General features: G+C 34.3%; 9 protein-coding genes across 10 annotated transcripts; 4 read left to right on the top strand and 5 right to left on the bottom strand.

Annotated features, from left to right (window-relative positions):
* Positions 1–3,093: 3,093 nt before the first annotated feature.
* LOC125808302 (putative E3 ubiquitin-protein ligase RF298) lies at positions 3,094–5,758 on the bottom strand. Its single transcript, XM_049488026.1, has 2 exons — positions 3,806–5,758; positions 3,094–3,573 (listed from the first exon to the last, which is right to left on the bottom strand). Exons 1-2 carry the CDS (start codon positions 5,756–5,758, stop codon positions 3,094–3,096), a joined length of 2,433 nt encoding a protein of 810 aa, XP_049343983.1.
* Positions 5,759–11,343: 5,585 nt separating this feature from the next.
* Positions 11,344–12,072, top strand: LOC125808281 (uncharacterized). Its single transcript, XM_049488001.1, has one exon. The coding sequence runs from the start codon at positions 11,344–11,346 to the stop codon at positions 12,070–12,072; it is 729 nt and encodes a 242-aa protein (XP_049343958.1).
* Positions 12,073–26,681: 14,609 nt separating this feature from the next.
* LOC125808277 (putative E3 ubiquitin-protein ligase RF298) lies at positions 26,682–29,330 on the bottom strand. The gene is made up of 2 exons (XM_049487996.1): positions 27,405–29,330; positions 26,682–27,161 (listed from the first exon to the last, which is right to left on the bottom strand). The coding sequence occupies exons 1-2, from the start codon at positions 29,328–29,330 to the stop codon at positions 26,682–26,684; spliced, it is 2,406 nt and encodes an 801-aa protein (XP_049343953.1).
* Positions 29,331–44,834: 15,504 nt separating this feature from the next.
* LOC125808320 (piezo-type mechanosensitive ion channel homolog) lies at positions 44,835–87,509 on the bottom strand. Its single transcript, XM_049488044.1, has 21 exons — positions 87,326–87,509; positions 81,426–81,506; positions 79,899–80,055; positions 79,607–79,764; positions 68,711–68,867; positions 68,419–68,605; positions 65,680–65,795; positions 64,940–65,024; positions 59,770–59,985; positions 59,503–59,680; positions 57,572–57,700; positions 57,285–57,458; positions 56,911–57,144; positions 52,536–54,077; positions 49,200–51,679; positions 48,447–48,839; positions 47,982–48,140; positions 45,915–46,418; positions 45,557–45,698; positions 45,332–45,476; positions 44,835–45,236 (listed from the first exon to the last, which is right to left on the bottom strand). Exons 1-21 carry the CDS (start codon positions 87,372–87,374, stop codon positions 45,101–45,103), a joined length of 7,422 nt encoding a protein of 2,473 aa, XP_049344001.1. The 5' UTR covers positions 87,375–87,509; the 3' UTR covers positions 44,835–45,100.
* Positions 87,510–93,915: 6,406 nt separating this feature from the next.
* On the top strand, positions 93,916–102,843 carry LOC125808270 (uncharacterized). Of its 2 annotated transcripts, XM_049487986.1 has the most exons (11): positions 93,916–94,009; positions 96,469–96,919; positions 97,374–97,448; positions 98,430–98,483; positions 98,692–98,770; positions 98,845–98,972; positions 100,252–100,335; positions 100,521–100,604; positions 101,445–101,596; positions 101,913–102,063; positions 102,370–102,843. In XM_049487986.1, the coding sequence occupies exons 2-11, from the start codon at positions 96,560–96,562 to the stop codon at positions 102,667–102,669; spliced, it is 1,467 nt and encodes a 488-aa protein (XP_049343943.1). In that variant the 5' UTR covers positions 93,916–94,009; positions 96,469–96,559; the 3' UTR covers positions 102,670–102,843. The 2 variants fall into 2 exon arrangements, with proteins under 2 accessions (XP_049343943.1, XP_049343945.1); XM_049487988.1 differs by lacking the exon at positions 93,916–94,009 and having other exon boundaries at positions 96,484–96,919; positions 102,319–102,424.
* Positions 102,844–103,803: 960 nt separating this feature from the next.
* On the bottom strand, positions 103,804–108,585 carry LOC125808300 (exosome complex component RRP4 homolog). The gene is made up of 7 exons (XM_049488025.1): positions 108,337–108,585; positions 108,099–108,200; positions 107,960–108,005; positions 106,919–107,008; positions 105,815–105,880; positions 105,568–105,636; positions 103,804–104,460 (listed from the first exon to the last, which is right to left on the bottom strand). The coding sequence occupies exons 1-7, from the start codon at positions 108,486–108,488 to the stop codon at positions 104,008–104,010; spliced, it is 978 nt and encodes a 325-aa protein (XP_049343982.1). The 5' UTR covers positions 108,489–108,585; the 3' UTR covers positions 103,804–104,007.
* A 2,111-nt stretch (positions 108,586–110,696) lies between these two features.
* LOC125808311 (probable galacturonosyltransferase-like 4) lies at positions 110,697–111,892 on the top strand. Its single transcript, XM_049488035.1, has one exon. It carries the CDS (start codon positions 110,788–110,790, stop codon positions 111,856–111,858), a length of 1,071 nt encoding a protein of 356 aa, XP_049343992.1. The 5' UTR covers positions 110,697–110,787; the 3' UTR covers positions 111,859–111,892.
* A 4,305-nt stretch (positions 111,893–116,197) lies between these two features.
* On the top strand, positions 116,198–118,074 carry LOC125808256 (uncharacterized). The gene has a single exon (XM_049487973.1). The coding sequence runs from the start codon at positions 116,331–116,333 to the stop codon at positions 117,858–117,860; it is 1,530 nt and encodes a 509-aa protein (XP_049343930.1). The 5' UTR covers positions 116,198–116,330; the 3' UTR covers positions 117,861–118,074.
* A 1,135-nt stretch (positions 118,075–119,209) lies between these two features.
* Positions 119,210–125,816, bottom strand: LOC125808195 (RNA demethylase ALKBH10B-like). Its single transcript, XM_049487920.1, has 7 exons — positions 125,140–125,816; positions 121,433–121,563; positions 121,223–121,340; positions 120,711–120,821; positions 120,444–120,559; positions 120,199–120,353; positions 119,210–119,965 (listed from the first exon to the last, which is right to left on the bottom strand). Exons 1-7 carry the CDS (start codon positions 125,666–125,668, stop codon positions 119,476–119,478), a joined length of 1,650 nt encoding a protein of 549 aa, XP_049343877.1. The 5' UTR covers positions 125,669–125,816; the 3' UTR covers positions 119,210–119,475.
* Between the last annotated feature and the right edge of the window lie 18,363 nt (positions 125,817–144,179).

Below are 144,179 nucleotides of genomic sequence, written 5' to 3'. Positions count from 1 at the left end.
AAGGAAAGTTTGTTCAGGCACACGTCTTCATTCCACGAGACTGACTTACAGACCGTCAATGGATCTACGGTCCGTAAGTCCCTTCCGTCAGCCAGGACTTAGAAAATATTTCAGCTTCCAAAAATCAGCTTCTCTGAAGCAAACGACGGACTTACAGTACGGACCGTAGATCGATCTACGGTCCGTCAATCCCCTCCGTAGCTCCACATTAGAATCTTCAAAAATCAAGTACTTGAACCCTCGCAGTATCAATCTATGGATCAACAGTACGGTCCGTAGATCAATCTACGGACCATCAATGACCACCGTGGTTCCACACTTGGTCAGATTTCCCTGATTTGTTTTCCATACCTTGCCCGCTGATCTACGGTCACAACCTATGGACCGTCAATGGACCTACGGTCCGTAGATCACCTCCGTTAATCCCCTTTTCTGCATTTCTTTCAGCTGTCTCTATACTTCCGCGCCTGAACATCTTTCCTGCAAAATATGATAAAAACACATAAAAACCAATACAAAAAGGCCCTAGACACACACAACTTGTAAGTGAAATGTATTAGAAATACTGTAAACTCACAGTATATCAGTATGCAGATACCCTTTGCCATACTTTATGGACGTTGGTACCCTTGTCGTCCAAAAACTAGAGCATATATACCCTTTATACTAATGGAAATATACGTGTCATAATCTTATCCATCGATAAGATTGCACACGTATCCCTATTTAGTCTTTCGTTAGAGTGAAGGACATATACGCTCTAGTTTTTGGACGGCAAGGGCACCAATGTCCCAAAAGTATGACAGAGGGTATCTGCATACCATTTACAATAATTCGGAGGTATATTTATCCTTTTCCCAATATTTAAATGAGGATATCAAATAGAAAGTGTCGTATCAGAAGGACTACATAAGTGAATGCTTGTACCACTATTATCAGAGGGAATAAGTAAAAAATCTGAAATTATAATCGATATTGAGTGGATTGAAGACTCTAAAACATTAACTATATTGATAAAAAAACATTTACCTTGATCAACTAGGCAAAGAAGTTTCATTACTAGAATAAAAATACGGTCTAAACGCCTGTTGGCTTTCTCTTATTGCTTGTTGCTGTTGGAAATAAGTTGTTTTCTGGTTGATAGTAGATAACTCCTCCTACAATGAGCGTTTCTCCATGTCCCCTACTTGACGCTTCTTCACTGCCTCCTGCTCCTTTGCTAAAGCTTTATCCGTGTTTGTAGCATACACACTGTCAGAGAGCTTTAAGGCCTCCATCCCCTTCTTCTGTACAATATTTTCCCCATCCATGCTGGTAAGACTAGAAATAGTTGTCTCAATTATGTAATAAGTATTTACCAGCTCTTTCTCTGTCTCTGAAATCTTGGTGTTTTCCTCCGGTATTCTTGTTTCCTTGTGAACTTTTTCAGCATCTTCTTTTTTCTTGCCTCAACATTTTAAACTCAACCTAGTCCTTACCAAGCCTCTAAGTAACATGTATTACCTTCTCATTCTCCCAATTAGACCACCCTTGGATCTCTTTCTACAATGTCTTGAAATGTGAAGTTAGCAACAATATAGCTTCATCACTCTCATTTTGAGAGACATATTTCCTTAGAGACTCATCATAATAATCTGGCACCGCAGAGGAAATAGTTGTGTTGCCTGGGGCCTTTATGCTAGACTTAGGCTCCAAGGAGAAGAGAGAGAGAGAGTGTGTGTGTATTATTATCATAACAGAATGAATGTTCAAGACAATCTACATCTTGGCTTTATACACTTGTAAGGAATGTACTAGACTATAGAATGGAATTATCGGCTTCTAACAGACTCTAGGTTAACTAACTTCAGGACTTGCATTGTTGCAACTAACTAACTTGACACAACAACTTCTAGATTCCACCTTAGCTAACAATTTCTTCTTCTTTAAACTTGCATCAACTCTGAAACTGCTGATTTTGGAAGAGGTGTGGAACTTGCTTGACAAACATGTGAACTTTTAGACCAAGGTTCTTTTCCATAAAATATATTTGAGTACAAATAGAGGATTTTAAGAGTAAAGTTGTACATGTTTTCAACAATGTATCGTATGTATGATCATTCGAGATAACATGAAAAAAGGAAAGAAATATCATAAAATATATTCAGAATATTTTATTTTCTAAAAACATAAAAGATTTATTCATAAAAATCCCGGCTCCGGCACTTTTATTTACACATATATAGAGTCTGAATCAAAATTACCTAATTCAGATGAACCTATAATGAAAATAATCAAACCACATCCAGATAATGCAATAACATTATGCAACTATTTCAAATCCAATGTGAATAGGTGAATACTAGTACTGAGTAGATATATCTAGACAAAGGAAGAATTTCCACTAAAAATTTAACTTATGTAGAAACAGAATCACTTACTTCCAAATCAACAAAAATGAAACGGCTCTAAGTAATATAATATCATCTTTGTCTATATATAACATTAAAAGATGTTCCACTTCTTGCTAGTAGACAATCAAGATCCAACTACACTTTTGCATATGAAGTTAATTTTGAAAACAAGGTTAGGAAACCGATGTAAGATAATAGAATGCAGCAAAGAAATAGACTTTTTTTGTTTGGCAAGTGCTATAAGGGAAAATAGGAATGAGATATCTCGAGTTTGAATCATGTGAATGAACATTTACCCCTTGGTGGAACAAAATTTGTCAAGATGTTACGTTTCAAACAACGAATGGTTAAATTAAAAAAAGAAAAAAATGTTGTAAGTGCAAAACACTTGAGATCATACTTTGGGAGCTTGAGGAAGTATACAAAATGCTTGAGGAAGATTAAGTTTTAGCACATAGAACAACATTATGTATTAAACCATCAAACTTTAGGATTTACAACGACCATTAAGCACGTCTCCCTTTTTGTAACTCTTTTCAAATGTACTTTCTACATATCTATATACCTTTTTGCATTTTCCTATCAACTATTATAGTTACGGTAAGAAAGGAAGGCCTGACGATAAGTACATAGATTTAATCTGAAAAAAAAACATACAATGACAAGTTTCATTTTCCTACTCCTATTTTGAAGTTGCTAACTATTCTGAATCAGGAAAGTGGACACTAATCCGCTCCTTAATTGGTGTCCTACAGAAAGGGCATTTTTCCATTCCTTTCTTTTGGTGAAGCACATTGCAATCTTCACAAAGGACTTGATGAGCACAAGGGAGAAAAACCACTGATATCTGCTCATTCATACACATAATACACTCCCTCTCCACATTTAGAACATTAGAGCCATAACTTTCTGCATAGGCTGCTAAACCCTTTGTCATTTGTGGAATGCCTCGTTTAAGTGCCTCTATTTTTGATCTTTCAGATTGGAATCTCAACAGAGAGATTTCACTCTCACACTTTTGGATATCTTCTTTATACTTTTGCATGTTTCTCTCTACCTTTTCTCTAAAATTATCTCGCTGCACTTTTCCGTGAAAACGGAGTTGTTCTCTTTCAGCTTTCAGAGAATCAACTTGTTGTAGAAACCTTTGTTTCACCCGTTCCTCCTGCTTCAATAGGACCTGAAATTCATAAATATTTACAAATTTATGTATATAATAGAAGGAATATCAAATAGAAAGTGCATTATCAGTACGACTACATAAGTGAATGCTTGAACCACTATTACCGGAGGCGATAAGTAAAAAAACAACTAGTCATTACCAGCCTGAAGACTCTAAAACACTTACTATATTTGTAAAAGAACATTTTAATCAACCAGACAAAAAAATTTAATTACTAGAATAAAAATACCTTAAACTGGTCCACAACCCTATTGGCTTTCTCTTGCTGCTGTTGTAAAGAAGTTTTTTCCTGCTTGATAGTAGATAAACCCTCTTCAAATGAGTGCTTCTCCATATCCGCTGCTTGACACTTCTTTATTGCCTCCTGCTCCTTTGCCAAAGCATTATTCACGTTCATAGCATGCTTACCGGTGGAGAGCATTAAGGCCTCCATATCCTTTTTTAGTCCAACATTATCCATCTCCAAAGTGTTAAGAAGAGAATTAGTTATCTCACTCATGGAATTAGTATTTACCAGCGCTTTCTCCATCTCCATAATCCTTTCCATAGTGTCTTTCTCCGGCATTTCCTTTTCCTGGTGAACTTTTTCAGCATCTTTTTTTTCTTGCCTCAACATTTTAAGCTCAGCCTGGTCCTTGCCAAGCCTCCAGGTAGCCTGCATTACCTTCTCATTTGCCCAATCAGACCACCCTTGGAGCTCTTTCTGCAGTGATTTCAAACGGGAAGTTCGCAACATTATAGTTTCATCTCTCTCATTTTGAGGGACATATTTCCCCAGAGACTCATCATATGGGATACCAACAAAATAATCTGGCACCGCAGAAGAAATAATTGTGTTGTCTAGGGCCTTTTTGCTGGACTTGAGCTCCATGGCGAACGAATCCAGATCCTTATCATTTACATTATCTTGCATATGTGGTACTTTGGAGGTGTCACTTGCAGGTGCAATGGATGTGGAAGGGCATGGACTATCAGAACTTGCTTTTGCTAAAGGTTGATTGCATTTAATGCAAGTTGTTCCTTTGGAGTGTGAACTCTTCTTGGTTACACCAGTAAAAGATAAGTTCACATTCTTGTCCAAAACCAAACTTTCCCAGGCAGTCATGTTTGCCTTAATATTCTTATTTGTACGGCTTCTGCAGTTCTTCTTCTCAAACTGATATGTCTTTCGCCTACGCAAATCCTTCTTGGAATTTAGGGAATTTTTACCTGCCCCCGATTTTTCTTCTAAAACTGCTCCTTTCGATTTAGCCTCTGCTTTTGGAAAAGGTGTGGAACTTCCTTTTCCTTTTGCCGCTTGACAAACATTTGAATTTTTAGACTCAGGTTCTTGAGGGGATGCACTAGCAATATGAACTTTGGATTGCAAGGTTTGAGCAATTGGGGTAAAAGGTTTTGACAACTGTTGTTTATTCAGGTTTGACTGAGTATTATCGGAAGCCTCAATCTTTGATTGGGGAAGATTCAAACCAGATGAGCTATCACCTAGACTTTCTTGACTGCATAACTCAACCAGATGATAACCTTCCATTGTACATGCATGTATTGGATTCAAGTCCAATATTAATAGCCACCACAATGCTTCTACAACTGGCAAAGCTGGCTTAACCTCTCTCAACACACATATCATCTCTAGCAATGTGTAATTAACCAAGCTCGGTAAATCTTCAAATACAACAGGTCTATCAATATCGAAAACCTTTTCCCTACTCAATAAAGCCAAGGCACCATCAACTACATTTGAGATAGCGTCTTTGCTTCCATGATAAAGACCACTCCTCATGATAACCCATTCAGCAATTTCCTCACTGTATCCACACTTGACAATCTTCTTGACTGCACTCTGGAAAACTGTGGACAAATTTTGGGTTAAAAGCTCAAGAAGTTGAGTAGTTATAGTATCCTCCCAATCTGCATCTGGTGGCATTTCCACCTCTTGTTCCGCATCAGACTGAGGACACCCGCCCTTCAATGGGTCGATCTCAAAAATAGTGTTTTCTTTCGGTGCTTCCTCAAATAATTCATATTTTGGAAATTCCGTTAGACATGACACTGGTGAATCAGTAAGAGTTCCTAGAGGAAGCTCAGATACTAACTTCCTCTTGTTCATGCTTCCTATTTTCTTGTCTGAAATCACCAACGACTTTTTATTGGCATCATCACTGATGTTATCATCAACCATGTTGATTATGTTTTCTATGAATGTTATTATTGTTGTACTTTGATCAATCAAGTGTCTAGCCACAATTTCCGGTCCTGCAACAAAAATTCATTCAAGTGATAATATGGACGTGTGGGGATTATAAGTTAAGATAACACATAACAACAACAGAGAATTAGAGTTGCCAAACAAAAGGAGAAAACCACATTGCAATGTTTATTTGATAGGCTAAATAACAAAAAACAAAAATGACAAGCTGATAGCAACAAGAACAACTAACTTCAGTGATCACAATTAAGCAGAAATCGTATATGTGGAACTCCCAAAGACAGGCTGACATCAATAAAAACAACTCCAATTAGCTCAATAAATCAACAACATTATCATTCAGGTGAAGCTGCCAAAGAAGTACTTAATATTCTATGAGGATTACAAATTCTACCATATTTCAGTTACTCAAATCTCTATCCTTCAATGTAACATCATTCAACGGTAATTCGGGGATTAAAATTGAATAAAACATAGCAGTAGGGAATTAAAAATTGCCAAAACAAAAGGGAAATCGTGTATCCATTATTTAAACAAAAATGCGAACGAGCTCCCAAACATTACCAAATGAAATGGATATAAAAGAAAAAGAAAAAAATTACCTCTGAGTGACAATAAACGATCTCCCAAAAACTCACTCGATTGAATAAAAAACTTCTTTTTCTGCAAAAAAATAACTCAAATAAATTAATTCTGGAAAAAAAATCACTCAAATGAATCGGGGAGGGGGGGGGGGGGACCATCAAAATTGCCAAAAAAGAAGATGAACACAGAAAACCTCAAATTCTATCAAGAAACCAATAAAGAAAATAATCTTTTGAAACCTAAATAAACTCATCCCATAAATAAAATCAAGAAACCTGAAAAAGGGGTTATACCAAAAGTGAAAAAATGGATTCTTTATATATATATATCAAGAATGAAACTAGATTTAACAAAACTTCAATCCAAAATCAAAATGGTCACTCACCAAAGGCTTTGAAAAGGCACAATCAAGAAAGGGTAAACTCCATTGGGAGCATAAGCTATGAGTAGTCTTTTGTTTGTGGTGCCAAACACTGAAATTTGGATTCCTTATATAGAGTCACTGGTTTGATGATAATTATGGTTAGGTACATTGTATTTAATCTCTAACTCATCTGTAATTAAATGGAATTTAAAACTCTTTTCCATTTTCAAGGGGTTTATTAAATAGTTATTGTGAAAATCCTCAAATATTTGGCATGTAAGTTGGATTTAAGTCAAAGAAATAAAATGTATATTCAATTCATAGAATCTAATGACTCTTTCTTGGATATTTCAAATCAAAGTAATTATAGTAAGATGGCATTGACAAAATAAACATATTTTTTCAATGTTGTTGTAGCACATTAGTTTTTTAAATTGATGGTACAAATATCTCATTACTCATATTGATTTATTTCAATTTTCACATAATTTTACGGAAAATATGTTAAATAATTAAACTAAATGATATAATTAGTGTTGACACCAACATTTTCCCCTCCTTTCTTTTAATTTATTTCGTTGAGCTTCTAAATTGCTAATAAGTTGAATACTTTATATTTCACTACTATTTTATTTTACTACTAATGTTTTCGTAATTATCTTTTAGATACTATTATTACCATTACTTTAACTTGTTATTATTTTATGATTATCATATTTTTATTATCATTTTCACTATTTTAAAAGTATATTTTTACTATCAACACTATTATTACTTCATTGTCGTCTTTTTTAAGCTGATTGTCATTACCTTATTTCAAGTTTTCTTACTTACTAAGTTTTTACCTAATAAATAATATACTAGTTATTAAATTAGAAGCTCAAATGAATTAACTTAAAAGAAGAAAAAAGGCCCAAAATGCTCCAGCAACTCAGCCGATTTGGTTGTATATCCATTTTCCAGCCCATTTGAAATCCTAAAGTATTTAACAATTGGAAAAATTACATAAGTGAATGTCTTTTATTTAATAATTATCAATTTCAAGTATACTTTTAATTTATTATCATTTTTGTCAACTTTTAGCGATACTAACTTAAACAATCTTGTTCCATTAAACTTAGCAAAAAGTGCTGTAATTCGCAACTTTTAGCAATACTACCATTCAGCCAAATTGTTATATATGGTTAAAAGAATAATGTTGACAAATATCGTAAATATTTTTTAAAAAGTGTACACGTAAGTGATTTTTCCTTAACAATTTGGCTATCCAAGATGTAGCCCAATTTACTCATAGTAGGAAATGACATATACAGACAATTACTTATAACTATTTGCAACATATAGCCCAATATTAATAAGCATTAAATAGACAATCCCAATAAAATATTATCACAAATTGTCCCAAAATTAATTCGACTTCTTAATAGGCGTCCCCCCCCCCACCCCCCCGCACCCCCCACCCCAATTATGAAACTAACAGTTAATGAATATCATAAATTAAGGAGACATGAGTATTATTTTTTCATGGTATTATAAGTCTTGAATTGATAAAGATGGTCATTCAGTTTCCATGAAATTTAACAATTCAAAATTAGTGTATTCAAGAAGAAAAAAAATCAACGCACTTCAACAACAAACAAAGAAAAATAAATAACATCATTGATAGTTTTGATTTATCATAGCGAAGAATGCGATAGTAAAAATTATTTTGTTTATTCAATGGAAGGGGTTGTTATTACAATAAGTATTGATTTCGATTGATTCAAATGGATTTCAACTCATTTAAATGTCGATACTTTCATCAATTCCTTTGAATTTTATTTGGATTAATAACAATTCAACACCGATATTGATACGCAATTCTATGGGATTACACGTATACATCGAATTGGAAAAAATATTTATTTCAATGGATTCATTTAATTGATATCAAATTATTTAAATGTCGATACTTCTATTAATTTCTTTAAATTTCATTATAAGATTGATGAAGCTTCAATACTCAATGTTAATGTAAAATAATATGGGATTACGAGTGTACATAAAATTGGAGAGGGTGTTACTACAATTATACTAATAGAAGGTCAATTTTATAAGGTAAATGAGATTGTGTCAAGGTATTAGTTATTGTGAAAAATAGTTACGTATACATTATGTATCTTGTAAAATAAGTAGTGCGTATAATTATGTGATAAGTTTAGTTAACTAATGAATTCAATTAGCTCTATTTGTATACATAATCTTTCATTCAAAGAATATTTATGAATTGTCCTGTATTCATTGTTGTATTCATCAGTTCCGTATTTACCTAACAAATTTGTATATATTTATTTAAATTGAGATTGGTATACATTAATCGAAGTGTATTTACATGGATAGAATTTGAAGTTGTTGGTGGAGATTAAAAAAATCGAGATCATGATACCGATTTTTTTAGAAAAAATTTATGTGAAGCTTTCTAACCCATAGAATTTATACCAAAAAATCAAAATCTAGAATCAAAACTATTGCCCAGAAGAGTTGAAAAACTTCAATTCCACAAATCACAAAATTTTCTAATGATTTGGGCAAGAAAGCACTCAAGAGTATATATGAAAGAGAAATTTATGAGAGAACAATGGATACATATACAATTATATATTGCATAATTAGATAGAGCAAATTAAGGAGAAGAAAAGAAAAGAAGAAATTATCGAGATATTTAAAAAGAGAAAAAAGAGACCAGAAAAGAAAGAACACTACTTTAAAACGGTTAACAAAAAAATAAGGAGAAAAAAAAAATAGAAACAATAAAGCAATAAAATAGGAAATGGGTGAGAGAAAATCAGATTTTTTAAAAAGCTTTTCAAAAAACGTGACTTTTGGATATCAAATATATATTAAAAAATCCTTTTTTGCCAATAAATTAAAAGTGGGCTATTTATTGCCAATTTAGTCTATAAATTGTCATGTTGTGCCATTTTTTCAATAAATTGAGGCCTAAACAAATTGATGCCCAAATGATTGCTTTAGTGACCTTATAATCGAGCTGATGGACTAGTTTGGAGGAGCCTATGTAGAAGAAGTTGTAGAAGAGCACCACCACGGTTCAGGTCCCGACACATGGGGGATTAATTCAGCTGCAAGGATCGTGAATCAAGGGAAGAATGAGACCATAATTTGGAAGTCGCCCCCGACCGAGACCTAGATGGCAACCTAACCGAGTACGTCATAATTGAGAAAGGGAAGACCCACCCCCCAGAGCCAGAACACAGGCGCCGACCTCTCCGCCACCAGCACAAGTGAATAAGAAAGGATCACGTCGCCAAAGGTGGCTTACCCTCTCCACTTGAAACCTAGGTCAGATAGTAGGAAACCACGAGCAAATTACCACCTATTTTTTTAACTTGCTACCCACTTTTTGGTGGGGTGAGTCTTCATTATTTCTTTATCAATTTGTGTTATGATTGATCTAGATTCATATTAATTGTGTTCTTTGTAATCATATAGTCATATATTAATTTGTACTTGTTAGCTGAAAACTGGGCGACTCAATAGAATGGGTGGCCTAAAGCCAAAATTTTGAAAAAGATATATATATATTCTCATAAATTCTAAAAAATATTGTAATTAATTATAATTGAATAATTAATTTTTCTTTTTCAATTAACAGCATAATATTTCTTGTAATATTTTGTAAGAAAATAATAAGTATATATAAATTATTGTATGTTACATAACAACACACATATTTAAATCTCTTTTATTGATCATAGTTTTGAAATCTTTTTCAATAGCATCAATTATTATATAAACTATCAAGATTATTCTAAAAGTGTTTAAAAATAAATTAAGACCTCACTTCATTGAATATGTCAATTAGAGTATCATTTATTTTTTTACTTATATAATATTCCATACTTTTAAATAAAAAATAATATTATAATGATTGTTACCTTTAGAAGACATTCAAAGTTAAAACAATATTTTTTTTTAAATTTAATTATTTGATAATCTAATTAGTTTGAGCTTGAAATGTTTAATAAACCATCTCAAAGAATTGAAGACAATCTTACAAAGCCAATATTAAACACATGATTGATTTAAATTTAAGTGAATTAGAGAAATTAAGAAATAAAAAGTAACTGAAAATTTAATTGTTTATGATTTTTAATTATACTTACATCAATAATAAAATTTCAGAAATATGTGCATAATAATAAGAGATTAGCAACAAACTTTTTATTTTTTAAAATTAATATTATCAAGTATTTATAGTATACATAACAACTAAAAAGGAACGGAGGAAGAAGTAACATAATTTTTTTATACTTAGGGTTTCATCAGATCTGGTCGTCTCTCTTTTATGTATGTATCTCCTTCATCTACTTTTTGTTCTTCGTTTAATCCTGCCTCTTATTGCAATTTGTTTCTTTTCTGTGTTTCTTTGGTTTGTTTTCGTAACTGAATTTGGGGTTTTTTTGGTTGTTTTGGAGGCCCTAGTTTCTGGTGCAATGACTATTGGAAATAATTGATCTAGTTACTACATGAGCATGCATTGGAATTATGTGATAAGAGATTAAGAATCAATTGAAAACTCATCTTAATTTGCTCTTTTATACCCACAGTGATGATCCGATCAAGTGAAGCAGCCGCCATGAAGCGGAGAAGACTAAACGTGGATTCGCCTACTCAGGGACTTGTAGATGCTGACTATATAGTTCTCAATGTGGTGAAAAGTAAAAAGAATCAGGGTATCTTGAAGGCAGGGGTGAAAAAAGAGGCAAACATAGCACCAATTGTTGTGGATAAATCCTTGAAGTTACTGGTGAAAAAGAAGTTGATAAAAAAAGTCGCAAATATACAAAGTAAGGGATCAAGGGATCCTTATTACATGGCTGTTGAGTTTGAACCTTGGGATGAACTGACTGGTGGTGCGTGGTACTCGGAGGGAAATCTTGACAAGGAATTCATCACAGTTCTTAGAGACACTTGCCTCAAGGTCATACAAATGCTGAAAGTTGCTACTGCAGAGGGAATCCACGATTTCTTGAAGAAAAGGAAAGTTGTTGAGTGCACAAGTCAGCAAATCGCGGAAATATTGAAATCTATGGTTCTGGACAATGCTGTTATAGAGGTAAAGAGTATTGGATTGGGAGAATATCATTCTATTCCTGTTGGATCAGTATGTTATCGAACTGCAAGCGGAGTTGCTCTAGAGGCTGATCCAAAAACAATCGCGCCAATGGCTTCAATTCCATGTGGTGCTTGCTCTAGGATTAATCAATGTACACCAAATGGAGTTATATCCCCACAAACCTGTGTCTACTACACTAAATGGTTGAACTTTGAATTTTGATGGTAAGTAAATCCTACACTCTAGTTTTCTTTGATGAAACCAATACAAAAGGTCCATCTTTTTGAATGTGAAGTATTCTTTGCTAAATTGCCCTGCATTATCAAGTTTGCAACTTCATTCACATTTCACATTTATGGTGTGTCACCTTGTTTGGATGGTTGTTACTGGTTTTATTGTGTTGCAACGATTTATATTAGTTTAAATATATAGTTTATTTTGATAGCTACTTAAACTTGTATCGTATTGTTATAGTTATCATTATATAATATGAAGTGTCTCATTTTATATGATGACTAATGTGCTGTTACCTTATTCTTATTTTTCACATTTTGTTTTATTTATTATCTAATAACCATATTTTTCTCATTTATTATTATTCAAATTATTTATATCTGACATCATATGACGACATAAAATGATGCAATCTATTCGAACATTATATTCATCATAACAAAACAATACAAGGCAACACAATATATCTTGAAACAACCAACCATCCAAACAAAAAAAACCCAGACACCCAAAACCGACTTATAGAAGAAAAAAATCTAACTTGACTACTATTGGATTATCTCAACCATTAAATGAAAAGGAAGAAAACAACCCATTAAAGAGAAACTGAGGGAAAACAGAAAAAGGGGTGCATTAAAAAAGTACAAGGACAAATATAATATGACTCTTTTCCATAAAATATATTAAGCACAAATCTAGGATTTTATGAGTAAAATTATAAATGGATTCCATAAAAAGCAATGACTACTAAATTTTGCTAGTAAAATTGTACATGTTTTCAACAATGTACCATATGTAATGATTATTTAGACATGAGGAAAAAGGAAAAAGGAAAAAGGAAAAAGGTAAAAGGTAAAAGGTAAAAAGTACCATAAAATATATTAAGAACATTTTACTTTTCTAAAATTAGTTAAATTATAAACTTCGAATCAAGAAAAACATAATGTGGATAAATCAACAAGTTAAACAACATTATAAAAATTAATTTTGCTATTATATATTGTATACTGATTAATTCGAACCCCAATTGCCGAAAAATCATACTCCTTTTAGATATACAAGGTTAAAAAAATTCTTTTATATATATATATATATATATATATATATATATATATATATATATTAAGAATGTTGAACTCAATTGATAATTTTTTTTGAACTCCACCTCTTTTGTTAACACATATACAAGGTCACACACCACCAGTAGGCAGTACATGTTTTGAATAAAGTCTAAATATTTATTTGGTTGCTGATGTAAAAGACAAATAAAATGCATCTGTATGTGTATTCGATTACTGAATTCCATGTGGTTTTGAATGAAGTCTAAAATTTCATTTGGATTTGGACAAGACACTGAACTCATCACATTCTTCTCGTGCAACAAAGAAGAGCTCTCACTCTAAAGTAATTACTTTGGTTAAAAGCAATACACCTTTAGTGAAACAATTTCTAATAGTCTGCCCTTCCTCATCCATTGCACCTACAACTAACACCTCTAGCGTGCCACCATGCAAGATAATGTAAATGAAAAGGATTCAAATTCGTTAGCCTTGGAACCTAAGCCTAGCAAAAAGCCCCCAGACAACATATTTATTTCTTCTACGGTGACAGAGAGCTTTAAAGCCTCCATCCCCTTCTTTAGTACAACATTTTCCCCCTCCAAACTGCTAAGACCAGAAATAGTTGACTCAATTATGTAATAAGTATTTACTAACGCTTGCTTCGTCTCTAAAATCCTCTTCATGGTGTTTTCGTCCAGCATTTGCGTTTCCTTGTGAACTTTTTCAGCATCTTCGTTTTCTTGCCTCAACATTTTAAGCTATGGTCCTTGCCAAGCGTCCAAGTAGCCTGCATTACCTTCTCATTTGCCCAATTAGACCACCCTTAGAGCTCTTTCTGCAATGTCTTCAAATGGGAAGTTAGCAACCATATAGCTTCATCTCTCATTTTGAGGGACATATTTCCTTAGAGACTCATCATACGAGATACCTACATAATAATCTGGCACCACAGAAGAAATAGTTGTGTTGTTTGGGGAATTTTCGCTAGGCTTAGGTTCCAAGGCTAATGAATCTGAATCCTTTTCATTTCTATTAGGCATAATACATAAACATGACCCTTAACTTGGCTCCAGTGGGCAACTATGCCCTCCAACTTTGAGTGTGCACAAGTAGGCACTTAAACTTGTATAAAATTGAATAAGTAGACACACTTGTCCTACATGGCATAATACACATAGGACGCCACGTAGGACACAAAATTGTCATGTAGGGTGCCATGTAGGACGATTGTGTCTATTTATTCAATTTTATACAAATTTAAGTGTCTACTTGTGCACATCCAAAGTTAAAGGTCATAGTTGTCCGCTAACGCCAAGTTAAAGGTCATGTTTATGTATTATGCCTTTATATTATCTTGCATGGTGGCACAATGGAGGTGTCAATTGCAGGTGCAATGGATGAGGAAGGGTAGACTATCAGAACTTGCTTTGGTAAAGGTGTATTGCTTTAACTAAAGTATTTACTTTAGAGCTAGAACTCTTCTTTGTTGCACAAGAAGAATGTGATGAGTTCAGTGTCTTGTCCAAATCCAAATGAAAATTTAGACTTTATTCAAAACACATGGAATTTAGTAACCGAACACACATACATTTGCATTTTATCTGTCATTTTCCTCAACAACCAAATAATTATTTACACTTTATTCAAAATTGTACTGCTACTAGTGTTTCACATTTATGGTGTGACCTTGTTTGGATGGTTGTTACATTTTGTATTGTGTTGCGACTATATATGTTATTTTAAATACATTGTTTGTTTTGATATTTATCCTTTAAATTGTTTATAATTGACATTATGTAATAATGAAGAACGATGCAAATCTATCAAAACTATACAATACAACACAATGTGATATGATACAATACATCGTGAAACAATACACAACCACTATCCAAACAAGTCAATCAAGAAACCCAAAACCGACTTAGAGAAGAGGAAAGAAAAAACCCATTAATGATCAAGTTGAGGAAAAACAACAAAAGGGGTGCTTTAAAAAATCTTAAGGAAAAGTATAATATGACATTTTTTCCTTCAAATATATTGAGTACAAATAAAGGATTTTAAGAGTAAAGTTGTTAATGGATTCCATAAAAGCTATGGCTACTAGATTCTGCTGGTAAAATTGTACATGTTTTCAACAATGTACCATATGAACTATCTTTCGAGATAAAAGAAAAAAGTAAAAAAAAATATCATAAAATATATTCAGAATATTTTTTTCCTCTAAAATTAGTCGAATTACAAGTTTTGAAACAAGAAAAACATAATGTGGTTGAAGCAACAAGTTAAACAACATTAATAAAAATTATATATGCTATTAGTATATTGTATACTAATTATTTTGAACTCCATTTGTCGAAAAATTATACTCCTATTATATATAAAACGTTTAAAAAAGTTCCTTTTTGTATATATTAGAGATGTTGAACTGATTTGATAAAGATATTACCTCCGCTATACTTTCATTAACACATATATAGAGTCCGAATCAAAGTTACTAGCTAAGTTCAGATAAACTTGTAAGTCCTTAGTTTCATCTGCCCAAGTTAAATTAAAATAACCATACCACATCCACAGAATCCAATATCATGCATGAGTTGTTTGAAAGCCAATTGTGAACAGATGAATACTAGTGCTGAGTAGATATGACAAGACAAAAGAATAGCTTCTACTAAATTTTAACTTATTTATAAGCGGAATCATTTACTTCCAAATCAACAAAAAAGAAATGGTTCTAAGTGGGATCATATTATCTTTGTCCATATATATATTACATCAAAAGATGTTCCACTTCTTGCTAGTAGACAATCAAGATCCAACTACTCTTTTGCATATGGAGCTAATTTTTATTCTTACGATTTTCCATAAAATATATTGAGTACAAATAAAGAATTTTAAGAGTAAAGTTGTAAATGGATTCCATAAAAGCTATGGCTACTAGATTCTGATGGTAAAGTTGTACATGTTTTCAACAAATGTACCATATGAATGATCTTTCGAGATAATAGGAAAAAGTAAAAAAAAAATATCATAAAATATATTCAGAATATTTTTTCCTCTAAAATTAGTCGAATTACAAGTTTTGAAACAAGAAAAACATAATGTGGATGAATCAACAAGTTAAACGACATTAATAAAATTTATTTATGCTATTAGTATATTGTATACTACTTATTTTGAACTCCATTTGTCGAAAAATCATACTCCTATTATATATAAAACGTTTAAAAAAGTTTCTTTTTGTATATATTAGAGATGTTGAACTGATTTGATAAAGATATTACCTCCGCTATACTTTCATTAACACATATCAGAGTCCGAATCAAAGTTCAGATGAACCTGTAAGTCCTTAGTTTTATCCACCCAAGTTAAATTAAAATAACCATACCACATCCACAGAATCCAATACCATGCATGAGTTGTTTGAAAGCCAATTGTGAACGGATGAATACTAGTACTGAGCAGATATAAAAAGACAAAGGAAGAGCTTCTACTAAGTTTTAACTTATTTCGAGACAGAATCACTTACTTCCAAATCAACAAAAAAGAAATGGTTCTAAGTGGGATCATATTATATTTGTCCATATATATAGGGCAAAAACCTAAAGTATACAACTTAAGTACCTTAATTACTACTATATAGCAATAGTTTTTTTTCAAAACTAGAATTTATAGTTAAAAAAAAAAAACCTAGAAATAGTCAACGACGCTTATCTCATATTTCTTGATTTTCTCCAATTATTTTACCTTTCACGATTTACTCAGTTTTGTTATATATTCTCTCTCATGAAGAAAGGTTTTTAACAAAAATAAAATTCTCTTTCTACTCATTCTGATCAATTGTTGAAACATGGATACCAACAATTTTTGAATTCTAATTCAACACAACGAACGATGAGACACATTAGGTATTTGAACAAATAATGATTGAATTGGTGTTTTTTATGTGATTATTTTAATATATTTGTGATTTTTTTCGTATGATCATTTTTCTTACAATCTATATTAGGTCGTTTTGGTATTTATTCGTTGGTTTAAATTGTATGTTTTTGTGGTTAGGTATAAAATTCATAAGCTTTGGTAAATGATCTGGTGCAACGATTGACTGGTTTCAATTCTTGAATAAACAATAAATATTATTAATCGTTTTTGGTATATTATTAGGTTCAATTCTGTAGTATGTTTTTATAAACACCATTATTCATCATTTATTTTTGTTGTGAGTGATTTAAACGCCAAATTTCTTGAATATTATTTTGGTAAAAAACTAGGTGTAATTGATAGTGCATTTGGTGTAGGTGATTTGATGTAATTGATAGTGTATATTGATTGTTAATAAACGAACACAAAAATTTGGGATAGTTTTTTGGGTTTATGTTCTGATGTAATTGTATATTTTTTAACGTATTTAAACACCAACTAACGTGATATTTTTTTGGTTCATCTATTGGGGTAGTAGATAGTGTATTTTATGATATAATTCATATATTTAGGTCGTATATAAACACCAACTTTCATGGTAGTTTTTTGGTTCATTTATTGGTGTATTTGTGATGTATATTCTGGTATAATTGATATATTTAGGTAGTATATAGGCACCAATTTTCATGGTAGTTTTTTGGTTCATCTGTTGGTGTATTTATGGTGTATATCCTAGTAGAATTGTTAATTTTAGGTCGTAAATAAACACCAACCAACATGATAGTTTTTTTGTTCATCTATTTGTGTATGTAGTGTATTTTCTGGTGTAATTGATATATTTAAGGTCATATATAATCACCAACTAACATGGTAGTTTTTTGGTTCATCTATTGGTGTATTTGAGGCTTCTACATTGATTCAGGGAAAAAGGGCTCGAGTTGCAGCACTTCTATTCTTAATGGACAACAGGCTACCACAGATGATAGCCTTTTTGCTAGGAATTTAGATAATGTATTTTTTGGTGTAATTGATATATTTAGGTCGTATATAAACATCAATTTTCATGGTTTTTTTTTGGTTCATCTATTGGTGTATTTTATAGTGTATTTTGGGTTGTCCAAAATTATTTTGGAGATTGATTAACAATAAATTGTAATCTAACATAGGTAAGTACATGGATTACAATATGAGATTTCTTGTAGTCATACAGTTGCTGCTATCAGATACAGAAACAAACACTACGAAGATTATTGTTCAGCTTATTATAGTTCTAAGACTTTTCAAGATACTTAAGCAATCTCAATTGATCCAATGCCTTGCGAAAGCACTTGGTATATTCAATCACATATTATGGAAGAATAGTGTTACCATCAATTGCAAGAAAACAACAAGGCAAACCACCAAATAATGATCGTAAGAAGGAATTCAACGAAGGAAAATTCAAAAGGTGTAAAGTCACTTGTAGTAAATGTGGTACATCGGGCATAACAAAAAAAACTTGTCCCAAATTTGCGCCTCAGAATTTTCATTGGTGTTTTTTTTTTGGTTTTGTTTTGAAAAAGTATACATTTGAATCTTTTAGGTTTTTGTTGAAATTCAGATTTTTTTAATGAATGTTAATCACAATTTAATCCATATTTGGTTAATTAGCTAATTCATAATAAGGATCAATTTATAATAGTGGCGTAATTGCTATTGTAACGTTGGTGATCGATTGCATGTTGATTTACTACTTTATGATTTTTTTGGTGAAAATATGATATAACTGTTCAAATTTATTGGTGGTATATAATGGCTGAATTGTTTGTATTATATAATATTGAGGGATGACTGACCTTAAGAGAAAAGATAAAAATGGTGAAAGCATTAAACTGGTGAGAAAGAAAAGAATGGTGAAAGTGATGAATATGAACGGAAGATAGAAAGACAACAATGGTTACAATTTCTCTCCAAATAAAACTACCTAGGGAATAATGAATATTTAGAAAGAATAAGTTGTTGAAAAAGTAAAAAGGTTTTACTTTACATTCATTGAATTAAAAAGGAAGAAAATAAAATAATATCATTCAAAAGGCAGTAACGTGTGCAAACAAAACTGTAATTGGGAGATAAATAAGGCATATAATCCCAAAAATAGGAGAGAAGAAAATCGAATTTATATGATTAAATTAACATAAAAAATTAATTATTCTGCTATGCATGTAATTTATAAACTATGGTTATAATTAAATAAAAGTATGTGCATATATTGTTAATTAAAGTCTTAAGTAGTATATTATTGTAATTTTTCCTATATATATATATATATATATTACATCAAAAGATGTTCCACTTCTTGCTAGTAGACAATCAAGATCCAACTACTCTTTTTTGTATATGGAGCTAAATTTTATTTCTTACGAATAAGTAATTGCTCTAGTATTAACATGCAAAACGATAGGATCATTTTTGACAAGACAATGAATTTAATGATTACTTACTCTAGTATTAACATTTCTTGCTTGATGTAAATTAATAGAATGGAACAATGAAATAGTTTTGTTTGGCAAGTGCTACAAAGGATTATAGAAATTAGAGATCTTAGGTTTGAATCCTGTGAATGAAGAACATTTACCCCTTGGGTGAACAAAATTAGTCAGGACATGAAGTTTCAAATAACAAATGGTTAATTAATTTTTATTTAAAAATAAAGTTTGGTAAGTGCAGAACACTTGAAATCTTATTTTTGGGTACTTGACGAAGTATACAAAACACGTGAGGAAGTACACTAATATCCATATGTAAGTATACAAAATGCTTGAGAAAGATTAAGTTTCAGCACATAGAACAACATTTTGTATTAAACCTTCAAACTTAAGGATTTACACGGTCGACCATCAAGCACTCCTCCCTCTTTCTACATATCGAAGTACTATGCATTGTTTTGATGATTTGACAAATCTTTTGAGGAACCGCTATGCTATGTTCAGTCATTCAGCGGAAACTGTATGAGAATCTGATTCGCAGGAGAAACTTTCTTCATGAGATTTTCATCATAAAAAAGGGGAAAATTGATGAAGCATAGATGTTGAAGTACTATGCATTATTTTGATGATTCAACAAACTTGCCAAGGAAACAAATTAGGGACTAGGTACGCACCCGACCAATCTATTATATGAGTGATATGCTCAGTCAAGAGAGAATACTTATTCAGGGGGGAACTGTCTCTAAGAAGAACCTTATTGCAAAGGGGAACTAATGAGGGACCAGGTCGCTGTTGCAGGAATGCATCACTTCAGGTAGCACTGCAGTCTTGTATTGTCGGCTAAATTTGCCCTTGAAGTCTATATCAACTATAGTTAGTTGGTACTGTAGTCAGCAATAGGGTTATTGCTTAGTTGTATTGTAATTGAGTTATTACAAGGAGAGAGGGATTAAAAGTTTAATTCCTAGGTTACAAGAGGTTGTAATCTGAGACTTGGCTCGTGTTGTTAGTGAAGTTGTTGGTGAAATCCTACGAGGTAGGTTGTGCTTTTTTCTTCCTTGAGCAAGAAAGTTTTCATGTAAACACCATGTGTGCTTTACTTTTCGCTGTGTAGATTGTTGTTCTTCTCTGTTCTTAATTAGCTGTTTTCAGTCAAGGACATGGTCCCTTGACCCGTGGTGGATTCACACAAGCCATCAATTTTCCTATCAACCTTTGCAGTTACAGTATGAAAGAATGGCCTGAAAAAAGGACATATAAACTTTTTCTGAAAAGAAAAAACAATGACCAACTCTTTTTTCCTGTTGATGTTCAGAAGTTGCTAACTATTAAGAATCAGCAAAGCGGACACTAGTCTGCTTCTTTATTGGTGTCCTACAAGAAGAGCATTCGTCCATTCCTTTCTTTTGGTGAAGCACGTCGCAATCTTCACAAAGGACTTGATGTGCACAAGGGAGAAAACCCACTTGATATCTGCTCATCCATACACATAACACACTCCCTCTCCATCTTTACAAAATTAGAGCCAGAACTTTCTGCATAGAATTATAAGTAGTATTATAAGTTTTTTTCTAAAAAAATAAATTATATTGTGTCTTTCAATTTATCCATCTTACTTTTTTTAGATCATTTTGAAACACTAAAGAATGGTTTTTTTCTTTTTTGTCAATTTTTAAATTTAACTTTCCACATGACATGCTTAAGATCACAAGATTAAAAGACATCTTGAAATATATATATCTAATTTAGTTTAAGACCATAAGATTCGAAAATCTCCTTTACTTTTTTAAATTTTGTGTCAAGTCAAAATCAGAAAAAAGAAGATTAAAACGGATGGAGTACTATTTATGGAAAATGTGAAATTTTTCCAATAAAAAGAAAGAAATAACTTTGCATCTCAAATATAATTTTAAATATACAAACAATTTTATATCTTAAAAAACTAGAAGAATAGACTTTAAATATAAAATATTAAAAATTTAAGGCGTCCGATTTATTTTGGCTTTAGGCCACTGATTGGATTGAGCCTCGCATGACACTAACTATATTGATAAAAGAAAAACATTTTACCTTGATCAACTAGGCAAAGAAGTTCCATTACTAGAATAAAAATACCTCAAACTGGTCCAGGAGCTTGTTGGATTTCTTTTGCTGCTACTGCAAAGCAGCTTTTTCCTGATGGATAGTAGATACACTTCTCCACGTCTCCTGCTTGACACTTCTTTGTTGTCTCTTGCTCCTTTGCTAAAGCATTATTCACGTTCATAGCATACACACCGGTGGAGAGCATTAAGACCTCCTCCCCCTTCTTTAGTCCAACATTATACCTTTCCAAAGTGTTAATACCACAATTAGTTGTCTCAATCATGGAATTATATTTACCAACGCTTGCTCCATCTCCATGGTATTTTCATCCAGCATTTGCATATCTTGGTGAACTTTTTCCGCATCTTCTCTTTCTTTCCTCAACTTTTTATGCTCAGCCTAGTCCTTGCCAAGCCTTTGAGTAGCTTGCATTACCTTCTCATTTGCCCAATCAGCCCACCCTTCAAGCTTTTTCTGCAGTGTCTTCAAATGGCCCAATTTCGGCCCACCCTTGGAGCTTTTTCTGCGGTGTCTTCAAACGGGAAGTTAGCGACAATATAGCTTCATCTCTCTCATTTTGAGGAATGCCTTGTTTAATTGCCTCTATTTTTTATCTTTTAGACTGCAGTCTAAACTGAGAGATTTCACTCTCACGCTTTTGGATATCTTCTTTATTCTTTTGCATGTTTCTCTCTACCTTTTCTGTAAAATTATCTTGCTCCACTTTTCCTTAACATAGAGTTGTTCTCTTTAGTTTTCAGGGAATCAACTTGTTGTAGAAAATTTTGTTTTACCCTTTCCTCCTTCTTCGATAGGACCTGAAATTCATAAAAATTTACAAAATTATTTTTTATAATAGGAGGAATATCAAATAGCAAGTGCATTATCAGAAGGACTGCCTAAGTGAATGCTTGAACCACTATTACCAGAGGCAATAAGTAAAAAAGAACTGAAATTATAATCGATACTGTAACAACAAGTCATTAATGACCTGAAGACTCTAAAACACTAACTATATATATTGGTAAAAACATATTTTACCTTGATCAACTAGGCAAAGAAGTTTAATTACTAGAATAAAATTACCTTAAACTGGTCCACTACCTTGTTAGCTTTCTCTTGCTACTGCTGTAAAACAACTTTTTCCTGCTCGATAGTAGATAAATCTCCCTCAAATGAGCATTTCTCCACGTCCTCTGCTTGACACTTCTTTACTGCCTCTAGCACCTTTGCTAAAGCATTATTCACATTCATAGCATACACATCGGTAGAGAACATTAAGGCCTCCATCTCCTTCTTTAGTCCAACATTATATCTCTCCAAAGTGTTAAGACCAGAATTAGTTGTCTCAATCATGAAATTAGTATTTACCAGCGCTTACTCCATCTCCATAATCAGAATTAGTTGTCTCAATCATGAAATCAGAATTTACCAGCGCCTACTCCATCTCCATAATCCTCTCTATGGTGTTTTCCTCCAACATTTGCATTTCCTGGTGAACTGTTGCAACTAACTAACTTGATACGTCAGCTTCCAGATTCCACCTTAGCTAACAATTTCTTTTTCTTTAAACTTGCATCGATTCTGAAACAATTGCTTTTGATTTTGCCTCTGCTTTTGGAAGAGGTGTGGAACATGCTTGACAAACATACGAATTTTTAGACTCAGGTTCTTGAGCGGCTGCACTAGCAACATGAACTTTGGACTGCAAGGTTTGAGCAATTGGGTTAAAAGGTTTTGACAACTGTTGGTTATATCGGTTTGACTGAGTATTCTCAGAAGCCTCAGCCCCCCTTTAAAGAGCTGAAGTGATTGGAGTTCTCTCTTCCATTGAACTCTAGGTTTCGGCATCCTTTTAATGAGCTGAATTTATATATCGCCTTGTGAATCAATTCTTCCCTAAAGATCCTAACAAAAACCCTTTGGGAAGTTTTATGATTCTGTTAAAATGTTTGAACTCTGAAGTGTGGTGGCAAATCTCACTACTTATTTTCACTTTTGAGTTTTGACATGTATAAAATTGTTATAGGTAGCTAAAAAAAATTGTTGTCTAAATTTATTTTAGGAGAGACTAAAGACTTTACTTTCAGAGTCCTTCCAATGTTTACACAGACAATCCCAAACAAATTCAAATAAGTCATTAATGTACTATTAAAAACAAAAGCACCACTATTTTCACTATTACAGATTAGAACCCTGCATTATCAAGTTTGTAACTTAGTTAATCATCGAGCACACACGTACTGTCACACTGAAGTTGCAGATAAATTGAATTTTTCAGCTTTACCCACAGGAGCTGTATCACGAATGTGGAACCGTAGCCTTATTTGATTATCCATGCCTTGGCTCTGTTGAGTTTTTCCTCTTTGTACTCTTCAGGTGACTATTCACTCTTTTCCTTTTCAACCACAGTTATCTATCTCTGATAAACGATGCTGAGGTCGCAGCCAAGTTCATCTCTTGCAACATATTGGGGTACACAAATATTTCTAAAACACATGTAATTCTCGCGTGAAAAAGAGTAAAGCTGATATAGAGAGTAACATTTAGTTATCTATGACAGAATGTATGTGTGCTAGTTGTTATTCTTCCATTCTTTCTCCTCACTTGTTTTATTTCTACCAGTTAGTCAGTTCTTCCTTCGTGCTTGTTTCATATTCATCAACTAATTCTTCCTCTCTGCTTGTTTCATTTTCTTCGGCCAATTCAACCTTAACATTTGCGATGACAGTTACTTCATCATTATGATCAACTTCTTCTAATATGTGTTCATGATGTTCTAGACTATTTTCTAACCATCAATATGTTCACTATTTGAACTGCTACATCATTTTGGTACGCCACATCTAACATATTATCAACCTCAATTCTATCTATAGACTTGGTCTTATAACTACCCACTAGTCAGACATATCTCTATGTAAAGGATATGAAACATAATACACTTACTTAGCATTGTTAAATAGTAAAAGGGTCATAGCTAGCGAGCACGTTATCTCATGTGCTTAACTTCAATTAAATTATGTTATTGATTCACCTTTGTACCTCTATGTGATGGATCAAACCACTTGCATCGAAATGGTACTATCTTTTTTTTGGCCATCCAAGATACCTAAGTTCTAGGATATTTTGTAGCACACCATAATAATCAACAATTTCACCATGACCGTCGACATCACCTTTAGGGGTCATTTGGTAGCCGGATAAGAAACAAGTTATCCATGAATTAATTTTCATATATATAACTTATACGATGTTTGATAGGTAGATAGAAAATAAATTACTCATGTATAAAATTAATATGAGGTTTGGTTGACAATTTAGAAACACACATAATTAATACACGTATAAGTTAAAAGGAAATATTTGTATTATTTTATGCAGGATAGAGGGTGGAATATCTTATACATGTATAACTAATCCCTGCATAAAACTTCCTATTCACTTGAGTTTTAAATTAGACCAACCAGCAACAATAGCGACTAAAGAAAAAGAAATAGCATAAACTTAGTGGTCAAGTTTTGAATTTATTTACAAAAGAACAAAAGTTTATAGAGTTTTTGAAAAAAAAAATAATAATAATTAAACCAGCTGTCTGTTAATTAAAAGATGATGTTGAATGAAAAACGTTTTATTAGTAACTCTTTTTCCTCAACAACCAAATAAATATTTAGATTTCATAAATAACTTCATTCAAAACCACTACTGCCTACTGCCATTTCACATTTATGGTGTGTCACCTTGTTTGGATTGTTGTTACCTCTTGTATTCTGTTGCGACGATCAATGTTAGTTTAAATATGTAACGACAAAATACAATAAAATTTAACCAAATATTATATTCATCAAAATAATACAATACAATACAATACATTGTGAAACAATACACAAGTCATCTAGCAAGAAATGAAGAAAAAATTGAACTTGAATACAATTGGATTACCTCAAACTTATCATCAACCATTAAATGAAGAGGAAGAGACAGGTTGTAAATGGATTATAAGGACAATTATATTATAATATGACTCTTTTCCATAAAATATATAGAGTACAAATATAGGATTTTTAAGAGTAAAGTTGTAAATGGATTCCGTAAAAGCTATGATTACTAGATTCTGCTGTAAAATTGTACATGTTTTCAACAATATTCATATGTATGATCATTCGAGATAATAGGAAAAGGAAAAAAATATCATAAAATATATTCAGAATTAAAATTACTGAATTCAGATGAACCTGTAATGGAAATAATCAGACCACATCCACATAATGCAATACCATGTTTGCAGCTATTTCAAAGCCAATGTGAACAGGTGAATACTAGTACTGAGTAGATATAACAAGACAAAGGAAGAACTTCCACTAAAATTTTAACTTATGTAGAAACAGAATCACTTATTTCCAAATCAACAAAAATGAAATGGTTCTAAGTGATATCATATCATCTTTGTCCATATCTAACATCAAAAGATGTTCCACTTCTTGCTAGTAGACAATCAAGATCCAACTACTCTATTGCATATGGAGTTAATTTTGAAAAACAAGGTTAGGAAACTGGTGTAAGTTCATAGAATGCAGCAAAGAAATAATTTTGTTTGGTTTGTCAAGTGCTATAAGGGAAAATAGGAATAAGATATCTCGAGTTTGAATCGTGTGAATGAACATTTACCCCTTGGGTGAATAAAATTAGTTAGGATGTTACGTTTCAAATAACAAATGGTTAAATTAAAAAGAGTAAGTCTGTGTAAGTGCACAACACTTGAATCATACTTTGGGAGCTTGAGGAAGTATAAAAAATGATTGAGGAAGATTAAGTTTAAGCAAATAGAACAGCATTATGTATTAAACCATCAAACTTGAGGATTTACAACAACCATTAAGCACGTCTCCCTCGTTCTAACTCTTTTCACATGTACTTTCTACATATCTCTATACCTTTTTGCATTTTCCTATCAACTATTACAGTTACGGTAGGAAAGAAAGGCCTGAAGAAAAGGACAGACTTTTTCTGGAAAAAATAAACAATGACAAGCTTCATTTTCCTGCAGCTATTCTGAAGTTGCTGACTATTCGGAATCAGGAAAGTGGACACTAATCCGCTCCTTAATTGGTGTCCTACAAGAAGGGCATTCATCCATTCCTTTCTTTTGGTGAAGCACGTTGCAATCTTCACAAAGGACTTGATGTGCACAAGGGAGAAAAACCACTGATATCTGTTCATTCATACACATAACACACTCCCTCTCCATCTTTACAACATTAGAGTCAGAACTTTCTGCATAGGCTGCTAAATCCTTTGTCAATTGAGGAATGCCTCGTTTAAGTGCCTCTATTTTTGATCTTTCATATTGGAATCTCAACTGAGAGATTTCACTCCCACACTTTTGGATTTCTTCTTTATACTTTTGCATGTTTTTGTCTACCTTCTCTCTAAAATTATGCCGCTGTACTTTTCCCTGAACACGGAGTTGTTCTCTTTCAGCTTTCAGAGAATCAGCCTGTTGTAGAAACCTTTGTTTCACCCATTCCTCCTGCTTCAATAGGACCTGGAATTCATAAATATTTACAAATTTATTTTCATAATAGAAGAAATATCAAATAGTAAATGCATTATCAGTAGGGCTGCATAAGTGAAAGCTTGAACAGTTATTACCGGAGGCAATAAGTAAAAAACAACAACAAGACATTAACAGCCTAAATACTCTAAAACACTAACTATATTTGTAAAAAAAAAAACATTTTACCTCGATCAACTAGGCAAAGAAGTTTAATTACTAGAATAAAAATACCTTAAACTGGTCCACGACCTTGTTGGCTTTCTCTTGCTGCTGCTGTAAAGAAGTTTTTTCCTGCTTGATAATAGATAAATCCTCCTCAAATGAGCGCTTCTCCATGTCCGCTGCTTGACACTTCTTTATTGCATCCTTCTCATTTGCTAAAGCATTATTGACGTTCATAGCATGCTCACTGGTAGAGAGCATTACAACCTTCATATCCTTCTTTAGTCCAACATTATCCATCTCCAAGGTGTTAAGTAGAGAATTAATTGTCTCACCCATGGAATTAGTATTTACCAACGTTTGCTCCATCTCCACAATCCTATCCATGGTGGTTTCCTCCAACATTTGCTTTTCCTGGTGAACTTTTTCAGCATCTTCTTTTTCTTGCCTCATCATTTTAAGCTCAGCCTGGTCCTTGCCAAGCCTCCGGGTGGCCTGCATTACCTTCTCATTTGCCCAATCAGACCACCCTTGGAGCTCTTTCTGCAGTGTCTTCAAACGGGAAGTTCGCAACAATATAGTTTCATCTCTCTCATTTTGAGGGACATATTTTCCCAAAGACTCATCATATGGGATACCAGCATAATAATCTGGCACCGCAGAAGAAACAATTATGTTGTCTGGGACTTTTTTGCTGGACTTAGGCTCCATGGCTAACGAATCCAGATCCTTTTCATTTGTATAATCTTGCATACTTGTAGGTGCTATGGATGAGGAAGGGCATGGACTATCAGAACTTGCTTTTGCTAGAGGTTGATTGCATTTAACCGGAATTTTTACTTTAGAGTGCGAACTCTTCTTTGTTGCACCAGAAGAAGACGAGTTCAGTTTCTTGTCCAAAACCAAACTACCCCAGGCAGTCATGTTTGCCTTAATGTCCTTACCCGTACTTCTACAATTCTTCTCAAACTGATATGTCTTTCGCCTATGTAAATCCTTCTTGGAATTTAGGGCTTTTTGACCGGCTCCCGATTTGTCTTCTAAAATTGTTGCTTTCAATTTAGCCTTTGCTTTTGGAAAAGGTGTGGAACTTCCTTTTCCTTTTGCCGCTTGACAAACATGTGAACTTATAGACTCAAGTTCTTCAATGGCTGCACTAGTAACAAGAACTTTGGACTGCAAGGTTTGAGCAATTGAGGTAAAAGGTTTTGACAATTGTTGTTTATCCGGGTTTGACTGAGTATTCTCAGAAGCCTCAGTCTTGGATTGGGAAAGATTCAAACCAAACGAATTATCGCCTGGACTTTCTTGACTGCATAACTCAACCAGATGATAGCCTTCCATTGTACATGCATGTACCAGGTTCAAGTCCAATATTAACAACCACCACATTGCTTCTACAACTGGCAAAGCTGGCTTAACCTCCCTCAACACACATACCATCTCCAACAATGTGTAATCAACCAAGCTCGGTAAATCTGCAAATATAACAGGTCTACCAATATCGAGAACCTTTCCCCTACTCAATAAAGCCAAGGCACCATCGACAACATTTGAGACAACATCTTTGCTGCCATGATAAAGGCCACTCTTCAAGATAACCCTTTCAGCAATTTCCTCACTGTATCCACACTTGGCAATCCTCTTGACTGCGCTCTGAAATATTGTGGACAAATTTTGGGTTAAAAGCTCAAGAAGTTGAGTAGTTGTAGTATCCTCCCAATCTATATTTGGTGGAGTTTCCACTTCTTGTTCCGCATCAGACTGAGGACACCCGCTCGTCAATGGGTCAATCTCAAAAAGAGTGTCTCCTTTCATTGCTTTCTCTAATAATTCATATCTTGGAAACTCCGTAAGAGATGGCACAAGTGAATCGGAAGGAGTTCCTAGAGGAAGCTTAGATGCAAACTTCCTCTTGTTCCTGCTTCCTTTTTCCTGGTCTGAAACCACCAACGACTTTTCATCGACATCATCACTGATGTTATCATCAACCATGTTGATTATGTTTTCTATGAGTGTTTATTACTGCTGTTATTTGATCAGTCAAGTGTCTAGCCACATTTTTGGTCCTGCAACAAAAAATCATTCAAGTGATAATTTGGACGTGTGAGGATTATAAGTTAAGATAAACACATAACAACAGAGAATTAGAGTTGCTAAACAAAAGGAAAAAAACACATAATATTTCTTTGATAGGTTAAATAACAAAAAAATAAATGACAGGCTAATAGCAACAAGAACAACTCCAGTGAGAACGATTAAGCAGAAACATTTATCGTATATGTGGAACTCTCAAAGACAGGCTGACAACAATAAGAACAACTCCAATTAGCTCAATAAATCAGCAATATTATCATACAGGTGAAGCTGCCAAAGAATTAATATTCTATGAGAATTACAAATTCTACTATATTTCAGTTACTCAAATCTCTATCCTTCAATGTAACATCATTCAGTGGTAATCCGGCGATTAAAATTGAAAAGAAACAAAACAACAGAGAATTAAAAATTGACAAAACAAAAGGGAAAATTTGTATCCATTATTCAAACAGAAACGCGAACGACAAAAAACAGCTCTAGTAAGCATAATAAAAGCAGCAACATTACCAAAGGAAATGGATATAGAAGAAAAAGAAAAGATTCCTCTGAGTCACAGTAAACAAACTTTTTTCCCAAAATCACTTGAATGAATAAAAAAACTTCATTTTCTGCAAAAAAAAAAAAAAAAAAAAAAAAAAACAAATGAATCAAAAAAATTTAATTTTCTGATGAAAAAAAATCCACTCATCAGAATTGCCAAAAAAGAAACAACTCAATCTCTATCCAACTAAACAAGCAAAATCACAGATGAACAGTGAAAACTTCGAAGCTCAAATTCTAGCAAGAAACCAATGAAAAAAAATCTTTTGAAACTCAAATAAACTCATCCCATAAATAAAATCAAGAAACCTGAAAAAGGGGTCTACCAAAAGTGAAAAAATGGATTCTTTACATATAAATCAAAAATGAAACTAGATATAACAAAAGTTCAATCCAAAATCAAAAGGGTCACTCACTCACTAAAGGGTTTGAAAAGGCAAAATAAAAAAAAGGATAAACTCCATTGAGCAGAAGCTATGAGTAGTCTTTTGTTTGTGGTGCCAAACACTGAAATTTGGATTCCTTATATAGAGTCACTGACTTGATGGTAATTATAGTTAGTACATTGTATTTAATCTCTAACTCATCTATACATTAAATGAAATTTAAAACTCTTTTCCATTTTAAAGGGGTTAGTTAAAGTATTTATTGTATAATATATAATAATCTTTTAAAGAAAAATAATAACACAAAGGATACATGTAGTCAATGTGAAAATCCTCAAATATTTGGCATGTAAGTTGGATGTAAGTCAAAGAAGTCAAATATATATCCAATTCATAGAATCTAATGAGTCTTTCTTGGATATTTCAAATCAAAGTAATTATAGTAAGATGACTTTGACAAAATAAACATAATTTTTTTTCAATATTGTTGTAGCACATTTGTTTTTTAAATTGATGGTACAAATATCTCATATTGACTTATTTCGATTTTCACATAATTTTACGGAAAATATATTAAATAATTAAACTAAATGATATGATTAGTATTACCTCCACTTCAAAATAAGCAAAGGTTGTCATTAGAACGGGTGAACGGGGTTGATATTTATAAGCAAAGGTCATCATTACCTTGATAACTGATGATGAAATCATTCTTAACACGATCTCGTCATGTGTCCCAAACATGAAATTGAAAAGACATTCCTTATTTTAGAGTAACTTTTGAAAACTGTACGGAAAATTTTCCTGCCTAAAAATTTCCACTTTCGAACAACTTTTGAAAATTGTACGGAAAATGAGAAAACTATTTGTGTCGATAATAAATGTATCAAAAAGAAAAACGACTGAAGGTAGTTAGTATTTATAAATAAAGGGTTGTCGTTACCTCAGGAAACAATCATGACATCATCCTCAACACTAGACATGATTTGTCGTTTTAGATTACTCTGAACACGAACTCCACATGCCCTAGACATAAGTTGAAAAGCAATTGTCGTTTTTGATCTAGCCAAGACTCTATGTCCTTAAGAGTAATGGTAAGTTTACCACCAAGAATGCCTATAAGCTTATCCACTCAAAAACCACCCACTCCACATCAAATCAAGGGATTAAGAAGTTTGACTGGATCTTGAATTCTCAAAAAAACTTCTGTCGCTCCATCCCCGCAGGGGTAGAGAACCCGTCGATGTCTCGGCTGTGCTACCGGAAGCTCTGGGGAAGTCGGAATAGGAGAGCACGTTAGAAGTAAGAAAGAGCCCTTGCAGAAAAAAATAAAGAGGACTGGAATCTATACACACTGACTAGAAATTATCTGTGAGAAGGTCTTCTGGCGATCTGGAACATGACTTGTCCCAACAAAATCAAAACCTTCATCTGGCTCATGTATCACCAGAAAATCCCTTGCTCCCACTACCTTAACAGAATTGGCTAGGATATCCACTCTAGTTGTCAAATATGTGGCCACCACAGTGAAGACATAGACCACATCTTCTTCAGATGTATCAAAGCTATTAAATTTTGGGATACCATCATGGTGAACAATACCTCGATGTATAAGCTTGATAAAAGCATGCTCTTCCCGGAGAATTGGAATTGCATTGCCACCAAAGAGTACAACAACCTCATTCTTTGGGAGTTGTCCTCCCTTAATGCTTCTGGGCCATTTGGCTCCAAAGAAACAACAACCTTTTCAATAATAATAATAAAAAAAAGACAGCATCTTCTTCACCAACATGATCAACCTAGCCACTGAGTTCTAAATCATTTAGGAGAACCACAAGGTAATAAAGACAAGTGCATTATCCAAGTTAAATGGGAACCTCACTTAATATGTAGGTTCAAAGTTCAAACTCAACACTGATGGAGCTGTAAAAACTAATCCTCGACAAGGAGGCTTAGGAGGGGTTATCAGAAACCACAGAGGTGACTGGACAATTGGATCCCTCAGTAAAGAAGCACATGTCAGTCCTATCTAGGTCGAGTTAAGAGCTCTAAGATGAGGTCTTCTTATTGCGGTTGAATATAAACTTCATCCCTTGGATATCAACACTGACTCCTCGAAAATGATCAATTTACTAGAACATGATAATCACTTTTACACTAATTTAATCTTTGAATACAGGTCATTGATTGAGAAGCTGGAAGCAGCGATGCCAACACACATCTTCATGGAGCAGAACAAGGTGGCGGACATGCTTAGCAAAGAAGGCCTCAAATGCAAAACTTTTGAAAAGCCAACCTTTTTGATAGCTCCTCCATTGTCTGTAAATGGAGTAGTATGGGCAGGCATTTCGGGAACTATGTACTCAAGGAAACATAATCTTTGTGTCACGCCCCGAGCCTACACCCTGGGAGTGACTGACACTCGAAAACCATTGTTGGTCTCAAGTGAACCCTTGGCCTGGCTTACTGACTCAACGGAAGACTCTAAACATGCTTACTATGATCAAAGTGAACTTACTCAAATAAGTTTAGTGAAATAACTCAGAATGTTTAATAGTCCACATTCAACTTGGCCAAAATGGCAACTCAAGTCTCAACATATGAAATAATAATGTAAAGACATCTGACTACTAATTTTCTATGAAGCCTTTAAAACAAAGAGGGATATCGGGACAGGTCCCCCGGTCATCCTAACATCTCAAAGACTAGAAAGAAAATAAAGGAGCCCTCCGGAATGAAAGGAGGCTCACTAACAGACTCTGAGTGCTCAAGATGGATCAACGAGACGCTGGATGCAAATCCTAGATACATGCGTCTGCATCATCACAGGATGCAGGCCAACTAGCATCATTAAATTGAATGTACGAGTATGGGAGTTGGAATGCTAACAAACATATGCTTCAAAGGGAATCTGAAGGAAACATTTACCTTGGCTCTTCTCAACTCATGAATACTTAACTGAACTCAATTCAATATAAAGCAGTTTAAAACAAGTGCAATATAAAGAAAAGTTGTTTAAAAACATGATGTCAACTCTGTGTATATATAAGGATACAACATAACTCTGAAATTTATGTGAAAATACAATAAACTGATGTATATAAAAATACAATAACTTCTGTGGGATTTTCTCTAACCGACAACTATCACTGTGAGCCTAAGTGATGATACAACGTTTTACCTCAAGTTGCCAAGGACCGTCTTATACCTTGCCATCGGTATAAAACCTGAACTACTAAGTGGATCCACTAGTCTATGCTAAAAAGCACTAAGGAATCATCTAAAAAGTATGATCCTTTTTCTGCCCATGATGGCTACATGGTTTATGGGGGCTTGAGTTAATATGAACTCGCGTCCCAATATCGGTGCTCAATACTACTCCCAAAATATACTTAGCTCATATGTCTTTAAAACAACTTCTTCTCTGGTTTGAGATAATTGCTCAAACTTAGCTTAAAAATCTCTCTTGGAATCAATGTTCCCTTTTTCTGTTCAAAACTCTTTTGGAAATCTCAGTTTCCTCTAATCTTTAAATGTGAAAATATTTACTCTTGGGAATACTTAGTCCCCATATATCGCTTTTAGGAAAAAGAACTGTTGCTCTTACTCTTTACTCAACTTCAAAACTTAAGTCTTAAAATAAAGTGAAAAACATTTGCAAAAGACTTCTTGAAAAGACTCTGAGACCTTCCTAGACTTAGCCCTTGACTTTCCTTGAATTTGAATTTATGGATTCAAGGTTATGATTTATGTTTATGGATGATTTCTAGTTGTTCAGAAGTCATTTAATGTAGTTAGGATCAATGGAAAACGTTAATACACTTTAAAAGGACTTAAATGGACTGAATGACGAAAACTGGGTGATAAACGCCAATCTAGGCGCGTCTCTGGCGCGCCGCGCCAAGCCCCATTTTACTGGGGCTCACTGTAGGCGCGCCGCCCCATCCTCCTGGTGCTATGGGGACACGACGCGCCTGGCCCTCCCCAGGTGCGTCTGACGAGTTTTTCAACTCGTTTTCTGATCCTAAATCATTTTAAATCGATTCATTTTCTCAATACTTTCTTAGATTCAGATACCCAACGCATGAACACTAGGATCCAACTCGAAACAACTCTTAACAATTGCTAAAACGTCTCAAGAAAACCCATCAATCACATGGAAGTTCAAGAATGAAAACAATTCAAGAACACAACTCAAGAACATCAAATTCTAACTCTTTTAGAACGAAAATCGCTGAATTAAATATGCTTGGCGCGTGGGTGAACTAACCCAACGTTATGTGATCTCGCATACCGTGTAGGGATCACCCCCGATAAATTCCACAAGCCAAACTTCGACGATCTTGAACGTTCTAGTTTCTTATTCTCCTTTCTCTTTAGCCCTAGCGTAAAATCCAAAATTCTAAAATCTGATTTGACCCATATTAAAATCCTAAAAACTGATTAAAATAATAGGACAATGAAAAGACTAAAATATCCCTTAAAATTCCGGATTGGACATTTCCTTAATCCAACATCCCATCTTCCAAAGGGCATAACTCATTCATTCAAACTCGGAATTGCGCAAACTTGACGGCGTTGGAAAGATCATTTCTGGAGATTTTTAACCATATATGTAACTACACCTAACTCATCCTAATATAGGAGTTATTGTCGTTTGAATTTGACCAAAAACTCACTTTAACTTAAAATTTTCCAAATTTCCTTATACTTTCCAAAAATGACTATTTCCAGATTTTAAACTTCTTTCTAGTTCTTTCTAGTTGCGAGATGTTACAATATCTCCCCCTTGGGAACATTCATCCTCGAATGAGATTACTCTTACTAGGCTTAGTGTGTAACATCAAATTCAAACACCCAACAAGTAAATGCAATCAGACAGCACGCTCACTCATCATTTAAAGAGCACTAAGAAGAAAATTAGTACCTTGATCTGCACTTTCTTCGGATTCAAAGAGATGTGGATATCTCTTCTTCATGTCCTCTTCAGCTTCCCAAGTAGCTTCTTCAACAAATTGGTTCCTCCAAAGGACTTTAACTGATGCTACCTCCTTTGTTCTCAACTTGCGAACTTGGCAATCTAGAATCTGAACCGGAATCTCCTCATAAGGTAATCTATCCTTGATCTCAATATTTTCAATTGATATGATCAATGAAGAATCACCCATGCACTTCTTCAACATGGAGATGTGAAACACCGGATGAATCGCTGCAAATTTCTGTGGTAGCTCCAACTCATAAGCTATATTGCCAATCCTCTTTGCTATGCGATAAGGTCCAATATACCGGAGACTAATCTTTCCCTTCTTACCAAACCTCATAATACCCTTCATGGGTGAAACCTTCAAATATACCCAAAACCCAATCATCTACTTCGAACTCTAACGCTCTTCTCATAACATCAGTGTAGGATTTTTGACGACTCTGTGCCATTTTCAACCTCTCTTGAATCATTTTCACATTCTCCATATCTTGGTGAACTAAATCTAGTCCTATCAACCCTGCTTCACCAACTTCAAACCATTCAATAGGAGATCTGCACCTTCTCCCATAAAGAGTTTCATAAGAAGCCATTTGGATGCTAGAGTGATAATTGTTGTTGTAATCAAACTCAATGAGAGGTAGGTGATCATCCCAATTCCCTTTGAAATCAATCACACAAGCCCTCAACATATATTCTAATGTCTGAATAGTGCACTCTGCTTTCCCATCAGTCTGAGGATGAAAGACAGTACTTAAGTTCACCTTTGAACCCAAGCCTTTCTGAAAAGATTTCCAAAACTGTGCAGTAAATTGTGCACCTTTATCTGAAATAATGGAGACTAGGACTCCATGAAGTCTTACCACCTCCTGAATATATATCCTGGCATAATCTTCTGTTGAATGGGTAGTCTTTACCAACAAAAAGTGGACTGATTTTGTTATTCTGTCGACAATCACCCAAATAAAATCATGCTGTTTGTGAGACCTTGGAAAACTTGTGATGAAATCCATATTAATTATCTATCACTTCCATTCTGGAAGTTCTATATTCTGCGCCAAACCACCAGGCATTTGGTGCTCAACTTTCACTTGTTGGCAATTTGGACACTTAGCGACAAATTCAGCAATGCCCTTCTTCATGACATTCCACCAATAAACCTCTCTCAAGTCACGATACATCTTTGTGGAACCCAGATGAATGGAATATCTGGAGCTATGAGCTTCCTCTATGATCCTATCTTAGAGTCCATCCACCATAGGTACACACATCCTACCTTGATACCTCAATACACCATCTCCCCCTTGTTCAAAAGCTAATATTTTTTGCTTAAGAACATTTGCCTTCAATTCAAGCTAAATGGGATCTTGGTCTTGCTTTTCTTTAACTTCTACCACTAGTGATGATTCAGCCCCATTCCTCACCACTATTCCTCTTTTTGTGGAATCCATAACTCAGACTCCTAGGCGTGCAAACTTATGCACATATTTTGCTAACTCTCTCTTTTCTTCATCAACATGGGCGGTACTACCCATAGACAACTTGTTCAAGGCATCAGCAACAACTTTAGCCTTACCTGGGTGATAAAGAATACTCATGTCATAATCCTTGAGTAACTCTAACCACCTCCTTTGTCTGAGATTAAGCTCTTTCTGAGTGAACACATATTGAAGGCTCTTCTGATCAGTGAATATATCAACATGAACACCATACAAATAATGACGCCATATCTTCAAAGCGAATACTACAGCAGCCAACTCTAAGTCATGGGTTGGGTAGATCTTCTCATGAACTTTCAACTGTCTGGAGGCATAAGCTATAACTTTGCCATTCTACATTAATACACAACCCAAACCAATTCTAGATGCATCACAATACACCACAAAACCTTGAGTACCTTCCGGTAAAGTTAAAACTGAAGCAGTAGTCAACCTCTTCTTCAATTCCTGAAAACTTTTCTCACAAGCTTCACACCATTGAAATTTAACCCTCTTCTGAGTCAACTTGGTCAAAGGGGATGAGATAGACGAGAACCCCTCTACAAACCTTCCATAATAGTTAGCCTAACGCAAGAAACTCCTAATATTAGTTGGAGATGTGGGTCTAGGCCAATTCTGCACTGTCTCAATTTTCTGAGTATCAACTTTAATTCCTTCTCCAGACACAATATGGCCTAAGAATGCCATAGACTCAAGCCAAAATTCACATTTAGAGAATTTAGCATATAACTCATTATCTTTCAAAGTCTGAAGAACTATTCTGAGATGACTAGCATGATCTTCTTCATTCCTTGAATAGATTAGTATGTCATCAATGAAGACGATAACAAACATATCTAAATAAGGTTTGAAGACTCCATTCATAAGATCCATGAACGCTGTTGGTGCATTATTCAAACCAAAGGACATGACCAAAAATTCATAATGACCATATCGGATTCTGAAAGCTGTCTTTGGAATATCACATTCCCTTACTCTTAACTGATGATAGCCTGATCTGAGGTCAATTTTTGAGAAGCAAGAAGCACCCTGAAGTTGATCGAAAAGATCATCAATTCTAGAAAGAGGGTACTTATTCTTGATGGTAACCTTGTTCAACTGACGGTAATCTATACACATCCTAAGGGAACCATCATTCTTTCTCACAAATAAGACGGGAGCGCCCCAAGGTGAGACACTTGGTCAAATGAAACCCTTATCTAGGAGATCTTTCAACTGCATTTTCAACTCTGTTGGTGCCATTATGTATGGTGGAATAGAGATAGGACGAGTATCTGGAATGATGTCTATACCGAAGTTTATTTCTCTCTCACGAGGGACTCCGGGTAGGTCATCAGGAAAGACTTCTGGAAACTTTATTACTATAGGAACTGACTAAATGGGAGGTACCTCAACACTTGAGTCATTAACTTGGACTAAGTGATAGATACACCCCTTAGAAACTAACTTCCTTGCCTTAAGGTACGAAATGAAACGACCATTAGGCACTGCTGAACTATTTTTTCCACTCTAAGACTGGATCATTTGGAAACTGAAACTTGACTACTCGAGTTCTACAATCAACTGAGGCCTCCTAATTATAGATGTGGCGCGCTTCACACCGATAAATAGGACTCTACAGACATTGCTTCATAGACTCCCTAGGACTCTTGAACTCTAGGCTCTGATACCAAGTTTGTCACGCCCCGAGCCTACACCCTGGGAGGGCCTGGCACTCGAAGACCATTGCTGGTCTCAAGCAAACCCTTGCCCTGGCTTACTGACTCAGCGGAAGACTCTAAGCATGCTTACTGTGATCAAAGTGAACTTACTTAAATAAGTTTAGTGAAATAACTCAAAATGTTTAATAGTCCACATTCAACTTGGCCAAAATGGCAACTCAAGTCTCAACATATGAAATAATAATGTAAAGACATCTGACTACTAACTGTCTATGAAGCCTCTAAAACAAAGAGGGATGTCGAGACAAGACCCCCGATTATCCTAACATCTGAAAGACTAGAAAGCAAATAAAAGAGTCCTCCGGAATGCAAAAACGCTCACCAACAGACTCTAAGTGCTCAAGATGGATCAACCAAGCGTTGGATGATGATCCTGGTTACCTGCGTCTGCATCATCATAAGATGCAGGCCAACTGGCATCAGTACATTAAATGTACGAGTATGCGAGTTGGAATGCTAACAAACATATGCTTCAAAGGGAATTTGAAGGAAACACTTACCTTGGCTCTTCTCAACTCATCAATACTTAACTGGACTCAATTCAATATAAAGCAGTTTAAAACAAGTGCAATATAAAGAAAAGCTATTTAAAAATATGATGTCAACTCTTTGTATATACAAGGATACAATATAACTCTGAAATGTATGTGAAAATACAATAAACTGATGTATATAAATATACAATAACTTCTGTGAGAGTTTCTCTAACCGACAACCATCACTGTGAGCCTAAGTGATGGTACAACGTTTTACCTCACGTTGCCAAGGACTCCTATACCTTGCCATCGGTATAAAACCTGAACTACTAAGTGGATCCACTAGTCTATGCTAAAAAACACTAAGGAATCATCTAAAAAGTATGATCTTTTTTCTGCCCATGATGGCTACATGGTTTATGGGGGCTTGAGTTAATATGAACTCGCATCCCAATATCGGTGCTCAATACTACTCCCAAAATATACTTAGCTCATATGTCTTTAAAACAACTTTTTCTCTGGTTTGAAATAATTGCTCAAACTTAGCTTAAAAGGCTCTCTTGGAATCAATGTTCCCTTTTTCTGTTCAAAACTCTTTTGGAAATCTCAGTTTCCTCTAATCTTAAATGTGAAAACATTTACTCTTGGGAATACTTAGTCCCCATATATCGTTTTTAGGAAAAAGAACTGTTGCTCTTACTCTTTACTCAACTTCGAAACTTAAGTCTTAAAACAAAGTGAAAAGCATTTGCAAAAGACTTCTTGAAAAGACTCTGAGAACTTCCTAGACTTGGCTCTTGACTTTCCTTGAATTTGAATTTATGGATTCAAGGTTATTATTTATGTTTATGGATGATTTCTAGTTGTTTAGAAGTCATTTAGAGTAGTTAGGATTAATGGAAAGCGTTAAGTACACTTTAAAAGGACTTAAATGGACTGAATGACGAAAACTGGGTGAAAAACGCCGATCCAGGCGCGTCTCTGGCGCGCCGCGCCAAGCCTCATTTTACTGGGGCTCACTTTGGGTGCACTGCAGGCGCGCCGCCCCAGCCTCTTGGCGCTATGGGGGCGCGACGCGCCTGGCCCTCCCCAGGTGCGTCTGACAAGTTTTTCAACCCGTTTTTTTATCCTAAATTGTTTTAAATTGATTCCTTTTCTCAATACTTTCTTAGATTTAGATACCCAACACATAAACATTAGAATCCAACTCGAAACAACTCTTAACAATTGCTAAGACGTCTCAAGAAAACCCATCAATCACATGGAAGTTCAAGAATGAAAACAATTCAAGAAAACAACTCAAGAACATCAAATTCTAACTCTTTTAGAACGAAAATCGCTGAATTAAATATGCTTGGCGCGTGGGTGAACTAACCCAACTCTATGCGATCTTGCATACCGTGTAAGGATCACCCCCGACGAATTCCACAAGCCAAACTTCGACGATCTTGAACGTTCTAGTTTCTTCTTCTCCTTTCTCCTTAGCCCTAGCGTGAAATCCCAAATTCTAAAATCTGATTTGACCCATATTAAACTCCTAAAAACGGATTAAAATAATAGGGCAATGAAAAGACTAAAATACCCCTTAAAATTCCGGATTGGACATTTCCCTAATCCAACATCCCATTTTCCAAAGGGAATAACTCACTCATATGAACTCGGAATCACTCAAACTTGACGGTGTTGGAAAGATCATTCCAAGATCTTTCCAACCATATCTGGAACTACACCTAACTCATCCTGATCTAGGAGTTATTGTCGTTTGAAGTTGACCAAAAACTCACTTTAACTTGCTTAAAATTTTCCAAATTTCCTTGTACTTTCCAAAAATGACTATTTCCAGATTTTAAACTTCTTTCTAGTTCTTTCTAGTTGCGATATGTTACACTTTGTAACAATTATGTAAATGGCCTACCAATGTCCCAAAACTCCAACTCTCCTTCTTTAAGTAGTATATCTTAGCACTAGCTAATTATAATATTACTTGTCAACTTCTAGAGCTTTTAACCAAAAATTTGTCCACAATTTTCCAGAGGGCAGTCAAGAGGATTGCCAAGTATGGATATAGTGAGGAAATTGTTGAAAGGGTTATCATCGTCTTGATAATCGATGATGACATCATATTCAATACAATCTCACCATGTGTACCACCTATGACGTTGAAAAGGTATTCGCCTTTTCATTCAAGAGTAACGATGATACTTATACCTCTTTCCCTGCTAAAAAGTTTCACTTAAAACTGACAAAGTTATTTGTATTCTAATAAGAGCGAACAAGGAAGTTAATATTTATAAGAAAAGATCCATCATAGCTCGTTAATTGATGATAAATGTTTCGAATGCAGACTCTTTGACCTTACACAAATCAATGTCAAAATTTCTTTTGTATAGATTAAGTTAAGCCGTATATATGATTATATTTTTAAAAAAATTGTGTAAAAAGTTAGGGGAACTTTCGCATATAGCCACTCAAAAATAGATTAATTACGATTCATAGCTATAGTTTGTTAATTACGATTCATAGCTACATGTTATAAAGAGGAGAGTGACAAGCGAGATTGGGAGAGAGAGGAGAGAGGCGAGCGAGAGAGGGCAGAGAGTGGAGAGAGGCGAATTGTATATGTATATTTGTCGAATTATACATGTATATCTATCAAATAATTATATATATATATATATATATATATATATATATATATATATACATATGTATTTGTATATTTGGCGAGCGAGATTGGAAGAGGGAGGAAAGAGGCGAGCGAGATTGGAAGAGGGAGGAAAGAGGTGAGCGAGAGAGGGCAGAGAGTGGAGAGAGGCGAATTGTATATGTATATCTATCAGATAATTGTATATATATAACCGATATACATATGAATTTGTATATCTGGTGAGAGAGATTGGGAGGGAGGGGAGAGGCGAGCAAGATTGGGAGAGAGAGGAGAGAGACGAGCGAGAAAGGTCAGAGGGTGGAGAGAGGCTAATTGTATTTGTATATATGTCATATATATATGTGTGTGTGTGTGTGTCTGTGTGTGTATAATTTGTATTTGTATATGTATAAAAGAGGACAGGTGACATAATTAGCTAAAATTAAGTTGTGAGCCATAATTAATTCAAACTATAGCTATGTTAGCTAATTAACTGGTGTATGTTTGCTTTTCCGCATAATTTTCCCTAAAAATTATGATAAAGAATCAACATCTAAAAGTCAAAACATATATAAGAAAAGTAAAGTCATTTTGTTTTAAAGCAAATGTAAAGTAAAAAAATAAAAAGATAGTACCGAAATAATAAAAAACTTACCAGCAATAATCAATATCGAGTCCATGTTACATAAAATGGTGTGGAATTGAAAAAATATATTTATTTTGTTCATGTTTGGTTTAGATCCTTGCCAATTATACCAATTTTTTCATAAGAAGATTATTGTGATTATATAATTGTTGATGTGTTAATTTCTAGACATGATAATTAAAGAACTTCATTAGCATTAAAAATTAATATGGAGATCAAATCTAGGTTGTATGGAATTGTGATGATTGAAAAAAGATATTTATCTACGTCTTTTTTGGTAGTGAATATTTTACCCTTTTTTTATCTATAAAAAAAATAATTGGAGAAAGAAAGTATTTGTTCGGAAGGAACAAGTCCATGTCAAATTTCATTAAAAATTATTCCATAAATTTTAAATTATCAATCAATCATTGTTGAAGTCAGAGCTGAGCGAACGATAACAATGTGAAAGCTAGAAGAAATGTTTCTATATGAATAAGCACAGTAATTCTCCCCTTTGTTATCAATAATAGAGAAAGTTTATAAACTTATTATCGGCATGTACAAGATATAACTAGTATTGTCTATGTTTGTTGTAATAAATGCATTTTTTTTGGTCTCATATTACCTTCAACTATTACTTAATTGTATTCCTATATCAATTTTTAATTAACTAGGATTAATAAATCTTTGTAAAATTAATTGGATATAAACACTTGAGCTAATATAAATTTTTATTCAAATTAACTTAATTATTTTTTTTCACATAAATGGTCATTTGGCATCTCTCAATTGCAAGTGAAGTACAATTCGCGCTTTCTTCCTTTATTCCTTCCTTCCTTCTAATTCTTCCTTATTTCTTCGTTGTTTCCCTCATTCTCCTCTTTCTTCTTCTTCTTATATGTTGAAAGTTCGACTTTCACTTTTAAAATTGACATATCGTAATATAAATCGTTTCGAGTATCAAAAAACTCAAAACATCAAGAGGAGTTTATATCTATAATTTAGGATTGTTTAGACGAGATCTGAGTTGGTTGAGATTGGAAAAAATTGGTATGTAGTGTATACTTTATTGTATGCAATGTATATTTTATTGTATCAACAATGCATATACATTTATGATATATAGTTATACATTATCTATATACAAATATATATTATTTTTATACAATATTGATATATTGTATATACATATCAATACGTTACATACACATGACTATTTTGTTAAAAATATTTTTAAAACTATTTCAAATCAATACTGAGCTATATTTGTTGCGTATCATAATTCTTTCTTTTTCCTTCCATTGTACTGCTTATGTCCAACAACAACTGCTCACTATTTACGTGACACACATCTTAAAAATAATAAATAATAGGGGTAATATTACTATATTTCTCTTCAAATATACTTATTAATGATTTGAAAAATGTATTAGATATTGAATACAATAATATTTAATATCATGGATAAAATAGATACAAAAATATAAATTATCTCTTAATTTTTTAAACTAACAAATAATATTGAACAACCATTTTTAATATAATAGATAAGTAAAGATCGACAGAGGAGTACTGACCTGTTACAAGGTTTCACCTACCTCGAAAATGGTGATGGACAGTCTCATTGAGTCCAAAAGGTACAAATCTAAAACATTGAGAAAGAATGTCTTTTTTATTATTTACTTTCTCCGTTCAACAATAGTTGTTCACTATACTAGAAATAATTGTTCAATAATACTTGTTCCATTTAGAAAATTAAGAGACAATTTATATTTTGTGTCTATTTTACCTTTGTTATTAAATACAATTTATCATCAAACACATTTCTCAATGCATTAAGTTTAATAAAGTCAAAAGATAATATAATAATATTACCCATATTATTTATTGTTTTCTTAAGGGGTGTGCTAAGTCAATAGTGGACAACTTTTGTTGGACAGAGGGAGTAGTAATTTTTTTATTTTAACTTTTTCGATATGTTCAACCGTTTAAGACTATAAAATTGATATATTTGACATATCTTTAAATTAAGACTATATTATTTTAAAATCTTTTTTACTTTTTTAAACTTTATAATAATTAAAAATAAGACAAATAAATTGAAACGGAGCAAGTAAAAGAAATCGAAATACTTGATTGAAGGTGCATATCAAATTGAAATATTGGTATCCACTCACAAATATTCAAGTTTCATGTACTTTGTTTTCTAATAATGTTCATATCCCAAGTACAACTTCAAACTCAGATATTTTGAGATATCGAGCACTTCTCTAAAAAGAAAAAAATCTAGATTTCAACTTGTTACTTTCAGTCTTCAGTTGAGAAAATGAAATTTATATAAGAAAAACAGCTAAAATGACACTTGTATTATAATTGAATTTGAAGTTACACACTCTTATTTTTCGTGAATTATATGACCTTAGACCAAAAAAAAAAAAAAAAGTACAAGTATGTTATTACCAGAAGATGTAAGATAAGTAAACATCACTCATAAAGGAAATGAACACAAATTAGATGGATGAGAATTGAGAACCTTTTCATTGCCAGAAAACTATAAGTACTCTGTGTTTTACACAAAACTGTTGCTATATTTTGCACTCTGCCCTATATTTACAAATATTTCTGTCATCTGCTCAACTTCAAGCTAAAATAAAGATCATTGGGAAGTTTTGGCATGTTTCACTGCAAGGATTACAGATGAATTCTATGGGGTATTGGTTAGTATCTCTTCTACATATGCGTTAGGACAAATATCAGTTGCAGTTGAGAGTAAACTTTCTTATTAGACTAATCAGACTTAGTATACTCGAGCAACATGTGCGGAGACCTGTATATCTTCACTAGCGTCCAGTATAGGATTTCCTCCACTACGAGCTCACCCTCTGCTCTTGCAGCATATATATCCTCACAGATGGCAATCAATCTGCGTGGAACCGAAATCACACATTTTTGCTTTAAGTATAAGTGTACGATTTTATTTACAGCGATATTAATAATCAGATCATGACTTAGTATTACCTGTCACATGAAGGAAGATTTTCATATGGGATTCTCATTCGTAGGTCGGAGCACTGCAGTCTGATGAAGCGACCAACTGCTAAAACAAATGTGATGTAGAGACCCCATATACTGAATTTGCTGAGAGTTTCACCCAGCAAGCCCTCTAAAATGCATAAAAATTGTCAGTGATCAACATAATACACTTAATTTCTCATTCTATGTGAAAAATAATCCATTACTTACGTGGTGTTTCCTCTGATACAATTATGGCCATAGGCCCTCTCAACCCTCCACAGCCTTTTACATCTAGTGAGTTGATATCATGGAAGGACCACCACTCAGAGACTCCCCGATTTAAAATGATATCCGCGCTAACACCATTTGCCTATAAAAATCAGTTATTGGGACAAATATCTTTAGCTGGCTACAAACAAGAAAATGAAATACAAAAATTAATCTGATAGTAGCTTTAGCCAACAGCTTGGTTACTACTATATCAATCGAAGTTGCATGTTAAAAAAATTGTTAAATTTTTTCTACCTTCTCGTGACGTGAAAATCCAAATAACATAAAAACATTCAGTTTAGTAAGACCATCTTACCTCCTCTTCAATAGTCCTAACTTCCCCAGAACCAGTCACGCGAATATATCTAGGATATATATTACATGCACGGAAGCTATTGGTGGAACCATTCAAAACTTTCTTAACTTCCCAAGGCTTTGGACAATCCACAGGATCAAGAGTTCTTTCGTATTTCACAACCTCTTTGTCCTTAGGCCTGTCCCTTGTAAGAACCCAAGAAAATTTAACTTCCATATCTTTCAGAGACAGAATGAATCTTCTCTGAACCACATCCGGAACCAGCCACAGAGTATTTGCATCAGGTTGACAGCAGATAAGTTGGATATCATTTTTATTGTATGCATCAAGATAGCCGTTGGGGTCAAGATTCAAATCATCATGGAGCTGATTAAATGGAATCATTTCACAAAGAGTAGTCTGATAGAGGGTTAACCTTCCTCCACTTTTTTCTTTGATATCAAGCTGAACCCTCACATCATTTACAGGATTTGCAATGTTAGTTGGATTACCACTGCTGTACATCTGCACCGAAGAACAGCTTCAATATTCTGAATTTACAAGATCACAACACGTACTTTCAAGAAACGATTAGAAGTTATAGAAAGGAAAATTTGAATAAGCTGGGATGCCTGACAATAATTTTCAGATCTCATAGACATATGGTCACACTGCTAATAAATATCATCTTTTGAATATCGTTCTTACCCATTTGTCTTCCTTTCTTTATATCTATGTTAATGCAGATATATATAGTAACACAAAACAATACTTCATCATTTACATTTAGATTTCAGTCTCTTACGAATACTAAGTCATGTAACTGACAAATTGGCACAGCAGAAAGGAACTGTAAGACTAAAACCAACACACAAGATTGAGTTTCCCCAAATGGATGAGCATGGGCATGTCATACATCTCAAGTTAGACTTCTAGAAAAAAGAAGTTAAAAACAGCTTGATTCCATTATCATATATAGGGGGGGACCTTTTAAAACAAAAGGTGATCCACCATCAGTTGAAGTCAAACTTATATATCTAGCCAACACTAGAAAGAGAAAAGTTTGCCTCCAGGGCATAATCGGCGTAGCTTGAGTGGCACTGAAGGTGAAACAGAAAACCTGGAAAAGGAAGAAAGAGGAGTAAACAGAAAAATCCCATGGTGACAGAAAAAATTGCTGGAGAAGTCTTCAGAGGAACAGCCAGAAGAGGCGGTCCTGAGATGGACATTTGAAAGAGATGTAATGCCGCCAGAATAGTAGAGAGTAAAGATATAATGCTGCCGAGGTGCAGATGGTAAAAGAGCAGCTCGGTGCACAAAGCAGTCCGCTTTCAGGCAGGGTCCATGGAAGGACCGCACCCCAAGGGTGTGGTATAGGCAACCTACCCTGATACAAGCACCAGTGACTGCCACAATAAGCGGAAGCTACACAAGTCTTAACCAAGATTTAGAGGCTCTGCTACCATGTGAAAAAAGAGGGTGAGAAAAGAAGAGAGAACTCCTATTGAAATGTTAATATACAAAAAGAGAAGTTTCCTGAAAATTAAGATTCCTAATTATTATGATAAAATCAGTTAGACTTATACCATACAATATTAGTAAAATCTACTGATTTTCAAGACTTAAAAGAGAATCAAAAGTAAAGTAGTAAGGAACTTTCCAATGCAATGACAATCTCTTTGTTGCATCAGATGGACGTGAAACATATGCAGGAACTTCTCCAATGTCAGCTTGAAGGAGAAAAGAACTAAAAAAATGTGATGAAAATTCCATCCCTTTGAGTAAGACAAATTGTCAAATTCTACTAGTTGTTCGGTGATATTGATGGGATTAGTAGATATAGATGATACTCTCAGACTGGCCAGGCATGTAAGCACTGATGCGGAATCGATTATTTCCATATTTTCTTATCGATTTCAGTGGTTCAACAACATGATTAGATAAAGACATCATAATGTGCTTTAAAATATGTTACCGTTTATCTCAACGAAAATTACTACTGTATACTTGATCTTTTTGTCTGAATGAAAATTTTAGGTTGCAAATTGAATAGCACATAGAGCTGAGGATCGGTTACAAACCACTTACCAGCATGGGAGCCCAGATTACACAGATCAATATAAAGAACAAGCATATTCCATTACAGAATTTGGTCATCTTAGTCTGCTTCTCCCCTTGTTTGTGTGTAGCTCTGTTCAGAACAGCATCACATTTGACAAGGTACAAGCTTGCATTTATGTCTTCCAACTAGAAAAAGTATCAAAACATCAGTCTCACGAAGAAAATTCTTACCTTCTCATTTTCTAAAAAGAAGACAGATATGCTCACCCTTCTAACTTAAGAACCAAACCAGGGAAAAGGGACTTCTTTTAAAAATAATTCCTCCTTGGTGCTATTGGACATTTTCACACCAAGTTAAGATAGATAGTTATGCAATTAGGCCTTGTTGTAAACCAGACTTGCAAATTCTCTCCAGCCTTTTTTAATATCCTTTTTTTTTGTGTGCGCACGCGTTTTTGGGGGAATGGGGGATTTGGTGATTTAGAATCTCACCTTCAGCCAGTCATACATTATCAATGAAGTTTTAGTGCAAGACCAGTCCAGTACACACCGTAATTCATACAGGAAAGGAAGAGCTCGATATAGCCGGTAACCTAGATAATTGATTTGAGAAACTTTGCTGGTGAGGAATTGGCGATACAATGTGCTCTTGTGAGGAACACCATAGCGGATTTGTATGGCTTGCAGTGCCAGAGATATTGCTTTTGTCAGATATATTGCACGGAGGGATAATCCAGCAGCACTTTGCTGTGCATCTATATTCCAAGCATACTCTGTGACGACATATGTAAAAAGAACAAGATTTGAAATGTAATAGATCACTTTTCCTGTGGCAAATGAACAGAGGTATATGATGCGGTCAAGCACAATCAAGAAGAATATTGCCTGCAGAAGATCATAGAAGAAAATCAGAGGCGACATATTATCAGACTGCAGGTATTATTATTTCAGCCGGTTATAGGAGCTTTCTACACAGTATCTTACTAATTGAAATGGAGAGAAGAATCACTTGGCATATTCCTTCAAAATTGCAATTCTGCGGACGTATGAATAAAATGTAAACATGCCAATATGCAAGAAAGATAGAGGACAGGTGATCTACATTCTTAGTTGGTCAGTACTGGAGATTTGACCAGTAGAGTCAAAACAAGATTGTTCATGTCTGGTTTCCCCCACAATAGTGATCAATATCTTTGATAAAACATTCTGCAAAGCATGAAATAGACAAATGTAAAGCATGCTTACCATCAATATAAATACATAGTCCTTGGGAAACTGATCCTCAAGTTGGGAAACATCCAAGAACTCGCTTTTGTTTTTTTTAACAGATTGGTAGAAAATAGCAACCAAGAAGAACACACTCAGATCAGCACCAAAGATATAAGCATAAAGATCAACTTCCCTTCTACCCCCGCCTATGATGGAGAGTATAGGGTATGGAAATCCAACTTCTTCAACAGCACCTTTGGTTTGTGCTCCACGGATCTCGTTCGCTATGTCAGCAGCTGGAGTGAGTGATTTGAACTGTTCAGGTGGACATTCTGTCAATGGGCAGGCATAAACCACCTCAAAAACAGCCAATGCGATTTTTGGATTTTCACTACTCTTTTCGATGCTTTGAATTTGGACCCTACTAGAACAAGAACAACTGCTGGGGTTTTGATTTTTGCATCTATCATCATGCATAAGCCTTAGAATTTCATTTATTCCAGATTCAATCCTCTCTGGTTGGATTCCATCCTCTGGCCACATGTGAACATCCATGGACAACTGGACAAAGTATGGTGGAGATTCTGCCTCCTGCGTTAGTGATTTCCAATACCTACAACAGCCTCTGATCACCATCTTCACCATATTTTTGAATGGAAGGAAGAGCTTCTTCGCCTTCTCAATCCACCCAGATGCCACTAGGTCCTCCTTTGGGTCCAAAAGTCTACTTTTCCAAGTACTGTATCCTAGAGAAAACCATTCACCATCTTTTGCTGTTATAGTGCTCTGTATGAGGGTAAACAAGTACACCAGAAATAGTGGCAGTGAACTTATGACAAAAGATGATGTTATCCTTTTGGTAGGAAAACCCAGCTCTTGAAGAGTAGTGGACTGAATGCTAAAACCACAGTGCTGAATAATTATTTGATAAATATACTGGATCAAAATGTATATTTCTGTGTAGATTAGCATGATGACCCAGAAAATGTAACTTGGCCCAGTGTTCACACAAAGCGCATACAGAAAGAGACCTGCCAGGTACACCATAGAAAGCAAACTAAAGTTCCAAAGAAAGACGAGAAGAAAGCCACAATAGCACACAACATCATTATTTGAACGCATCTGGGACCAGATGTGATAGAAGATTCTCCCAATTTGCAAACTTGCTGCTTCAGACGTTCTACTCCTATCAGATTGCAAAGAAGAAGAACGGTCCAGATGAGTGTACGGAGTATTCTCACCCTCTCTTTCATAAGATATTCCACCTCCAGCAGTTGAGGTCTCATTAGAATCAGAGTCATCTGGTGGAATGTTTAGAAAGCTCACAATATTGCTTACAGCCTGATTCCCAATGGATTGTACTTGAGAAACACCATCACCAAACAACTGTACCGCAGAAACTAACGGATTATCCTTAGATTGTCCTTTTCTTTTGTTGTTTTTGTCCAGGTTTAAAGCATTATCACCTGCATCTTCTTCAACTTCACTTATTTCACACAAAGAAGTTTCAATTGGGTGCTTCATAAGTTCTGCTGCCAATGGGCTTTCTTCCCTGGTACTGTTTGGAGATTCAGGGAAATCATGAGTAAAAAGAGAGTCTGAATTAACATTCATCTCCAGTTTATCTGGTTTTCTTTCCTCTAAATTCGGAGCTGAAAAATTCTTCCTCCTCCTTAAACCTTCACTAGGAGGAGAAGTGTCACCACGAGTGGCAGCAGAAATTGTATCTGTACTGTGAAGCTGTATTTGTAAGTTGAGCATCTCCGACTTCATCTTCTCCACTTGCAAATTTCGCTGGCGTTTCTTCTCCTCAGACTCACGAATGTACTGTAACTGTGCAGTTTTCCAGGCAGCTTTTTTCTCTTGTTCACGTACAACAGCACCAATTTGTTCCGCCTCAAGATAACGGAACACATATTCGAATTCTGGGGAAGAGAACATGTACGATTGCAGTGAGACAAGCACAAAAATTATGATCTCGACCAAAGCTGATCTTGAGGTAATGCGAAAGCCATAATCATATTTATAAAATCCAATCACTTCGTAAATGTAATCTACAGTTTCACATTTTCCCGCATTAAAATCACCAATAAATGGAGACTGATAGGCCAGAGAGAGAACTATGACAGTAAAATTGTATATGCGAAGATACTTGAATATCTCATTTTTCTTTTTCAAAATCGTAAGCCTCATCCGGAAGAAGATCAGAGCAAAGCCAAGATATCCAAGATGTAGAACATCATACTCAAGGGTACCCGTTATCAGTATCAAAGCAAGCACAAGGTCTAGAAGATGACAATAGCAGTAAAGCCTCAAGTAGTCAAGAAAGGTCCACATGCTTTTGGTTTCAAATGAAAGATCTCGCCACACGAAAGAATTCTTGCGCTGTGAGACCATCTGACGATATGTAAAGGACCCTGATAAACTGGAGGTGCGATCAGCACGGAGCTTGAAACATGCAAGCATGAAGACCACATAATAACTGATCAGAATTCGAGGGTCATCAACAGTAAACCCTGTCAGAAGGAAAAACCAAAAACAGCTCAGACAGTATATAACAAAAAAATTCCATCAAAATATTCACATTAGAAGTTACAGGTGTTAAATCTCGAGTCAGATAATCAAAACAATTCGCAAAAGAAGCTGCTCCAAAATTTAAGAGCAAAAAGAAAAGGCATCAATCCATTGTTCATTTAGCAATTTTTTGTTCTACAATAACAACATACCTAGTGTAATCCACAAGTGGAGCATAGAATGTAGTAGGTGGTAGGGTGTACGTAGACCTTAACCCTACCTCGTAGAGAAGAAGAGATTGTTTCCGATAGACCCTCTTAAATTTGTTCATCTCAATATTTTATGTCGGTGAAAATGTCTACTTCAAAAATAACATATTTGTGCTAACTTGTACCGAGAGGAGGGGAGAGGACTTGGATTTTCTGATTTTCTCCTAGTTAGTGAAATTCAAATCCAAAAAGGTATGGGTTCTGGAAACGAATAAGTTAATACTTTTGCATATATAAATGGATACCATAACAGGATAAAAAAGGGACAGATAGAATTGCACTACTTTGAAGGCAGATGGAAAAGAAAAAGGAATGTTAATTTTCCTAGTTTTTTTGTTTTTGTTGCACGCATGAGCTCCTATTTATATAGAAGATTATTGGATGTCTTTTGTAGAGGATCATACTATTTTAGTAGGCTCGCCACTTTTTGGTATACCGCTTGTATACAGGCTTTGTTCCCAACACTGATAAAATTTACCTTATTTTAAAAAAGAAACAGGAACATCGAAAATAGGGAAAATCCATGGAGGTGAAAAAAATCAGATGTGGGGTAACAAACCATAATGCTAATATTACTGAAGAGACTTACCAAGCCAACACTTTTTACAATAATCAAAGTACGCATCCGAGCTGCTCCAGCAATCATGACAATGTACAGTCTGATTTGGTCGGTGCTGATTTAAAGGCATCAAGCTCTTCCACATGGCAAAATATTCAAGCAAAAGAATCAAAGTGAACAATAGTACAAAAATCGGCCAAACTTTACGAATGATTCGCCGTTCCAGAAGAACACAAGAAGCTAGTAAAGCAATGTAGAGCAAGGAGGCGGCATTAAGTAAAGCAAAGCTGGTGAGAAGCAATGCGAGCATATTGATCTCAAGCCCAAAGAGGTTGAACATATTCTCCACCCAGAATTTCAAATAAATTTTCAAGGTAGTCTTCTGCATTTCAAGTCTTTCTTTTCTCAGTGATACAACAAGCTTCTTATTCCACTTATGACTCTCCTTTCTGCTTCCCCAGATAGAACCAAAAGAATATTTACTTCTACTTCTATACTCGGAGACTCCTCTGCTAGAGGACACACCATCAGATGATTGATAGAGACTCTGATCGAAATACGGGCATGACTTGCTTGATGTTCGCATCCCTTGTGTAGAAAATTCATTGGAGTCTGCTACTGGCTTGTTTTCCCCATCAGGAACTAAAGGCATTACATCTTCTTCTGAGACGAACAGTGGACAAGGTTCCTCAGATCTATTGTCATTCAAAAGAGAAGTTGGCATCTTTTCCAACCAATGGAAAACATTATACTGAAGTGTACATGCGGCAACAACAAGCACTTTAGCCCTCAAACCTGCTTCAAGACCCCAAAAGCTTGGTCTATACACCTCGAGGCCCAAGATAACAGATAAAGCATAATGCTTTTGTCCAGGAAACATCCCAGCCTGTTTACCCCACATCTGAAACAGATATTCTATCGCCACTATAAATCCAGTGTAAATCAAGAACAACTTGGATGGTATTCGGGAAGCTTTTGGCAGGGTTGAACAGAGGACAAGACCCAGAAGATAGAAAAGCCCAAATGCACTTATTGGAGATAATGATGCATAAAACAGAGCTATGAACAAAATTTTTTGACTGTGCCAAATGAGAAACCGTCTGATGAAACCGAATATCCCAAACTGTGATGGACCAGGATCTTCTGAATGGATGAATTTGCTTTGTCGCCTCTCATAGCTATACATTTGCATCACAATTACGATTGCAAGAGACTGCCATACATTTTCAAATAGTGATGCTCCATGGTGATAGCCAAGGTATACCTGAATATCAAGGCTTTTGGACATCCAGGCCTCGAAAGTGGGGAAAATGCTCAAACTATAGATGAGAACAAACACTGAAATTGCATAGAGCTTTAGTGGATACCATAGGCGCCTCTTCGTCTTCTCAACTAGTTGTCTTCCAATGATCCAGAACAGAAGAAGGAAGATGTACCCGAAAGACACGTAGTTGGGTGTCACCAGATACACCGTGATAAGGATGGTCACAAAAGCTATATAGGTTCCAAATGATCTATATACAGACAAAAATCTCTGCCCTATGGCACTGAGATATGAAGCTATCCTCTTTTCTGCAAGGAAATCAACACCATTAGGATAAGACGGTAAAATGGGACTAATTAAAACAATAGTTTTAATACATTAGAAGACGTATGAGGACAATATCCCAACATTAACAAAGAAAACTTGAGAAGTAACCATTAAGTTACAAATATAGTCAGTCAATTCGTCTTCTAAAGACATCCACATACTGAATGTCAGTCTTGTAAGAAGGTTACACCTGAGAAAGTACATCTGGATCGAATATTAGTAACTACTACTACTACTAAGCCCCAGTCTCAAACAAGTCGGGGTCGTTTATATGTAACCTCACAGACCATGTTACTCCTTTTAAACTCATTTTTTTTAGAATGGTAACAGTGAACCTTTTAAACTCATCTTGGTCCAATATTATTGAAAATAAGAATAATAAAAATAGAGGATGAAAAATAAAAGTACAAACATGACAAACACAATCTGAACTAATAATTATCGTCTGTATAGATCTTTTTCTTATTTTGTGCCCTATCTTTTGCTAAGTCACAGGATCCAAGAGATTGTAGGTCCTCGAGACAACTTTCTTCCAAAGTATTTTAGGTCAACCTAGTGCATCTTCACTTACCATGGTTTACATCTACGGACCAGTGCATTTAGCAGACATGACCAAACCATCTCAAGCAACCTTCTTTCATTTTATCCTCGACATATTCTACTTGAACTTCGCATGATTATGGTCATTTCTAATCTTGTCTAGTATTATAAGATCGCACATCCATCTTAGTGCACATATCTGCGACACTTATCTTGTGGATATGTTAGGATTTATCAGCAGCCCAACATTCACTCTCATATGACACTGTTTGGTCATATACATGTTTTATAAAACTTACCTTTCACTTTGATAGACATCCTTCAATCCATCCGATTATGATTTTATGTGTAACATTTTCATCTGTCATTTCATTCTCTTAGAACAACAAGTCTAGATATGTGAATTGTTTGCATTTAGGCACGGCAATGCCATCTTATCTCACTTCTGACTAAACTTGCAATGCATATATCCAGTCTTACTTATTATCCTAGAACTCATACTTCCTAGAGTGTTTCTCCATAGTTCAAGCGTGTGGTCAACAATTAGCACAATAGCGTCAACAAATAGCATACATCATGACACCTCATCTTGCATTATGTTGGTTTGCTCGTCCATAACAATGTAAAGATTACGAGCTCAATGTCAATCTTTGGTGTAAACCAACATTTATGGAGAACTCCTTTGAATCTCCTATTATTATTCTAACGCTATTGCTGATTCTTTCATACATTTCCTTAATGACGTTCATATATTTAATATGAATATTTCTATTCCAACACCACCGAAGGATTTTTCATCAGTCTATCATATGTTTTCTCTAGGTCAATAAACACCATGTGTAGATCTTTTTTCCTTTCGTATAAACTTCCATGAAACTCCTTTGCAAAAAATATAGCCTATATTGAAGATCTACCAGCATAAATCTAAACGGCTTATCTGTCGCACTTGTAGTATCCCTAAGTCTACACTTTAACACTCTTTCTTAGAGCTTCATCGTAAAACTCATAAGTTCTCCATAATAGATAGCACAACTTTGGATGTCTCCTTTGTTTTTATAAATTGGAATCACGGTACTCTTTCTCCACTTGTCAGGTATCCTACCACTTCTCAATATAACGTTAAAAAAATTTGGTAAGTAGTCCTACTCCAATCTCTCCAAGACACTTCCAAACCTCTACTGTATACCATCTAGACTGCATGTTTTCTAACCCTCATACTCTTCATGGCATCATATACCTCTGCCAGCCTAACCTATGAGTGTAGCTTAACTCTCTATCATACACATATGTTTGGAGATCTAGAATGCCATTATGACTAGAATAATTGATCAAACTTACCTCTAATTCTCTCCTTGATCTCATTATTGCATGTCAATACTTATTGCGATTGTCTTTAAGACACTTTACCTGGTTTAAGTCCTTACTTCTCTAGAGTTTAACAGCCTTAAGATTTTCAGTGTTCATTTCTTGCAAGATCTAGCTCCATAGTCCAATGAGCTAGTTTGTACATATTTGTCAATTTGATAACTAAAAGTTTTAGTTTAAAAGAGAAGTCCTCACTTCTCTCTCTGTTGTGCTATTTAAATATTCTTTTTCCCCTTCTTTTGTCCCTAGTTTTTGCTACAAACCATCTATGACTTCTCCTCAAGCTTTATTGATAACCTTCTTAGCTTCCCACTTAGCACTATTGTACTCTTCAAAGACTTCTTCATCCTCTACTTTTGGTAACTACCTATGACACTTCCTTTTAGCTCTAATTACTCTATGCATCTCCTCATTCCACCCATCAGGATTATTGTGGTCAAGGTCCTACACCTTTAGACATACCTCATATTTCGCTTGCTACTCTTTTAATCCAACCTAACATTCCTTCCACAAAATAATTGCATCCCCCTCTAGGTCTCATACTCCTTCCCCCCGAAGTTTTTCTTGAAATGCTAGTTGGTTAGCATCCTTTAATGCCCAAAAGTTTCCTCATTTTTTGCTCTACCCTTACGCTTTACATCAACAACTTATGTCGTACAGTAAAGGCTTCTCCTGGTAATTTCTGTCCTTACATAAGGTTGTACACCATCCTCTAATAAGGATGGAGTTTGTTTCACTATGGTTACCCCTCTTAAATGTTATTAGGTGACAATCACTCTTTCTAAAATATGTTTTAGCTACTACTATATTACAAGATAAAGTGAATATACAGTTACTGATGACTTTAATTTCTTCCTTTCCCATTAGAAACATACAACAATCATGAATTAGCCGAGAGAAAATCCATACCATGTGAATGATCAGGATTGTGGTCTCTATTGGTGGAAGAGGCATAAACTGACAACAGGACTGATTTGTTTAACCCAGCTTTCAAAATGCTAAATCCCACAGGAGGACAAGGTGTATGCTGCACAATGGCTGAAAACGAGAATAACGTATCAAAGCCATGGTTATGAACTGCACAGAAGCATGCAAGCACTGCTATCTCGAGGAAATCGTAATAGCTATCACTTTGGAGTAGACCTGCAGGAGTTTGGAAGGATGCATCAAACAATGAAGAAAAAACAAATGCGGTAGAGAGAAAATGTGGGAGAGCAGAGAGAAATGAGCTAATTATTCATCCTGTAGATGAAATCAAGATGACAAATCAACAGAAAACATACCTAACTGAGACAGGACCGCCATACTCCATGAGCTTTTATGCTCCAATGTTTGAGAGATTAGATTAAGGTGAAGAATATACAGGACAGCAAAATGAGCCTCGCATAGAAGGATTAGAGACTGGCGCATCTTTTCATTGATGTCATGGCTCAGAAGATAAACAAAAAAGAATATCACTGAAACAATAAAACAATCAGTTAACATCATGCACCAGATCATGCTCTACCTTAGCATCTTCTTCAAACTACATCTTTTTGAATCCATTACACCAACAATCAATACTACTTACTATATACAGCATGGATGAATCCAGGTTTTGTTGCAATAATGAATATCAGAACTAGCATAATAGCCCGAGAACATTTTCGTAATCCCCAGGCAACTGTTGCCACAATCAATACTTCGGTCTCTTCTTTCACTGCAATTGCAGAAGATAAAACACAGTGATGCAATTGAAGTGCTAGGGAAAAACTGAAAAACCTAAGTGGAAGCCACAAAAATTAAGAGACATAGAACAGAAATTATCTTATAAATCATCTTGAACCCACTTTATGAATCAAAAGAATTCCCAATCACAAATAAATTAAGGGAAGGCAAGCAAATTATGAAGACTTTACATGCTGCAATGATAGGCTCCAAACAATTCTGCATCTTTTAAATGAAGAGATCAGTATTCCGGGAATTGGAACATTGACAGAAAGGGTAAAGAGTAGGAATAAAAATAATTTAGGTGCTTCTCTACTATAGTAGTTGGCCTAACCCAACTGAATGACATTACAGAAGGTTTCAAACGTCAAATTAAGTGTGTAGCTAACCAATAAATATCCGAAATAGCCAGATACATGGCCCACTCAAAAACTCAATTCATACGACTCTTCCAGCTGATTAATGTACAGAAAACAATGAAGCTCATTTGCGTTCAATGTTCACTGAAGTAACAGAAGCAAACAAGTGACCATGATTCACCTATTCAGACAGTGGATCGACAAAATTCTTACTCCAGCAATGATAGTAGTACACTTCGTTGTAGCAACAGAAAAGTTTGCTTGTAGCCAACAAAAGACACTATAGCCCTGCATGGTCGGTGTGTTACATCCAATTTTGGACACACAGAACTAGTGAGATAACAATGAAGTTTGATTTATGACCCATTAATCCTATAGCACCCAAAACCAGTTAAAACTCTACTTTAGCAATTCTGCCAACATTTGCAAGTATGACGATTGAAGACTACATATACACCCGCACTTATCCATATGCATATCAATATTTTTAGAACTGCCATACTCCTAGCCCGTGTTTTAAAATGTGAGGGCGTGAGTCGAGACGTTTTATGCAGTACAAGACGAGACGTAAGGCCCGAGACATGGGGTGTAATTCTTATGGATCTACAGGACGTAGTCTCATGTATATTCAATTTTATAATTTTTTTGCTAAGCAAATAAGCAAAAGTCAAACGTTCAATTATTTTACAAAAAAATTTTAATAAATAACCTATAATATTATAGAAAAAAATATTATGATTTTTATTTGAGAAAGGTATTAATAAGCAATAATGAAGAAAAAAAGTATTACAATTACTATTTGAGAAATATCATTACACCAATAATAAAAAAATATAATTGAAAGCAAAAAAGGTTCAAAAACCAAAAAAATGTATAATAATAACGCCCAGGGCTTACGTTATTATGCTTGGAGCTTACGCCCCAAATTCTAGGACTTACGTCTTATGAATCTACGTCTTCAATTTGCACCCTAGAGCGTCTTTGGTATGCCCCACCCCGAGACTCGTCCCAAAAAGCGTTTTTGAAAACACTGCTCCTAGCAGTACAAAAGTTCATGCCACTTTTTTCTAAGGTGTATAAGCAAGTTATTTCAACATCACAAAACTAGGGCCATAAACAACGGGTGAGTCAACCCAGCAAGAGGCTGAACCGTTATCCACAATTTGGAACTGTCACGTTCTCTCTTTTCAATCAATACAGCATATATATGAATATCAAGGATATATTTTATCTGAACAGTCAATAGTTCAATTTTTTGTATTAAGGAAACCCAGCTATTCTGCAACTCATATACACAACAATGACAAGTTACTGTAAAAATACTAAGGTAGCTTTAGCTAACTCAACCAGTTTAGAGCAGAGTATTGATGCATGACTGAGTAACTATGAAGGCATTTTTGTAATATCTGATTGAGATTAAAGTAGCCATTGGTACCTTCCTCACTGAAGCTGTCATTCGATGATTGGTTCTCTTCATCTGACATGCACAGAAAAACAGAGTTATTTACGAGATTGCCAACTGCAACAAGGATTCCGAGGAAAAACTGTGCAAGCAAGAAGAAGCCAGGAATAGGATAACGCCACAATCCAACCATCTCCCAGATCTCCATGTCCTAAAAATTCACAATCCAATGACTTTGTTAACTTGCAAGAATTAACTGATACGACATGACCAGAATCTAACAGAAAAGTAGAAGGATACCTTCCCAAGCTTCCAGTTGAGGAAAACAAAGGCCACATTGAATATATATGTGCTGACTGCCCACAAAAGAATGAAGACTAGAAGCAACCCATTCAGTCGATGAAGACGAAACAAGGACGGAAAAGCATACAAAATGTAGCCAACATATGCTAGCAGTCCAAACGCACATACACTTGCAAAATGGAAGCTCCAAAAAGAAAGGGCAAACAAAGAGACCTGTCACATCATATCAAAAGTTTTATCATACAAACAAGTATGGTAAATAATACTTGTCATGGGGATTCAATACAATGGCTATATTTGATACATAATGAGAAGATTACATGATGCATATCAAAATTTGAAAAAGTGAAAAGTATGTCATACCAAAGAAAGGGTTAGAAAATGATCATTTCCTTCCTATACAACTAAGGTTTTCAATACGGACAATACATCTTGTATCACTAATACTTCTCGTACCACTGATGGGCAGTGGCGGAGGTAGGATTTTCACCAAGGGGGTTCAAAATATACAAAGATAAAAACGCGAAAATTGAAGGATGATAAACAGAGAAGCAACCTAACGCTCTACTTTATTTAAACTTCTTTTGGTTTTTCTCAATTCCAAATTAGTACCCCTTCAATCATATATTATCTTTGAAGATCATCCCAGTTCTTAAAAAAGGTGCAAGGATTGAATTATCAATATTATTATACATATTCTGTACTCAACAACGTCAGTATGTTAATTGACAAAAGTATAATTGAAAGGTGTGGAAAATCATCAAAGTTGTGGGAACGCCAAAGCTTAAAAAAAAAAAGGGGGGGGGGGGGGGGGGGACACTGCAATAAGCAAGAACTGAACCAACAACCTTTGGTAAAATTTAAACCCTTTTGACCACTGAGCCAAGTTTCTCGGTTGTGGTAAAAGGAGGTTCATTATGGAAGACATACATAAAAATCAAATTTGACTTTGCATATACAGTGTAATTTTTTAATGAAGGGGGTTCAAACCCTCTTCCGCCCCCTAGATCCCCTTCTGCTGATGGAATATGAGGATATAACTTTCAATTGGAATGTTTTCATTACATTTTCAAGAAAAACTAAATCAATTTTGAATGGATAATGTGGCATTACAAATGAAACTAGGTATTAATATAGCATTTAAATTTTGCAACTGAAATCACAATTAAGTCACAGCATGATATGTTACTGAAATCATTGACACAACTTTGATAGCAAGTGAATGTGTTGACTCAAGAATTAAAGGGGAAGATCCTGGCATTATGTGTAAATTGGACATAGAGAAGGCATATGATCTTGTAAACTGGGAATTCCTGCTCAAAATTCTAGAGCAGATGGGTTTTGGGGAAAAATGGTTGTTGTGGATTGGCTTATGTGTATAAAAACCATTAGGTTCTCCATTCTGGTCAATGGAGAACCTGCAGGTTTTTTTCCATCAGAAAGAGGACTCGGCAGGGAGATCCACTCTCTCCTTTCCTGTTCATTTTAGCCATGGAGGGTTTTAACTCGGCAGGGAGATCCACTCTCTCCTTTCCTGTTCATTTTAGCCATGGAGGGTTTTAACAGCATGATAAGAGTGGCTATTCAAAATCATTGGATAAGAGGATTCGCGATAGGCAATCTTTCAGGGGAGGAGATGCAGATATGTCATCTACTATATGCAGATGACATAATCATATTCTGTGAAGCAAAGGCAAGTCAGATTTCATTCATAAGGACGACCTTGGTGATATTCGAGGCAGTTTCTGGGCTATCAATAAATTGGAGGAAGAGCTGCATATTTCCCTTTAAGGAGGTTCCTCAAATACAAAGTTTGGCAACTATTTTGGGGTGCAGAGTAGAGCAGCTTCCAACGACCTATTTAGGCATGCCACTGGGACACAATCACAAGGAGTTAGAAATATGGGATGGCATCATTGAGAAGATTGAAAAGAAATTGGTTAACTGGAAAGCCCAATACATCTCATTAGGAGGGAGAGTTACTTTGATAAACTTTGTTTTGGACTCACTGCCTACTTATGTAATGTCACTGTTCCCCATCCCTGCTAAGGTGGAGGAAAGGCTTGACAAGCTAAGAAGAGATTTTTTGTGGCTAGGAAACAAAGAAGGAAAGGGCCCACATTTATTTAAATGGCAGGTTGTACAACTTCACAAGCAGTCAGGTGGAGGTGGACTTGGAATCAGAAATCTGAGAATTCAAAATGCATGTCTTCTCTCAAAGTGGCTATGGAGGTTTACCAGGGAAACACATGCTTTGTGGAGAGAGGTGATAGTAAACAAATACGATATGGATGGGAAATGGTGCTCCAACTTAGTGAACGACACCTATGGAGTTTCAGTATGGAGAACCATCAGGAATTTGTGGCCCAATCTAATCAGAAATATAGACTATAAAGTGGGATCTGGAACCAAGACTTCATTCTGGAAGGAGAATTGGATTGGAAATGAGTCACTGATGGTCTTGTTTTCAGACCTTCTCCTCCTGAGTATAAATCCGGAAGAGACAGTGGCTGATGTTTGGTCCCAACAGGGATGGAATATTGTGTTTAGAAGATTCCTTAATGATTGGGAGATTAGGAGAGTCGCTGCTTATTACAAATATTGTATGGGTTTACGGGGACAACAATGGAGGAAGACTCTATCAGATGGAGACATAGCAGCTATGGGGTGCTATCAGTTAACAGATTATATATCAAGGAAGTGAAAGAGTTGCAAGATCGTAAGATTGGTCCCTGGAACCAGATATGGAAAACCAAGGTGAAGTGTTTCTCCTGGCTGGTGGCAAGGAAACGTTGCTCCACTCAGGAAAGATTAAAGAACAGAGGCTTTCACATTGCTTCGTAGTGCTCTCTATGTAATGAAGCTGAGGAAACTAATAGACACTTATTCCTACATTGCAGAGTGACAACATTATTATGGAACTTATTTTTGGGCGTAACACAAACAGAGTGGACCATGCCAGAACACACAGCAGATTTACTCAGTTGCTGGATCAGAAGGGGGGGGGAGTATGATTCCATCATGCATATGGTGGCTAATACTTTTGAGAAGGTTAAATGGTTGTGTATGACAACCTTTTATTTTTGGTGTAAAGAAGAAAGAATAGATCAGAATGCACAAATTATAGATTTTATAGGAAATATGTAATCTAGTAGTTGTTTTGTCGTAGATTGAAATGATGTAAATCATTTTTTGGAGGTCTCCAGCATGTCCTTAATGCTGATGAATACAACCTTACCCTTATCAAAAAAAAATAAAAATAAAAAAAAAAATATATATATATATATCAAAGAGAATGAGTACTACTAATTTGGATCTAGTGGCGCCTAGCACTTCAGAATGATTCCAAGGGTTAATTTTCTGAAGGAAAAGATTGTTTAAAACCTGCATTTGTTGAAAGACGAGCTTCACTACAGGTGGCATTGGTTTGTTTGTCCGGGTTTTTTCTTGATAAGGTAAAATAAGACGGGGAGTTTATTTGGAACTCGGAACATGTTTTGACGTCTTGCAAAGTAATTTACAAAAAACGTGTTTGTTTTTTCAGTTGTTTATACAACAAGTTTTTTTTAGAAGAAACTAGCTTTTTGATGTGTTAGATGGTATGTCATCTACTTATAGTCTAAAGCATTCTAACCTCATCAGTTGTCTTTGAGGTTGTGTCGAAGCAAGACCCATCTCTACTCTTGGCTACATAATGTTGGGGCCCCATGTTATGTTGTCAACGCTCAAGTGTCCCACATACGTTGAAGAAATGACATGTTATCTCCTTATTGATCAAGGAAAATCCTCACCTCATGAGCAAACTTTTGGAGTTGCATTAGGCTCAAACTCAATTCTAGCATGAAGAGGTAATTTGAGGGTCTTTTTCAAAGAAATTCTTCATTCACTCACAAATCTTCCAAAAACTCAATCTAAGACATCCATGGGGAACTTTCCTCTATGAATGTGTTTATGGAAGAAAGAGAAATCATTATGCAGCTTTGGTAACTTCAGAGGAAACATAGAGTAGCTAAGGATCTTGCGCAAACAAAATGTTGGAAAAGCCTATGACCATTTGAACTAAAACAAGTTGGACGTTGTAATGCTGAAGATGGGATTCGGGGATGAGTGGATAAAGTTCTTCATGCCAATGGTCCAACCACACTGCATCCAATGCAAGTTCTGGAATAATTAAGTCTGACCTTCCCCCGCTATTTAGAGTTATTATGCTTATAAATTTCCCGTATTCATTATGTTTCTTGTACAAAAATGCTCTGCAACTCGTTCTGAAAATTTCCACCTCCTAATCTCCTTCTTTTGTTCCTTTGACGCCTCTTTCAGATAGAAGCAGATCCATTCCGTAGATTTTTTGCTCATAACTGATCTTCGCATCATCTTCCAACTCTTTTCAACCCATTCGTACCATTCAGACTTGCTCGTGGATCATCTGGTTATATCGAATGATCTGAAGCCTGCTTTGAAGTAAATTCTGTTCTCCTCCATCCTAAGAGCTAAATTGTATGCAATAATCACAGTGGGTGATTATTGTTGGCTTGAAAGAAGGAGGCTTAGATTCCGGTAGGTGTTACCGGAAAAATGAGCTTCTGCAGTCCTAGAAAGTAGGAGAGAGAAAGGACGTTGATAATCGTTCCTGGGAGCTTTTTTGGTGAAAATCCTGATGCTGACAATAACAATATAATACATCCAGCATTTACAAGAAGGCAGCATTCTTTGGGACATAGGGGCTAGGAGGAACGTTCAAAACTTGAATGTAGTTGAATTCAAAGGCGTGATTAAAATGCTTTACAAGCAAAGTACATCACATGCTTGTTAGGATTCATGGAGATGGGGCTGGAAGAGATGCATTGTTTTCAGAGAAGTCATATAATTATAAGCTCTTGGTGAGGGAAGAAATCGGGTTTTCCGCATTCATCTAATCAGTTTGGATTTCCAGAGAACCACTTTCATGTTATCTGGCCTGAAAATCACCAGAATATCATTTTGTGTCGCAATCTATTTGGAGCATATAAGTTGCAACTACTTGGAGGCATTTTTTGGGAAGTCAAGTAGGAAAAGGGAAAGCAGACCACATTACCATTTCCAAAAAAAAGGGAAAGCAGACCACATTACCATTTCCAAAAAAAAAGGGAAAGCAGACCACAATTCATAGTCGTTTAAGAACATGTACCGGGAAGCCGTACGTGAAAAAGTTGATGGTGAAAATTCGGAAAACTGTCCTCTTCAACAAAACATTAGTATGCCTCACACCAGATCTGCAATCACATTAGAATATATAAGTTTTGAGCAAAGACTTCACAAGATATATCCATCAAGAAATTCAAACAATGGAAACCTATAAAGGTAAACGAAACTCTCCCTTAATCATCAGCAAAGAAAAGGAAGGATTCACAACCAAAAGGAGGAAATGTAGTCAATGTTGTCAAAATATGATCTTTCAAAAGTTTCTAGGAAGGAAAATAAGATTTATGTTCCATTACTAGACATAGCAAGGATGGTCCGAGCCATGGAAGTAGCCACTAATCCTTGCATTAGGATAGACTGTCAACATCACACCCCTTGGGATGCGACCCTTCCCAGGACCCTGCAAACGCGGGATGCTTTGTGCACTGGACTGCTCACTAGCCATTGCAAGGATGCTACATGTATAAGGAATTTAAAAGGTTTGGTAAGACTATTGCTCATACTCGAGCAATTTTGACACTGACCTTGTTGCAACTCAAGAACTCTTTTATGTGCCATGTATATCATAAGATCATCTTGTACAAACTACAAAAATACTGTTTCCAAACACAAAAAAATGCATACGGAACTTTTAAGGTAACTGTGTATGCCAATTGGCGTAGAAAGCCACTGAAAATAAGATAAACAAGTGGATAGATCGATAGATATAAACACTGCAGCAGTCACCTGTATTCACGAACAAAAAAGGAATGCCTCGAGGGCAGAAGCCGCTCAGTCAAGTTTCCTTCTCTCATGGTCATAATGAGATACATTTCCTCCAAATCACCTTCAATGAAAGAGATCTGCATACGGTAAATAAAATCACGTTGTTATCCGCTCAAACTACCTGGACTGTTGAGCATAAACGAGAAAATGCATTTGTTTTAAAACAGCAAGAGAGATTACAATTAGTTTAAATAAATAGCATCACATGAGAATGGAAATCAAAAATCTATTCTAACGCAAACTTATCACAGCTGGATCATTCCAGAAGTTAGGCCAAATTAAAAATTCTTCCCTCTCAATCTTCCAAAAGAAACTAGCGCAGCGCCGAAGTCCTAAGACAGTTCCATGTAATAAGAGCACCTGGAATAGTAGTCCCTTAAGAATGTTCAGATGATCCACCAAAGGAAATAGGGGAAAGGCTTGAATAAAAAAGGAAAAAAACAATAAACTGGATATAGGATAGTAGGATACCGGAAGATGAAGGGAGAGAATGATACAGCATGGTGCCAGAAAATAAGCTCTTACTCTCTGCAGATTTATTCAACTTTGGCCTTACTGTCGAGTACCGTTTCAGAAATTAATTTACAAGGACTTAAGGGATTTTATAAGGCTCCAGATGTTTAGCAAAATTATGAAAAAAGTCCATATTTCCCTTGGACCTCATCAGAAAAGTTCTCAGTAAACTAGGAGGATGTTTAGACTAGAAAGGAGAGGAAGCAGGGAGAGTTAGAAAGCTTAGGTTATCACATAGCATGTTCAGAGCTGAGCCAACTGATTCAGTAGTCTCCATCTCTCCCTATATTTCAACAGAGACTCTTCTTCAAACATAGGTCTCTAGCTCCTACATAATTATATTTATATGACCCCCAGCACAAGAACAAGAATGCCCCTGGGACACACAAAGCTAAGCAAACATGTAAGAATCTGCATTTAAGCTTGCGAATAGATCTTACGATGACCAACTTGCCGAGAACAATATGAGGCATTAAGGTAGAGACTTAATGAGAATACCAATAAGAAATGGATCTTGGGCCTAACTCAACCCCAAAAGTTAGCTCATGAGGTGATGATTGTCCAAGTCATAGTAAAAAGACCACCCATCTGTTTAACTACCGATGTGGGACTCTTCAGAAATAGTACAAGCTGCTGATTAAGCTTCAGGTCTTTGTAATTGTTTGCAGATCAAATCTTAAGTTATGCTGAGACCTCATTAAATTCATAAAGTGACCCATCCCAAATAGTTCTTTTCCCTTTATAAGTATGTCCTCCCCAATAGTTTAAAATTTTCAATAAGATGGTAAACACCACCAAATATGGAACTAATATAGGCAAGATTCCTCAGCCTGAGTGTCACTGCCTTGGCCCATCGAAAAAAAAATTAAGTGCTTGGGCTAAGGAAAAGAATGTGATCTGCATATGATGGTATTTGTATTAAGGTAATGAAAGTGCCCCTCTCTCTAATGCTTTAGCTTTTAGATGATGTTGTCCACATATTTCAATAAATGGCAAGAATAGCACTCTATAAACTGTTTGTCAACTTTAATGAGCTTGGGAATGATACCTCAAAACACGAGGACTGAAACAGTAATTACTCCTAATAACCATTGCACAATGTCAAAGGCTAAACAAAATATACATAAGCTATTTGTTAAGAACTCCCACATCGGATAAGGGATGGGAATTTGATCTCCTTATATGGACTTGGACAATCCTCCCCTCATAAGCTAGCTTTTGGAATTGAGTTAAGCCCAAGATCCATCTTTACATGGTATCAAAGCCAGACCCATCCCGATTCTTTGTTTCCCGATGTTGGGCCCCCATATTATAGTATCCACGCTCCAGTTAACGAGGTCTAGGCGTGCAAGGGAGTGTTAAGAATTCCCAAATCAGAAAAGGGATGGGAATTTGGTTATATGGATTTCGACAATCCTCCCCTCATAAGCTAGCTTTTGGGGTTGAGTTAGGCCCAAGATCCATCTTTACACTATTGAACTTGAGGTTAGGCTTCGATAGCTACACCATATCTTCCTTTAGAATAAGTAAGAAAATGCAACCTCTCTAAGTAGCTGAGTTGTAGTCCTCAAAGAAGGGTTCTGCTACAGGAAACTAGTTGCTTCTAATTTGTGGAAGGTCTTCATGAGATTGGAGAAGGTAAAGGGAGAAGGCCTTTGTCAAGAAGGTCTTCATGAGATTGGAGAAGGTAAAGGGAGAGCGAGCTAAAACATAGATAGTGAAGGTTTATATAGAAATATACATCAAGTGTCATGTAACAGTTATGTAACTTGTAGTACTCTATGACAAATACTACACTTTGGGCCTTTTAACTCTTTCTTTCACCATAAAAAACACACACGTTCTTGACAGTTAAACCATAGCATCTTCGGTTCCTTGTTAACTATTACAACTCAGCAAAAGCCTCATTTCTCTCAAAAAGAATTGACATGCACCCTTTTTATTCGGTTATACAAGGAATAAAACACATCTAAGAGATGACAAACGATAAAGATTACAATAGATGTGGCTAAGGTCAGTCAAGCTCCTCCTCATATATATAGCAATAGGAATGCACACAAAAGGGAATTCAATGCTTCAATATCATAAGTAGATCCGAAGTCACAGGAAGTACAAAGAGAATATACAATCATGAAAGTAGCATTAACCAATTATATAAGTGACTTTTAGCATTGAAGATGTGAGTACCAAGTAATAGTATGCCAAAAGAGAAAGGCCAGAACAATTTTTTTGCCAATCAGAGTGCGCTGATATTTTGTAGAGACCAATATAATCAGATACTACGTAGAACATCTGAGGAAATGGAATACGGAGCTGATAAAAATAAAGCAGGCTTAGGTTGAAACCAGAATATAGCCAGAGTAGCTTCCACCCCCTACAAAATCATCAAAAGAAGAAAAATAAAACCCTTTAGGATTTAGAAGCAAAGGATAAAAGATGTTAATACATATGAATATAAAAGGAACATCAACACAATTACCTGAATAGACCTAAAAAGTTGCTTGTTAAAGACAAATCAACCAGGCCCACACAGCTACAAATGAAGAAGGGTAGAGAAAGCCAAGAAGGATAGCTAATTCCCACAATCAACTGAACAGCAGGCAGAAATAAGCAAGAACTCACTCTAAGACGGGCACCTTCCATGCAAACACAAGATAAATAAAGTCAACTTTTGAAGGAGAGCATATTTTTATCTTTCGGTAATTGCAAAATATTTGAAGCCCAACATACTGAAAAAACTATTAATCAAAGCAAACCCATTAGCAGTATTTAATACAAAAAAAAAGGGGAAAAGATTAAATTGCATTAAAAATTCCAGATAGGAAATCCTGTTTGAACCCCGAAAAAACAAAGTAAACAATCGGCTGACCACAAAATCCGCCACATTATTATGAAGAGATTCTGTATAAGTAACAAAATAAACAAGGATTATATCACTAACGAAATACACACACACACTATTTCACATACAATAAGAACCACCTTGAAATATATTTGTTCATTTGTTCAGAAAATGAGTAGCTAATAAAACTTAAGACAGGAAAAGGATCAGCTCCATCAGCTTTTTATTTGTTGCACAATTGTCTTCAAGATTCTTGCAGCGAGAAATCCTAATCCTTTTTGTGCATATTTTTTCTTTTATAAAGTAAATAATAATATTCATGATGGGGAAGCCCCATATAGAAGGTGTATACCAAAACATAGAGAACCTAAACCAAAATTTGGTTCTCCACAAAAGAAATCCAGTCTTCTATACAAAGAAGGACCTCTTGGGTATACCAGTTACCATTGTCAAAAAAAAGGGACCTCTGGGGTACACAACAAGGAAACTAGGAAAGACTACTTTGTGGCAATTCAACAAAATTGGTTTATCCCTTTGAGTCCCCTCCTATTTTCTCTTTTCTCATATGACCACATGATGTAAGTGGAGCAACCTCCCCAAGCCCTTTACTCCCCCCCCCCCCTACATGGCCAGCTATGCAATGCCTCCTTTACTGTGTACGGCATCACCCATTGTGTACTAAACAAACTAAGAACCACTGACTACAACCGTGTAGCCACTTCTTCTTTTTTTTGAGAAAGGTAACATTTTTTATTTTTTTATTTTTTTTTTTTTGATTTGCACCGGGTGTCCGAGTCTCTTTGAGCCCCGACTAATCCCGGGGGTGCACAGGCCCTCGGCAAGGAGTTTCCCGCAAGTGCACCACGGTTAATTCAGGTTTTACCCAGTCCGATGGCCCTCAGAAATTGTTTGCACCCACTGGGTTTCGAACTTGAGACCTTGAAAGGGAGCAAACCCCAAGGCTCAAGTCAATTGCCAGCAGGCCAACCCCTGAGGGTTAGGTAACATTTTTACAAATAGAGGAATACTCTAAAGATATTCCAGTATTAATTACAACCAGAAATCACAGTAGTATAGTCAGCCTCTTATGATCTCATAAGTAATCTAAAATGCTAGGAATATCCTCTTATGCTTGAGGATACTCATGAGTCATGATTACACCAAAAGTAGAAAAGAACCAGATAATTCATCTTCATTTTCTGTAGGGAGCAGCTCTTGTTTTCAAAACACCTTTGGCTCCCTGTGACCTGACTGGTTCCCATTCCTCTTCCAGCAAGCTAAAGTTTTCCTTAATGTTTATTGGCATAGACCAACTAATGCCCATTAGGTTGATGAAAATCTGCCACCGTTTCACAGTCTCTCTGCAGTGAAGAAACTAGGGGTATGCAAAAACCGAACGAGGTAAATGCCTTGTGGGCTGTGGCTATCTTTCGTTTGTATATCTTGTGGCATTTTAATCTTAACAAGATACCCAAGGGTTCTTTGATGTTGATGAACTCTTGTGAAAGTTCTCTTCTAATTGCTGGGCCATAAGAAGCATACACAGCTGAAAGAAACCAGGTGAATGCCTGATTAATGCCTTCAAACTTACAGGTTACAATTTGGTTGGTTGTTGTCACCAGCTCTCCTTTCCACACCCTCTTACCCCGCATTACTACAATACCACCACTTCTGCCTATATCATCCAAGTGAAACTCCCCCATCCATCTATTTTGCCATAATTTTTTGAATACATTCACCTCTGATCCTACCAATATTATCTCAACCAGAACATAAATATCAGCCCCCCCGATGTTGAAATAATCTCCTAACCATCCCTTTTTTTTCTTCCCCATTTACCCCTCTTACATTTCGAGAAAGGATTTTGACTTTCATTGGAGATTTATCTTTGTTATTCCCCCCTGCTTCTTGATTCCCCTTCTTTAAACTTAACATGGAATTCCAAATTTCTTATCTGCTTTGGGTTTGTGTTATTTGCTTTAATTGGTGTCGTCTCCACCTTCTTCCGACTCAATTCCCCCTCTTTTGATCGATTCTCAGAAAATAGATCAAAGGACACCTTATCACATCCTTCAAAAACAGCCCCAAAAAGTTGGCCAAGTTTAAGTACATTGGATTGTACCCAAAGTGAAGCTTTGTCTTCAATTTCTTGTTCCGAGAGACTGTTATTAATTTGAAGAGGAACAGGATCTTCAAACAATGCAACTTGCTCAAAAGAGCAGTTGCCCTGACGAAGTTCTCTCTTATTAGTTTCTATTGAATTAACCCTTGCATCCTTGGTATCATAAATAACCATAGGCATGTTGTTATCTTCATCCCCCAATACTTCCAACCCATCCAAAATGCCAGATCATCCTTTGAAAAATATTCTTCAAGTCTCACTCCAATCCCATCTCCATCTCTAATATGATCAAGCTCGAAAAGAAAATATTCCCTGTCGAGAAAAGGTTGTCAACAAAAGGTTCCTTCTCTAACTAAACGGGGTCTTTCTTAGGCAATTAGGCATCATGTGACCCACTACCTTTAATCCCGAATTAGTCCAACACTTCTAATACAAATCCTAGGCCCAAATTTTGAATTATCTCCCTCACATGTCCTTCTGTCAAACCCGAGTGTTTCTCTTCCCCCTTTTTATTACTACATAACTGCAAATCATTACCCAAAATGCTAGGCTCCACCTTCTTTGGGATAAAAGTCTGCAAAGACTTTTATTGTGATAACTCTGTCGATTTGTAAATATCTAAGTTTGATTAGATATGATTTTGTAGGATTTAAATTGATCCACAGAATCATATCTGATATGCTATTGAATAGGTTAGGATATTAGAATCATTGCTTGATTCTCAAATCACCTAAAATCAAGGGATCTGATTGCTAGCTAGTTCATTTCTCTATACTATAAATTTGTATCTCTATGGATAAATAAAATTGTACAATTTTGGTACCACAACTTACATGATATCATAGCATTGTCTAGGCAACATCACCCAGCGGCATCAATAGAAGCCGAGAATCTATTAACAAAATTCTGATAGACAACAATGAAGCCATGGTGCGGTTTTTGCAAAAAATGCAGACACACTCATAAGACTTGCTGGAATATCCATAGGAAATCGCCTAGTTGGAACAAAAAAATGGCAGATAACCATGGCTAGGCCTTTCAGTGTACCAGTAAAGAACCAGGGATACGATCTTCTTTAGAAAGGCGACCTTTCACTAAGGAACAAGTAGAGCTATTGCACAAATTTCTCCAAGTTCTCCAACCTCAACTCCAAACCAGTAAATTTGATCCTTTTACTCACACTTGTTCTTTTTCCCAAGCAGGTAATGTACCATATATTTTTGTTAGTACAGATTCAACTGGTATAAGTCCTTGGATCATAGATTCAGGGGCTTGTGATCATATGACATGGAATTCCCATTTTTTCTCAACTTACACTCCTTTAGCCGGAAATAAAAAGGTTAAAGTTGCTGATGGTTCCTTCTTAGCAATTGCTGGAAAAGGGACAGTGAAACTAACCCCTCTTTTGACCCTTTTTGATGACCTTCGTGTTCCAATTGTCTCATAATCTTTTGTCCATCATCATAGACTCAAAACCTTAATTGTCGTGCTATCTTTGACTCTATTTCATTCGTATTTCAGGACAAAGCCTCAGGAGGATTATTGGCAATATTAGAGAGTCTGAAGGTCTCTATTTTCTTGAAAGCGGGGACAATTCAATAAATTTTAGTTCAGCTTGTTTGAACTCTGTTCAAGTTGATAATAAAGTCATGTTATGGCACTATAGACTTGGTCATCCTAGTTTTCAATATTTGAAACTCTTGTTACCTTAGTTGTTTATGAATAAAAGTACATCCTCTTTCCAGTGTGAATGTTGTGAAATGGCTTAACACACACGTTCATCTTTTTTCTTCCCAAAAAAATCATGCCACAAAACCCTTTAAGTTAATCCATAGCAATGTTGGGGACCTTCTAGGGTAGCAACTGTAAATGGAAAAAGGTGATTTGTGAGTTTCATAGATGATCACACAAGACTAACTTGGGTGTACCTTTTGAAAGATGTTAGAATAGAAATAAGTATTTCCTACTTAGAATAGGAATAGGAATAAGAATAGGAATCCTAGTTGGAAAAGGATTCCAATGTAGTGTCTATAAATAGGGTCTCAATGTAACAATTTAGATACACAATTCAATAATATTTTTCTCATATATTTCTCACATGGTATCAGAGCATTGGTGAGAACAAACAAATCACCGTATGTCTATGTCAATTTTCGGTGACTGTTGGGTCTGATTTTGTTATTCTTTTTTCTTTCTGAGGGTGTTGTGCGAAAAACAACACCACCACGAGACTCGGAAAACTCCCACGACCAAACCCCAGCTAGAACCACCGAAAAACAACACCCCACACGCTCTCACACGCCTATCGGAGGTGGTAGTTTCTGGCGAGATCTGGCTCACGCGCCGGTGCATGAGGGATTTTCTGATCATATTTTTTGAGAAATTTTTTGACAGTTGGGGTTGTCCAGCCATTTCGACCAGGCCCATACTGTTTTTGACCAGATCCGATCGCCGAAATTAGAGTTTCGGCTATTTACAGGCTGTTTCCGACGACTTTTGATTCGAGATTTGAATTTTCCGACAATCAGATCTCAATAATCAAGTTTTTTTTTGGTTGTTTCCAAGACAAATTTAGCATAATGTCTTTTGGGTGTGATCATTTTGGTTCTAAAAATATGGGGATTGGAAGTTCTAGCCCTATAATTACTTTAGAACTTTTGTTGGGAAGTTCAAACTATTTATCTTGGGCTTCCTCGGTTGAGTTGTTGTGCAAGGGTCAAGGTGTCCAAGATCACTTAACGAACAAGACTTATGTGGTAGATGTAAAGGCATAGACTAGTGAGAAAGATGCAAAAGCCAAAGCACAATGGGAGAAAGTAGATGCTCAATTATGTAGTCTCCTATGACGTTCTATTGATTCCACATTGATGCCCTTGTTTCGCCCATTCCAGACGTGTTATACAGTTTGGGAAAAGGCTCTTGCTTTATACACTAATGACATATCTTGATTCTATGATGTGATATCTCGATTGACCAACTTAAAGAAACAAGAATCCGATATGTCTACTTACTTGGGACAGGTACAGGCAGTCATGAAGGAATTCGACACGTTGATGCCAGTTACTACAAATGTGGAAAAACAACAAGAACACAGACAAACATCGTTTCTAGTTCTTACTCTTGCTGGACTTCCTCTTGATCATGATTCTGTGCGTGATCAGCCCTACAGTTTCCAATCGATGAATTATTCTCTCGTCTCCTTCGTCTTGCGGCACCTCCCAATCACAAAGTAGTTTTATCACCCAATGTTGACTCCTCTATTCTCGCATCTCAAACCTTTGAAAAGCGTACATATCAGTCTATGGAGAATCAGCGAGGGGGAGGGCGTTTTGGGAAACCTCGATCCAAGTGTAGTCATTGTCATAAGCCTGGACACACTCGTGACATATGTTATATTTTGCATGGTCCACCACCCAGTTATGATCCTATTGTTCTAAAGGAATATAATGAGTTCCTTCGAAATCACGCAAGTAAACAGACATCTCCACCAGTAGCATATGGTGCTCAACCTAATCAACCATCCAATAATGCTCATATTGCTCAGACAGAATATGATGAGTTCCTTCAGTATCGTGCAAATAAGCAAACGTCTCCACAAGTAATTTCGGTTGCACAACCTGATGTGTCTGTTGCGGGTAATTATTTTGCTTGTGTGTCGCAATCTAGTACTCTTGGAACATGGGTCATGGACTCTGGGGCTTCTGATCATATCTCTGGTAATAAATCACTTTTATCCGATATTGTTTATTCACAATCTCTTCCAGCTATTACTTTAGCCAATGGGATCCAAACAAAACCAAAAGGGGTTGGAAAAGCCAAACCCCTATCTTCTATCACCCTAGACTCTGTTCTTTATGTCCCTGGTTATCCTTTTAATCTAGCATCTGTTAGTTGTTTGACGAAAGCCCTACATTGTAGCATAACTTTTTTCGATGGTTTTTTTCTCAGGCAGGACCGCAGTACGGGACAGATGTTTGGAACAGGACATGAATCACAAGGACTTTACTATCTTACCTCTTCAAATTCCTTAGCAGCATGCTCTGTTACAGATTCCTCAGATCTAATTCACAAACGTTTGGGACATCCGAGTCTATCCAAACTGCAAAAGATGGTGCCTAGTTTATCTAGTTTATCCACATTAGATTGTGAGTCGTGTCAACTTGGGAAACACACTCGTGCTACGTTTTCTCGTAGTACTGAGTCTATTTTTTCATTAGTTCATTCTGATATTTGGGGTCCTAGTAGAGTAAGTTCCACCTTAGGATTTCGTTATTTTGTTAGTTTCATTGATGATTATTCAAGATGTACTTGGGTTTTCTTAATGAAAGATCGTTCTGAGTTATTTTCTATTTTCAAAAGTTTCTTTGCTGAAATACAAAATCAGTTTGGTGTTTCTATTCGTACTTTTCGTAGTGATAATGCCTTAGAATACTTATCCTCCCAATTTCAGGAGTTTATGACTCACCAAGGCATTATTCACCAGACTACTTGTCCATACACCCCTCAACAAATGGTGTAGCTGAATGAAAAAATCGGCATCTTATTGAGACCGCTCGTACTCTTCTCCTTGAATCCAATGTTCCGCTGCATTTTTAGGGAGATGCAGTTCTTACGTCTTGTTATTTGATAAATAGAATGCCCTCTTCTTCTATTCAGAATCAGGTTCCACATTCCATAATGTTTCCTCAGTCACATCTCTATCCTATCCCCCCTATGGTCTTTGGGAACACATGTTTTATTCATAACTTAGCCCCAGGAAAAGATAAATTAGCTCTTCGTGCCCTCAAATATGTCTTTCTTGGTTACTCTCGAGTCCAAAAAGGGTATCGTTGTTATTCACATGATCTTCATCGATACCTTATGTCCGCTGATGTTACATTTTTTGAGTCTCAGCCTTACTATACATCTTCTATCATCCTGATGTATCTATGGTCTTACGCATACCTCAGGTTTTACCTATGCCAACCTTTGAGGAATCTACGGTTACTTCTACATCTCCAGTTGTAGTGCCACCACTACTAACTTATCATCGTCGTCCACGTCCAACCCTAGTCCCAAATGATTCATGTCATGCGCCGGACCCTGCTCCTACTGCGGACTTGCCTCCTCCTAGCCAACCGCTTGCACTTCAAAACGGTATACAATCCACTCGAAATACTAACCCACATTATACCTTCTTAAGTTATCATCACCCATTATGCCTTTGTGTCGTCTTTGTCCTCTATTTCCATTCCTAAGACTACAGGTGAAGCACTTTCTCATTCTGGATGGAGGCAGGCTATGGTTAATGAGATGTCTGCTTTACATAAGAGTGGTACTTGGGAGCTTGTCTCCCTTCCTACAGGTAAATCTATTGTTGGTTGTCGTTGGGTTTATGCAGTCAAAATTGGTCCAGACGGTCAGGTTGATCGACTTAAGGCTCGCCTTGTTGCCAAAGGGTATACTCAGATATTTGGGGTAGATTATAGTGACACTTTCGCTCCTGTTGCTAAAATAGCATTTGTTCATCTTTTTCTATCTATGGCTGCCATTCGTCATTGGCCTCTTCATCAGTTGGACATTAAGAATGTTTTTCTGCATGGTGATCTTGAGGAAGAAGTCTATATGGAGCAACCACCTGGTTTTGTTGCTCAGGGGGAGTCTAGTAGCCTTGTATGTCGATTGCGTAGGTCACTCTATGGTCTGAAACAGTCTCCTCGAGCTTGATTTGGGAAGTTCAGCACAGCAATTCAAGAGTTTGGCATGACTCGTAGTGGAGTTGATCACTCTGTGTTTTATCGACATTCTGCACCAAGTCGATGTATCTATTTGGTTGTTTACGTTGATGATATTGTTATCACCGGTAATGATCAAGATGGTATCACCGATTTGAAGCAACATCTCTTTAAGCACTTCCAAACTAAAGATCTTGGCAGATTGAAGTATTTTCTAGGTATTGAGGTTGCTTAGTCTAGATCAGGTATTGTTATTTCTCAACGCAAGTATGCCTTAGACATTCTTGAGGAGACAGGAATGATGGGATGTAGACCTATTGACACTCCTATGGATCCGAATGTTAAGCTCCTTCCAGGACAGGGGGAGCCACTTAGTAATCCTGAAAGGTATAGACGGCTTGTTGGAAAGTTGAATTATCTCACAGTGACTAAACCTGACATCTCTTTTCCTTCTCTTTTCCTGTGAGTGGTGTAAGTCAGTTTATGACTTCCCCTTGTGATGGCCATTGGGAAGCAGTTGTTCGTATTCTGCGATATATAAAGTCAGCTCCCGGTAAAGGACTACTCTTTGAGGATCAAGGCCATGAGCATATCATTGGATATACAAACGCTGATTGGGCAGAATCACCCTCTGACAGACGTTCGACATCCGGATATTGTATTTTAGTAGGAGGTAATTTGGTGTCGTGGAAGAGTAAGAAACAGAATGTGGTTGCTCGATCTAGTGCAGAATCAGAATATCGAGCAATGGCGACAGCAACTTGTGAGCTAGTTTGGATCAAACAGTTGTTGGGAGAACTAAATTTTGGCAAAATTGATCAGATGGAACTTGTGTGTGATAATCAAGCGGCTCTTCATATCGCATCAAATCTAGTGTTTCATGAAAGGACTAAGCACATTGAGATTGACTGTCACTTTGTCAGAGAAAAGATACTCTCGGGAGATATTGTTACGAAATTTGTGAAGTCAAATGATCAGCTTGCAGATATCTTCACCAAGTCCCTCACATGTCCTCGTATTAATTACATCTGTAACAAGCTAGGTACATATGATTTGTATGCACCAGCTTGAGGGGAAGTGTTAGAATAGAAATAAGTATTTCCTACTTAGAACAGGAATAGGAATAGGAATAAGAATAGGAATCCTAGTTGGAAAAGGATTCCAATGTAGTGTCTATAAATAGGGTCTCAATGTAACAATTTAGATACACAATTCAATAATATTTTTCTCATATATTTCTCACAAAAGACAAAAGTGAAGTAAAACATATGTTTGAGGCTTTTTACGTTATGGTCGAGACACAATTTCATGAGAAGATTCAAATATTTTTGAGTGATAATGGGAGAGAGTATTTTAATGACCATCTAGGCAATTTTTTCACTTCCAAGGCAATAGTGCACCAAAGTTCATGTCCTAATACACCCCAGCAAAATGGAGTAGCTGAGAGAAAAAACAGGCATCTTATGGAGGTAACTAGAGCCTTAATATTCACAAGTGGAGTCCCTAAATTTCTTTGGGGAGCAGCTCTTTTGACATCCACCTATCTTATTAATAGGATGTCTTCCCGTGTTTTAGGTTTTAAAACCCCTTTCAGTATGTTCAAGACATACTTCCCTAGTTCTAGATTGACCACTGATCTACCTTTGAGAGTCTTTGGGTGTAGTGTATTTGTTCATGTTCATGATCATAAGAGTAAACTTGATCCACGTGCTAAAAATTGTGTTTTTGTCTGGGAGAAAAGTCAAAAAAAAAAAAAATTTAACATTCCCTTGTTGGATTATTTACTTGCTCAAGTAAATGAATTATTACAAAAGAAGGAGCCAGAAATTGTGTGACTTGTTTCAGCTCTCTCCACACTACTTGTGAGTTGTGTCCTCAAAAACTTATTAAGGAATGTAAATCTGAATCCTTTCTATTTAATGGCAAGATTTCAATTTTTTTGAGAGGCATTGACAGAGAGTACATCTCTTGTCAGTCGGGACTAATGGAGGTGGGAGTGGGAAAAGATGGATTATTTTAAATGAAGTTATAATATCATAAGTTCTTGTTAAGGAATGAATCGAGTTTTACACACTTACAGATTGAATTCCCAGGGCAACAAGAAAGGTATGCATTTAGATTGGTTGGTAGGTAGGAGAGCTATTTTTAAAAACAGGGTAGAAGAGCATTCAGTTGAAAATGAAAGTCACACTCTACTACTGTATCCAATGGAAAATCACTTGTGGTGTGAGGTTTGAGATGATTTGAGATGCCAGGGATAATGCCTGGCACAATGAGGAGGTGTTCTCCAGTTGAAAATTCAGATGGAGGAAGAGTCGCAAACCTTGGGGTGTTGCCCCACTAGCACTCATGTGGGTCCTGTGGAAAGAAAGAAATGGGATAGACAATAATTGTATGCATTTAAGGATTAGCCTCTTGTTCCTAGTTTCTTTTGGTACACCATGAGGTTCTAGTGTATACACAAAATCTGGTGTCATTCGTAAGGCATCATATTATGTTGTAGATTATCACTTCGGTATACAGGTCATCTAAGGAAGATTTCCATTATTAATAAATAAAATTACCTTATCAAAAGAATTATACATATTCAACTTTCAAGTTACTAATGCATGCAGAAAAGTTTGCTATTTTTTTGTTCAACTTGTGAAAAGATCATTAGCATTCAATCAGGTGGACTTATAGTTGACTTGAACTAACCAATATGTTCCAGAACCGATAAGAAATGCTCCCAGCGGGGATCTTGCAGCTGACCCAAGCGAAATCTGTTGCCATTGATTTCAAATAAAGCAACACCAGCAGCTAATAGTTGCAGAACCAAGAGATAAATAACTAAGGGGGACCTCCATGACTTCAGTCTGCAAAAGCATATATGACAATGTACTTTAAATGCCCCTACCCAAAATATTACAAGAATTTCACAAAGGAAGAACGAGTAAATAACACTAGAGCAGAAATAGAAGGATGGATAGAAGACAAGATGAAATCTCACTTCATCAATCCAATAAGTTTCATCCACCATGCATCAGCTAACTCCCATTCCGGACCCAAAATAGCCCACACAATAAGAAAAACCACTTCCAGAAGAATAGCAAGAACTGAAAATAGAAAAACAAACCACAACAGAACTCTCCCTTTGAAATGGAATCCTACAAAAATTAAAAGCATATGTGAGTTATATAAGATATGCATAAAACGGGGAGAGAGTGGGGGCACAGGAAGAGCGAAAGAGAGAAAGAGCATTTCATATCTTTAGTGTTTTTTTGATGTACTAGTTCTGAAAACATGTGTTGCACGTTTATTCCAAAATATTTCATGTAAATTTTGTATTGCAAATGACATATTTTATCCTCTTCAAATCTATAGGTATTTACTAAAAAAAAATCCATCATTTTTGCGATAGAAAGTACATATATCTTCCTAATAAAAAGAATACATCCTTATTATAAAATTGACTAAAAGTGCATAAAGTAAAAATAACTAACTATTGTACGAAATTCAAATGAGGACACTAAAATACCACATACTAGGGGCTAATGTATACAAAGCAACAAACTATTGTAAATTCTCAATAATAATAACGACAAAACAATAGAAAGTTGTACAATAACATCAAACAAGAATCATAAACACTAAACAAAACAAATAAAAAGGGATATGAGAAGAGAGCATTGAGATTTTGTCCTTTTTTTTTCCAACTGTTTTAAGTGTGTATAATATTATGTCAAATGTCACTATTTATAGGATAGGATTGAGGAACACAGAGTTGTCATCAATATGAATTAATCCCTTTGAGATCATGGATGAGTATGAGAGGTGTATTAAAAATCATGATAAATATAATTAGTGGGAGTTACATATATTCACATAATGGAGAGTTAGTGGTAATAAATTTATGTAACATACTTCACATTAATACAAATATATATATATATATATATATATATATACATATAAAAGAATATAATATTGGTTTGTATGGTTTTTTTCTTTTTGTGAAGGGCAAACATAACCATTCATATTTTCAATTGGAAGATGAACAAAATAAAAAATTCATGAATTTACTCCAACATGAAATTAATACAAAGAATACATATTCAAGAGACTTTATGGTGGTTGATTCATGTACTAATATGATGATTTATAATTTTATATTTAATTTTATAAATAATTTATTACATTTAAATTTAATGTAGGGGTAAACAGTAATCTAACTTTTGCCTAAAATTCTTCCCACTTTTAGTATGATATGATATGATGATTCAAATAACAAATGCACATGGAAATACTTGGTTTGCTTGTTAGACACTTCTGTACCATGATCTAATTGGTCCAACCTTCAAAGGGGGTCATGCTTGTACAGAAAGTGAAACATAAAGACTAATCTAGATTTTGTCAAAATACGCTGAACAACAACCCAAAGAAATAGAGATAGCCTGAAGACAGGAAATTCATCTTTGAAATACATCCTTGATCAAAGCTAAAAATAGGAAAGTGAATCTACCAAAAGCATCTTTACCTCTTTTTGGTGCCGTGAATCGCAAAAGAAGAGAAGACACCAAATTGACAAGAGAAATCAAACTCCAGTTCAGTAAACCAGCTGCATGAAAACGGAAAAAATAAGGTAAGTTCAGGCATAAAAAAAAAAACTTCTGTTCGGGTAGCTATAGAAAAATGCCCACGAAAGGGACCTGTGTTAAATCACAATTACAAATATTGAGAGTTTTCTAATCTGTACATTGGACTTTTCTCTATATTGTGTCAGATTTATCATTATGGAATTGAAGACAATAATGAAGTAATTTTATAACAGAGAAAATATCTTTATAGGGGAATAGTAGAGAGTCACAATTGGGAGGACCAGTACTCCTCAACTAAGTTTGTGTGTCGGGGTCCGATACTGGTGTGGAGGTCAAATACTTCACGATCTAATTTTAAGATCCGAAGGTATGGATCCAAGTATGGATATGGGTATGGGAATTCAGCTAAAAATAATTCAAATTAAAAATAGAGTTCTAAAAATATGCCTTAATTATGGTTGACTATTTAGAAGAAAGGAATGCACAAATTGTTGAGAGCAACTTTGAATCGGTAATTATTATTAATTACATATGCATCTACTTACTTATTTTTTTGGTGTAACAAGTAGCACGGCTATTGCAAATGATATAAAGGTAATGGTAGACTTCTTGAGTTCATCGCACATTCAACCGTGAGTCCTGTAAATCTGGTATGGATCTCACACCCACACCCATGTCGACCGTGAGTCTTGTAAATCCGGTATGGATCTCACACCCACACCCATGTCGACAGCGGCACCGAAAATAAAGAGTCCATGCAACTTAGGTCCTCAACTAATAGAATAATCAGTGAAGAAGCTTGATTCTTGCATAGTTGGTTTGTAAGTCTTTTCTTGTATAGTTGATTCTTTTTAAGAGAGATTATGACTCACTCAGAGGGAATTCTAGGTCCATGGAAACAAATGTGGAAGTGCAACACCCCAACCAAGGTGAAATGCTTCACCTGGTTGGTCTCCAAAAGGGCATGTCTCACTCAGGAAAAACTCAAGAGAAGAGGCTTCCAGATTGTCTCCAGATGTTTTTGTCATGAGAAGGAGGAAACTAACAACCACTTATTCCTACACTGTAGGATTACTGTTCAGGTGTGGCATATGGTTCTCAGCATTTCTCAAGAGCCCTAGGTGATGCCAAAACATATTGTTGTTGGATGAGGAGGGGGGGAGCGAGACCCAAAAAAAATAGTGGTCTATAGTACTCACTTGTGTCTGGTGGGCAATTTGGAGAGAAAGAAACCTCAGGTGACATGAGAATATTACTAACACTATTCAGAAGGTTAAAGAAAATTGCATTAACATGTTGTATTTTTGGTGTAAAGAAAATTGTATAGAAGAAGTAGAACAATTGGTAGATTTCTTAGGATCTATGTAATTATGGAAATAGCTTGTAACTTTTTGGAGGTAGTCAGCATACCCTAATGCTGAAGAATACAACTTTACCTTTATCAAAAAAGAAAGGTCTTTTTTGAGAAGCTTCAGGTTAGGGAAGAGGAAAGGTTTCCATATGTCTCCATCTGGATACACACGGTGCCGAGTAAGGTGTGCTTTTTCACGTGGTTAGCTACTAGAGGGGTGATTTTGATGGCGGGAGAACCTTAGAAATGAAAGGTTGTCTACATGAGTTGGTGTTTCCTTTGTAAGGAGGTGATTGAGGAAGTGGACCATATTTTGTCACATTGCAAATTAGTCACGAGTTTATGGGACGGTATCTTTAGATGGTTTGGTATTTCTTGGGTCATGCCAAGATCCGAGAAGAAGTTGATGTTCAGCTGGAAGAGTGGAACTAGAATAAAAAGGCATAACGCTTGGAATGTTACTCCTCTTGCGTTAATGTGAGTCATTTGAAGAGAGAAAAATATGAGACCTTTTGAGGGGGTGGAGATGGGCTTTGCTCAATTTAGGAGTATTCTCTGATCCCTTATTTTCTTTTGGTGCACCCATGTAGTTCCTGCTTGTGTAGAGGATTGGGTGTCTTCTAGAGAGAACCATATTTTGTAGGTTTCTCCTCTTTTTGGTATACCACTTGTAGACAGGCAAGTTGTCCTTGTTTTTATCAATGAAATCTTTTACTTGATTAAAAGAAAATGGGTCTCACCCAACTTTTGTCAAAGACATTATTTTGCTTATTAATGAAAAACAGAAACAGAAAACAACCCACAGGCCCAAGACTGTGTTTGAACTATATTTAGGATACCTCTCTTTTCAAACCATTTCTCATATTTAATCATAGTAGACAATTCCCTTGCCCAATCTCTCTTACTTCTTATCTTGATCCTTGGTGGTGAAAATCAGATGTGCAACTTCTCCTTGTATTCACAAGCTTTAATATCATTATATCTTATGACCTTGCTCCTATCCAAACTTCCTTACATTTTTACTAAATCACGAATACACAGCCACTAATTTGACATAACTTTAATGCCAAAGGAAAAATAGAATAGAAAATGTCAAGCATAGAATGAGATACTACAACAGCAACAATTATGTCCCAATTCCAAAGTAGTTTGGAGTCAGAGCATGAATCCTCACTATTCATTTCACTCCATTTGGACCAATTTCGTTCCAATATTCAATAATTTGGGATTCTCTACCACTAAGAGAGCTCTACATTTTATATTTGACAACACATATTTAAAAGTCAAAAAACTTTCCTTAGCAGATAGTAACCATGGATCCAATGTTACCATCACGAATCATAATCCCAACTAGCTGCTTTCATTTATATGGATCTATTTTTCCATCGATTCTGTTATCATTTTTTACTAAGCCTACATCGATTATAAGAGATTGAGATCTTTTGAGACAATATCCTAATTTAGGTCTACCTTGTTTAACAGCTTCAAAAATCATTGCCACTAACCTACAAACTGGTGCAAAGACAAAGAAAATAGACAAATGCAATCTTTCCACAATAACCATATGACTTACCAATAGAAATCAACACCACCTACAGAAAATAAATAAGTAAAGAACCTTAAACTTCCAAATTCTTTTTCTTCTTTTCCCAAATCAAGGTTAGCCTGAGAAGAATTCTCGATTGAAGCCCAAGATCTCTTAAGGTATCAACCACAAATTTTTAGACAACGACAACCATTTTTCTTGGGTACAGGTAAAACAAACCAGTACTACTACAAGAGTTATCCCCTAAATTCTTGGGTACAGGTAAAACAAACCAGTACTGCTACAAGTTATCCCCAGAATTATTAATCTAGAAAAGGAACAAACACCTCAAGAGAATCACAAGACACTGCTATGTGGATAAGAAAGAAATATTCCCTAGTCCCTGGAAAAATTCCACGCGTGAGGCAGCATCATTTCTGGCAATTTTTAATGGAGAAGTGCATGTAAACGAATCTATGGCCACAACAACAGATAGAAAACAAAATTCTTCTCTTACAAAATTTTGGGCACAACATTCTGCATACGATAGGTATCACCGAGACAGAAAGAGAAACAAAAAACGTTAAGAAATAGGTTTTCTCTTCTTTCTTTCTTTTTTTTAAAAAAAACTGGTAACTTTCTTTCTTTTTGATAAGTAGTGATATTTTATAAATGGTATAACAGCAGTAAGACAGTGCATAATGTTACAAACTATGTAAAGCCCCAAATCTATCTAACATGGAATGTACATCATTTACGAAACAGATTTTCTCATTATGCAATTCATTTTCTAAATTATGCACTAAAACATACCAAATGTAAGAGGGCATTCTGAAAACTAGGATGTGCACTTTATCCATCATTTTTTTTCTTTTGTGCAGTTTAGTCTTTCAAAAGATTGAGATTTTTGCTCCAAATCTCAATCTTTTGGAAGAGACTGAAATTGCAAATGATAGATTAAAGTTTGCATCCAACTTGTTTTTGGTAGCTACGCAAAGTCCAAGTTATACTCCCTCCGTCCCTATTTAGTTGTCCACTTTAGAAATGGCACACAGATTAAGGCAACAATGATTAGCACAGTAAATTACAATTTTACCCTTATAGTACAATTTACAATTCCAAAATAAATTAACTCAAGATAGCTAATCAATGTTGGGAAGTTCATAAGTTTATTTACTTTATTTATGACTACTTTATTTAAATAAGGGTATAATAGAAAAAAAATTGTTGTCCTTTCTTTATTTGTCAAAATGGACAACTAAATAGGGATAACTAAAAGAGGAAATATGGACAACTAAATAGGGACGGAGGGAGTATCAAACAAACTCTAGAAATACCCAAAATAGAAAGGTTTATTATTCTTTACTCAAGTTCTAAAGAACTATTTGAGGCTCCCCATGGTTTACTAAACGAGAAAGGGGATATTTTTTATTCATGCAGGGTATCATGGAAAAAAAGTGTGCGAGACTGATGGTAAACTCAGACTCGGATAGGATACATAGTTGCACCGAACACCCATATGCATAGGAATACATATACGCATATAAAATTAAGTGAAGGCCTATATTTGCAATTCTTTTAGCTATTCCAGATATTTACAAGACAGTGAGGCACCACCACTGAGAAAGGCATCAGGCAGTCACTGTACTTGCACCATATCACAATAGAAGTCTACAACCTCTGAAGATCAAAATACCAATAGATACTTATTCCATATTGGTTGAAACCATAGAATATCTATGAATAGAAACTACCAATGTGTCTATACTTTATACACTGCACAGAAGTCCTACTTATAGGCTCTTAAGAATTGAGTAGGCTAAAAATTTCCAGAGTATTGAATATATTATATATGTACCGAACATTGGTTAACTCCTACATGATTTAAAGCACCTGAGGGTATATAAATGTTCATGATGAGGCACTTACTATGATAGTTTGCTAGGTATGTGGTCCATGGTTCATAGAACTAGCTTGTGGATAAACAAAGTGCCACTCATAAATATTTTTAACACATCAAAATTCATGAATTAACTATAGTAGCCTCAATTTCTTATGGAGTTCCAAGACAAGGTTCCAAATGATCTTGCTAAGTTCTTAGAGTAGTAGAACTTAAGAACTGCTTACTCTTTTTTTGGCAACCTAAGAACTGCTTACTCTCTACAAGGGCTATGCTTGTGATACATCAAGTGTGATCAATGCCGTTCAAAAAGAAACACATCTAATGTGATCAATGTGCCCAATAATTCAGAACTTGAGGCCTTAAAATTCAGGATTTAGGAGAATTATAATGCTCTAGGGTGACCAATTGAGTAGGATCTTATGAAAGATCCTAACTTTTTTATTACTAAGGAGAGCGTCTGTAAATCTTATTCATCACTTTTTGAGCAATACATGTGTTAACATGTTCAAGATTCAATAGCTTCTTTTCTAAGAAAGCGAGCTGTGGGGCAACAGACGGTTGCTCCTTTGGTGGTCTATAAGCAACGGGTTTGAGACATGGGAATAGCCTCTTTGAAGAAAGCACAGGTAAGGCTACTTACAGTATACCCCCATTCTTCTCCTACCCCTGCCCAAGTAAACCCTTTAGTAACTTCTTACTGCAAAAGTTACACATTATCTTGAAAGTTCTACACAGTATGCTCTAATACTGCTCAAGTAATTTAAACTTCCAAACCACAAACAGACAGACTGGTAAACTTAAAATTTCACAAGCCTAAGGGTAACTGTACTTCAGATACTGTTAAATATTTCTGGGTGGTAGATCACAGTCTTCCAAAGTCAGCATCTTCCAACTAATAATTGAGATAACTCATCTGGAAAACACTATATTAATATTACCTCAAGACTATGAAGTATGAAACAGTGTTGGGTCAACGTAATATGAGTAACACAACACTAAGGTACTTTGCCAAGAATCTTAAACAAATACTTAGTAAAGAGGATAAAGTTCAAATCTTTACCTGATAAGAGCAGAAATGGCAGCACAAAACCATAAAGAAAACTTCCCATTATCAGCTCTTTTTTCTCAATTCATCCACATTAGAAATTTCAGAACCCCAAATCACCAAAAACTCAATCTTGCTGAAGAACTAAAGCCTCGGATCAATGATTAACAAAATTGATTAGAGCAGAACCCCATCAAGAAATTGGTCAATTGGGGTTCTCTTATCAATAAATTATACTATATGAGAGAAAATGGAATTGTAGATTTATGTATAGAGTCCCATTGGATCGCTTTCAAACTACGAAACTGACCAATGGGGTTCTTCCACTTTGAGACGCGAGACAGTTCGAGGCTGGGTTGAAGACAAAGGGTATGGTATATCTGTAAGCCTTCACGTGAAAAATGAAAACTTGTGAGATTTGCTTTAATAATTATTTTTAAAAAAGAACTTCGAAATAATAATTTCAGATTACAATTTTATTAATACTAGGTAAATTACGATTAAACTATTTTATTAAGCTTAAATATGATCTTTTGATAATATTCATATTTTTTATACATACACTATATTGTCAAGAACATTTTATGTTAAGGCAAAGTGTTCCTCCGAATCTTAAATGCTATATTTTTTAATTTTGTTTTTGTTATAGAAAAATTAGGAGTCATAGAGAGATTTTAACTATAAAAAAGAAGTCTAAGAAAATCTCCATAGAAATAATTGGTTAGAAGTAATGAAATTTGCTAAATTTCAAAAAGTCATAAAGAACAACATTTAAGGAAGAGACCAAAAAGCCTCGAACAACAACACTCCCAAGTAAAATAGAACATCACGTCCATATAAGAACATAATTAACTAAACTTTCCGTTCCTTTCTTATGAACCTCCATCAATATGTTTTTATTAAAGTATGACGTATCATGTATATGTTAAAAATGACCTTAAAATTGTTAGTATCTTAAATGTGTTTCCCTTATTGTCTCAGAGTAGTCATTACTATTGCTTAGGTTTCATATTACCGGCCCAACTTATTTGGTTTCAATGGAACTGTTCACAACTGGATATTCTAAATCAAAATTTTGACACATAACATATTAAAATCTCACAGCATAATTTTGTAAGCACTTGAACTCACAAATATCCACAAATAATAATAAAGACAACCTTACTTTCCTAGCAATAAAGAAGAAAAGGCAAATTGCTTAACATATTTTTCAAAAAGATAATCTATCGGGCAGTATTCAAGTATACAGTTCACAAATTTAATTGAAATAATCTAAAACAAAGAGTTCTTACTTCTTTATTAAAAAAAAAACAAATTTTTTTATCAAATAAAGAGTTATCACTACAGTAAAAATGATCTTTAACGACAATTAATAGCTTAATTGTTGCTAAATATGTATTTTCAGAGGCAATTGATACTCTCTATAAATGTCCCTAAAGTTTATAGCAACATTGAATCTAATGACAATTAATAAATGTCGGTAAAGGCTCTAGCACTCTTCGTTAATGTGCATATTTATTGGCGATAAAAAAAAATTGTTTTAGTGTATTCTGGACATTTGTTTATTTCAAGAAAACTTGATCTCTTATTATGCCCAAAACGAAGAGACGAAGAAATATGACAAATTACTCAACTTGCGACAAAAGAAGTGGACTAATTGTGCTTATACTAATATTTTATGAAGAGTGCAATGACATAAAAATTGTTTGTACCTAAGAAAAAACAATCAAAATAATATATTAACTGTGGTAAGCAAGAGAACAATCTGTTTGGTTTTTTCACAAACTTTATCATCAGTACTGTATTAGTTATCACATATTTGTTGTTGTGTGCTATCAAATATAGCACAACCCACAAGAAATTTTCCCAAAAAGTATATGAAAAAACCTACAGAAAGGAACAAAAGAGAAATAAATTTTCAATCATCCTCACTAAAAATTTTAATAGAGTTCAGAAAAAGTCACCAAAATAGCAAATAGAAATTGCAATAGATACATGAATCATTATGACTTACAGTAAAATATTAAGTTTCATGAAATATGAGGAAGAAAACTTTGAGGAATGAAACACACTTCATAAGAAGTTTAATTAATGTATTTGAATTCGACTCCCCTATAGCAAAAAAAAACCTATAAATAATAGTGACAGAAATAAAATAATAGTGACAAAAATAAAAGTTTTGTTTACTAAAGAATCAAATGTAATGAATTCAACCATTTCAACAGTGTTATGAGTTGTGGAATGAGAGGTGCAATAGTAGTAATGTCGCATTGCAATCAAAATCAATATTCTTTTTTATACGAAGAAACCTGTAGAAAGGGACAAAAGGGAAGATCAATTTTCAATCATTTTTGCTGAAATTTTTAACAGAGTTAAAAAAAAGTCACCAAAATAACAAAAAGAAATTATCATAATTACATGAATCACTAAGCTCCATGAAATACGAGGAAGAAAACTTTGAGGAATGAAACAAATTTCATAAGAAGCTTAATTAATGTATTTGAATTCGACTATCCTACAACGGAAAAACAGCTACAAATAATTGTGGCAGGAAATCCCTCTATTTATAGATAACAATGGATAGTGTGAACAAATGCTTATTGTGCCTTATCGGAAAGGTCACAAGTCTTTGGAAACGTTACACCCCTTCGGGAAGGTCACAACGTTTCATAAAGTCGCAATTTTTCAAAAAAGTCGCAACTCTTCATAAAAGTCACAACTTTTAATAAAAGTTACAACCTTTGATATAAAAGCCGCAACTCTTCCTAAAAGTCACAAATTTTCATAAAAGTCACAATTTTTCATGAAAAGGAAAGGTCAGTATTGAAAATAAATAAATTAAAAGGGAATTCTGATTTGTGGTTGCGCCACGTAGGCGGGCCTAGGGTTCTCTTTTATATATTTATAAGATTTAATTACTACAAAAAAAAATATGAGTATTTTCATTTTGCTGTGAAAGAATTAGTTTTACCTCTGTTTTTGTGATTTCTTAACTATTAAGGGCCTGCTTGGAAAAAAATTATAATTAAATTTGGAAATAAATACACTCGTAAATTTTTTTATAATCTTAATTAATAAAGTAAATTCAAGCACAACTTAAATGGAGATTTAGCTTTATAGCTTTTTATAAAATTTTTTTTAGTTTTATATTTTTTTTAAGAGATGGGCGTGAAGATGATGCCCCAATTTTATGCTTATGAAATAAAGTTTCAAGTATCTTAGGTCCATAATCAGTGAGGGCATCTCCAATCCTATACTCTATTTTATTCTCCAAATATAGAGTTTTTTATTATTATTTTTAGACAATCAACTCTAATTCAATTCTCTATTTTTTTATTCTCTAAAAAAGAATCTTTTTTCTCCTCAATATTATATTATTATTTCTATTTCATTCTTATTTACTTATTTTTAAATTAAATTTTCATCTTATCGTTTTAATTTTGTATATTTTTTATAGTGAAATTAATAATAAAATCAAATTATATTATTGACGAAAATTAGAAAAAATTAAAATACTATTAATTCGGGATGAAAGTAGTATATATTAAATAATATATTTTTAAAAGTATTATATTACACTTAAAAAGTATTATGAATATTAGATATATAATTAATGACATTATATGTAAAATAATATGTTAATTAGAAAGTAATAGAAATAATAATAAAATGTTCAAAAAGTAAAATAGAGAGTGTGAATAGTAGTTCTCCAAATTTGGAGAACTACTATTCACCTCTCTAAATATGAAGAATAGAGAGTGATATGGAGGTGGGTTGGAGTGTCCATTTTCTATTTAACTCTCCAAATGCGTTGAGCCTTTCCTAATACTTTAGTAAATAAGTCTGTTTCTTGATCAATTGAACTATATATTTTGTCTTGATTGTAAAACCATGTATTTTTCTTTAATAAAGCGAAAATCTAATTCAATTTGTTTTGTTTTTCATGAAATATGAAATTTGCATCAATTTGTATTGTTGTTTTACTTCATTGCACACCTTCACTTAGACCTTGATGTTAACGGTTAGCTCCTTACATTTACATATTAGCCACAACATTTCTAAATATGATCTTGTACTCTAAATCTGTAGAGCTTCTTGAGACAATGCTTTATTTTCTTGCTTTTCAAAAGATTAAAAAGTTGTCTAGTTTCATCACATAATCGTTATTTGATTTTTTAAAATTTGGATAAGTTGGCCAGTCTACATTAAAAAATGTAGTTAATGGTGATGCTTTTTCTAAGCTAAAAAAATAATAATACTAGTTCATTCTTACACATCACATCATTCTATAAGTTGCATCCATGTGAAACTTACACTTCATAAACTAGCTCAACACATGTAAAATAAATGTTATATATGATCCATTCATGTTAAGATATAAGAGTTTCTTAATTAAATTTTGATTAAATTTTGAATCATCTAATTTTTCACCAGTCAACTCTTGCATGTATTCATTGTGCTCCGTTGTGGTTAGCTTCTCATTGCATTTTATGAAAATACTCATTGATCTCAATCCTACTACCTCGAATTTGTGAACAGTTTTAATGTAATTTTTTTGGTTCATCAATATTTTCTTTTGTGATCTAGTTATATTAATGTAAAAAAGAAGCATTTCATATCATTCAAATCTTTAATTTTAAACTTTTCTTGCAAAGTTGTATTTGCTTCATATGATCATTTCCAATAATGAGTAAATCATCAACATATATATCAAGATGATTACTATCTTGTCTTCCACTTTTCGTATAAACAAAAAGTAGTCGAAATGATCTTGCATGAAATTTGAATTGGTCAGTACCCTAACAAGCTTCAAGTTCTATTATCTTGAGGCTTGTTTGAGTCCCATAAAAGAATTTGTTCAGTCAGCAATTTTTTTGAACATATCTCCCCTAACTGACAAAGTCGTGAGATGCACGCTATCATGTATACTTCTTCAATCACATTAGCTTCGAAAAATGCATTGAACATATCCATATGATGTAAACATCATTGATTCGAAGTAACTAGGGTACCAATCTGCAGTAACAATCTTCAATATAACGAAAAAAAAAATATAATCTCTTTTCTTTGATCAATTAGAAAGAAAATAATTGCTCTCTGAAATGAACATCTTTGCTCACAAGAGAATTGTACGAATAAATTGTATAACTTGTACCCTTAAATGTTATGTATGGATAAATATTCCATTAGTACAACTACAATTGATCTATAAGAGAAATTGTCTCCTTCGTGGAGACTAGCGGCAAAACAGAAGCACCTAATAATTCTCATGTGTTATAAAGATGAAACTCTGCCACAAATATTCTTAAAGGGTGTATTAAATCATTGACATTACACATCGTATTTATTTGTTAGGGGTCTAAGATTTCAAATTAAAATTCACATTCGTTCAATGAGTCTAAAGCGACATTTGTTTACATTTAATATATCTGAATGATTTAAACATTAGGTCATTAAATGCATTTGTGTACATTAAGATTTAAGTACTAATCTGGGTTGAATAGGACTAGCCATTAAGATATTGAACATAGTATCATTGAAATTACACATCGTATTTATTTGTTAGGGGTCTAAGATTTCAAATTAAAATTCACATCCGTTCAATGAGTCTAAAACGTCATTTGTTTACATTTACATTAGGCCATTAAATGCATTTGTGTACATTAAGATTTAAGTACTAATCTGATTTGAATAGGACTAACCATTAAGATATTGAACATAGTATCATTAATAAGTATCTTTATGTTGATAACTTCCACCTCATTCCATCCACAATTACTAGTCACCACCACTAACCATCTTCGCTAATACGATACCAACACTATTATGTCATCAACAACTGTCATCGCTGTCAATCATGACTACCACCATTATAATTAATCGCCAACACACTCACTATCTCCATCATTATAATTATATCCACTGCTATCAGTCTATCACCACTATTATCACTATCACTATCACGACCACCTCCATCATTTCATCAGTTACTACCATTAGTGCGGTCAATCTCTACTATTAATCACATCTATCATCACAACTAGCATTGTTATCAACTATTATCACCACATATTCTTCAGCATCTCTATCAACATCGTCAACCACTAACATTAATCAACTTCATTATTACTATCACCACCAATTACCACCATCGCACCAACTATTGTTACACCAACCACCTATTTTTACAACTTTAACCATCATCATTATTAATCAATAACACAAATCATGACCACCACTAACACTACAACAAACCTTCTCCACCATCGCTAACAAATAAATGTTTCATTTTTTTTATTTAATAATAGTTTTTAATTTTTAATTATTAACTTTTACTTGAATTGTATATTAGTTGTGCTTATAAATATATAAATTATACATATTCAAATGTCGAAAAATAAATCATCTTAATCATTTATTATTTAAATAATGTATTACATTTAATCTTAATGAAAATTAATGAGGGCAAATGGAAACTCTTTCTTTCTTTCTCTCTTCATTCTTCTATTTTATATTTCAAAAATTTCCAATCAATTTTTTTTCTTTACTGAAAATCTTATACAGATAAGTATTAAGGTTGACATGAAAAGAGCAAGCCTCAGATAGTCTACCAGATATTACTCGATATAGCCTGGGAGACAGAGCCGGTGCCTCCGCCTTGCGTCTGCTGCCGCCTGCCGCTGTTCTTCCTCGTGTCAGGTAAGTGTTTTATTTTTAAAAAGAATCAATTGAAGATTAAGAAAAATATTAAATATGTTGAAATTTTCTTGAAAAGAACTCAACTTAATTGAATTGAGACTAGTTCGAAGCTTAATTTGTGCTTGTTGAAGAAGAAATTTCGATTATTTTCTCTGTATTTGAAGTTTTTGAACTACATGTTAAAGCTATTGAAATTTTCAGCTGGTTGAAGGCTTGAAACCATGAATTCGATTCCTGCTTGTCGTCTGTCGATGTCCTGTATTTATTAAAAGTTTTAGATCCATTTGTGATAAAGATATAGTCTTTTGAGTCCTTAGAAAAATTAGCTTTTTAGGTACATCATGTATGAAGCTTTTCTTTGTTTAGCTATTGCTGCTAGAGTTTTTTGGAGTTGTGATATGCATTTTGGTTCTTTCAAGCTTGATTGTCAAGTAGTTTTTACTATTTGCTGCATATTGGTAATTGCATAGTTTTGCACAGATGCTATGTTCTTGGCTGCTGCAGCTGAATGTTGCACAGCTACTTTATTTTTCTTGGCTGCTACAACTGAATTTTGCACAGCAGCTATGTTCTGCCTGGCTCCTACAACTGAATTTTGCACACCTGCTACAGCTTTATTTTCGAACAGCTGCTATGTTCTTTTTGGCTGCTGCAGCTGAAGAAAACAAAAGTGAAAACTAAAAGATGACAACTTCATCCTAAGTAGGAGGGACAAGATAAGAAGCATTCAATCAAAGTGTATATAGAAAGAGAAAAAAAAACCCTTGAGAGAATCAGAAGAACATAGCCAAATAAAAAGCCCAAGATGGTTGGCCCGAACCGAATTAGAAAAAACCAAAGTAATTTAGTTTTGGTTATTGGTGCACCAAATGAAAAATCGATTAAACCGAACCGAAATTTCTTAAACCGAGCCTGACCAACAATGTCCACCCCTATTTCCAAAAGAACTTGATAGTGGATCAAGATCTTAATGTTACTTGAAAAATGTTGAAGTTAAAAAAATATTTTCTTCTTTCTTAACGTTAGAAGTATTTAGACCTTAAATTAAACTACTCAAATCCTAATATTAGTAAATAAAATATTAAGACGTTGAATTAAACTACTCAAGTTCTTATATTAGTAAATAAAGTATCTTACAACAAAATCCAAGATAATGTATTGGAAATACACGACTAAGATACCCATGAAGATCTCAACACAGTTGGCATTGAGGAAGTAGAATGGCCTTGGAAGATGATATGGAAAACTAAGATACCCTATAACGTAAACTGTTTTACTTGGTTGTTAGATAAGGAGGCAGTTTTGACACATGAGAACTTGAACAAAAGAGGTTTTCACCTGTGTTCCAGGTGCTGTTTGTGTGAAGAGCAAGGAGAGACAGTTAATTATCTCTTTTTACACTGCAAGTGGACAAACCAGCTGTGGCAAATGTTCACCAATATGAGAGAGATCAAATGGGTGAAACCAGGAAGGATCAAAGAGGTTTTGAAGTGCCGGAATAGGGATGGAAATGCAGGAAGAAAGGAGGAGAGATGGAAGATTGTCCCATCATGTATATGGTGGACATTATGGATAGAGAGGAACCAGAGATGTTTTGAAGGAAAGCAGAGCAACATACAAAGATTTAAGCTTAATTGTTTAGCTCTGTATAATTTTTGGTGTAAACAAGTAGTCTTAGATAGCTCAGTAGTAATCAACACAACTATAAACTCGCTGTAACTTGGTAGTTATAGGATCCTATGTAATTACAACACTTTTGGAGTGGAACTACACTTTTGAGGTAGTATACCTGTGGATAAATATAGACTAATTGTTACTTTTCTCAAAAAAAAAAAATACACGACTAACAACTTACTAAGCTGTCAGCCTCCCAATATATATAATAACATAACTGTCAAATGTTTGTTGTAAACTTAAAGGCTTCATGTCTGGTAAAAATACTGCTCCCTTTTCCCATATTAGTTGTCAAAATTAATATAAATATTTGTCCCAAAGTACTTGCCATTTTTACAAAAAAGAGGTTAATTAGTTTTTTCACATTTTTGCCTTAAAATTAGTTGTTTCTGAAAGCAATCAAGTTTGATTATAGTGACATAACATAAAACTATAAATTTGAAGAGTTCAAACAAGTGATTATTGGTTGATGTTTTTTTTTTTTTGAAACTGGTAAGATTGTATTCTTCAGCATTAAGGGCATGCTAGCCACCACCAAAAAGTGCCAATTACAATCTTCCTAACAAATCTACAATCTGATCTGTATCTACTATACACAACTGTTTACACCAAAAAAGTAAAGATACTATACACAACTGCTTACACCAAAAAAGTAAAGATACTATACACAACTGATTATTGGTTGATGTTATTATTGTTTAAATACCTATAAAATTTGTTTAGCCATATTTATGAAGAGAGATAAGGGTAAATTTGTAAAATAATATTTCTTATTATATCTTCAGGGCTGTGCAAAACAGAAACTACTAATATGGAACGGAGGGAGTACACTCCATAGCCATAATTTCAGAGACCTCACTCCCCAAATAAACAGAAATGCTAAGGGCAACCATGTCAACAATTTCTCTTCCCTTTCAATATACACATTCTCTCAAGCACTTGTTCTCCCTTTACCCTTTCCAAAAGCCCCTTATCCAGGTTTTCTCTAAGCCAAGAAAGATTACAACTACTGCAAGACGACTGTTTTCGCTGAAACCCCTTGCAGTTTCATCCCCAATCAGGATCTATGGGGATGAAAAAATCAATCCCACATACTTATCTTGCTCGATGCCTCACAAGAATCCTCTCAAAGTGGCGGTTTTGGTTAGTGGTGGTGTTGATAGCAGCGTGGCTCTTCGGCTACTTCATGCTGCTGGACATTCCTGCACTGCTTTCTATCTCAAGATTTGGTTTCAAGTACGTAATTTTACTACTGCCCCAAATCAATTAGTCTTCGTGTTGCCATGCAGAGTTGAAGAATATGGGTTGTTTACTACTATTCCCTCTTTCTCTATCCCTATAGATAGATCAAATAAGTGGTGTAATATATTTTATTAGCGATAGTGTTAGATTTTTCCTAAGACAAGCTTTCGTAAACTAAATTGTACCTTGATTCTCAGATAAATTATGCCAATTAGTTATACGTAATTTAATACCAGAAATCAAATTATGTACTTAGTCAAATGTTGTAGAAGTCATGAAAGATTAAATTAATTATGAGAATTTAGTGTTGCTGACTCACACTATTTTAGCTATGAGAAATTTATACCGGCGTGGGTTTGCCTTATACCTTAAACAAAATGAGCCCTAAATCTTTTTAGTTTCAAGCAGTGTTAAACAATTATCAAGTGTATTGCCTTTTCTTTTTTAGGAAGACTTTGAGAACTATTGGTCTGAATGCCCATGGGAGGATGACTTGAAATATGCAAAGGCTGTTTGTGACCAGGTCACTCTCTTTTCCTTGGTTATTTTCTCTTTTCATGTATTGATCTGGTAGAGAATTTGATACATGTTAGACATAGTGTCATCTCTGTGGTGATAGCTCTGACTAATTTAGGTTAAATTTCTGCTTAATGCTAGTTACTTACTACATTATTTGTTGGTTTCTTTTTATTATTGATATTTTTTTTTTGGGTGGGGTGGGGGATAGATCCATCAAATTTGTAAGACTTGTTAGTTACATTAAGAGCATGTTTGGATTGGCTTAAAAGTTGGTCAAACCTACTTTTAAGTCATTTTTAGCTTTTGAGAGTGTGTGACAAATTTAAAAATAACTTAAAATAAGTTTAAAATGGCTTAAAATAAGTTAAAAGTCAAAAGTAGGACTCTCCCTACTTTTTATTTTTTAACTTAAAAGTCATTTAAGTTTGACCTTATAAAGTTACTCCCTTTGTCCCAATTTATGTGGCACTTTTCGTTTTTCGAGAGTCAGTTTAAGTTTGACCGGTAATTTGCGCGTGGAATCTTCAAATTTTTTGAAATGAAATTTATATTTTGTAAACTACATATACAATGCTATAAGTCACAAGAATTGACAATTCAAAACAATTAAAAGACATATGTCTGACCAAAAAATAAAAGAAAAAAGAAAGACATGAAAAATTTACAGTCAAAGATAGACTTGTTTGAATCTCGAAATCCGAAAAGTGCCACATAAATTGGGACGGAGGGAGTACTTTTTAAAAGCTACTTTTTTCAAATCAATCCACACGGGCTCTAAAGGCTAGTGGAGAATTAAATCTATTGTTAATGGATACGTTTATACAACTTCCTGGCCTGGCTGTGGAAAAAGGGAAAAAACTAGCCATACCAAATAGTTTATAGGATTCAATTGGAAGCATTTTCGGACATGACATGCTTTACCTTGCATTAGTTAGTTTGATATTTCCAATTAAGTTTCCACAACATTTGTTTTCTGACTTCTCAGGTTGATGTACCATTGGAAGTTGTCCATTTGACTGATGAATATTGGAATAATGTGGTAAGTTTCTGCTTACTTTTCAGCTGCTTTAATTACACATTTTCCAGCCTTTCGCCCTTGCCTCATGAATGGAACTTTATTTACCTTAGATTGGGGTTTTATACTAAGGTTTATATTTGTGATGCACTATAAAGATAAGCTGGGGGCTATTGATGAAAGCTCTGTCATAATATTAGTTTGTTTTGATTAGTAAGTTTTCCATGTTTAGGTGTCATATATCATTGAGGAGTACAAATGTGGCAGGACTCCAAATCCAGATGTCCTTTGTAATACTAGAATAAAATTTGGTCAGTCATCTTATATGAAAAGCAATCCACTAATCTTTATTTCGTTAGCCTGATAGTGAAAAATTTATTTTCAGGTGCTTTTATGGATGCCATTAGTGGAATGGAATTTGACTTTGTTGCTTCGGGACATTATGCAAAGATTGTCCATGCATCTACTGCGCAGCTGGATGAACCTTCTATCTTGGAATTGTCAAAAGATATGGTGTGTTTTTAATATTCATACATGTTTCTTAGAGCCTCTTACCCTATTTTCTTTTGTAAAGTTTGATATGTTCACTTGAGAAGGGGAGATCTTGAAGATGAGAGTGGTGGGAAAGAGTCTTGCTTCACTGTAGGTAAAATGATGAACATATGTGAAATTGAATAGACTTAGGCAGATATACATGGTTGGGAATTAAACATTATGGTCCCATCAAAAGTTCTTTTTGTAAGAGACAGACATTTAGCAGTTGAGGATACAAAGTTTGATCTAACACCTTCCTAACCCACCTAGCCCCTGTTGCTTTTAACCAAGATTTCTTCTTTGAACTTGTGATCGACATTTTTCAAGACTGTCTGTGTAATTCTTTCAGTTAAGTTTGGTATGTTTTTTGAGATATTTTACATTTGGTTCTTATCTTGAAAAATATAGTAAATGTGATGAAGCGTCTTAAGATTTATCTCATAATGAAATTTTATTGTAGATCTCCAAATTATGCTTAAAAACAGATAAATAAAACAACCAAAGCAAATATATTATTCTGTTGAAGGTTCATATGTAGTATCAATACTGCTCCAAGAATGAACGTTAACTAGGAGTTCATAATCTTTTGATACAGAAGAAGTGGTTTAATTTGCCACACTTTAATTCCTGATTTATTGAGAGTTTTATATCTTGCACTTTTTCCTATGCGTACCAGAAGCATTGCAAGGGTATATAAGTAATTGGAATATATTTTTTGGTTTGATATGTACACTTCCACAGAATTTCTCCTGTAAACAAAGAAAAAACTTTTTTGATTTGGTGAAAAAACAAACAAATGAAAAAATGGTTTGACTTGGGCAGGTTGGGCAATGATCAGTCGTTTTTCCCAAATTGGCCAAATGTCCAATCCATCTTGATTCAAGTGAATTTCGGACAGGATAGATCATGAGCCAATTATTGACTCAACTCTTTTTGACCGGCCTAAATTTAGCCAGACCTTCCTATTTGACACCCCTAAGTTTGTGAGTGTAGCATGCTGTGCAAGTGATGTCCACCACTTTCCATTGAAAACTTGGATTGGAAGACTCTTCAAATCTCCTGCCTATTTGTGGCATAATGCTCATATCTTATTCTATCTAACGGTAACATTAAACAACATATGAGTGACATCCTCTGAAATGCCACTTTAATATTCAATTTTTATGTATTTTGGAAGTTTTGTTCCTTGTCCCCGAGTTTTTTCATTCGGTTGGGTCAATTTGGCTGATTTCTTATGTCTGCAGTGGTGCTGTTTCAGGTCAAGGACCAAACCTACTTCCTTTCTCATCTCTCACAGGCTCAGCTTAAACGACTTATTTTCCCACTTGGATGTATCCAAAAGGTGAGGTGAGGCTGTTGTCTTTGCACTTATCTTCTTTACGATATATATATTTTTTATAGTCAAATATTAAATTGTAGAGAGTGAATCTGTCTTCACCCTCCTTCCTTCTGGGACGTGATCATTTGAAAAAGTTTAACTCTTCATTGAGGCTGAATTACTCTTGATCTTTCATCACATATATGCAGGATGAAGTTCGCATGCTTGCTAAGTCATTTAATCTACCAAACCAAGACAGGAAGGATTCACAAGGAATATGCTTTCTCGGCAAGGTCTGTTTTACCAGCACATTCCTAAGCTACATGAATTTTTTGTTTTTTTGGTATGAGGTGTTGTTTGGCAAACCTATGTCATTCTCATGGAGTAACTCAAATAATTTTTTTTTTTTTTTTTGATAACCGAGAAATCCGACTGTGACCCGCCCTTTGGACCAATCACAGCCTTCTAAACTCGGTGGATAATGGGCCCGCCCATCTACCCTTCTCCACTTAAATACCGGGCTTCGCTTTGCATGGTGTGGGGCTTGAACCTGCGACCTAAGCCACAAATCCTCCACCTTTTGCCACTTGAGCTAGGCCTTGGGGTCACAGTAACTCAAATAATTTATTTACTAAATCATTTAACTATTCCGCTAGTAAGTTGTAATCCGTTCATTAGCCCTCTTAACCTTGATTCATGGGTATCATTTGCTAAATAATAATGTATGAGATTTCCGGATTAGTTGTGGCAGACAGTAATTGTTCAAACTTGTCTATGAAAAGTGGGTGGGATTTAGTGATTTACAATGTTTTTGCTATATTAAAGACCATTTTATATCAATCTGCCAGTGCAATACGTTATAAAGGATGTAAAGGTTCATAGTTTCCATCCACCAGTACCAGTCATATAAGTAATTTCATAACCATGATCAGCTCTATATTCAAAACTTCATCTTCTGCATAGAAGGCCTACACAACAAAAGTTTTAGTCATAGACTCATCTTGTAGCTATTACTTTCTTAATTTTGTTAGATTTTGCACACTTCTCCAAAAGGATTAAGATTTGTTCTAATTTTTGGTAAAAGTTCAGTTTTCCCCGTAAGATCTTAGTGTCAGTTCCATTTGGAATTTCAGATAAAATTCAGTGAATTTGTTGCTAGACACATTGGAGAATCAGAAGGTATTATATTGGAAGCAGAGAATGGAGATTATCTTGGAAACCACCGTGGTTTTTGGTTCTATACTATTGGCCAGCGCCAAGGTTTACGTCTTCCTGGAGGGCCCTGGTATGCGGCTATGAGCTCTTTCTTAGTATATGTACTATCTGTGGTCTCAAGTGGTTAAGCAATTTGATTATCTTATATTCAACTGTTTTTATGGTGTTATTAACCGCCTACCGCTCATGGATACTTGATCTTCAACAAGATGATAGTTGCAATAATCCACAGTAAACAGATAGCAAAATGCTTGCTTTGTCATCGTATGGTCCTGGCCTTCATGACATTTAGGACTTCTTGAGCAATTAGTCACATCAATCCGAATGTGTCAATCTTTTTCGTATATCTTTAAATGAACTAATTAGATATCTTCCTTACTTTGTAGGTATGTTGTGGAGAAGGATATTAAAAATAATGTTGTCTATGTATCAAGAAATTATTTCTCTGTTGACAAGAAAAGACGGTTATTTCGCGTTGGATCCTTGAAATGGCTCAGTGGTTTATTTCCTAAACAAATCAATGAGCTTCAATGCAAGGTAAATCTTTCTTTTTCTCCCCATTTAACTTTTTATTTTGAACATAAGTTCAATGACACCTTTTACATATCTAAGAATGTCCAACATGAGCTTAGGTTGTAAAGAACAAACGTTAAGATGTACATGACATGGTACACAAGTGAAATACAGTTGACTTTCTTGTATTTTCGTTCTGTTACCTGATTATTTTATTTTGGGAGCACTCTGTCATATTGTAAGTTTTGCATTGTGAGCTTGGTAACACTGGAATTTCAGAGTGATAGGTGTTGGTGTACAAGCAAATGCTCATTTTCAATTGTTCTGTAGGTTCGTCATGGTCCCAGTTTTTACAACTGCAGCTTGGTCATGGAAGTTGATCAACATGGCCAGGAAGTTGCAGTTGTCCGGTTATCTGGAGATGATCAGGGTTTGGCAGCTGGACAGTTTGCGGCCTTTTACGATGGAAGGACTTGTATTGGTTCTGGCATAATACTAGAGTCATGGGATGATCAGGGATATCCTATATGTGAGAGGGCTCTTGAAATTGCTCGAATGGAAGATAAATCCAAGCTCGGGAAACCAGTCAAGATAATGGTAAAAACTGAGCTTAGTGTTACTACAATCTGATTATGACTACCAGGAAAATCCTTATACTACTAATTATAGAATCATTTTCAACATGAGTGCTTTCTGAACAATGGGATTTCGCCTGATTTGGTAACCGTTAAATTGACTGTGATAGCTTGAAGAACAGCAAAGTGACAAAGTGTTTTAGGCTCTATACTTGTGAACTCTTGAAATTTATCAAGATTTTTCAGGAGGGATAGTCTTTACCTTCTCAAGGTAGGGGGTAAGGTTTGCATACACTCCACTCCGCAATTTGTACGTTCAAGATGAGTTTTGAGATTATCAATATATCTAATTATTTTTTTCTTATTACATGTCCAAATACTACTTTGTTTTCTCAAAATATGAGCAATTTGTTTTCTCAAATAAAAGAATAAGCAAGAAAAATAAAAATAAAAAGATAACACTTATCTTTTTGTATATATATAAATTTTATTAAAATATTTGAAGGTCTTTTATATTAAAAAAGGTGACTTTAGGCTGCTAATTTTATTGAGCGGACGATGATCCAAGGACATTTTCTAGGATTAAAGAAAAGAACAAAACCTAAGAAAGAACCAAGTTTGTCACTTAGATTTATTTTCCTGTTTCTTTTTTACCACTTCATCAATGTACATTATACCTTTGCCTTTGTAAACTTCAGGAGGCTTACAACTCCTTACATTATACTTTTATTGAGTACGCGAATAATATAAAGCACCTCAATTTACCTTGATTTTTTTTGAAATAATAATAATAATAAATAATCTCTCCAAAAAATTTAATAAAATATATACTATGGGGCATCACGTTCGGGAAAAAAAGGAAAAAAATATATAAAGAGCAGCAAATCAGTCAGGTTTGGTCAACTTGTTCGTTTTGGTTTAGTCTAAATTACAGAGGCCAATTTGAAATTTTTTGATTCAAAATATTACACTTTAGGCTCTGGACTCATAGGAAATCACTGAGATTCATCCAAAAATTGAGAAAAAAATGTACATGAGACTAGCCAAAAATCACATTTACTGGAATATTACTTTCACTTTCCAAGCCAGAAACATTAGACACTGACAAGTAAAAAGACCAGCAATACAGGCAAGTGAAAAACACAGATAAATTTCATTGTTGGGAAGAAAAACATTTAATCTTCAGCTGCACATTCCTTACTAATGCACATAAATCAGAAGTGTGAATTTAAGGGGGATATTCAGTAGGAAACTCTTTTACAAACGCAATCTATCTTTTTCAATTAAAGGGTGACATAGCGCTACCCGATTCAGCTTTAACAGATTCCTAATCTCTTCTATCTTTGCATAATCGACAGTCCAAGAAAGGCAAATGTAGATGATGAGTTGTAAACTATTTCCTTCTTTTTGATGTGCTCCGTCGTTCAGCTTCTTGCTCAGCAACTCGAACATGGAATTCTGCTTCAAGCATCTCATGTACACCAAGGTTCAAAGATAAGCTCAGGGTAACTGTCTCCATTACGGAGTCCAAATTAACCATGAAGCCTAAAGCTGAGAATACCGTGATGGCATTTGCTATCCTGCATATGTATTGTCTTCTTTCCAGTGGTGTATCAGTTGGTTCTTCACTAGAACCTGGTAAGCTTGATGAATGGGTGTTCTGTGGATCAGACTTATTTACTTGATCCTCCACCATGGCATCTTTTACATCAACGTGTTCCCCAACCCAAATTAATCCATTGCAGCCAAAAATCAAGTCAACTCCATACTGATCTAGATGGTGGAAATGCTGTTTACGCCTTTTCACTAGATATGGAGGGATTTTGAGTAGTTTCCCTCTTTCAAGCTATTAAAAAGGAAAAATAGAATTGTTCAGAAGAACCCAACCACTAGAAACACCAAATCATCCGAGCATATATTCTCAAACAAATTGATAAATAATGTCTGAAATCTGAAATATATTCAAGGGCATAAACAAAAAATGCAAGGCTTTGGTGAAAAATGAACATTTCATTCCACCATCACCCCATGAAAAAGAGACGTAACATGATGAGAAGCAACTGAAAAGTATAACTCTATGTGATGGTGATGTCAGCATATAAAAGGCCTTCTTGCCAGCATTTAAAGCAAAATAATAATCTAATGCAGATCATATCAAGGTCCTCTGTATTCTCTATTCAAACTTTATGGTTAGATTCATCTGCTTTGGTAAAAGTTCTGCCGTTTGTACCATGGGGTTTTAACTAATATTGTCCTTTATATTCACAGATAGATCCAATCCTTTAAAATATAGACACAGTTAAAATATATCATCTCTCAAGTTTGATAACATTAAGCAGATTTGGTCAAATTAACAGGAAACAAAATATATGCGGTCTAGTGTGGGGTTTGGGCAAGAGCTCAAATTAATATTTGAAGATACTAATTATTTTGTAATCAATTATCATATTGTTAGGGTACTTATTATATTTCTTAAATGTTGCGAATTAATGGTTAAGATATCGGGATTTGGTTCGCCTAGACAGTGGTATTGAGTGTAATTTGGGACATAACAAAGAACTTGTTAGACCATGGAAAATTAACATTAACTTCAGAAATTTTCATCAGACACATCATGTTCCTGCTTCCTACAAGCAAGCAACTCCATCCCAGCTTTTATGGAAGATTATTTTACGCTTTTTTAAATGGAAAAAGTTTAATCCATGGTTTTAATTAACCATAAATCCATCTACCTAAAGTCTCTTGTGAATGCTAGAAACGTGTATCCCCCACCTTGTGGAGATTGAATGTTGAATCCCAGTCCTACTCTCACGCCAAGCTTTTATGGTCAAACAGGTAGGGGGGGGGGGGGGGGGGGGGAAGGTTAGAGAAATGAGGTGTCTATTTCCAACCTGATAATCAAAACAACTCTGAAACAAAATTTTATGTTCTAATTTCAATTATGAAAACACACCTTTCCATACTTTTGGCTTCTAGCTTGGAGGTGTAGACTCCCATCATGTTGGAAACCACGGACTTCAGCCTGAAGATGGACAATTTCGCTTGGATTACCATACTTGCAGAAAATAAAATAAAATAAAATAAAAGGAGCAAGGACAGACGAGACATAATTGCATTCATCATAATCCACTGATGCATGCCACACCTAAAATGGTCCCTTCAAGAATTTGATAAATAGTCAAAGGAACTGGGGAGCTTACACAGATGACATCATTCTCCACAAATATGCTTCGCATATTGAGTTCATCAACTGCTGTTCGCCGCCTCTGGAATTATAGAATAAGAGGAAGTAGTTAATTTTAGTATGACTATGACTATGACCATGACTATTAGTAAGATCTAAAAGAATGCAACATAATGACAGAAATCCAGGGAAACAAAAAGGAAAAGGAAGTGTATATTTGCTTCAGGGGACAAACTTCGAAAGTTGCATCAGCTCTACAGCTCGAGCCACAAGTAAAGATCCAACTTCTATAGACATGTCACCCTTCTAACTCTTTAGTTTCAATACCTTGGGAACTTCAAATCTCTTTAACACAAGCTTCAGGCTGTGGGCTTATTTATTGAACAATAATAAAAGTTATACTAGCCTGATAAATTCACTGTACTGTTATTATAAATTTAGAGAATGGAATTGGGGAGAAACTTGTTGCCCATGAAGATCTAATTATTTGAATGTTGAGACGTGGCAGTGTTCTTTAAAATATGAGATTCTGCATAGAGTTAAAACCTGGACAAAGTTTATTCTATTCTGGAAGGCAGAAGTGAATCCTTTACAACCACAGGTCCACAGCAAATGTGCCTCAATCCCAAACAAGTTGGGGTAGGCCATATGAATCCATGCTATCTTGGACTTATAGATCCATTGGGCTATTCTATTCATGTTACCAAAGGAAGTTAAAGAGATGACTTCTTCAAAGTGGACCAAAGTTGGTTCCCTGCTGCTAAAGTGAAATAGACTAGGGTCTTTAAGCCTCACAGGGGGAGGGGGTTGAAACCGAAGAATTTGGAAAAATGATATAAAACAGCCATAGGAAAATCTTTTCAGCTCTTTTTTCTCTAGGATTTCAATATGCAGGGTCAAGTGGGTACATAGGGTGGAATAGAATAAAGGAGGTCCTGATTTCAGTGCTCAACAGATTCCTTATAAATGTTTCTTTACATGCAGAAAAGATGCAATAAGGACTCCAAATTACACAATCTTGACTAGTGAATTATCCAGCAAATATAACCATCACATCATGGGACCAAAATCAATTCAGAGATCATGCTCAAATGGGCTTAGTGATATTGTAAGCAATAACCTGAATACCGTCTGGAAGATTCATTGAGGAGAGCATTAGTACAGCGTCTTGGCTGAAATTAATTTCCAACCTCCATCTCTTTGGAGCAACCTTAACATCAAGAATATTAATAATCATTAGATAATATCTAACCGCAAGAAATCATTAATATTTCTTGCCAAAGTAAATGAAAACAAGTAAAAATGAGGACACATGTGTTCTTTTCCTTTATGTTCTCTTAAGTGCCCTTTCATTGAAATTCAGCACCAAAGGCAGTGGCGGAGCCACCCTATCTTTAGGGGGGTCGTCCGACCCCCCTTCGGCGGAAAATTATATTATTTTTACATGGTTAAAATAATTTTTTATGTATATAGTAGATGTCGAACCCCCTTAGGCTACTTCGTGTGTCTATTTCTTCAAATTTTGAACCCCCTAATTAAAAATTCTGGCTCCGCCACTGACCAAAGGCATGCACTATTTAGATTATCCATATATTAAATTATTAATGTGAAGGCTTATATATTTCTCTAACACACGGTAGACTGAAAAAACCCACCACTATTATGATCATACTAGGGAAACCTGAAGAGCAACAGAAATAATTTAACTGTCTATCCTATCCCTTACAAATACCTGGGGATACATTAGGAGAGACTTGCATTTTGCTAAGTGAACTGTGAACAAAGTACTCCCGGGGTTCGGCAGGGTAAGGAAAGAATAGTATATTGAAAAGAAGTTGTTCCAAGCCTTGAACTCATGACCTACCAGTCACCAAAAAGAGCAACTTTACCATTGCAACAGGTCTCGACTCTCTTCTTAATTGAGGTTTCTAACTACTACAGTACTACCCAAAAATACCGATTCAATCAACTAGAAACAAATTGTCATAAGACTAGCAGCAAACTTCTAATTAAAAGCACTTAAACATAAAAGGAGCATAGATTACCCAAATTTTCAATAACCTTGGAAGAAACTGACATAAGAGCCAGCAGCAAATAAAACACCTAAACATGAAAGGAGCAAACTTGACAAGAAACTCATTGCAGGGAACCAGAGACTCACCTCAATAACACGGCCGACTATAATATCACCAATCTCCGGCTTATACCTACATTAAAAAAAAAAAAAAAACTTTTTTTCACATTAAAATCAAGCTTAAAAAACTAACTAATCAGCAAAATTCAAACTAAAAACACTAAACCTGGCCCTTAAAGGTCTAACATAAACAAGCTTATTCACCCGCTCAACCACTCCACATACACTTGCAACAACATCATTGCCCATCTCCAACGTCCCATGTCCTCTTCATTCAACAAACAAAAATGGGTCAGATACCAAAAATCGGGAAAATGAAATCAACACCCATTTTCTTAATTTGAACAAAAAGGGGTTGTAAAGTAGATACAGATGATTCATATAGCAGAACCCCAACTACTTACTTAAGGGCAGCATCTTCGTCGACTGGAATTTTGTCTGCAACAATGACAGTGGCATTGGAATTAAGCTTTGAAGAAAGGGATTCCAATTGCGCTAATGCTTTTTCTAATCTTAGCTTTTGGGTGTTGCTGAAAGATAACTGTATGCCTCTCATTTTTCCTGATTTTGTGAAGAGAAGGAAGAAGAAGAACTACTGGTGCAGAAGAAACCCTAAAACCTCTCTTAAACCCTGTTTGCCAAGCTTGGACTATGAAATTAGCAAAAAGATTTTTTAATTTTTTTTTTAAGGAGTTAAGTTATTTTACATTTTTTGGAGCAAAAGCACAAAATTTATATTTTCCAAAGTTTTTTTTTCTTAAGAATGGAAAGATTTTATTTATTTAATAATAAGGTTCATTTATACAAAGAGTAACTGATCTAAACGTTTAATTCCAGAGCAGTTATTATAAAAGAAGGAGATGCTTCATAAACAAAAGGTTAGTTATTGTTCGTATTTTTTATTTCTACTACATTAGCCTCCCTTGGTATGTGCTTCAGTGATGATTCTTTTGTGTAGGAGTAATGATTTACGATCATCATAAATATATAGATGTGAGTAGATGCGATTATTGCTACTTAGGGGTCGTTTGGTAGAGTGTATTAGGAAAAATAACGCATGCATTAGCACTGTGTATTACTAGCACCTTGCATTAGTTATACACTCTATTGTGTATTAAAGTGTGTATTGCTAATACCATGAATTTCTAGGTATTAGCAATGCAATGGTTTTAATGCATGCATTAGATTAACTAATGACAAAACTACCCTCTATTAATAATAATAATAATAATAATAATAATAATAATAATTATTATTATTATTATTATTATTATTATTATTATTATTATTGTAAAAGAATGTGGGGGTATTTTTGTAAATAAATATTTTTTTAATAGTCTTTATACAAGGCTTGCTATTTCCAATACATCAAACCAAACAAGGTATAAGAAATAATGCAAGCATAACTAATGCAAGCATTACTAATGCTTGCATTACTAATGCATGCATTACTAATACATCATATTCAACATTATTCTTATACACTCTACCAAACGACCCCTTAGAGTGTTGAGTAATACCTAGAAATCGATTTCTACCAACGATTGTTTAATATTATTTCTTTGAGCTTGGTTCAGACCATGAAGCAAAGCTAATAATTCTGCATGATAGGCGTTTTCAACTTTTACTTTGCATGCAAAACCTGCAATTTAAATATTTCCCAAGTTATCTCAATACAAAAATCTCTTAACATGTCTTTATTTTGTAATTTTATTTTCCATATTAATTAAATGAAAATTGAAAAACTTAATAAAAATTTAGCATAGTAATAAATATTTTAGATTATTTATTAAAATAATAGTAATCACAAATTGGTTCAAATATCACTGTTAAGGGTGTTCATAATTTGGAAAAAAATCAATTCAAACCTTTAAAAAATCAAATCAGCCTGATTTTATTTGTGATTGATTTGATTTTACATTTTAAAAAATTGATAATATTTAATTTAATTTTGTTTTTCTTCCAAAATATAGAAAAAATAATCAAATTGAACCGACAAATTATATACCTACTATTTATAATTTTATATACATAAATATATAGTTTAGATTTTAGTGCATAAACATTCATATTTTATCACTCTAGCAATTGCTCCTGAGTCCTGAATATGGAAATGTTCTAACTATTTTAATTTTTAAGTTTCCACGAGTAATTTACACCAATGCACTTTTTATTTATTTGCACTACTTTATAATCCGGTTTGGATATGATAATTGCAAACAATTATGGTTCGATTAAAATTCTGATTTGTTTCATAATTTAAAATTATAAATCAAATACCAAATGTCCATTATATTCCTAATAGGGGTGTTCAAATCGTTCCATAATCGATAATCGATAAGTCAACCGCAAAATTAGCTTATTAGTATTGAGTTATTGAATAAACGTTTGGTTAATGGATTAGAATTTTATAATCAACGGATTATTGGTGTGAAGGCGGATTATTCAATTTCCTTTTCGGTTCATATATTAACTATTATATTACTATTAATCTATATCTTTTAGCAAAATTTATAATTTAACTGCATTGAAAATAGTGAAAAGAACTCCTTGTTCATGAAAAAAAAAAGGTAAAGATTAGCCGATACATCGTGTGATAACTGTTTGATAACTGCTAATCCGTTATTGAACCAACCGATAACCTGGATGACACAAAAAAAATATAAGGGTCCTTAGAATAATCCTCCATAAGTTGTTGTGTCCCTCACAATTATACCTAACATTTTTATCCTTCCATTTTCTTTTATGAATCAATGATTTGTAACCTCTCTTAACCAGCCTCTAATGGCTGCTTCTCTTTCCTTTCTCCTAAACTTAACATTAATATTATTACTATTTCAAATGCAAAGAGCTGGATGGCCTTTTGGAGCCTTTCTTCTTCTCTTCCTCTCCTTGGCCTCCTGTCTCTCTTGCTTTCCCATCAAACCTCCTTGATCACAACCACAAACACCGACAACGTTAACATTCAGGTGTCAGATGGACGGGTTGGGTCAAACTCTTCTGTATTCCGTGAGGCCCCTGCATTTCGCAATGGGGAGACTTGTGGTAATAATTTGGTCATGGATCGAATTCATGTGGCCATGACACTTGATGCTAATTATTTGCGAGGTACTATGGCTGCAGTGTTATCGATACTCCAACATTCAACGTGCCCTGAAGATGTCACGTTTCATTTCCTATGGGTAAGACATGAGCATGAGGTGTTTTCGAGTATTAAGACAACATTTCCTTACCTTAATTTTAAGGTGTATCGATTTGATGTCCATAGGGTACGTGGCTTAATTTCTAAGTCTATACGTCAAGCTTTAGATCAACCTTTGAATTACGCGAGGATTTATTTGGCTAATTTGATACCTAATGAGGTGAAACGCGTTATTTATCTTGATTCTGACCTTGTCATGGTTGATGACATCGCGAAGTTATGGAAGGTTGATTTAGGTGACAAGGTTTTGGCAGCACCCGAATATTGTCAAGCAAATTTCACCGTTTATTTTACTGAAGCGTTTTGGTCTGATCCGTATATGCCAAGAACATTTGAAGGGCGAAAACCGTGTTATTTCAACACAGGGGTGTTGGTAATGGATGTGGATAAATGGAGACATGGAAATTATACGAAAAAAGTAGAGGATTGGATGGTTCTTCAAAAGCAAAAAAGGATATATCAATTGGGGTCATTGCCTCCATTTTTGCTTGTTTTAGCAGGAAATATAATGCCAATTGATCATAGATGGAATCAACATGGATTAGGTGGTGATAATGTTGAAGGTAAATGTAGGGAATTGCATCCTGGACCAATTAGCCTTCTACATTGGAGTGGCAAAGGCAAGCCATGGTTGAGATTGGATTCAAGAAAACCGTGTGGCGTTGATCATCTATGGGCTCCTTATGATCTTTACCGTTCCTCTAGACATTCATTCGAGGAGTAACATGTCACAAATGACGGATCCAGGATACATAGATATCTAATGAATTTCTTAATATCAAAAAAAAAAAAACATATGAGCAAAAGCTACTGAGTTCATGTGGACCCACATGTTATCCTGTAGATCCGCTCTGATGAGTCAATCCATGGCACAAATGCTGAAACATTTATATGTAAGGTTTGAGGGAAGCATGTTTTGCATTAGGAAGAGAAGCAAGCATCAAATAAGAAAAGCAAAAAAAAAAAATTAAAAAAAATTGTCAAAGTGAGAACATAAATAGATACTTCATAGTTTATTTTTGTTAGTTTCTAACACATGATCATTTTATGTATTATAAAGAAAGATGGTTATAAGCAAAGAATCACAATGATTAATTCCTCTTATATACTACACTATAGTTTGTTTTTGTTAGCTTCCAAGTTCCAACACATGAATATATAATTACAGTATCTATAATTAGCTTTACTATATTTTTAAATTTGATTAAGATGGCTAGTGTTGTCATACTCTGTTAACTCTGTTTCCTCCTTCATTTCTCTCTGGTTTGAGTGTTCATCGATCAGGTAGATCTATATATTAGATGAGACTTAACGCAATCACAAGACAAGTAAACTTTCGTATTCCTAGGGGGATGTGCAGCCTTAGATTTTGAAAGTCAATTTCAACGTAAAGATGAATCAACCAGCCAACGATGTTGTTGAATATGTAAAGAAAAGATCACTAAAATTTCAACAAATACAAAATCATGAACGCGTAATTATAAAGATGTAATGTATTTAGTAGTATAAATCCATCAAGTTTAAATCTTGGATATAACTTCTGACGAAAAAAGAAGTAGAAGACAACTATACGCGAGAAATAATTATAGTAGCTAAGTTTTCTTGACCGGATCATTATTGTAAGACTTGCGTAAAGCTTCCTTCTTACTCTTTATGAAGGCTTCCGTCTTCTCATTAATGTTGGAAGCCACGTTTATAAAATGTCTTCGTCTTGCTGGTGATGTCGATGTTGGTGTTGGTGTTGGTGTTGGTACTGATGGAATTTGCTTAGCTTCATTTCTTTTTTGAGTTGTTTCTTTGATGCTCACGATTTTCTTTGGTCCAACTATCTCCATGTGTCTGAACTCGATTTCTATAGCACCATTCATATTTTTGATTTCTTTTGGTGATTCAATAGGGATTTGATTGCCCATAGTCACCCAAATTGTGTTGATGATGAAGTTAAAGAGGCGATTGCATATGCTTGATGATTGAGAATTATGAATTTGGCCTCTTTTGTCCATTGATTTTTATGTTGTTGATGGACTTACTGTTTGTGGTACTAGCAAGTAGTAGCATGTGTATTATTAATATATGATGAGCCAAAAAGTTGAAAACAAAATGATTCTATTCTTAGTGAGTTGGGCAACATTAACACCTTTTTTTTTGGTAGTGTGATTCTTTGCTCTATCTACCCAAAAGCATTTTATCCTATCCTTTATTTATCCATCTTCCTTGGATGGAAAATGTTTTTTCTTGAGGTGAATCTTTTTACTTATTTTTTTTGGTGTAGATTAAGTCAGTAGAATACTTTCCTCTCTCCCATATTAGTTGATCGTTATACTAAAAATAGTTGTTCCATATTAGTTGTCCATCTTACTAAATCAAGAAAATATTAATTAACTTTTTTCTATATTAGCCTTCAAGTAATTCTTTTTGAAAGTGTTTACATTTGTTTGTAAAATTTCGGGAAAAAGGTCTGAAAAATACTTCAACTTTGGCCGAAATTGTTTTTACGATACCAAACTTTATGAAGGACCTTTTACCCCATGCACTATTTAATAGTGTATTTTAAAGGTGTATATGTGCCCACGTGGACACATTACTATTTATAATGATGCAATATTTATGATGTCCATGTGGACACATATATACCTTTAAAATACACTATTAAATAGTGTAGGGGGTAAAAGGTCCTTTCCAAAGTTCAGTATTGTTACAACAATTTCGATCAAAATTCGAATATATTTCAGACTTTTTTCCCTAAAATTTCCAAGAAGTCTTTTACGGGGCGAATTGGTAAAATTATCTTCCAACTAATATGGGACGAAGTGAGTATGTTGTTTGAAGAACATTTCTATGTAACAATAATCTAGACAAGGATGGGGCACAACGATGGGATTGGTCAAATAAAATATATTTTTTCTGAGAAAGTATTTTTATTTGACCAATCAAATATGAGAAAATTAAAATTTTCATAAAATATTTTCTTTCATACTAAAATGATATAATTATATATAAAAAAATTATACCATTACTATGAGTGCGAGGGTGAAATTGATTACGGATTCTGCCAAACTTAATATCTTTAATGTAAACTTTGTATTTGTCGATCATAACTCAATAACTAAAAAGGACTAAAGTTTTGAACTCATACACTTGGAAATCTATCTAGATCCGCCTCAGCGTTACTAGAAACTTAAAAGACAAATACACCCTTTTCTTAGCATAATTCACATTTCAATCTTCAAAAGATAAATGTCTCTGTTAAATGTCACTTTTACATTATTGTATCTATTTGCAGGTTCCTTCCATTCATGTACTCAGAATCTTGAATTTAAACCGTATATTTCCCTATTTGTTGCACATAAGTTATTCTTCATTACTTGACCATTTCTTACGTAAGTTACACATACATCAATTTGTTGGTGTAACACACAATTGGTCACACATACAATGTTTGAGTAGTTACATAAGTTATTCTTCGTTATATTAATTGGATCTAGTTGGTCACACATACAATTGACGTCACATATATTCAATCTCTGCTTTGGAAACACGTATAGTTAAAATCAGATACTATATTCTCATGATTTCAATTAGGATTAGATATTAATGTGTGTGATCGATATAATATATTTATGATTATGTATTTTCGTACCATATATACAAGATATATTTATGTGTATCTAAAAACTCATCAGTGACTAGTGAGACTCTCTCAATAGAGACGCCAACAACTACTTGACGTACGCATATAACATACATACAATATATAGTTTTAGGTGTTCGTTCCCCTCATCGCCCCCCGCCCCCATGCAGTGGCGGAGTTAAGAGGTGTCGACCGACACCCCTTTATCGGAAAATTACATTGTATAGCTAGAATAAAAATATATGTTTTATGTTTATATATTATATATTGACACTTCTTGGCTTCTACACGATTTTACTTCTTTATATTTTGACACTCCTAAGACAAAATTTTAGCTCCGCCACTGCCCCATGCATACACGAAACAAGTCAAACTTAAATTTTAGAGTGATTTCACCAACCAAGTGACTCAGTAATGCAAATACGAGAAGCACTAATCAAACTGAACGAAAGACAAAAAGAGTGCATTAGAATTCTCCGACGACTCTTTTTCACCCATGCGGGAGAGAAGTAAGAAAGAGAGTTGATTGAAACGAAGACGTTAATTAGGGATGCTTCAAGTGTGCATATAACCAATCTTGACTATTTTTTTAGGGATATGTGTATTTGAATGTCTCTCACTAAATATTAAATCCAAAATGTTGAAGTTGTGGTAACATACCTAGTTATTTAAAAAATATATAGGTATAATTTACTATAGGGAAAATTGTATATAATAGCAAATTATTAATTTAAATTAAATGATATAACCATAGTTTGATTTAATTGTACCCCATAGCAAACTGTTACTATTTCGCCTCTCTCCGTGGTGAATCTCGCTCGCCACTCTCGTTCTCGCTGGGTAGTCTCCCTCGCCTCTCTCGCTTTTATACAAACACAAATGTATAAAATGTGTTTGTTTTTGTATAAAGCGAGTGAAAATTGTATATATACATATATTTTAGTTCCCCTCTCTCAGATCTCAGATCTCGCTCGTCACTCTCTCTCGCCTCTCTCACTTTATACAAACACAAATGTATACATTGCGTTTGTGTTTGTATAAAGCGAGAGAAAATTGTATATACAAATACAAATACACATATTTTCGTCCTATACACTTATGATCTTTCCCTGCCCAGTTTTCTTTTGTCTTTCTCTCTTTCTCGCTTTATACAAACACAAATTATACAATTGATCTTTTGTATATGTATACCGAAACAAATTATACAATTGCTTTCTTTTATATATATATAGCAAAATATACATATTTATGTTTGTTATGGAGCACAATTATGTAAACTATAGCTATAGCGTACAAATATAATTTTTATGTTTGTTATATATGAAAGTTGCTCTTTTTTCTTAAATTTTCCCTTAAACAACACATTTTAGGCCCAACATTGTAAAAACAGTCCAGTATATGAAAAAGAGTGAGTCCAAAGCAAAACAAAGGCCCACCAATGAAGTCTTTCTCTGAGAATGGGAACTGCCAACTGGCAACAACATCGTCTTCAAGATTGACACTTTGACAGAACCGAATAATCACAACACTCAAATCGATTCTTCATTCCACTGCTTCACTAATTTATGGATTTCTTCAAATCCATCTTATCAGATGATCCGGAACCGGACCCTCCACTACCCAAAAAGCCCCAAGATTCTTCACCGGAACAATCACCTGAAAAGGAAGTTGACCCGGATCAGAATCTTGAAAAACCCAATTCACGATCTGATTCAACCGCCGACGACGGCGGTGATGGTGGTGTTTGGAGTTTCGGAGGTTTGTTGAAGACATTATCAACCCGATCGGAATCAGTACTCGAGACATACCGTCGGGATCTGCAGGAATTCGGATCCGGGTTGAAGAAAGAAACCGAATTGTTCCGTGAAGTAGCTAGTCGGGCTGTTAAGGATCTTCCTAACTCGATCGAGGTCGGAACTACAGTCAGCCACGCAATTGACGGCGTTATCAAATCGACAACTGAGATTATATCACAAGGTAAAGATACTCTTCTCGCTTCCTCTGATGCCGAACCCGAAACCCCAGATGCGAATCGGACCTTGAATTCGGGTCGGTACAGTCGGTTTGAATCTCAATTGATGAATATTCAAAGTGATCCGAATACGTTCTGTATGGATCCTGAGGATTTGGAGGAGTATAAGAAATGGAAATCTGAGTTTGAGTTGAAAGAGAAGAGTAAGGAAGTTGAGATTTTGATTGAAGAAAATGGATCTTTGGAAGGTATATACAAAAGGGTTGTGCCTAATGAAGTTGATAATGAGACATTTTGGTGTCGATATTTTTATAAAGTGTATAAGCTTAAGCAACAAGAGAGTGTAAGAGCTAATCTTGTGAAGAGAGCAATATCTATAGATGATGAAGAAGAATTGTCTTGGGATGTCGATGATGAAGACGATAATGAACAAGAGAGCATTGCCAAATCGAAAGTCGATGAGAAGGGAAAAGAGGGTTCTGTTGTTGAAAGCTCTGTCAATGATGTAAAGAAAGAATCTGCCACTCAAGATTCGACCAACGTTGCAAAGGAAGTGCCTGCTAATAAAAGTGAACCAAGCAAGCAGGATTCGACCAACGTTGCAAATGAAGTGCCTACCAATAAAAGTGAACCAATCAAGCAAGATTCGACCAACGTTGATAAAAGTGAACCAAGCAAGCAGGATTCAACAAATGTTGTAAAACAGGCCACTCATAGTGATGAATCACAAACTATAAGTTCAGCTGCTGTTGATAGAAAAGAAGAGAATCAGTCTAATGTAGATGGTGGTGGCAAGAGCAAGGTCGTAGAATCAGTTGAAAATAACAAAGATAGTAAGAAAGAAGACACTGAAGTTACTCTTCTGGTTAAAAAGGAGGAAGGGGTAGTAAAAGGTTCAGAGGGGAAAACTGATAAGGATGGATCAGGCAAAAATGGTGATGTCTCTATTGCTTCAAGTCAAAAGACTGGGGCCGATGAGGACGACTTGGATTGGGATGAGATTGAGGACGTTGACGGTATTGATGACAAAAAGGCAACTTCTCATGTTGCAAGCTCCAATAGAGATGATTTGAGGAAGAGACTTAGTGTTGAAGAGGACGATGAGGATTTGAGTTGGGATTGAAGATGATGATGAGCCTGTGAAAGCTTTTAGATTGTGAATCAAGCTTAAGATATGCAGAAAGCTGGATGTCAAAGCAGTCAGCACACAACAGAACTCAAGAACTAAACTTTAAAGCTTGAAACCTAGTAAAGTAAGATAATGTTTATTGCCTCAGGCAGTTTGTTTAATTGTGCTTCATGATTTTCATTCTTTTTATTGAACTTTTAGTTTAATAGTCGCGATTTCCATGTCCAGCTGTTCATTTATTATGTGAACATGTTTTGTGCCCTTAGTATACTTGGGAAATTTGAATGAAAGCAATGATGTTCATAGACAAAATGCTATCCCATTTTTCTGTTGCATTTATGAACTCCCCTGTGAAGTGTGTTCAGTTCTTTGGAATCATGTTATTAATGCTTACAATGTGGTATTTGTCCTGCTATCATGTTATCCCTTTGCGGTGCTTGATGTATATTCTTGTGCAAATTAAATGCTTTCTTAGTACGTTCCCTTAGGTGGTCATTTACTCACATCATATCATAGCTTAATTTCTCGTTGGTCGACCAGTTTCAGCCACTTATATAAGCATAACAACAATAAAAGAAGGCAACTCTGCAGTCCGCAGAGAATGTTCATTTGGATAAAGCTTCTATTTGGGAGGAAGAAATGAAACGCGCCCCACCTTAATCAACATAACTAGCTTCTTTCTTCGGAAATCAGTGTCTGAAGGTGCATCAAGTTGTTGTGTTTATCTGTAATAACAGAAAGTGGCATTAAAAAGGGAAAGAAGGTAGGGTGGTCGAGTATAAACTAGATACAAAAGGGAAGTGCAGTCCTTCATGTCTATTGACAAGACTGGGGACTCGAGAGGAAGTTTAGACCAAATTTCACTTGGCATATACTGGAAGTGCCCTAAATACTGAGGCATTTTAAAGCAAAAACTGCATGCTGAGGGTGAATGGATCAATAAAGATGGAATTCGGTTCAGGAAACATGAAAACCAAATATAATAATTACCTAAAAAAAACGACTATTACTGGCCTTCAACATATGATCTGGGAAATGATAACTTAAAGACAAGTATTTTGTTCACAAGGTAATGTAAGTTTTATAACTAGAAAACATAGTACCAAGGAGGCTGAATCAATAATACAGTTAGTTCAATTGTGCTAATTTCCATTCTTCGTAAATTTTCTAGTTTGAATCAAGATTGTTATGTCCAGTTCTTGATTTATAAAGTGAACATGTCTTTATAAAATTGGGATGTTGAGGCTGTATCAGTCAATAATGATGAATTCCAGATAACCACATAAACCAGACATAGTTAATTACCTAAAATGATTCCCTACTGACCTTAAAAGAGACTGGTGTAAAAATGAAAACTTTAATACAAAATTCAGCCTGTTGTTTGGCTAATATACACTCCATTTACCTAAGCTCAGTAATCTCTAAAGCCTATCACATAGGTGAACAGGTATAGCAGCCAATGCCTAGTCTCTACGTAAATAAAAAAGAGAAGGAAAACCTTTGAAAAACCATAAGAAAAAAGAAAGCAAATTCATGCTCACTCATTGTACACAGTAGGAGAAAGCCCCTTCAGCTACAAAGGGTATTTAAAGACTTCAAACTGGAGAATCTATGGGGATTTGCCATCAAGATCCAAACTTGGTTCTGAAGCGGTCTCTGATTTAGGCGAGTCACCAGGGGGAGGTAGTGCAAGGAACCGTCCTCTTTGAGCACGTGGTGGAAGATGCTTTGCAGGTTTTCTGGATCCACCATTCCATGGCAGAAATACACCAGTACCACCACGAGGAGCCCTCCGGGGATTCATAACTACTGGACGCAGTGGTGCCAGCATAACCACCGGAGATCGAACAACACCCCCCCATTTGGGGATCATATCCATTGGCTCATAACCATTGTGTGCTCTATTTGCAGTTGCATATTGTGTTGGAACACCAGGTTGCCATATGGTCATGGCTCTAGTCAGAGGAGCAGCTTCTGAAAAGTTGTTTCCCATCTCTGTTCTGACTTTGAAGAATGTGATCGTAACTCTTTTGTTAGGAGATGAGCACATAGCATGTCTGGCCATATCAGCACTGTTTCCCCTCATGACCAAAAGAGACCTGCAAATATTAAACAACAGGTAGCAAAACCAAACATAAGAATGGTCATTTGTTTTAGAGGGATGATCATCAATGGAACTTCAACAAAAATTGAAGAAAATATTTCATGTTATGGCTGAAACTCCGGCAAAGTCCATTCATCTATAAAATAAGATTGTAATTACTGAGCCAATCTGAACTACAGAGCAAAAGCTTCATCAGTGTAAAGAACCTACAATAAATGAAGTACATACCCCTCTTTTAGAGAAAGCATGAGCGAGCCTTTGTAGTTCCCTTCACTGTCGGATACAAGTGTTCGCCCAAATGCCATCATTGAGTCAGCTAGGACAAGGGTGGACACTGGCTGTTCCAAGTGAGGTGGTTTCAGGAAAGGCTGTGAATACTCCCCCTAAAATAGCAGCAGACAAGCATTTAGGCTTCATTTTTATACTGATAAAAATGTTGCAGGCCAACATAACTCTAGAATAAATGCAAATACCTCATCAAAAAAGTTGATGATGCAGCTGTTAGGTCTTCTATTCTCTGATATTAGATGCCACTGAATCAGGTGGTTTATGACACCTTGCAGAAGGGCTGGAATGGGCTCATTGTGACCTGAAAGTTGGCATTTTTCCAAGTTATGATAGGTATGAAAGAATTAGAACTGGAGATTAAAGTTGAGGAGAATTGGGGGACAATGGTCAAATCTTGTAAAACCACAAATAGCAACAACAGGTGGTATGTTTTAAGACGCGTTTTTACTTACTCTTCTGACATGCGGCGTCCTCTTTTACATGCTCAAAAATTGGTGCACCAAGCTGAATTAGCTCTCTTTTGCTGCCCTTCACCTGCTGGTTGTACAGAATAAAGGTTTCACCTGAAACACAGTCACAGATCAATCAGGAACTTATCCAAGATCACACATTGGAGAAGTAAATAGTAAATCAGACTTGACATTGCTGGTGTCGCAAAACTTGACAAGGCTACCAAAAAAAGAAGTAAAAGAAGTTTAACTTTAGTTGATGTTTTTGGTGCTTGTTTGATTCATCAGATTATAAGCAAAAGAGAAGTTTTAAGTGAACACAAAGTCAGGCATCAACCTCAAGCACCAAGTCACAAACAATGATTTTAAGGCTGCTGCAATTAGTCATAAAGAAAAAACAAATGCTCAAACCTGCTCCAGCAAACCTACAGAAGGTGTCCTTTTACTATCTCATAACTTCGCCCCAAAAAGGAAACAACAATAACTATAAAAGCGTCACGAATCACAGGATCCACCTGAGAGTTCACCATTTTGACCAGCAACTCGAAGTTCATTCACAAGGTCATCTAATTTAGAGATTTCATTCGTAGTAAAAACGTCTTCGAATAACTTGAGACCTCTCACAACATTCACCTGCCAGCAACAATGTAGGGAAGTTTAAGATCTTCACAACATTCATATCCTACCAAAATGGATGTAAAATAACAAGGAAATGGAGGACTTACCATATGTCCTTTGACTGGTTCCTTTGATACAAAACCCTTTGTCATCTTCATCTGGTCATGCCTCGCCTCGCAGTTTTCATGGTTTGTGCAAAATTCATCAGAATCCAGGAAATGCTGTACTTCTTGAGATCCTATAAAATAAAAGTAAGCAATTAAAATATGTGTATTCTCCATCCACAATGATGCAAGTAAAATTCCACTAGCTAGTTAGTTGAAGTAACGGATCACTGTAACATGCTTGATCATATATCTTGGCAATAACAAGAAACCTTGATAATGCATATTTGAAAGCAATTTCACTATGTCCATTGACAGTTTGACATGACCATTGTTACTCATTATGAGTTAGTAGTTTTTTTGCAGACACAATCTTTAACAAAGTTGTTAAGTGTGTTAAACGTAAATTTTTCAACAATATAAGTGCTAATACATTTAAAACATATTTTCAACTAATAAGTATATCATCAATAAACATATTACTCTGGTTATGAGTTAAATATTTTTCTTGTAGACACAATATTAGCATTGGTGTTAAGAGTGTTAGTTCTGGCTGAATTTGGCAAATGGGCAAAATTACGTCCCTTACCAAAAAAGAAAAGAAAAACTGAAAAATACAATACTCTTTTATCATGGCATAAAATGTAATCTATTTATCGTTGACCACGTTTATATTGATGGAAATGACACCATATATAACATTAAGCCACAGTAAAAGAACGGGGCAAAATCAACTAGTCCCCACATAATGATACCAAACAAGTGCTACAGTTCCAACTCCATTAGTGTTCACCTAACCAATATTAATAACACACAAAAAGGTAAGAGTCATGGGTGGAGCAACAATACTGTTTGTGAGTGCCGAACTCAGTAATTTTGATTCAAATCTTATATTTGTCTTTAAAAAATTTATCAAATCTGTATAAACTATTAATTTAGAATTCAATAACTTAAGATATTATAATCAACTGACTTCGCTGATCATTCTCTCGTAGTTTTTAAAGGTGAACTAGTAGATTGATAAATTGGTTAGCAACATGATCAAGTTATACCATTTGTTGCTAATATTAATGAGCATATTCGTTTTTAAAAGCATATACTAAGCAACAAAATCATTTTATAATATTAGTATATGTCTAATTTAAGACCAAAAAGATATAGAGGGGACAGAACTTTCCGGCGTTCCATTATAGCATTGCGACAAGAAAATGAAAGCAGCCAGCACTAACACTTGGAGAGGAAAGAGAGACAAGGCAGGTGGCCCACACTATAAACCTACCAAATGAATACGGAATACTACAACAAGTGCCTTGGCCCAAACCCCCAAAATTATTGGATCACACAAAAAGTGAACCAAAATTAAACAGTCCCCCCAAAGACAACTGGGTGATTTAAGATTTTTTCCTCGATACTCCTAACTTTTTTTATTTATTTTAGTATTGATCTTACATCTATATAGAAAATATATTTTCACTAATAAGCCTGCAAATAGTAATAGTACTGGACCAACCTTCGCACGTGAAAATCACTATCTCGTTAATCTCTCAATCATTTTATTGATTATGTGTCTATATGATCTTTTCTTTAAATCGAGCCGAACTAAGACACAACTTGGAATGGAAGTAGCTCAGCCCACTTGCATTATTCAATGAAAGCTATTCAATCGCCTTCAATGATGATATACTTTCTTGAACGGCTGTCTAGTTAATAAATTAGGCCACCACATAAACTAAAATGATGAAAGTATTCTTTTATTATTTGTATCTAGAGTTCAATGGCCAACTTATAGCTAATATTATTTTCACAAAACGAACTTGAATTAATATTAACCAACCTAATGAATTAGGTTAGTCAATTCCAGCCAAAACTTTAGCCAAACCCTAAAGCCAACAAAAACAGAGGTATGACGTTCGTCAAAACAGCACACGTTTGAGACCACAACTAAATAAAGTAAGAACAATTTAATGAGTCAATTCTGTCTATGATACCCACCTCGAGGCATCTATTTAACAGAGCCGTCTTCTTTTACCTAAATTTTTCTTCGTCCGTCTCAATTTATATGAAACACTTTAAAAAAAATATCACATTTCTTCAATTGAAAATAACTTAACTTAAAAATTCTCTTTTTATTCGCTCAAATATTAGACCATAAATTTATATCAAGTCAAATATTGGTACAGTGAAACTCACTGTGTTTCTGAATTCTGATTCTCTGCTGCACCTAAAAACACCTAAAATTACAACACCCCTTTTCCCCCACATTGGTTTTGTCAAAACTTTTTTCCTATATAAAACATTGGGAAATCAACAGCATTTAACTAAAGTTTTCATTTCCAATTCGAAAGAGAAAATAACGGATAAAGGGATTGACATTGGAATTGTAAAGCTGAAAAAGTCATCCCTAAAAATCTGAATATTTTGGTCTTCTTTTGAAAATAAAGTGGTCGAGAAGGATGACAACTTTCACTTGAATTTCATCACACCAAATTGGGTTTTGGCTTGAAAACTTTGACAGAAAATTTTCACGTCATTTTTTTTTTCAGTTTGTCAAAAAAAAAACTTACTATTTTCTTTCTTTAAACAGAAATGAGAATTTTCAACCATCAGAAGGAAAAAAAACCTTCTGCTAGAGAGCATTTTTTTTAAAAAATTTATACGTGGAGCGAATTTAAGTTAATTGAATTTGTAGGTTTGAAATATTGAATGGTTAAATTTAAGGAAAAAGAAGAAATTTCCATCATTTCAAATTCAAGAATAAGATATTTTTCCCTAGATGAATTAGATTGAGATCCAAAACCAATAGTCAGATTCAACGTGAAAGAATCAACATATTTAATATGTTAAGTCCGATTTCATTTTATTTTTTTTAAATAAAGTTTTACCTTTTTCCTAAGAAACAACATAAAATGTTTTTTAATATCAAATTATTTTCTAATAAAAACTTTTAAAGCACGTCCGAAAAAGTCAAAATTCCCTAGTAATAGTAACTGCAATCTAAAATGAATTTCAAGATAATTAAGAAAAGAACTTTTGAAACTATACTCTCTACTCTGTTTCTACGCGGACCGTATATTTTATTTTGTGATGTGAAATTTGCCAAGAATGACATTAACTATTAAAACGTGAGTTGTGGTAGAATGATAATATATTAATACTTAGATAAAAATTCGGATTCAGAAAAAAATTGCGTCAGCCTCATAACTGGGTCCTACAGTGGTAAGGCTTAACCTCCCTTAATACTACACTAACATACCCAATTAAATTTCACGAATTTAAAAAGAATAGATTATAAGTGGCTTTTACACAAACAAATCAAAGTAGTAATAACAGCAAAATAATACGGAGCAGATATACAAAAAAAACTGTGACAATAACAATCAGATACGATCAGCTAAACAGATTAAACCACAAATTTTTGATACCTTAATGTAAATATCAAACATCGAAAAAAAAAACAAAAACTTTAACGGCAAAGACATATGAATACTTATATGAGAACAAGCACAGAAAAGTCTCTTTCAAGAGATTATAAGAAAAACAGAGTAAAAAATTACATATAAGATTTAAAAATACACGAAGATTCTCTATAATTTTTTAATTCTTGATTATTGAAACACCGTTCAATTATTTGTTTTATGCACTTGAATCTTGGCTCAAGATTTTAAAATAAATAGTAATATATATATTTTTTAAAATCATTAAATACTTACCTGTATCCGTTATCTCACTTTCCGGCGATCCATTTGAATCATCTCTAACTGAATCTACATCCACCACTTCACCGCCTGCATTTTCCGACTCTTCATCGTGACAATTGATCTTCTCATTAAACGATTCCTTCACTACTTCGCTCTGTTTCACGTCGGCGACCTCGACTCTATCACTCACTTTTCTAGCAGCGAGTTTACGGAGTTCAAGCGTTACATCAGCAATCGAATAATACTTTTGCATCTGAAGAATCGGGATCCAATTCAGTCTCCGTCGATGTATAGCGGAGAAAACCGGTTCATACTCCGATCGGTCGCCTTCCAGCTGAGTGATATGATTACAAAGCGCATCAATAATCGCATTTGCAGCGGCGAATTCACCTCTGAACCACGCTATAATTGCATCCTTAGCGAATGTTTCCGACGTCATTGGAGGTTGTTGGATTACCGGAGCACCGGCAGTAGGGATAACCATAGAATTACCAAATGAAACTCGATCGGAATTCGCAACAACGCCGGCTGCCGGCGGCATCTTGAAACAGGCAGAGTTGAATTTTATGAGGTGAGTGAAAGTTTCCAGTATTTTTGGGGGGCAGCTGAAAATTTGTTATGTTGAATAGTCTAAAATTGTTGCAGCAGTAATGTATTTAGAGAGAGATTTTGGGGTTTGGAGGAGGGATTTGGTGGGTATTTAGAAGGCTTCTTTGGAGGCTTTTACAAAGAGATTTTGGGGTGGGAAGTCCGTGGGGGGTAAGTGGGCCATGTAGCACCCTGGCAAATTGTCAAATTTGAGTTTTTTAATTGCTAATTTATTTTTTATCGCAATAAGCGGGGTTAAAGAGAGAATAATGTGTACGTAGTCTTATACGTTATACCTATCTTCTAAAGATAGGGAAATTATTTTCAATAGATTCTAGAGTAAAACGTATTTACGTCGTTTCAATTCGTTTGTATAGTTTTGACTTGATACATAGTTTAAGAAAATAAAAAGAATTTATGATTCTTATGGTTTTAAAGAAAAGATACGTTCTATCAAATTGTGAATTAATCTTGAGGTTTTAAACATGCGAAGTAGAAAGTTTGAATTAAAGAGTTATTAAAAAAGAAGTATTTTTTTAGAACGGATTAAATAGGAAAGCAAGACGAATAAATTAAAACGGATAGAATAATAAAAATGAGTATGAAAAGGAATGTATAGTACTTAAACAGTCATGTTGAATATAATGAAAGAGAATAGTAACAACAATACATAATGCTGTAATTGAAGCTAGAAAACAAGAAGTAATAATGAAATCGAAGGACAAAATGAGACATTCTCAATGCATTTAAAATTGCCGTACAAAATACAAGTTGTTTAATTAGTAATTTAAATGCATCAAAACAGTTGATTTTATTAATCCAAATTAATGGAAAATATCAAAAATAATATTTCATGATGTTAATTGACTATAATAACGTTATAATATGAAAAATCATACTCAAATTACCTCACAAATAAATTTTAAAAAACTATATGCGTTATTATTACTAGTTGAATTTGGCATTTTGAGATAAATTGCCAGAGTTACTTAAGCTATCTGTACTAATTAATGATAAAATCCTTCTACATGAATAATTAGGTCATTTAAGAAGTAAATACAAGCAAATCTCTTTTAATAAATACTATTAATATTGATGTCTCCATTTGATGTTTATATTAAATCAATAATATATGACGTACGTTTTTATGTATACTCACATTATTAATGCAATTAATATATATTATTTTATTTCTAATAATTTGATTTATTTAATTTCTAAACTTTTACCATGTAGATGAAATTCAGTAAGCCGTTTATATGGGATGGGGTCTTCCATTAGAACTTTTCTTCCTTACCTGTCGGCTCTCAATTTTTTTTAAAAAAACTAATAATAAAGTCACGAGTTATATGAATGGTAAAACTTACCTACGATTTAATTATGTGAATTCAAATAAATGTGGAAGAGCGGTGAAAGAGCAACGATAATAACAACTATTATTTAATTAATTAGATAAAAATCATTTACATGTTAATTTTATTTTGAAAAAGAGTAAGAAATAATAATATAATATAGCATATATACAAGTTACGGACGTTCAATAACAAAACAAACGAGTCAAACTAATCTTTTTTAGAATAAATATAATTTTCCAGTGTCAAAAAATAGCAATCAATATTAAAATATTTATTTTCACAATTTAAAATGAAAGAGAGTTAAAAAATTTAGAAGTATATACTTTATGTGGATTACACAAAAAGCTAGTAATTATTAAAAATTTGAGGTAGACTATATAATAAATTCTTGAAAGATTGTGTATTTATACCTTAAATAAATTTTAATTTAATGTAGAAAACATTTCATTAATGAATTATTAATTGACACAAACAATTACACTGTTTAGCTAAATTAAAATTTTATTTTATATATAAATATTATATTTTGATTCTCCATAATTATAAAAAAAATTGATTCTCCTTATTATAATTTTTTTTTATGTGTGACTACATTTTTATATTTTGATACTCTTTAATAAATTTTTGGCTTCGTCAGCGCACACAGACCACATGCATGCATAATACACGTAGTATTAAATTAACATAAGTTAAAATGATAAAATAATATTTAAACTTTCAGTAAAATACCTTTAAGTGAAAAGGATAAAATGTCATACAATGTAAAAATGTTTACATGACTGAAGAATTACGTCTACTGTTAATATTTGCAGTAAAATTGGGATATAAATATTTTTCACTCTAATTAATTTTAAAATAAGTTGTAATTAGTCAAATTACCACAACTTTCATTTTGTATTCTAAAAAAAATGGACAATTAATATCAGTTAACTTAAAATTACATTCATTTAGATTCAATCATAAATGAACCATAATAAATATTTACTTGCATCGAGTAAGCATTAGTAATATTAGTTAAATTAACGTTCGAGAGATATTACTAGTCAAATATTTGTAAGAGTGAGGACCTTAATAATAAATCTAAATCCTTAAAAAATGATCATGAACTAGAAGAATTTTACACCAAACTGACATAATTTATCGTAATTTGAGTGATTTAACAAAATAATTGTATATTTTATTAGTTATGATTTAATAATCATTATGTATATTTGTGTACATATGATGTGCATTCATCAGTTAATATAAACATATAATACGAATAATTATTTACCACGAAGTATGAACCACTATCATGTTGCATGTCAGATGAGATAATTACATATTTTAATAATATATAATAAAATAGATATATAAGAGGTTAATTTTAATATTACAAAATGACGTAATAATATTTATTTCATATATTTGATTTATAATAGGGAGTCAGGTTCACACGTGCGTAGAAATATTAATTTGAAAAAATATTGTACCACAATCGTAATTTTGTATTTTTAACTTGGAAATGATTGTAGATGACGAACATAGTAGTATTTGTTGTATTTCTATTTTTATCCAAAGTAGTTAGAAATATGATATTTGATTGTCTTTTATTATAACAAATATGCATGCGTAGAATTCAATCATAAATAATGAAGTTTGTCATACTCTAAACATGGATACGCTAGGTGGATTGATATATATATCGAGTACTACCTTAATTTTGATACTATAATTTAACTAGCAAATTAATTCTATTTGAATATACATACAAAACATATATGCAATTGATATGGAACTTGAATTTCAACTAACATGAGAAAATACTTAATTTATACATATTGAAGTCGATAACCCTGAAAATATAACTTGAAACGTATATACTAATTTATAAAACCTCTATTATATCACATAATATAAACTGAAAACATATCGCGATCGAGTCTCGATATACCCAAAATATCTATATACATAGAATGAACATGCTAAGATCATGACTCATGAGTGTTGATTCACCTCACCAAGGATCTGAGGCATGACAAACTTTGAATCAAGAACAACAATAAATAATATTCATCCATACCAATTAGTGATCAATTCTAATAATTTTGCGATAACTTCTTCATTTTCGATATTTTCTTGGATAAAATACTCGGACCTTGGATATATTTATAGAAAAACAAAAATAAATGGCGCACAAATTAAAGAAGTGATGTAACACATTGGTCATTTGTTAATTCAGAGGCGGACCAGGATAAAGAGTTTGGTGGTTCTAAATTTCCTTTAGAACCAATCGTCAATCAATTTTGTTAGAATTTCACAAATTAATACACATATATATTTAATTAATTTTCTAGTACAAATACAAAATCTATGAAAAAGCTATTAGATTCGTCTGAACCAACGACCCCCACCTAACTCCGTTTCTGTTTTTTATATATACTAGAAAGTCGTTGGGTGAGCGTGGGCATATATATATGGGACCAAAAAAGTGGAGCGCTATTGTTGGTTAGCAGACGGCTACAGGAAAAAAGGCTATAATAGTCCCCGCTGCGAAGCTGAGTGCGGGGAGCAGTTAGCTACGGATATTAAAACTTATATTTGAGCTAAGATAATATTTACACCCAAAAATTTTAAATTTTGAATTTTCCTTGACTACCGAAAAAAGAGAGGCTATAATAGGCCCCGCCGCGAAGGTGAGTGCGGGGAGCAGTTAGCTACAGAACAGTAAGGGAGGCACGAAAAATGGCTACTATTTAAATAAATTGAGACCACCGAAGAAGCGCATTACGCACATGCAAACGATTCCTTATTCAACTTAAATATGAACTAGAATCATCATCTATTTACTATCTTCAACAAACAACAAACAACAAAATACAAAATTTTATATAGTATAATAATAGGTGAAAAGAATAAAAAAGGAACACTATCATCATTGTGTAAAAGAATATAGAAAGTCTAAGATAAAAAGGCATCACAAAAAAATAATTACTCTCTCACCCTTTTTCTCACAAATGCGAGTATGCGACTCTGTACCCATGAAGTCTGATTAAATTTGGATTCACGTCGGAAAGTCTCACATTGGGAGTAAATCGTTCCCTAACAAAGGCGCGATTCGAACCCAGGATCTCTTGGTTAAGAATGAAGGAGTATTTACCACTCCACCACAACCGTTATTGATTTCTCACCCTTATTTTAGTTAGGTATAATATATAAACATATCTTTAATTTGGTCTAAGCTGACATTTATGTTCTCAAATTTTGGGGGATGTGAAAGTAGATACTTAAAATTATATAAAGTTGAACAAGTAGACACACATCCTATGTAAGCATAATACAAATCAGTTTGAGTGTATCTCACACGAATTGGTATAACATACTATAAGAGTAGAATTGAAATAAGTAAATAATTTTTTTCTTAATTTGCTGAAATTTAAAAATATTATTAATACAAAATTAGTTAAAAGGTAATGAAGAATTATTATTTAATTAGCTAAAAATGTAACTAAGACTTTATAAAAAGAGATGCTCTGTCTTATTCCCTAAAATTTCACAACAAATAAAAGTAGAAATATTCTCTCCAAACCCTTAATAGAAACTCTCACATGCTCCCTCCGCCTCATTTTATATGTCATCCCTTTCTAAAAATAGCTGGACCACAATATATGTCATTTTATAAAATTTATGCATAAACTATCATATTTTGCCCATTATATCCTTGATAAATTAATTAATTAATCTTGAAAATGTATTTACTTTGACTAACCTTGAAAATCTACAAGTAGTTAATTTCATTGGGAGAGCACTTCATTCATTAATTAACTACTTTCTTTATTCACTACTTATTCGATAAAATCTGATTTTGAAAAAAAATATCAACAAACAAATTAAAAATAAAAGATGAAAAAAAATTCAAAAATAATCTTAAAAGTTGAAGCGTCAACAAATTTTATCAAGGAAGATGACATTTCAAAAAGTTCAAAGGAATTTTGTGATGTTGTCATGTTTGCTTTAAGAATTTATATAAAAAAAAAAACATTTTACACAAAATATATAGGAAAATTGAGGTGGGAAAAACTTGATTTTTTCAATTTTTTGGATCAATTGGTGAAAAATTTGGCTCCAAAAATAAACTCTAAAATTTAAATAGTCATCCAAATGAATTTATATTTTTGAAATCTAATATATTCATCATTTATTATAAAGTTGTCTTAAGAAAACATTAAATAAGGGCATAAAGGTAAAATTACCTCATTTCTTAATGCAAGTACAAATTAAAAAAAAATGTGACATATAAAATGGGACGAAGGGAGTACATTCTTAGGGTTAAGTAGGATAGAGTGTCATCTTTTAATGATTGGATTATTTATTCATAATTACATGTGCTCTGACGGTTAGACAAAAGTACTTTTGGTTCTAAAAAAGAAACTTTAGCTTAATTAACAAACTAATTTTGTGAAATTATTGCACACAATTCTTTATAAACGAAGAGAAAAGTTGTTACCAATATTTAATTATATATGAAATAATTAAGCTTTGACGCAGCTATGTATTCGTTGTTTCAGTTCCTTCAACAACAAGAATTTAGAGTATATTGTATGACTGTATATTATTTTATAATTTTTCAAAGGAATTTATAGCATTCATTTGTTAATGTGTAATGTGTTGCCTGGTGACAATTAATCACCAATTTATGAATTTTCAAAAGCGCTTATTTACAAAATTAACTTATACTTGTTCTCAATACATGCATCATCAAAATAAAAAATATTTTCATCACTGAAGCCATACAAATTGAATATTCCACGTATAACTATAAGAATTGACTTCATGTGATTAGATTATCACAGGTTATAACAATGAAAACAATTTTTATTCTTGTAAAAATATAAAACGACATTGTATAAATAGATCAATATGGTCCAATTCTTCTTCGAACCCTACATATAGAAGGAATTTTTATTTAGTGCACCGTATCGTCCTTATTACCTACTCTAATTTTTAATTCAAAAGATCCATCTTCGATATCGATGAATACCAATCAACGGATCCTAGGAGGTATTTTAATCTGTCCCCAAATTACTGCCAAATAATCGCATTTGTTTTAACAATTTTCGAGAAAAAATTAACTCTTGTGTCAATTTTTTCTGAAAATATTTTCGCATGATTCATAAATATGTTATTTAATTTGTTCTTATCTGATTTTTATGTTCTTTAATTTTGAATGTGCACAAGTAAATAATTAAATTTGTATAAAATTAAATAAATAGATACATACGTTATACATGACATAACATAGAGTGTTACGTAGAATGCGGATTGCCATTTATGATTCCATGTAGGACACTTAAACGTGGATTGCCATGTGCACACTCAAAGTTATAGGACATCGATATCATATAAAACCAAGTTTAAAAGCACGCTTATATATTGTAGCTTGTATTTATTCTCCACCGAATAACATGACTTTTCACATGCTCAACACACAAACTGGAAAGAAATTCTTCTCTCCTTCATAATGCTGGTATTTTTAGATATATAGATTAAAGAAAGAACAAACAAAAAAAAAAGATGGAATTACAAAAGTATAAAATGTTGATAAAAGCACATTTAAATTCTTTTGAAAAAAATAAATATTGTAGGAGTAAAGTAGTGACAAACAAGTGGGGATATTTGATAGATATATGTCTTCCAAATATCCAAGCTTGCGTTTTATTTTATTTCCCTCTAGTGTATTTTTTTTTTCTTTGGAAATTCCCGTTAAGAAAATGGATATTGTGTCAAACTTCATTTCAAAAATAAGTTTATGCGGTAAAAATTGCTCAAAAGCATATTAGAAAAAAAAGAAGCTAATTTTATCAATCATTATTAGGTATTTTAACACTTCTCACCTAAGTGGACTGAACATATAGAGCATAAAAATACAACATTAACAATGGCTTAACATCACGTAAATAAAATAATAGGGATTAGTCCGGTCTTCGGAAGAAAATATATTCATGACAATTTAACTCAATTTCAAAAATTACCTTATGCCGTGAGGATTATCCAAGAACTTTTTAAAAAACAATCTATTCTCATAACCAATATGTACGAGACATTCTAACAAATCCTCAACCTTGGGAAAAAACAAATCCTCTACTCCTACGACTAGAAAAATGTACTAAATATATTGTGTGAGCCCATAACGAAGCTAGAATTTCGATTTAGAAGTGTTAATATATAGAAAAGTAAAATCACTAGAAGTTAAGAAGTATCAATATGTAATATCGATCTATAGTATATAAAAAAATATTTTTACCTAGCTACATAATATAATTTTTCAACGGAAGAGTGTCTCCGCCTACTACATGAGGTAAGTAACTCTCAATCAATCAATGTGACATACTTGACACCTCGCACACTCAGGACTAGACACGTAGGTAATATAAAACAAGGAAAAAATGTATTTTTGTTTTGACTCAACATAGAAAATTAATTTATGAAATAAAAATTATTGACAATTATATAAGAAATTAAAAATAAATTCCCTCAAACAAGCAAATTGTACTTTTATTTATTAAAGATGACAAAGATATGCCACTTTTTTTTTGAGGACCAAGAAGTACTTGTAATTTGAGCTAAAGCATGAAAGGTTCTCATTGGATTATCCTTTTGGCTATATGAGAAGAATCAGAATAAGAGATAAAAAGAAGGGGAAAAAAGTTTCATATAAACAAAAGCCAAAACTTTAATTTGATAAATTGGAATAAACCTTTTAGTAAGATGCTTTGATTCTTTTTTTTTTTTGCCCTCTCTTTGTGGGGATGCACTAGAGGCTCTTATTTAAAGTTTGTCAACAATTAACTATACTTGTGAGTTTTTTTTTTTTTTTTTTTGAAATGACATATATCTATCTTTCACATGTATGACTCACCCCACAAGGTTCTTTCCAAAGAGGCCATTGCCATTAACTTCAAGTCAATATGTGTTCCACATATTATACATGAGAAGGGTGTCTTTAATTTGTCTCCCTAGACTTTTCTAGAAATAGTCACACTTAATTGATGTACACAAACAATGGCAAGATCTTTGTTTGAGAATATATATACGAACAAGTGGCGTACGCATAATTTTATGTGATCATAGCAGTATTGTCATAGTGTATCAAAGTTCAATTAAATGATTTTATTTTTTTGGGGGGGGGAGGAGGGGGGGGGGGTTTAATTACCTGGACTATTTATAAAATTAAGTAGTAATTGACATCATCTACCATTTACATAAGTGACGTACATATAATTTTATGGTATTAATATTGGCATGGTGTATCATAATTCAATTATAATTACTTGATTAGTAATTGAGATTATACACTAATCAGATTGGTCTTGAGGTTATTCTCTGATCCTCAATCTTAATTCTATTATTTCAATAATATCAATATCTTACAAGAATTTTCAGAGAACGAGTACATTTTTATAAAGAATTAATTGATTATATGCTACATCTTCACTACTAGCTACTAGTTTCGATCGCTATAGACTTTTGGTCTAATTATAAACGAATGTCAATGTGTTAAACTTACGGCTTTTAAAAAAATAAGTCAATTTTTTAAAAAGTTAGAACATACGCTGAGTTCAATTCTAGAAAATGAGGATCAAAATAACAAAATAGACATGGAATATGTGTAAGAATTATTATTAATTATTTCTTACTTATGACCCAAGTTTACTTGTAACCCAAGTAATACCATAAATAATATTTAATAAGGAATAAATCTCGTTCGTACATTGGTTACTTGATGGACGTACCATATTAAGTCTTAACCTCTATAAATTGGTCATCCCTCCACCTATTAGGGTTACCACATATTCTCTACAATAATCCATCGTTGACGGTTGTGGTAACGTAAGGCAAGGGCAAGAAGGTAGAAACTAATTTATTACTAATGCTTCCGCTTTTCTTTGTGGTGATGTCTTCCGCATCAGGTATGTGCCCCTAACGATCTCTATGTAAGATTATCGTGTTTAAGATCCTGATATGTATTAAAGTATTTAACCTTACTTGTGGTATCAGAGTCTGGATTGTTTGAACGAATAATCTTCGTATATCTTCACCTTTATAGATAATCTTTACATAATATGTATAATATTTATGATCGTTAATTGGTTAAATTAATGAAGTAAAAAAATTGAAAAAAGAAGGTAATATGCAGGCGGCACTTTTATGAGAATTGTTTAATTTTTTATGTCACACTGATCTGCTCGTTATTAATTAATGAACAATTTTATTTTTTTTGGTTTTGCACAAGTTATTGACTTAATTATTAAAATAATATTTTATTCTATTTTTGGTTTATGTGGTAATGAATCAATTGTGCAATAAATTAAAGTGGTCATTATACTAAGCAATAAATAATATGTGTATAGTTTGTTAGTCATCAAAGTGGCCAAACTAGAAAAATTAATGTCTACACATATGATATTTATGATCACTTGGCATATGTGGATTAGTACAATTCATTATTTATTGGCATATTCAGTATTCCAAGAGAGATTGAGTCTGGTTTTTCAACCTGATACATGTATTATGTTTCTATAGTTTGTTAGTCACCAAAGTGACCAAACTAAAATGTATAAAATTATTCACATGCACAAAATTTTATGATATTATGTAAGGATTTGTATTTAAATAGTTTGTTAGTCACTAAAGTGACCAAACTAGAGAAATTAGCGTCTACACATATAATATTTATGATCACTTGATGCATGTATTATGTTTCTATAGTTTGTTAGTCACCAAAGTGGTCAAACTAAAATGTTTAAAATTATTCCCATGCACAAAAAAATTATATTATGTGTGCATTTGTATTCATATAGTTTGTTAGTAACTAAAGTGGCCAAACTAGAGAAATTCATGTCTACACATATAATATTTATGATGAATCGATGCATGTATTATGTTTCTATAGTTTGTTAGTCACCAAAGTGGTCAAATTAAAATGTATAAAATTATTCACATGCACAAAATTTTTATATTATGTGTGCATTTGTATTCATATAGTTTGTTAGTCACCAAAGTGGCCAAACTAGAGAAATTAACGTCTACACATATAATATTTATGATCACTTGATGGATGTATTATGTTTCTATAGTTTGTTAGTCACCAAAGTGGCCAAACTAGTATGGTTAAGAAAAATATGCATTCATAAAATTGTCATTTATCTATGAAGGTTAATTAAATGCCTATATTGAAAAACAAATAGATAAATTGATTTTCACTATTGCTAGAACATAATAATTTACCTAAAGGTGAATCTATCATTCTACGAATAGTGAAAATTACGTGGTAAATTAATATCTTTTAGTCAAACATATATTGTATATCCAAAGATGTCGTATATATTTGATTAAAAATATTCATTCACCTGTTAAAGATAAAAAAAAATGGCATTTAAATTATGATAATGTGTCGTAGTATCTACCCAAAGGAGAATTACGATATATTTTTATCGTTTTACTGAATTCACATTATTTTCTGATTTTATGAGTATGTATATCTATTTTGCAGTTATTCCTCTTCATTTGCATGTTTTGTCTGCTATTGTGTTCAATGGAATGAACTTCTGAATGACATGAACAAGTCCAGTTCCATTTAGGTGTGATGGATCTTGACTTGGCTCTGATGAATGACAAACCTAATGCCATTACTGATAAGAGCAGTGAGAATGAGAAGTCTTTTCATAAATCATGGGAGCGCTCTAACAAATTATGCCTTATGTTTATGCAAATGACTGTTGCTAACAACATTAAGAGTACTACTCCACAAACAGAAAGTGCCAAGAAATACCTGAAGTTTGTGGGAGAACATTTTCGTTCTGCTGATAAGTCTCTCGCTGGTACACTAATGGCTGAACTCACGACTATGAAGTTTGATGGGTCGCGCAGTATGCAAAATCATATCATCGATGTAACACCCCGTAATTTAGTGAGTTGAACTAGTAAGTTCTAGAGCCTTTGATAAGAGTTTTGGAGTGTCGTATGAGGGTTAAAACTTGTAAAAATGATTTCCGTACTTAGAATAGGGGTTTTAGGGGTTAAACGTCCGGGTACGACTCCCCAAGGACCACCTAAGGGGTCCTTGAGGAGGATCCCAAAACAGTCCCTAAATCTGGAAAATTTTGGTAAACCACGGATGGCCAACCATGACCAGTAGACTAGACCATTCCCCGTAGGTCAAGGCCTGTTGAGGCCTACCAAGAAAAGCCTCAGGTGCAAACCACGAGACCACATGACGGCTAATAAACCCCTCCACAGTCCGTGGATGGGTGAGCGCGGATGCTGCCAGTTTTTAAGATTTTTAGTTTTTGTTAGGTGTTTGAAAATTAATTAGGGGTTAAGGGGGTCGGTTAGTTAGTTAATTAATCACCTATATAAGCTAATAAGACCCTAAACTAAGTCATTAATTCATTATAACCAAATACCCCAAATCAAAACCCAACTACTCTTCCCTCTAAGAATCTTCTCTCTAGAACCTCCATTGAAAAACAAAGAAAGAGATCAAGAAAAGCTTGAAGGAAGGAACTTTTCAATACGAATTTGGAAGGATTCTACACCTAAGGTATGGGAGTTCTTCATCCTTGGGAAGCTATCACCCAAGGAGCCCTTTCAAAAGCTTTTAACTCCATTCTAGAAAACTCAATTAGTTAGGTTTTCAACTCAACTCCATGGATTCCTTTCAAAGTCACTTTTAAAGGTTGAATTATGTCTATTTATGAATATAAGACTGATTTTATATGATTGTAACTCAAATTCTTCAAGAATTCATGAGACCCCCAACCTTAGATATGGTTCTTCTTTACATTATGTGATGGTTTTGCAAGTTGATCCAATTGATTAGATGTGAGTTAATTATGATGAAATTGCATGCTCTATGTATGATTCTACATGTATACTTGATAAATCTAAGATTCCTAAGGTGAATTGATGTGATTAGGGCTATGCCATAGAAAAGGCTAATTGAGGGTTTATATGTGACCTTCTAAGAATAATGAACTTCTTGATGAATTACCTTAGATTAGATCACCTAGACATGAATTGCTTATGAATGAATCTTGTAGACATGAACTAACTTGATTATGTCTTACATGATGGATCATGGTTGAGATGGTTGAGTAGTATTGAGATTTAGTTTACTTGTTGCTATATGACTATGATTGAGTAAGAATGAAGCATGTGGTTAGTTTATCTTAAGAATTAGGTTTACATAATGACCATGTGAGGTAATGCTTGAGAGTAAAGCTTGTAACATGAGGATGACTCCCAAAGCCTTAAGGTTCATAGCTAATATGAATGAGCTATGAATGTTGATGCTTTAAGAAAGAGGCTATTATGCACGTTAAATTGTATATGGTGCTATTGTGGAAGGACTTCACCCACATGACCTACAATATGAGTATATGAACTTATACATGCAATGAATGAACTACTTGAATTATGATTATATATATACATGTCTACTACAATGAATGTTAGATGTGTTGATTTACATGGTCTATGATCCTTGAATTCAATATATGTGAATTATGCATGATTGTGATATTATGTACATGCTTATGAACACTTTGAGAGGAAGTGTCTATGATGATAATATTGTTGATTGTGTCATTGCAAGACAAATACACACACACACACACTCCATGCATAAACATGATTATGATGTATCAATGGTATTAATTGAAAGTATAGTTCTCATATGCACCTTTACACATTATTATGCATGAAATGTACATGACCATGACGATTCTATTGTGTTGATTGAAAGTCAATTCTCATGCGAACACATGATCTTGGTGTTAAAGTTATTCTCACATACTAATGTTGATTCTAAGGTTGAAAGTACATTCTCACTTTATTGAATCTATGAGCTATTCTATGAGTTGTATTGAATGAAGGGAAAAGTATTCCTTCATCCATATAAATACAATTCAAGACTAATAATGTATAATTTGGGAAATAATGCTTAGCACCGAGTGGATATGGAAAATGAGGAAAATGCCCTTTCGTCAATGCAATAGGTCGGGTCACCTAAAATGAACTCATGAGATCCGCCAATGCAATAGGATGAGTTTCTAGAAGCAATTTCCCTGTCTCATAACTATGTGCCCATATAGGACTTAGCTAGTGGATCTACCTAAAAGCTATACATTTAGTTCTACCTTAGGTAAGTAGGACACCTTCTTTCGGTGTGGGGTTACACGACACCGGATTCCATGTAGCTCACATGGTCTATGTCGATTATGGCTAATGTTCCCTATATAATAAAGATAATGAATGAGACATGAACTATACTATGACTTCTTGGTGAGTTTTACTTAGTAGGATGTCATGGGATGGTTCCTTTATGTTATGATGAGATATGAATGTACGCATATATGTTGAATAGATAGTTGTTATGAATGACTTTCCTTATAATTTAAGTAATGTACATGACTATTTCCTTATTTATGGCTATTGCTTATGATGAGGTCTAAGGATGAAATGTATGACTAGGGTAGCTTCAAAGGAGTACTTAGTAGGGTTGGTATTATAGGATGCTAACCATACATTGCACAAGTGTTTCTTAGGGGTTGCTTATGTGATGATTACTTTATGATGAGATGATCTTGGTATTTGACTATGTATTATGTTATGATCGGAGGCTATGTCTTGTAAAGGTTGGGATATGTAATATGTTTATGTTAGAGACTATGCTTGTTAATATGATGATATCCTTTATGCTATGATGAATTGTATGTGGGTTGTCTTATGAGTTGTATTCTCCAACTATTTCAAAGATGATGTTCAAAATGACATATAGCATGATTTCAAATGAAATGTCCCTTTTATGCATGTTTTAATGATTTTTATGCATGGCTTCCATACTTAGTACTTTTATGCTAACCCCATCTTTCTACATTTTCTATAAGTGTAGGCTTTGGAGATATTGGTTTCCATCCTCGTGGCTAGGTTCATAGGATATCAAGAAGAAGAAGATTGGTGAGTCTTCATTGTATTCGAGGGCTTGATCATATGTCCTTTATGTCTTTCTTTTATGTTTTAGACTTTGGTTGTAAGGACTGTGTCCCTAAGATTGTTTTAAGGAGTTATATTCCAAGTGTTATAGATGGTTTGAGACATAGTGTCATAAATTCTCTTTCATTTTATAAGAGACTTCGACTGTAACGAAAAAGTTTAAATTTCGCACTATTTTCCTATGTTTTTATGTTCATGTATGCTATGAAGCTTGTATGGGACCCCTTCAGGGTCAAGTACGACGTGCTACGTCTAGGGGGTACCCCTGGATCGTGACAATCGAGATGACTAACATTGCAACAAGACTTTCGACCTTTGGGATGAAAATGGATGACATCTTCTTGGTTTAGTTTATTTTGAACTCATTGCGTCGTGAGTATGGACCATTCCAAATTAATTATAACACTATAAAGGATAAGTGGGATGTTAGTAAATTGTCCAGTATGCTTACTCAAGAGGAGTCAAGACTTAAGAAACAAGGAGGTCATTTCATTAATCTCATGGGTCAAAGAGCTAGTAAAGGACTTAAAGTGAAAGCCAACAAGTTTAAGAAAAAGAAAGCACCTGCTAAAGTTCCACAGGATGCTCATAAGGAACTCAAGGCCTATGTGTGTCGTTTCTGAAGAAATGAAGGACACTTTCACTAAATGAAAGTTCTGCTTATTTGTGGAATAAATGTTTGGGTCATATATTCAAAGAAAGATTAAAAAGATTAGTAAAGACTGAGATTCTTACGAATCTGAATTTTATTGATCTTGATATATTGTTTGGATTGCATTAAAGGAAAGAAAATCAAGCATACCAAGAAAGGTTCAACAAGGAGCACTCAACTTCTTGTAATTATATACACTGATATTTGCGGACCCTTTGATGTTCCATATTTTGGTGTAGAAAAATATTTTATCACCTTTATCGATGATTTTTCACGTTATGAATTTATCTATTTGTTGAAAGAAAAATCTCAAGCAGCGGGATGCTCTCAAAGTGTATGTTAATGAGGTTGAAAGACAATTAGATAAAAGTGAAAATCATTAGGTCAGATAGTGGTGGTGAATGTTATGGAAAGTATAACGAATCAGGACAATGTCCAGGTCCATTTGAAAAACTTCTCGAAGACATGACATATGTGCATAGTATATTATGCCAGGAACACCTCAACAAAATAGTGTTGCTGAAAAGCGTAATCGAACACTTATGGATATGGTTAGGAGTATGATGAGTAATTCCTCATTACCCAAATAATTGTGGATGCATGCTCTTAAAAACCGTTGTATATTATTGAACAGGATTTCTTGTAAGACAGTTTCAAAGACCTATTTTGAACTGTGGACTGGAAGGAGGCCTAGTTGAAGACACTTACATGTTTGGGGTTGTCTAGTGGAAGCTAGAGTTTATTGGTTATCCAGAGAAATCTAAAGGGTATAGATTTTGCTGTCCAAATCGTAGTTCGAGAATTGTTGAAACCAGTAATGCAAAATTCATTGAAAATGGTGAAGTTAGTAGGAGTGTTGAACAACAAAGTGTGAAAGTTAATGGTAAGGACGAATACTTCATTGCCCTTGAATGTACCTACTTCCACACCAATAACAAATGTTGTTCCTCTTGTTAAAGAACATTTTAACAATGTTGAACAATATTTGAGTGCAACATTTCAAGAAAGAACTAACTCACAAGTATCTGACGCAAATGAACCACAAACAGTGCAATTAAGAAAAATCTCAAAGAGAAAGAAAAAAAAATCGGTCATTATGTGATTTATTTGCAAGAGTCAGATTTTGACATTGGAATTAATAAAGATTCGGTTTCATTTTCACAGTAGAAAGCACTGAGTTTGATAAATGGATTGATGTCATGAATGAAGAGTTAAAATCCATGAAATACAACAAAGTCTGGGATCTCGTTCAATTACCAAAAAGTTCTAAAAGAATCGGGTGTAGATGTGTCTTCAAGACCAAACACGATCAAATGGTAATATTGAACGATATAAGTCAGACTTGTTGTCAAGGGATACACTAAAAAATGAGGCATTGATTATAAAGAGACTTTTTCTCCGGTCTCAAAGAAAGACTCATTAAGAATTGTTTTGGCTTTAGTAGCTCATTATGATTTAGAGTTACATCAAATGAATGTGAAAACTGTCTTTCTTAATAGAAACCTCGAGGAGGATATTTATATGAACCAACCAGAGGGTTTCGAAATTAAAGAAAAAGGTCAAATGATGTGTAAGCTAAAGAAGTCAATATATGGACTCAAACAAGCCTCACAACAATGGTATATAAAGTTTAAAGATACCATAACATTTTTTGGATTTAAGGAAATTATCGTTGATCAGTGCATATACCAAAAGATCAGTGGGAGTAAGTTTATATTTTTAGTCCTGTATGTTGATGACATTTTACTTGATGCTAATGATTTAGGCATAATTGCGTGAGACGACTGACTTTCTCTCTATGAACTTTGAAATGAAAGATATGTAAAAGACATCCTATGTGATAAGGATAGAAATATTCCGCGATAGATCACAAGGATTATTGGGACTGTCTCAAAAGGGCTATATCGAAAGATTCTAGAGAGATTTAACATGAACAATTGTTCAGCAAAAATAGTTCCTATTCAAAAAAGGGACAAATTTAATCTCATGCAATGCCCAAAGAATGATGTAGAACGAAAAGAAATGGAAACAATTCATTATCTTCTATTGTTGGAAGTTTGATGTATGTTCAAACTTGCACAAGTCGGAATGCTAGGAAGATATCAAAGTAATCCTGGAATTGATCACTGAAAAAAAAAACTGCAAAGAAATTTTGTGGCATGTTATGAAGCCACAATTCATGCATTATGACTGCATAACTTTATTTTAGGACTTGGGGTTGTTGACACCATTACCAAGCCGCTGAAAATTTATTGTGATAATGCTGCAACAATATTCTTCTACAAGAATGATAAGTACTCCAAATGTGTCAAACATATGGAATTAAAGTGCTTTACTGTTAAGGAAGAAGTTCAGAAATAAAGAGTGTTACTTGAGAATATTAGAACTAATCTCATGATTGCAGATCTGTTAACAAAGGCTTACAATCAAAGACATTTAAAGAACATGTTCAAAGAATGGATCTTGGTTGTACTTATGATTGATACATTTATGATGTTTTTACACTCTGAGCTCAATTATGTGTTTATGATATACATTAATGAATATCTTGTTTCTCATAATGGTGTATACATTATTGTTTTGAGATATTACAAGATAAGTCTCTATAGGACATTATTGTGGACCATAATGTTATATGTTTTATAACTTTTGAACCTAGTATGATAAATTGCTAATGTAGTAGTATATGGAAGGAAGTATGTAGCTTAAAATCTACGTACAACCGCCATAACTCGCAATTGTAGTTTGTTATATTATGGTATCTATGATGGACATTATAGAAGAAATTTATTATACGCGCAACTAATGTTTATGAAATATTAATGTTATATGGTCATTGGGCCAAGTGGGAGAATGTAAGAAAATTATTAATTATTTCTTACTTATGGCCCAAGTTTACTTGTAACCCAAGTAATACCATAAATAACATTTAATAAGGAATATATCTCGTCTGTATATTGGTTAATTACTTGATGGACGTACCAAATTAAGTCTTAACCTCTATAAATTGGTCCTCCCTCCACCTATTAGGGTTACCACATATTCTCTACAATAATCCATGTGGTAACGTAAGTCTAGGGCAAGGAGGTAGAAACTAATTTATTACTAATGCTTCCGCTTTTCTCTGTGGTGATGTCTTCCGCATCAGGTATGTGCCCCTAACGATCTCTATGTAAGATTATCGTATTCAAGATCCTGATATATATTAAAGTATTTAACCTTACAATATGAACCATCAATTATTTATTTGGTGAGGTGCACCAAATAATTATTGCATTATAAAATATTTTGAAGATCGATGCAAAGAGATAAATTAAAATTGTAACTAGACATTGAAGATTAACGTGACTAGCACATGCAAGATGACACTTTTTAAGCCGTCAAAAATTAAAGTACTTTTTAATTGTCTAAAAAGAAGAAGA

Source organism: Solanum verrucosum, unplaced genomic scaffold (assembly GCF_900185275.1).
Source record: "Solanum verrucosum unplaced genomic scaffold, falcon-dt-bn FXZP01000234.1, whole genome shotgun sequence".
Taxonomy (NCBI): domain Eukaryota; kingdom Viridiplantae; phylum Streptophyta; class Magnoliopsida; order Solanales; family Solanaceae; genus Solanum; species Solanum verrucosum.
Note: the sequence above shows the minus strand (reverse complement) of the source record. Positions and strands in the feature narration are given on the sequence as shown.

Bases quoted from the DNA above. Each gene is read 5' to 3' on its own strand.
- LOC125808277 (XM_049487996.1), bottom strand. From the start codon at position 29,330: ATGGTTGATGATAACATCAGTGATGATGTCGATGAAAAGTCGTTGGTG. The intron at 27,162-27,404 runs GTATTTTTATTC...TATGAATTCCAG, and splicing joins AGGTCGTGGACCAGTTTAAG to GTCCTATTGAAGCAGGAGGA.
- LOC125808256 (XM_049487973.1), top strand. From the start codon at position 116,331: ATGGATTTCTTCAAATCCATCTTATCAGATGATCCGGAACCGGACCCT.
- LOC125808281 (XM_049488001.1), top strand. From the start codon at position 11,344: ATGATCCGATCAAGTGAAGCAGCCGCCATGAAGCGGAGAAGACTAAAC.
- LOC125808270 (XM_049487986.1), top strand. From the start codon at position 96,560: ATGCTAAGGGCAACCATGTCAACAATTTCTCTTCCCTTTCAATATACA. The intron at 98,484-98,691 runs GTAAGTTTCTGC...TTCCATGTTTAG, and splicing joins ATGAATATTGGAATAATGTG to GTGTCATATATCATTGAGGA. The intron at 100,336-100,520 runs GTGAGGTGAGGC...ACATATATGCAG, and splicing joins CACTTGGATGTATCCAAAAG to GATGAAGTTCGCATGCTTGC.
- LOC125808320 (XM_049488044.1), bottom strand. From the start codon at position 87,374: ATGGGAAGTTTTCTTTATGGTTTTGTGCTGCCATTTCTGCTCTTATCA. The intron at 68,606-68,710 runs GTAATTGTGTTG...ATGATTTTGTAG, and splicing joins AACTTTTTAGGTCTATTCAG to GGGGTGGAAGCTACTCTGGC. The intron at 65,025-65,679 runs GTGACTGCTGCA...ATGTGATTGCAG, and splicing joins TTTTTTGTTCGTGAATACAG to ATCTGGTGTGAGGCATACTA.
- LOC125808302 (XM_049488026.1), bottom strand. From the start codon at position 5,758: ATGGTTGATGATAACATCAGTGATGATGCCAATAAAAAGTCGTTGGTG. The intron at 3,574-3,805 runs GTATTTTTATTC...TATGAATTTCAG, and splicing joins GGGTTGTGGACCAGTTTAAG to GTCCTATTGAAGCAGGAGGA.
- LOC125808311 (XM_049488035.1), top strand. From the start codon at position 110,788: ATGGCCTTTTGGAGCCTTTCTTCTTCTCTTCCTCTCCTTGGCCTCCTG.
- LOC125808195 (XM_049487920.1), bottom strand. From the start codon at position 125,668: ATGCCGCCGGCAGCCGGCGTTGTTGCGAATTCCGATCGAGTTTCATTT. The intron at 120,822-121,222 runs GTGGATCCTGTG...ACTGTGTTTCAG, and splicing joins TCAAAATGGTGAACTCTCAG to GTGAAACCTTTATTCTGTAC. The intron at 119,966-120,198 runs GTATGTACTTCA...TAATATTTGCAG, and splicing joins ATGCTTTCTCTAAAAGAGGG to GTCTCTTTTGGTCATGAGGG.
- LOC125808300 (XM_049488025.1), bottom strand. From the start codon at position 108,488: ATGAGAGGCATACAGTTATCTTTCAGCAACACCCAAAAGCTAAGATTA. The intron at 108,201-108,336 runs GTAAGTAGTTGG...TGTTGAATGAAG, and splicing joins GACGAAGATGCTGCCCTTAA to AGGACATGGGACGTTGGAGA. The intron at 105,881-106,918 runs GTTATTGCTTAC...CTATAATTCCAG, and splicing joins ATCTTCCAGACGGTATTCAG to AGGCGGCGAACAGCAGTTGA.